This window comes from Anas platyrhynchos, chromosome 2 (genome assembly GCF_047663525.1).
Source record: "Anas platyrhynchos isolate ZD024472 breed Pekin duck chromosome 2, IASCAAS_PekinDuck_T2T, whole genome shotgun sequence".
Lineage (NCBI taxonomy): Eukaryota > Metazoa > Chordata > Aves > Anseriformes > Anatidae > Anas > Anas platyrhynchos.
Genome location: NC_092588.1, coordinates 7,736,350 through 7,857,452, shown reverse-complemented (window position 1 = coordinate 7,857,452; position 121,103 = coordinate 7,736,350). Strand labels below are relative to the sequence as shown.

Here is a 121,103-nt window from a genome sequence, read left to right as displayed (position 1 = left end):
TCTCTAAAGGTGTGCTGACTTGATTTTTATTTAGCTTGTCTTGACCTTTGCTTCTGTTTATTTCCACTTCTGCCTATACAAATCAAACCTCAAATAGCAAAGCCTATCATCCTGCAGAACGTCTCCCCACAGATAACTGTCCAAAGTCCTCAGTGACGAATCACTCGTCATCAGTCACTCCCATGACTGTTCCTGTGACTCCACCACTGGTACCAGAAACCTGGTGTTGTGTTAGCTTCTTGGGGACCTGGCTCACCTTTATACACCCTCTGATATCTGAGCATGAGGATGTGTTACACCAAACACAGAAACTGCTATAAGGGGTTCCTTAATGTAACACTTGATGTGGGGGCTTGGTTGGGGCATCTTTGGAGGAACATCATGGTGTTGCATAGACCAGGGTGTTTTTCTTACTGATTTAGCATCTGGGTGGGCAGGGAGGCAGCTGAGAGTGCAGCTATTGGCCTGCTGTGTAACACTAGAGTATCTGATTATGTGGGAAAAGTAACAGTTTTGGGAAAAGTTCTGTCTTAGTAGGAGTGTTAGAGTCACAGGTTTGGCCAAATTCCTGTGTATTTATCATCTGCCAGCCAAATTTGCCTTAGAAAGTACGGGATAAAAAGCATGCTACATTTCATATAGGAGAAAATTAATCTGAAAACACAGAGATTTACCTCTGCATAAAGGAACCTAACCTTGGTGACCTTTCAGCTCTGTGAACCGCATTTTAGATCACATTACCTGAAGATAACAAAATGTAATGATATCTGCTCACTCAAAGTCTGTAGGAAAGACAAGTGCAAACAGAGATTTTAAAGGTAGCTAGGGACTCCTTGCCTTTTCATCTGTTCAATTTAATTGCTATCCTGAATGTGAGCCATCAGAGAAACCTATGCCATGAACTGAAGCCATATTGTCCCCTTGTGGATACTTGTTTCTTTAGTTGATTGTATAAGCAAAGTCCTTTGTCCAAGTCCTGTGGTTGGTCCATCTGTCTGGATGATGCTGTTGTTGCTGCTGAATATCTTACTGCTCCCTGGGGTCTCTAGATTGTAATTTTATGCAAATTACCTTCCTGACAAAATCACTTTAGACCTGGAAGCTGCATTTTGGTGTACTTTTGTGTGGACATGAAGCAAAGTGCAAAATGATTTTGAAGAGCATGTTGTTCCAGTGTTATTTTACTTTGCTGAGAATGATAGAGGAGCAAATTCTTTGTATTTCCTCCACATAGAGGCAGGCAGGAAGGTACAGAGCCTCTGTGAAGAACAGTCTAATTTAACAGCCAGCTCAGGTTATCCCTCAGCCTAGTTATAGAAGGTCTGGGCAGAAACCAGGCTTGGGGACCTGAAGTGACTGGTATAGCCACACCTTCCCTCAGGGTGCTGTGATTCCACTTCCCACTGATTTCAACAAGTGTGATTGTGTCTGGGCTGTATCCACTGATGCAGTACATTTAGAGCCTGGGTTGAAAAACAAAATGTGAAGCAACTCCTGGGAACTTGGTCCTCTGAAGATCCCTCTGGGGAGCATGTCTTACTGTGACCATCAGACTGTTGCCTGTATCTGAACAGGACCTTCCTGAGCTGCCCTGTGATGACTTCTTGAGCTCCTACCACAAAGCAAACAGGTTGATTGAATTTCAGTGGGCAGAACTTTGCATTTGTTTCACTCTTAAATCCTGTATTCCACTCACTCCCTTAAACAATGAATGGAAATGGCCCATAAGGAACAGAGCTGCTTATGAGGTCCACAAGAAATAGTTAGGGTGGAGTGCCCCAAGTGAAGGTCATGCAGATGAGGGGGTGTGGGTATTTGTTATGTCAAAGATGTCAAACTCCTAGATGGCCTTCTTCTGATGGGCAGCCTAGGCCATCCATGAATACAGGCCTGTCAGCCCTGGAGGACAGGTGAGTCAAGTCACCTAATAAGTCACTGATTTCTGAGTCTGCCTTATTTTCCCTAGTATATAACCTAAGTACAGCATAGATCCACAAGACCAGTCATACAAATCACTGTTTTTTTTTTTTTTTGTTTGTTTGTTTTTTTCTCCAGAGAGGCCTAGATGATGCCTGTGAACACAAGCATTCTGCCGACCTGAAGCATGTGTTCTGCCATTTTCACCTTAGGGATGTGATCCCTTCGAAAGGCACTCTTAAAGCCCTCCTGTCAGAGCATGCATGGCTCAAAACATGACAAAAAAAATGTTTCCTTAAAGAGAGGAGGAGGACTACCTTTTATTTTTATTTTTTTTTCCTCACAAAAGCTCCCATCAACATACCCACAACACAATTATGAAATAAATCTCTCATCATATCCCCTCCTACTGGGATAGCTTTACTATTATATTTCTTGTTTGAAAACACCCAGAAATAATGAAGTTTGAATAAAAATAATGAAAGAAAATATTAATTGGAGAGGATGGACCAGGTGGCTATTGAGAGAGTTCCTGGAAGTAGCAGTAGGACTGGGATCAGCTAGAAAAAAAGACCCAGAGATACCTATAGAAGGTTGAGAAGTGAGCTTTACCCACAAATCAGAGTTGAACACCCAAATGCATCTTCTTGCAGGTTAGGAGGCCATTTCATGGGATTTAGGATTGGAAATTGAATTGCTAAATCTGTAGAAGAACGTGGGACTCATCAATTTATTTGAAGCTTTGCTATTTTAAGCTTTACTCTGGGAGTGAGGGTTAAATTGTAAACATGACTGTGGTGGGTTTCTTCATTATGGGGGGTGGAAGAAGAAAGTGTGTCATGAGAGTGAAGGTGGGACAGTGCTTCATTGCAATGTTATATGTCACAGGAGGTTCTAGGAGCTAATGGAAATACTGAGGGAAGAAGAATGGTGTGGACAGAGAAAAACACCTTTGATTTGATTACAATAAAAAAATTTATTTTGATTCATATCACACTGAAAAATTAAATAAATAAAATGTCAAAGAATGATTGACTGAGACTCCCCACCATCACAGAAAACAAACCAAACCAAAACAACAAAAAATGATTATCATAATCAATCGTGTAGTCAAAGAAAAATAGGAAGAAAATCTGTTCATGGGAGAAAAAAAAGTGCTCAAGAAATTTGGCTTTGGTTAAAAACACAACAGACACTCAAGGAGTCCTCCAGAGACTTTTCAGGGGTGGCAAACACAGTTCAAGAGTTTGAAGCTTTGACATGTTGCTAAGTGTTTTCCTTTGTTGCTCTTTCAAGCAAAATAAAACCACAAAGTTTATAGCAGGAAGACAGACAATCTTCAACACTGGCAGTGGGAGTGAATTCTTCCTCCAGCATCATCTGTTGGTATCTTCTTATTCTGAAGGCATTTGAATAATCAGCATTCAGTCACCTAAAGGACTCTAGGAAAAGTTCATTGGAAATGTGATGGTGCAGACTACCCCTCATCCTAAAGCTAGAAAGGTCCACCCTCTGCTCTTCCAACCTCTCTGAAAAATGGACATCAGTGTTACACAGTTACTACTTGCTGTTGGCAAGAAAAGTGGAAATTGCAGCTTGTCCCACGATGAAGACACTAAATCTATCCAGAATAGTATGAGCCAAGATGTTTTGTATGTGCTGTCAGAGGCAGAATATCCAGGGAAAAAATGGAAATTTAATTTGGACAGCAACAGGAAAGTTTCAAAACAACACGTGCTAGAAGATAACTGATTTTTATAACATTTTCCTTGATTGCAAGCTGCCACCTGTAACAAAAAATCAACAGGAAATGGGTATCAAACCGCCATGAGTGTTCTTCCACATCTTTCTAAAAATGACTGAAATAGCAATGAAATGTTCCTGTTACTGGCATCTGTCTATAAGAAAAGAAATTAAAATATTTGAAGCTCATGATGCAAAAAAGTATCTCCAAAATCTAGTCACAGGGTGAAGATAGTGTTGGATTCTTCCCTGGATTTTTTTTCCTCTTAAAGTTGCTTTCCTTGAGTCATATTAGCATGACATCTTACTAGAAACATATTGAGTAGCAACAATTTAAGCAGTGGGAATGCTGAAAACAAACAAACAAACATGGTTCAGGTAGAAATGTTTTTTTGTTGTTGTTGTTGTTTGTTTTGTTTTGTTTTGTTTTGTTTACAAAGACAGTAAGACCATTGAATTTGCTCCACATGTGGCAGGCAGGTGGGTACTTCTGATGGCCACCGTGCTGGGGAAGGGCTTCTTGACATGAACTGGTTTCATCATGAAGATCTGAAAATCCCACTCTTTCCATATTGCTAAACGGAAGGGTTACATGTGTACATTAAAGAGAGTTCAGTTCCTCACACAGATATTTGCCATCCTTGGCTCTTTTTATGTTCTGAGTCCAATAATAATCACATGGGCAAAGCAGTCCATTTGGTCAAACAGGCATATTCCAGCTGATTGCATCATTCTGCCACAAATTGCTGTCTTGGAGGGGAGCTCAGTGTTAACAACTGGACAACAGGACAAACCTTAGACTGAAGCATTCTACTGGTTGAAGGTCTAGGCTTTCACTGAACTCACACCAAAATACCCATCCGCTTGGACATGTCATCCCAACTGGTGCATGAAAGAGAGGTCATTTAGATGATGGTTTGTAAATTACCACAAACCCCAATCACCGTAATCTGTTCAAAATTTAATCTTCCATTTTTGTTCCAGGCCTGACCCTCAAGTTCCTTGAAGTCTGTGGCAAGAACTCTTGGCTTCACCAGAGCTGAAAATTGGTCAATAATCCATGAATCCTATTCTCACAATATTGGGAAGCAAAAATCACTGTTTCCCACTCTTCACTACCTGAACTTTGTTCTTCATTTCATAATTTCTCTCCCCTTGAGGATTAAATATATTGATTACAGCAAAATCTGCGGATGTAAAATCTCCACTGTCACTTCCCTCCTCTCACTGCCCTGAAGTACTGACAATAATACACTCATTCTTCCAGAGCTGTGCACAGCTTAAAGGCTTACACTGTAGGATAAGCTTGAGTAGATTGTGTCTTCATAGATGCTGCTACTGTGCAAAAGATTCATCACTATTGCATCACTATCTTGTATTTCAACCCATGATATTTCTTCCATTTCAAATAGAGACATTGTAAAGAGAGAACACTTTCTAAATTCATAAAAAAATAAGAAGAAAAGTTTCCTTGGAACATTTGGATATTTTCCCATAAAAAAGGTAAAATCTACCTTCAAAAATTAGCCTTGTTTGTGTTTGCTCAAATACAATATAGGAGCTGTTATTCTTAGTTTTGACTACAAAAGTATACCATATGGAGGCTACACTTTGGTTAATCCCTCTCTCCCCCCTTATAAAAAAAAATAAAAAATAAAATAGTTTAGGGTTTGTCACCTGTAAAAAAAATCACATCTGTTGCACAACTATAAAAGGCACATGTAAACGACTGAAAGAAAAAATAGTCCACTTTCCAACCTTAAACTGATTAAATAAAAATAAGCATTCTGGAGTAATTTTGACCAAAAATAAAAAATAAAAAGCTATATATAACCAAACAAGACAAGAAGTGGCTAAAAAGGCCTTTTTTCTTCTTTTTTTTTTTTGTTTTTGTTTTTCTTTTCTTTCTTTTTTTTTTTTTTCTGGAGTTTTCAGTATTTTTTTTCTCTTATTATGGCTGTGTAGGAAGCAATAACAAACAATACATGATCACAGGTGATTTGATCCATATTTTCTGGATGCCATCAATGCAGAATGAGGCAATGGTAGAAATAGTTACTACTCCAAGCAACTTCAATGCATTTTTGCTCAGTAGGGCATGAAACCAGAAATAACAGAGGAAACTGAAGAAATGGTTCAAAAAGAAGATTAACAGCAGAAGTGAATTCATTTCTTTGAGGTAATCCTTACTGTGATGTTCAGAGCTACCCTAGTGGGTGTCAAATCCCAGAAGACGTTTTCACTTTTCTTCAAGGATTTCCTGCTTTACTCAAGGAAAGAATGGACACACAAACAGCAGTCCCTGTGCCCAAGTTTCTCCTAATTGCAACAGGCAGGTCTTTCATCAGTAATTCAGGAACCAAGTCGTAGAGCCTAAGCAGTGATTCAGCATGTCATCTATTCCCACAACTGATTGGTAGTTCCCAGCTATCTGTAGATAGGAAATCAAGTGCAGCATGGAAGCTGGTCCTTGGCCGAGCTCCCTGCGGTCAGCATTGCAGCAGCGAGACGCTCCGAATCCACCACAGATTCACACTTTCAAACCCAGCTGGCATCCAGATCATCTTCACTGAGCTTTGTTCTGCTGCATGTTGGAAATTGCAGCCCCTACTTGTCCCTGTGGCCAGGGTCATCTGCCCTTGAAAAATTTTATTTTTTCAATGGAGGCAAGAGTCAAAGTTATATTGAACTCAAAATCCCCATCATGGACACCTGTCTGCCGGAAAGCCCCAGCTAAAGCATTGTTTTCCCAGTAGTGATGCCAGTGTCCTTTGCTGTCTGCTCCAAAACCGTACACATTCACCTAGGAAGTAAGAGAGAACTACTGTTATGGTCTGGAAAGGAATTGGTCTTCATCTCAAATGTTGAAAATTTTCTCTTGTCTGTCAGTACATCTATAGGCAGTACCACTCGAGGACCTCAGTGCTGTACGAAGTTATTCTACTGCCTGACATGATACAATCACAGAATAATGGCCCAAGGAACATCATGATGAAGGAACAACACACCCTAAGCTATGCTGAGACCACCACCACATCTGCACCCAGACAGAAGAGGAAATTTCTATCCATGACTTCTTGTTTATTAATATGGAAAACACATTCCTGTTCCCTAAGCATGATGACCCCCTTATGACCCCCTCATGACCCCCTCAAGAGGTCAGCAACCTAGGTTGGGAATCTCCATTTTATCAGATTAAGGCCATAAAGAGTAGAAAAATCCTTGGTTTTGTTCCTAGACTTCCAAATAACAACCTATGTCAAGCTCTATTTAGATACTTCATTTTATGGCATGTGCAGTTACTTCCATGAGATCAGAGGCAGACGGGCATCGTGTTCTTCGTGTGTGTGTACTCCTACAGCCTCTCCAGTCCCAACTGCTCATTTACCAATGGCTATGCCTGTCTCCTCTGGTGATAAATTCAAAACTTCATGGTTGACTTTTACTTAAACTGGGTGTAGCTATACGGCGGGCTTTGAAAGGGTCACAGATCACAAAACAAACACCCCAACCTACGCAACGTCTGGACCCACCCAATTACACTCTGTGTTTAAATTATTTCTGATGATGTCAAAGGCTTGCTCCTTGCCTGCTTGACAGAAACCAGGCTCCACCCAAGCTGCCCATCCTATCTGCCTTGACTGTGGTACAGTTTCTGCCAGTGTCATCAGGAGTATTTCTGTTGACATACTTGCATCATCCTCACCAAGCAACACAGGCCAGGGAGACAAAAGCTCTCTTTTAACAGCAGAGCTGTGTCCAGACCAGGAATTTTGCCAGCATTTTGATTTTTCTTCCCCATCCTAAACAAGCCCATGCTTGAGGTATTTTGTAGAGCTGAAATGGCCTTACTCTAACTAGCAAAGTCTCTGATCTCCTAGGTGCACCTCACATTACCCTAGTGAGGGAATTTCTTCAAGTAACTCCTGCAACCCAGACATTTACCATAACCTACTGTATAAACCCACAAGCTTGGCAACAGAAAAGGATTTGAAAATAAATCATTTGTATTCTCTGAACTGACTTTTTCAAGAGCTGGTAAACAAAGTTCTTCAGGTGGTATTATGTTTAAGATTTAGATATCCAAATGGAGGTGCTTGAGCATCCGCTACAGTCAGTGGACCTTGAGCTCAGCAAGCAGTCCTGCACCCCAAACATCTTGCCAAGTGGTTAGAATCAGCTTCTGGACTCCATTGACCACATAGGTAAGACCTCAATGTAGTTGCCCAAACATAAGTGCCATTTGAGATGTCCTTGGACACTCAAGACATCTACTGAAGGTGAGCAGATGTCACACAGGACCAAGGGACTCTAAGTCTCCTGGAGTGGCAGCTGGAGGTAGAGGGCATGCCCAGGGCAATTCCAATGCCTCTAGGAGCCCAGTCAGAGGGAATATACTCTGGGCTTCCTCTGATGAGATAGGCACAGAGACAACTAATGCAGACATAGATACACTTCATATTTAGTCCATATTTAGTCTTTTAATTCCAAATGGACTTCCACTCTTTATGTTTAATTAAATTTCTCTGAAATGCATCTTAAACCCTACTACTCATAGACATTAAAAAAATTGGTCACTGTCACTTGAGCATATCTGAATGTTACTGAGGACTCTGCAGCTGTCTGAAGAAGTGAACGGGAGAGAAGATGGCAAATAAAGGCTTAGTGGCCAGGGCATGTTTCTGGCACCTCAGTGTGCATCAGTGTCCCAGCATCCTCATTTGATACCCATATATCCAAACATAGCCAGACTTTACCTCATCACATACGTGGAGTGCAAATATTACAGAAAGAAGGCCTGTGGAAGGGTATCTCCCATGATTCTGGAGCCAGTTTTCATAGACGTATTTCATAAAAGATGGATTGTAAACCAGAATCTAGGCAAAATTGGAAAGATGGATTCATTAGTAAAACACCCTAGGAAAAACAAAACAAAACAAAACAGCAACAAAATGTAGCATTTCATCCCTAAAGGACACTGTGGGAGGGCAATGGAGAAGAAAGGCATAATAGGTATTCCCTGAGGTCAAGTGAAAAGGAACTATACAGTCTCATAATTAAAATACATTCAATAATATTTACTATGTGCAATTACGCACAACTTCCTCAGACTCAACACCCCACCTGACCATACTACCGTAAATCCAAGTGATTCATCCTGAAAACAATGGGTATTAGATTGTGTAAGCGAGACGGAAATTAAGCATCCAGCCCTCCCTTTAGTGCCCTGCTGGTAGCATAGGTGAGCTCTGGGGAGTCTGAGGCATGAGCAAGGGAAATGTACGATGCCATGCTGGATTTAGGTGGGGAAATATACAAGGAACTGATTCTTCTGCATAGTATGCCATCCATGTCCTGGCCTCTCTAGATTTCCAGGCATAAGGAAACTCAGAGGTCAGGTATAAACTTACAGGAACCCTATCAGGGAGTGTCAGCTACATTTTTCCTGTTTCTCAAAATGCTTTTTTTTTTTTTTTTATTTGATTTGATTTATTTTTAAGCAAGATGTACATCACAGGTTATCTCCTGGGGAAACTATGAGGACTTCTAATAGAAACAGCACTTAAGATCAGACATGACTGAACAGTGAGTCCAAGGACTGGTGGGAGCCCTTGGTTTCAACCCTCTTCTCTGAATCACGCAAAGAGAGGCCTTTCCCTCCATGCTGTGTTCGTAATTAGAATGACAGTGTTTCAGTGCTATCTGGTTAGCTGCAGGGATTTTTCTTTTACAGAGTCAGAGGTTAATTGCTGATATTTTATCTGTGTGTAATCGCTTCTCACGGGGTGTTTTGCATTGCATGGTGAGGGAGGAAATACAAGATTCTTGTCTCCCTGCTTGGGAAGCTGTCGCATAGCTCCAGCCATACCCCAGGCTGGTGCTATGCAGTTGTGACATCGGTTTAACAACCTGCCATGGAATATCTCACAAGGGTTTTGCAGAGGTTAATGTGTCCATCACCACAGGTAGGGATGAGCTGAGTGATTATTTAGTACCCTACAGATGCTCACGATTGAAGCACAGGGATATAAACTGCTACTGGTTTACGGTCTCAGCTGAAGCCTTTGGCAAAACCTGGCCTGCTGAATTAAGAATGTGTTTTAATCTATGATTTTAATGCTCTTGGACTGACATCATACTGTACCAGCCCTTGGGATGCTAGGAGCCTGAGCTCCTCTGAAAATAACCCTCTTCAAAAGCTGAGAGAATAAGACCTTCATTTTGCTGGAAGGTCTGTGGAAGATGAAACATCTTTAACCTCTCCCTATACAGCCTTCCTTGGTTATGTTAGAACATGCAGCTACAACAACAAAAGACTTTGCATGGTGGCTAAAGGTCCAACACAGGAATGGCCATCCTGCCCAAAGGAAATCCTGTCTCCAGCATTAGGGTATGCCTGTTAAACCACTGCATACTCTGGAAATGAGTTGGGATGCTGCATGAGATAGAGCCTCTTCTGACTGCTGTAGGGTGGGCACCGGGTTTGTCCATCTTTCTTTGGCTTTCTCAGGAAAGTGATGTTCACTGACTGATTGCCCTCTATACATTAATGCTGTGAAGTAAAATAGGTCAGAAGGATTTCTTTAGCCTTGAGGCAAGTGGCATGGCACAGATTACATCCACATTACTCAGCTCTGTCCCTGTGAAAAACATGGAATATTCCCTTGTTTCTGCAGTCCTCCAAATTTTGCTTGAACATTGCCTGAAGGAGTATTAGTGCACCTGGGACAAAACCAGCCTGGACATGGCCTGAACCCAGTCTCTAGGCTTGCTTAATCATATACAGACATTTATTACAGCTGTGGCCTGTGGTCCTTCCCCAAAAGCCACTGATACCATAATCATGAGTTCTTCACTGACTTGAAAACCCATGACTCTATTTGTTCAGAGTTCACTTAGTTCCTTATTACAAGGAACTTACCCAGGAATAAGAAGCATTCTTGGTGATCATATAGTCAAATCATTTTTTAAAAGCTCCAAAGGTTTTCCACAGCTCAGAGTGTCCTTACATCTAACAGACTGCAATGGGAGGGAGCAGAACAACTGCTGTGGAGAGTGAGCACTGCTCACCAGTGGAGCGCCTTAAATCTCCCTGAGCAGTACCAGAGGAAGCAAGGCAACCTTCAAAACAGAGGTTACACAATTACATAGTCACAAGAACAGTTTCTTCCAGACCTCAATTATTTAGTGAATGACCAATGCCCTGAATGGCACACAGGAGCTCAACCTTTAACCTTGTAAAGGGTGTGCATTTTGAGTGTAGTTTTTATGAATGTCAAGGACTTCCTTGGATTCTTGCAGTCTCCCACAGAGACAAAAGATCTACACCAGATCAGCAGAACAAATTAATCAGCAGAACAAATTAACAGACCACCATTTCTCACCTTTTCTTTTTTGACTTTGATTTTCCGTGGAACTGGAACATATGTGCTGTTAAAAGAAAAAAAAAAAAGAAAAAAAATGGTGAAGATTAGTAAAAGCCCAACATATTACTATTTTTATGTAGTCTCAGAGAAAGAAGGAATATTCTTCAGGCATAGTAATACATTCAAAAGATTTGAAAGTAAATAGTTTTCATTAAGTAGTTGGAAAATGAGGCTGCAATTAAGTAATACAGCATGGAAAAGCTGAGCTTTCACTGAAGCACAGCTTAAAGGAAGATATTACATCTTTTAATATTCAAGGTACTTATTGACAGTAGAACATGAAGGATTTAGTTGGCTATATACTATACAGTCATGGAGCCCCCGACTTCCAGTTCTTGGACCATCCCTGTTGCAGCTTTTGCATGTTGATGACTGAACAGCTTTCATTTAATTTCATGGCAGAAAAACCTTTTCCCACCAGGGGGAGACTTTTCCTCTCCTAATACTTATAACTACCGCATGATTTTTCAGAATAAGTGGTAGCAGAGTTCCTCATGTCTGTGGTTGTGTGCAACTTGGGCATCCCAGTACGCAGCCCCTCACCAGCAAGCTATTCCCTGACTGCCGAGAGGGATGTGGAAGACTGCCAGCAGTTCCTAGCACAAAAATTCCAGGTCATACCTTATGACTGGGTTGAAATCATGAGTCATGCCTTGAAACAAAAAAGTCTTTAGTTCCTTGTGTCCCATGAACAGCACATGCTCACACAGCTCATCGTGAGTGCTGTAAAAAATTCTCCTTGAAGCTGTGTCAAGTAGGAAAATTCTGGTGAACTGGTCTTGTAACTGGAGTTTATCTCAAAATATACCCTGCATACTTTTGGGGCAGGTTGTAACCTTTCCATTAGTTTGATCTAAATGTGTGGTTTTTATGTGTGATCCTATCAGTGAGGTTTTATACCTCTTTGAACCATCGATTGCTTGAAACATTAGCCTAAGTCTTCACAGACCTAGCAATGTCCTTATTTCCTTAGGTACTTCACCTGTGATACCTGCCCTGGACTGGTTGTGGTGGGAAAGGTGGTAAGTGGGTCCCAGTCCTCGCAGATGTGATACGGGACGTGTCAGGTTTGGCAGGGCTAATGGAGAAAGGGGCATCCATGCAGACTTCTTAGTCTGCCCTCAGCAAATCTCATGCTTGCCTTTAGTTTCCCATGCCTAACTTTGGTTGGCAAAGTCAGTAGATTTGGTGATCACATGTCCTTTTTTTAAGGTTAAGAAGACAGAAAGGGCTTCCTTGCTGGCAAAATCTCTTCATTATTATATAAGCAAATAGTCAGTTTTTTTCTAGAAAGGTGACATAGAGGAAATAAGGAGGGCATATTTCATGGACATCTAGCCAGGTGCAAAAGAAGCATTCATGATAATATTTGCAGATGGCTCTAATCCAGCCATGAGACTACTGTAACTCGTCAGATGGTAAGTTAGTCATGTTAATCATGGGATTTTTATTTTATTTTATTTTTTTTTTTTTCAGAAGCAATCCTTAAGTCCTGCTGTAACTTAGCTGCAGAATTACATACAACTGCATTGTATACTGGCATGCTACTTAAAAACAAATGCAGACCTTTGCTGCTAAGGTAATGTAAAATTTGGGCTGCCAAGAAGGCAGAAGGTCATTATCTCTTAGAGACTGGATCAGACTTACAGACCCACCCTGAAATTGGACATCCATCAATCAAATGGGATAAGTCTGAGAGAGTCATTCAGCTATCGATTATATCTAATACTAAGGATATCTGCTGTTTGGCTTTTCTTTTGGACAGTGAAGAAAAATGCATGAATTAATACTGCTGTGAGGTAAATAAGATAAATCACAGATTTTGAGTCTTAGGAAATTATAAATTCAATTGAATAGAATACAGAAAATCAAACATTGTATAGAAATCTAACGAATAGGAATGCTTGTCTTTCTATACAATGAGTGCACTTAGGTTGTGATTAACCTGACCTCATCTGACACTGTGCAGTGTCTTCACGAGACCTGATGGCCATGCAAGTAGGTGTAAGGTGGTGAATATTTCTTCTCTTCTAAAATAGAAGTTTCAGATGGGTTTTATTTTTATTTGATCCTTTCTCCCTTTCACCAATGTACAGTCAGTAATTTCTTTATGCACTGTATCTGACATTGTGTTTAATGTCTCCTCATAGGTTTCTACCATTAGTCTAAATTTATGTGTAATGTATTGTTATGATTTGTGTTTATGATTGTCTTGTTTTATTACCCCAGCATGTGCTAGCTTATTAATTATGCAATTTTCCTCAAAATCTTAAAACACTGGTATTTCTTCTATGTGGTAAATACACGCTGATTTATATCAGATGCTTACCAAGCCCATATAGACAATCTAATTATAAATCTATATCCTGCAACTTATTAAGCAAAGATATTTTTCCGTTCATGTGCGATTTCTAATTATTCCTGTGACTGCCTTGTAGGCAACCAGTTATATCTTCCAGCCAGGCTAAGGCTCACTCAACTTCACCACTGCAGTCCACTTGCTGTGACCTCTGAAGGGCAGTGAATGGCTTTGCAGTCTGGGCACAGAGCACAATGATGGAAACATGGGTGGGTGATGGTGGCAGCAAATGGCCCTCTGCAGGCTTCACACACACAGAATCACACACAGAATTTCTAGGTTGGAAGAGACCTCAAGATCATCGAGTCCAACCTCTAACCTAACACTAACAGTCCCCACTAAACCATATCCCTAAGCTCTACATCTAAACGTCTTTTAAAGACCTCCAGGGATGGTGACTCCACCACTTCCCTGGGCAGCCTGTTCCAGTGCCTAACAACCCTTTCAGTAAAGAAATTCTTCCGAACATCTAACCTAAAACTCCCCTGGCGCAACTTTAGCCCATTCCCCCTCGTCCTGTCACCAGGCACGTGGGAGAACAGGCCAACCCCCACCTCACTACAGCCTCCTTTAAGGTATCTGTAAAGAGCAATAATCCATGCCTTCCTGGCACAGGCATGGATTTTACAAAGATGCAGCAAGGGGCTTCACTGAAAGGCTGCTGCTGGCACCTGGGGGTTTTCCCTCAATTCCAATAGCATTTGGATCCAGGCTTAAGGGCAGAGCTTCTCAACCTTTTTTATCAATACAGCTTATAAAAGAAAAAGAAACCCTAAGCTTTGCAAAAAAGGTCACTGATATTTTTTAGCTGATTTTCCAAGTGGGCTGATTTTTCTGAGTTATGAGTGTGTTCAGAGGATGGATTTATTTTTTTTTTGTGACAACTTATGATTGGACATATTAAGTGCTGGTGACAAAAAAAAAAAAAGAAAACACATTTGTTACAAATTAAGAGAATGTTAATAAGAAGCAAAGAGAATCTAAAATTAATTTGCAAGGAAGAAAATTTAAAAAAATAATTAAAACTCCATTTGTTGTCCCATCAAAAATTTTCTTTAAAAATAGGGAGGTCTAATCCTCAGTCAATAGAAACATACTTTTGCAAGGTTTTCATCTTCTGAGACTCTGAAATTGGGAAAAAAATTTGAAATGTCTTGAAATACTTTTCTGTGGAATAACTTAATCTGCTCTGCTCTTTCTGTCTATGTGTAGCAATCCCACATGGCCGTGGCTTTAGAGCCAGCAGATAACCTCACACACAGTACAAATGTCATATATTTCATTCTCTGAATTAGGAAAAGCCATCTTATAGGGCGAAAGAGAATCTGCTAGATGGCGTCCAGAAGAAACATATGCTTTGTTCGTATTTCAAATTCTGGTGCAGCCAAAATATATATTAAGCAGCACAGCATTTCATTATGAAAGTACTCGTAAAGAATTGAGAATAAATATCAGTGCAGCACATTATTGCCAGGCAAAATGTGCTAATATAAGGCTACGGCACACAGGTGACAAAGGAAACAAGGGTGCCTCCTCTGCACAGCTGTCAGTCACCATGTGCCACAGTGCTGAGACACCTTCATACTGGCACAGCAGAGATGTTGCCCTTCTGTTGTGGAGAGGTTGAGCAGAAATTCATGGTTTTTAGCTGGGTTTTCAGAGGCAAATGCAGGGATGAGGGTCTGAATGGGAAAAGAAGGAAAAAGCCAGCAGAGGATACTCAGTGTCACTCTCTGCCCTCCATCTAGGGGGCCAAACCACAATGATCCCAAACACTCCCTCCCACTTCATCGCCATTCCCCACTACAGGTCCCTTGACTGGACAGGGGAGATTTGTCTTTTCCTCACTTGGAACAACTGTTTGTTTGTTTGTTTTCCCTGAAGGCCCATCCTGGGGTGTCTGTGGTCACACTGGGGTGCTGAAGCCCAGCATACCAACACAGCCTGCTGTGATGGGCACAGGCAGGCCGGGATGAGCCGTTTCCAGTGCTCCCTCTGCTCTGGGCCCTATGGCCCTGAGTCACACACAGGAGGAAATGCTGCTTTTCCCAGGAAGGGCGGAGGCAGGATTGTTTCTCCTCTATTGAAAACACTGGAAAAGATCCAGATGGTTTGGGTAACAGACGATAAGTACAGTCAAGCCTTCATTTTCCATCTCTCTCTGCCGCAACCTATCCCGAAGGCCCTCTCAGCCCCGCAATTAGCCCCAGATCTGATCCTAACACATCCCTCAAGCACTGTCCCCCCCTGTACGTTTGAACTCTGATATGGGTTTGTGCCAGAGCACCTGGACCGGAGATCATTTCCCACCAGGAAATTAAAATCACACCAGGCAGACAGCTCGAACCGCGGCTTTGCTCTCCAAAGCAGGCTGGAGGGAAGGGGAGAGAGGCCGAGCTGGAGAGGAGGAACTGAAAGGCTCTGAAAGGGCTCTCCAGCCTGAGAATGAGTCTCAGAGTAATGCCTCCCTTTTGTTCCTTGTGTCCTGTGAATAAAATAATGATCTGGCATGGAGCTAGCTCACTGATAGATGGGCATAGCTCTGTTCAAATAAATGCTTCAAGTCTTGAGCGTTCAGGGCCTTCCTGGGAAGACAGGGGAGAAGTAGGTGTCTTTCGACTGGAAACGATGCACCGAGCTCCTGTTCGATCTGCCCATGGGAGGAATCTCTGTATGGATGTCTTAGTGCCATGCTTCTGCTCATGAGCAGACTTAGCATCCCTCTCTGTCTCTTTGTCCCCTTCTGCAAGCAGGATAATGTGTATTGAAGGACTGTTTGGCTACCAAAGTGTCACAGGTGGGATAACCTGGCTGTCTATGAATATGCTGAATGAATAACACATCATATGCCTGATTCTGCAGGTGGCTTTCTGCAGGCTACCACTGGGTATGGGCATGCTGGCTGCACACACTTTGCTCCCAAGGGACCAGAGAGGGGGATGGATGAGCAGAAACCCAAAATGAAGCACAGAACCCCAAAGCCCAGGACGCTGATGCTCAAACTGGCTGAAGCAAAAGCTGTCCCATTTATTTCTCTGAGATTGCTGTGTGGGGCCAAGGATCTTCATCTCAAAGACTGCACTATAACATTACACTTTTCCTAGAAATTAAGTGTTCAGGACTAACTCCTGCTAACTTAGAGGAGTTGTAAAGCTCCTCTAGACTTCATCAGTGGGGATTTCCCCAGTTTGGGCTTTTCTTTCCAACAGCAATAAGAGGTGAGCGGCTCCCACCCTTTCAGCCCACACACTTGGGGCTGCTCTTACTCACAAGTTGATAGTGCCTGTGGTGAGAGCTGTGACAATCCAGCGCAGGTCCAGGGTTTTGAAGGGGATCAGGATCATGCTCACGTTTTCTGCCAGCTCTTTGTAGCTCTCAGGGTAAACAAAGTGGTGAGTGGTCTTGCTCCCAACATCTGACTCGTAGCCAACAGTAGGGGCACGGTTCATTCTACAGCCAAAAAATAAGAAACAAGAAAGTGAGAAAGTGGGATAGGAATTAAGTAGGTACAAATATGTGATTTTTCCCCACATCCTTGCTTGAGGTGGCAGGAATATTCTCCCATGGCTAAGGATAGTGCTGTATGCAGGCTCTTCAGCGTGTCGGGGTCCTCAAGCAGGCTGAAATGACCATCATCCATAGTGGATAAATTAAAAGTAAAGAAAAAAAAAACAAAACTAGGCTTTGGTGTGTAATTTTGTCTGTCTGAAAAACAAGAGTCTCCCTGAGCACGTCCCTGAGTTCTCTTTACAGTCAGCAGAAAGCTAGTTAATAGAGCAGTGAGCCCATCACATCACAGCTTCTCTCCCTAATGCTGTGGCCTCCAGTAGGTGAGAAAAATATTGCTCTGAAGTCAATCAACTTGACTCCTTGCAGTTTCATTCCCCCTATCTGTACAGGTGTTCTTGAATGTCTAGGGTGCAGGTAACAAACCATGACATTTTATTTCCTCAAACCTTACTTTGTAGCACCTCCCCCAGCTTTGACACATCCATTTTTGCAATAAGGAGCATTCAAAAATCTGCCTCAAAGCCTGATGATATCTGCTTTAGACCCAGTATGGAGACCTGCCCAGGGCTCACCAGGGCTCAGTCAAAGCAAGCTGAGCAAACAGGGCTACTTTATGTTGGATCTATAAGGGGACCGGGAACAGAGGGGGGGTTCTGAACTCAAGACTGCAGAACACCTCTGTGCTTGCGTTTGCTCCTGAAAGTAACTCTGGGGGACATGACCACTTCCCATCCTGATGCATCAGCTCACTACTGGCAGAGATTGACATGGTTCTGTGGTGCAGCATAATGCAGATTAGAGAACCCCAATGTATGACTGACCTTGCATGTCTCCATGGTGCAACACCAGGAGAAACACTCAAGTTGGCTCTGAGAAAAATAGGGTATTTCTGAAGCTCACGGGAGTTTCCTGGAGTTTCCTTCAGAGACATTAGCTCAGCTCCTGGCAGAAGCACAAGGAGGGCAAGGAAGAGATGTAGCTGATGAGATGATGTTCAGCATCATCCACTGCTGGACAACATACTGCTGTGGTCACTGCTAACAGGGAGGTGAAGTCACTTCAGCAAGTTAATGCCAGGCTGTGTTACTGCAGTGCTCCCCCAGGTGAATTAGTTAAGTTTCTTCTAATTCCCTCAAAAGGGATCTATTAGCATAGGTAGAACATCCTGCAGGCCTATGTGGACTTGTTATTGAGTTGGTCTCTTCCCTGCCAGCTTCAGGGATCCTCACTGTACGGTGTAGAGATACTCTACAAAGCTTGGAAATTCCTACCTTTTTATCTGGAGATTGCTCAGCCTGAAATACAAGATCCAGAGCATTCTTTCTGTCAGGACAAAGCCAAGGGTGGCATCTTGGTTATGGTTCACAGCCTGCCCTGGGGTCTGTGTCCCTTCCCCACCATCTGCAGCAAGGGCTGGCCATGCAGCATGACAGAAGGCATGGTCACACACTGTCTCAGCGGGAAGGACTGGGATTTCCCTTTGTCATGAAAACAGACAGTTAAACAAATAAAAGTGGCCTGGAACATGGTGTTTGGAAGGAAAGGTATCACCTCACACTCGCTGGCTCTTTCCCATGCTTGGCTCTATTGCCAGAGCACCTGCAAGTGAATTATTGGGTCACCAGAGATTTTGTTTGTTGGATTAGCACAAGGACAAGTTACCTTCTCTGCACAAATTCCCATGATAAATCCTAAAACCTCGTGACATCTATTCATATCTGGCTTGAGACTGCTAAACTAGAAATCAGAGACTGGCAGGTTAAGTTCCAAATCACAGAGAGTTTCTCCCTTGCCAGGGATGCACAGATATGGGGAGGGTAAAACCTCAGAGCAAAAACACACGTACGAGTTTGAATAGTAACTTAGTTACTATTCAAAAAAATCCCCCTTGTCAGGCTTCCTGATCCCCCTTCCTGAATCTGGAAATGTAGGCCAGGCAAGATGAGAAAGTCCATGCAGGAACAGGGCAATCTCCATAGTAAGGGATGAAGAGTTAAGTATAGATGCATCTCTGCTGCCCCACACTTGAAACCTGCAGGGTTAATGACTCTTTGCTTCCCTTCATGTATCTGAAGATTTGGTTGGCTGACTGCTTCTGGGGAGGTACTTATTGCTGAGAGCAGGGCATTCAACTGAAGCAAGCAACTCCTGAAATGATTCATCATTTAGGTACCCAAGCCACATCAAAACCCAAGAAGCCTAAGGTGGTCTAACAATTCAAATAATGCTAATCTTCTGTTGATTCACTTTCAGTTTCAGCACGCAACTAAAGATTATGTTGTTTCTAAGAGCGTAATCTCACATAGTGTATTTTCAGTAGTGGTCCTTGCATTCCAGACCCTCTGACCTGCCTGCATTGCTCCCCAAAATGTGCTGCACTGGCAACTGTGCTGTAAAGATGGGGAATGTGTTGGACCACTGTCTTTAAGAGTTTCTCTGACAACTTTGCAAGGTCAACTTAGTTGACCAAGATACCTTGGTTGCCCTCTGGGCAGTTATCTCTGCCTACCTAGTGTCGTGTTTTATTTCAGTGGGAAAAAATAGCCAAGTACTGGCTAACAAGTAGCTCTAGCCATCCAGTTGTCTCCTCCCTGCTTGTCAAGTGACTTTGGTCTTCCCACCTTACCATTGCTTAAGAGTGAAATAGTGCAAGAAGGTCAAATCTGGCGCAGTCAGCTATGTGTGCAGAAGATCACTTATGAGCACTAGCTGTTTATATAATGTTTATCCAAAATTATAGCTTTTTCAGGTATTTTTTTTAATCACAAGCAATTCTGAATAGTTAAGAGTAAGCTACAGTATCAACACCCACTTAAACCCAAGAGAGGTCATATATTTCTTCCAGGCTAAAACATGAGGCCATATCTCCAACGCATTCAGGGGCATAAAATATAGCTTAGATTGGACCTAAGAAGCATATTTCACTAGATAGCCCCTGAAACCTTGCTTGCCAATTTATCCCAGAAAACACCAGTGAAACTCAAACAACAGAGACACCTGGAGCTGAGGTGGTGCCCACTTACCTGAGCACAAAGTCATGGGAGTCAATCTCTTGGCCATACTGAGACTGCCGAAGGTTCCCAGAGTTGCCCACGACGGCACACCGTCTGCATGTTAACGTACCTCGCTCCTGCAGTGGGTCCCCATCCGCAGGAATGATCCCAAACAGTTCCTTGAGGGTGTCATTAATATTCTTTGGAGATTTCTCTCCTTGCAGTTTCTGTTGGGGAGAAAAATCACTCCAGGTTACCAATATAGCTAGCTTTTCTGTGAGCAAGACAGCTTCAGATGTCTTCCCAAAGACCACTCTTGCTCATCTTACTGCAGACAACGTCTCCTGCGGTGCATGCTACAAGGCTTTTGGCTGGGAGCAGAAGTATGAATTAAAAATATGGAAAATCCTGTCCCGTTAACTTTTTTAACCTGTTTTCCCTTTTCTACTCTTTTTCCTCACATTGCCTCACCTCCTTGGTCTCTACCTAGCCACAGTGGACCAGATCACACATTCTCCAGGCTGATCCTAACAGAATAAATGTCCTTCAGGTGTCTACAAGCTTTGTTCCACCTTGGACCACGTATCTTCTGTTAAGACATGTAAAAGATTTCTTTTAACCTTCCTATGAAGGACAAAACAGTCTAAGGGAACCTGATGGAGCACAGAAATAGGGCTGAGCCAGCTGGGGTAGCCATGGACACCCTTCCCACAAATTTTGGCTTTTGACAGAAGTGGGAGTGCGAGATCTCACTACTGCTGTTCAGGACTATGGAGGAACCAGCCACTAGTGCAATAGGAAACTGTGTTAAAGTAAAGTTAGCTTTGACAACTGGAGATGTAAAACCAGCTAAAAAAATCCACCAGGATGAAGAAAACCACCCCGGACCTTGGTCATTGTGCCTGTTGCCATGGAGGGAAACTCTTTTGTAGCAGCTCTGTGGTGCATGGTGTAAACAATGGCTGGATGGTGAAGGTGCAGGCAAGGTGCAGGGCAGGTGATGGTGAGACACTCCCTTTCTGGAAATCTGCTCTCTGAGGGCAACTAAAAATGTTGGGGGTGCTAGCAGACTCATTTGAAGCCTTGCCCACACTTGTCATGGTGCTGCTTGCTTGCAAAGAGGAGGAAAAGTTCCCAAAAGGAGAATGGCTCCAAAGAGAGCATCTGTTGAAAGGCTCTGCACTTGCTCTGAAAGCTCAGGTCAAGGAGTGACAAGGATGGAGGGAGGAAAAACGCCTTTTCCCATGACTGCCAGCAACAGCCTGGAGTAATTTGGGTTTAGTTTCCAATATATTTCTCTCACCTGCACCAGGAATTGTTTAATTTGCCATCCTCTCTGTCTTACACACAAATATATATAGACCTGTAAATTTATTTTGGTGAGCTAAATTCTGTTATCTTTGCAGACCTACGTCAAGAAACCTTATTTGCACTGAACAGAACAACAGGTCCATGGAGCTCAGCACTGCAGGACAACACTGGGCTCAAGAGCTAAGAACAAAGAAGCCAAAGAAATGTTACCTGCAAGAACTTAACCTTCCTGCTAACCCTTCCTAACCTATATACTCATGTACAGACTGCACAAGGTGGTCTTCTGTTAAAAGTAGTCAGCACAAAACTCTTGCTGGGCTGAAGTTATTAAGCAGCTGTTATTATCTTGTCCTGTTTTTCCTCTGCTGTAGCTGAAGCTGAGCACTGGCAGAGGCAAGATAAAGGGCTTGGGTTACCACAGCTCTGAGTCCATTGGGCAGCGCTGGGAACTGACACCAGTCATGGCATTGCCAAAATAGTCATTGCCTTCTTCCATATATATTAATAACAAGCACAGCTCACCCCCTTACTTCATGTCATTCCTTCAACTTACTCTGAGGGCAGCCCAGAAGAAAAGCCAAGTCAAGCAATCAATGGTTATACATAAATCAAAAAGGTAACGAGGATGCCCAGACAAGTACTGTCATTATTACCACATATGTCAGTATTCAGTGGATGGCTCAATTGTTTAATTGCAAAGGGTTATTTTCTCCTAAATTTGCATGTGTGATGGTGCTACAAACACATGTTCATATATCTACACTTGTGTGTTCTGTATAAATCCAGTCTAACTTATTTTCAAAACTACTCTGAATATAAGAAAACCACTTTATGGTATCCTAATCCTTCAAAATAAACAGATATTTTTCATAGATACCACAGAGAGCAGCATGTGTATAATGCAGAAAACTCCAGCTTTGTCAGAAGGAGCTTGTTTTGAGTTATTTGTGTATACAAATGTGCACGCACCACGTACATACACTCTCTGTAAAAGTTGATCTGAATAACTGTCATTAAGAAATGAAAGAGAAAACCATCAAACATGCTTCTAAACACTTTTAAGAACACAGTTATTCTGGAAAAAAAATGTATTCTTGAACTGGTTTTACCTGACAAAATTCAGATGTGGAAGGTCATTTTCAGAAAATCCTAAGAATCTGAGCTCTCTTTTTAAGTTAAATTGCCTTTTCAGCCAGAATGATAGCATCAGTAAAGGAAAGGAACTGGAGTATTTACTTTTGTTTGATATATGAAAATGATACGGAGCATTATCATGGATAGGCACCCCCATTTGCACAGAACTGGAATTTGAGTTTTCCTTCTGTTATGCTGCTATCAGTTTAGAGTAACTGTATTGCAACCAAATTAAAATACGGCCACCAACACCAGCCCCTCAATTGTACAGAATTTTTCCAGCAGAGATTAGTACTGACATCAGGGATTCCATCAAAGACCTTAAATAGGATGAGGATTTTGTGCTGAACATCCATACAGTAAGACACCAGTCCCTCACTTATTAAAAGTGCTGTTTTCATTTCCGCAGTGATTATCTGATTGGACTATATTTTTCAAGCCTAATCTTCAATCAGAACTGATAAATCTTTGACTTTTCTGCAGTATGGAGCAGAACAGGCAGTAAAGATATTTAACTCCAAGACAGATCTCTTTATAAACTTCAGATGTAATGTGCAGCCAGTTCCTTATTGCACAATGTTTACTTGACTTCTTGAAGAAGTCCATTTTAATAGCATTATAATTACAAGCCAATTATAGTTCACTTTCCCACGCCAAATTTTTGTCCATTTTTTTTTTCTTTGAGGATTTTTTTTTAACAAGCTCCTTCCAGTCCGGCATTTCCCATAAATGAACAGCAGTGCAGAGTAAAAGTCTGTCTGCGTCATGCAAGAAAAAGCCACACCAAGCCATGGCGGTGCAGAAGGCAGCACAGTGTCTGTTTGGTGCCACCTGGCTCTGCAGATGTGTGCCAGGGATAGGCATACGGATACAGCTACTGGAGTAGGGCTTATGTACACCTAAAATACCTGACCCCTGTGTCCTGGGTGAAATAATTGTATTTCTCAGAAATCTTTGCAATCAACAGCCATGTGCAGTAGTGCAGTTTAAGCTCTTGCCCAAGTCTGAAAGGCATCTTAACCTGCCTTGAGTCCACATAAAATACCACTTAACACTTCAGCTCTATATTTGTCTGGCACTCGAGAGCCAGCTTTTTACCCTACATTGTTAAAAATAAAATACTGAGTCCAGATTGAGAAGTTTCCTAATTATTTTAACAGGGAAGACACACTCTTAGCTTTAAAAGTCCCCACTTCACATCCAGAGGTTTTCCAGCCTGTTTTACATTTTCTTACTAGAAAAAAAAAAAGAAAAAAAAAAAGCTCAAAGTTTACATAGTTCCTTCTTTAATCCATGAACAGCTTTCTGAGGAAAAGCTTGTTGCTCTTTCTCACACCACACTGTGCACATCTCCTTTAAGGATGACCACAGACCTTGGGATTTGTTGTTTTTATAAACTTCTCAGAAGGTTTCCCAAGGCTCTCTGGTACCATCACACCACCAGTGATTGCCAAGAAGCAGTACCCAAAGCTCAGCTAAGGGGATGCAAGGGAAGGATGTGAATTCAGCCAAGGCTGCTCAGAGCTAATTGCTTGGAGCAGTGAGGAGGAAGATAAAGTCAAGAGAGCTTGGAAAGAAAGCTCTCCTGGTGCCTGTACATCCTGCATCCAAGGACAAGTTTGGCTCTGTATTAGATACACCTACAAGATTCCAATGTATCAGCATGAAGAAAATATCCTGCTTAACCCATAATCATCAGTGCGGTTTGGATGCAGAGGGAAACATGTCAAGCATGGACTGAGACACAACCTGTGTGCTGGACAGGCGTAGGTGTGGGTCTGGCAGCAGCCAGCACTGCTGGGGCTGCCCTTCTGCAAGCATGTGGCCGGGCAGCCTGGGGAAGCTGGTGTAGCAATAGAGTTTTGTCATGGCTTCTCTGTTTTTTAACTGTTTTTAAAAGATAAAGAGAGAATAAAACCCCATGAGAACCTCTTTTGCACAGCTACTAATTGCCTTGCTGCAGCGGTTTGGAGGCATTAACACTCAGGAAGCGCTTCTCAGCTATAAAACATTGCACAAAGATTAATCCTAGCACGAGCTTGGTGGGGCAAACACAGGTAATCTCCATTTTGCAGACCAAAGGAGAGGTTAAAAGGAGACCATCAATTTTACAAACACCTCCTTGGTCTGGAAAATATGACATTATTATTGTTACACTTAATGTCCTGCAATTAGTATACATCAAAGAGATTTAGCGGAAAAATATAAGGGCTTTTAAGTGTTTGGGTTGGCTTTGTGCAATGATTTGTGTCTGTCAGAAAACACGCATTCTCAAGTACGAATTATGTGCACGTATTATGTAAATAACACACACTTGCTTGAAACCAAGCAGGATGGCACTCGGTGGGACTGGGTATGTAGCAGACACTGGGACTGAATTTGGCACTGCCTTCTGCAGGAAACACGCTGCCTTCAGGGTGCTGAGCCCTTGGTTTTGCATTTAAAGTATCACAGATAGCGTCCCAGTTTTAAAGAAGATTGCCTGTGATCAAAGTACTCTGGGAAATTTTCTACAAAGAGCATTCAAAATGCACGAGTCAGGTGCCAAGTAGCTCTGATACTGTTTTAAAAATAAGTGCAGCTTCAGCTTCCATGACTTCCCCAGTGCACGTGTTGGGGATGCCCTTTTATTTGCCATCTGGTGAGAAAAACTTTAAGCCATATATTATGGTGTGTTTTTTTTTTGTTTTTTTTTTCTCCTACAACCATAAGGCCTAAAAGCTAACATTTTCTTTTAGATATGCTAATCACATGGCCCCAAGAGCTTTCTTTAAAAAATAAAAATAAAAATAAACTCCTTCAAATATTATAACTCAAGATAAAAATTGTTGTAACATGGTAGTTTATGAACAATGTGCTACAGATAAGATTGCCAGGGAACCCTGAGCCTGATTTTATTTTATTTACCACAGCTTTAATCCATCAAGTTCCACAGAGTTGTTTGGGATTGAGAACAGCAGGTTCCCATCTCGTATTTTTTGTACTTTCTGACCACCAAAAACAATGCAGAAAACCACTCAGAATAAAACAAGAAAACTATAAATAAATGCTATGCCACATTACAGCATATAATTTTTGTCCTGTCCCCTTATATACAGGTTACTGAATTCAGTGGAAGCGTCCACAGCATTTGTTTCATAGAATAACAATGGAAAACTTGAAGGGGAGCCAGCTCAGGGAGGTGGGAGAGAAAATAGAAAGAAATGCAGCACGTGACATGAGGTGCCGGCTTCCAAAACACTGAGACTCTCACAGCCCCTGAGGTGCATGGTGAGTGAAGGCAGATGGACAGACAGACCGAGAAACACAGGCAGAGGAGAGAAAGAGAGGAGAGAAAGAGGAAGGGCAGAAGGACGGATGGAAGGAAAGACAAAAGGAAGGAAGGAAGAAATGAGATGATTTCTAACAAGCTGGTTACAATCTGCCATTTTAATTGCAGATCACTTCCAATTTCACTTTAAGACACAAAAATCACAGAGCATCTGCAGGGGTGTACCTAGGAGGAGAATTTGGGCCCCCGTTTATAAGCCAACTGAATTACTTCTCAAGGTAGAGTTTATCAGCTGTGTATACTTGAGTAAACTAAAAGCAGTTACAGCCCTGCCAAGAGTCCCCTTGTTTCCGTGATCACAGGCACAACCATGTAGATTTTTTTGACCTTCAAAGCACCAGAAGATTTCCCCCAAAAAGGCCATATCCCACCCAGCTGGCCATATATGCTCCAAATGCAACGTGAAGCAGCCTGGCGGGCATGTGAAGAGTTGCAAGGAAGTGAAACCACCCAGTCCTTTGGTCTCAAAAATCACTTCGTATCAAATACCTGTCGTTAGGCTCTGAAATCACCCATGGTTTTTCTATAAGAGCAGGGATCCTGACACTAAGGAACCATTTGGCTGAATAATTCCTATTCACAAATACAGCAAGAGGGTTGATGAGAAGGGAGAGCAGACTGAGCTTGGTAGACCAAGCTCTCCAGCAAGGGCCCTGCGTGTGTTTGGTCCATATTACGTGGGTCTTGCCACGACACCAACATCACAGCCTTGTAACACATAGCTCCAGTCACCTTCATCTCAGTTACAGCATAATAAATCCATCATGCTGTCTGGAGTCAGTCCTACAAGCCAAAATGAAGCTTAAACAACAATTAGCATTTTCAGATCTTCTCATGCCTCATTTTTAAGTCCAAATGTAGTAAAAAGTCACAAATTACTGAGTTAGGAAAGCAGGCAGCAGTAAAACATGGCCACGAGCAGTGTTTTAAGATTGACAGAAATCTCTGAACCACTTTGAAGAGGAGACTAAAAAAGAATGTCAAAAAAGGATGTACCTGGGAGTTAACAGCTGTACAGATGACTCTAACTCTCTCAGAAAGGGTCACCCAAAGTGGTTACAATGAGGAGCTGAGGCCATGTCATGCCTTAGTTTACCCACCACGACCAGCTAGAGGAGACAGGGCTCTTTTGCAATCTAATCTAGATAAGGGCAAGTATTTTCATTAAGTGGCTAATTTCCCTTAAGCAATGCAGTTTTAGGGGGGCACCAAAATATTTCATCTGTTCTGGTTGAAAATAAGTTCTGGCTGAAAAAAGTAATAAAAGGGTGGAAAAGTGGAGAAATCTTCTGAGATTTACTTTTCCCATCTAAGAAAAAGCTGCTTTGATTTTGTGTTCCGAAGTAGTGTATTCCCTTTGAACTTGACCTGAATTTAAAAAATGAAAGAAAACACTAAAAATAGGGTTAGGCAGCCCTGAAATTAATGGACAGCCTTTATATAGGGAAACAAACAAACAAACAAGCAAACCACTTTTGGCTGTCCTAAAGGTCTCTAATTTTTCATGTAGCTGAAAAAGAAACAACCCTCCTCTCCAAAAATCTTTTTCAGGTTGAGTTGATGTTAGATATTTGTGCTTTTTTTTCTTTTCAGTTTCACGACAAAAAGGAGAACCAGAAATTTAGACTTCTGTACTGAAAGTCCCGTTTTTATTCCTTTTCTAAAACTTTTTTTTTTTTTTTTTTTTTTTTGAGAGGGTGCATTCCAACCTCAAACCTGTTTAAAATCAAACTGGGGTCTTAGTGCAGAACTTGAGTTTGCCACCTTTCCTTTTCATGAGAAATTTGGGGACCTAAGGAAAGGCTGGTGAAAGGATACAACAGCTGGAACAGGGGAGGCTAATAGCAAAAAGGTGGATATTGTCCTAAAATTAGGATATTATTTGATTAGACACTGGAGTTCACTAGCATCTTTTTTTGTCATGAGGAAATGCAACAGCTGATGGAGTGTGAAGTGATAAAAATCAGATCCAGCCCTGTTCCTGCAGCACCTGATGCCTCCTCTGAGACCTGAGCTCCCCCCGTGTGAGCAAGAGTTCCTGCTGGAGGGGTGTCCCCACGTCCCCAAACTCCACATTAAGGGTTGTGGCACAGGAGCCCAAGTTGCGTGTTCAATGCAAGACACGTGAAACTGATTTTAGTGACAAGGGGGAAAGCACCTCATAACGAAACCATGATTTTAGTGGGAGGCTGCCACCAGAACCTATGCTTCAGCAGCTGGGCAGCTGGGGCCAGCAAATTCATTCAGTGCAACAACTAGTTTCAAGAAAACCTAAAAAGGGCTTTAATTAGGCAAAATATCAGGATGCTCCTTCTTCCCTTCTGTGCCTTTTCTGAGCTGCTGCCTCCCTGTGACCCACTGCCACCTATGTGCTTTGCAGACCTGCTTTACGTCACTGCCCACAGCGCATTCTGTGCTCATACACAGGGAATGAATCACTTTCTGATTAATCCTGGTAATTATTTACATGTCTCACAGTTGGGAGAGCCCCAGGTGAATTACACACTTCCCAATAAGCTTTCTTTGCTGCCTCAACAGATGGCAGAAGCCCTTTTCAACCACCTGAAGCACAATAATCCACGTTATGAATCCTAATCCTAGAAGGGAGGAGAAAGCAATGTGGAGATGTGTAAATCCCTAGTTCTGATGGGGATTTTTCCAACCTGGAGCTAACGAAGGTGTGCGATGAGTGCCTGCAAGCTAAACAACAGCAAGAACACCCACTCTGTCCCACCTCTGACTGCCTCGTCAGCTGGAACTGCACACGTTTTTGGCAGGAACAGCCTCTTGCTATCTTTGCTATCTGCTCAGCATCTCTGGAAGCCCAGCACCATACCCTCTGTGCTGACACCAGGCTGCATCCAGGCCCACACACGCATGCACACCTTCCACTTACCAGCCACCACCTGTAGCTGTCTTCTGGGATCAAGGCATTTTGTGAGGTCAGGAAAGGTTGCATAGTTGAATTAAACCTCTGGTCGAACCAGAGGGAATGTCCCGGCTCCGAAATGCAGGTGTTACAGCTACACGGCCTCCTAGGGTACTTGATGAGTTTCCGGACGTGCTCAGAAAACTGTGTGATGATATGTTTAGGATCCCAGGTGTTCGTGGTCACCTGGTGCTTGTAGTTCAGCAGAAATGACGTTACCGTGATGAGCACGAAGGCCAACGTGAACACCTTCAGGTTCCTCCTCCTTACGGTGCCCATCCCTGTGCACTGGCAGAGCACGAGGTGGGCCAAAGCTAAGGCAACAGGGACAGGGCGCTGGTGACACGGCCAGTTACCGCCCGGGGCTCAGGATGGACCTACTAGTACCTCTGTCCATGGGGGGGAGGAGGCTTGGTTTTCCCCAAATAGGCTGAAAAAAGGCAAAGTTGGGTATTTCCCTTCCCCTATTCACAGTGCTGGCAAGTCTCTCCCACTGAGGCTTCAGCGAAGACAGATCCTTGTCCTTCCACGTTCCAGAAGATTTAGAGGGGAGCAATGTCAGCATGAAAATTTAGCTTTTCTGTGTGGGAGCGAGCCATAAATTAAAAGAACCAAATCACAGAAAACAGAGGATGGCTCTTCTTTTTTCTTTCATTGAAGTTAGTTCACCAAGGATCAGACCAGTCGGGGATGTCCGTTCCAGCAGAGAGACGTGCTTTGATGTCCATTTAAGCCACAGAGAGCTGTTTGCAGCCTGCAGACACACACACGCACACGTAAAAAGAAAGAAAAATAAATGTCAGAAAGGCATCGCTCCCAACCTAGTTTCTGTGCTTTCCGCTGCCCGTCCCAAAACTTCTGAGCCCTGGACGCAGGGCCAGCAGTGACTTCTGCTGCCCTGTTTGCATACTGACAAGTTGCAGGCTGAAATTTCCGAAAGGGCAGAGCATCGACCTGTGGACATTGAGTCCCTTTGTATCGAGTTAGCCGCAGCTCCCTGGCCTTATTTGAATTACAGCTCGCAGTCACTTGAATGGCAATGAATCACCTTATTCCCTTAAACTGACCTTGATAGCCACTAGGTATGCAAAGTATTCGTACGGCAAAGCAGCTGAACAAAAAGTGTGGGCAGAGGAGGGAGGAGCGGGACCAAGAGGAAGAGGAATCGGTTCCTTTTTCTTCCTCCCCCAGCCAGCTTCATTTTTAACAGATTGGGGCTGGACTCGTGATTTGGAGAGAGCCAAGCAAGAACAGCTCATACATCCTGGGACAGACGGGACAAGTTAAAGGATAAATGGCCTTTGTTTTGCATGGGTTATTGCTATTTTCCCTCGCTGCCAAAGCAGGTTAGGTACAGCCAGGTTTTGATCTCAGAGGTTCCCCCGAGATCTCAGTCAGGGAGAGGGGGGATGCGGAGGGGCCCAGAGCGGAGATTTAAACAAGCAACGAGTCTCTAAAAGCCAAAAGCCGGATCCCTTCCTCCCACAATGCCATTGTTTCATGGGAAGAAAATGTCTTGTGGTTTTTTTAAGACTTTGGATGTTTGCAAAAAGCCCCCAAAGTGCCATGGCTTAAATAACATTCTTTTGATGAGAAAATAAAAATGAAGAAGAAAACATCGGAGAAGCATCTGTGTCAGAATAAGTGCAGCTTGGGAAAAAGCAGAAGCCCTGCAAACAAAGTCTCGCTCGCGCAGCTTCAGGCTTCCGGCAAGCAAAGGGAGAGCAAAACTGCGACTGTTACCTGTCAAAACTTCCCATTTTTCACTCCCTGCAGGATCACTCCTGTTTTAGCCCCAGAGACAAGGCTCGCCCAGATCAAGGAGAGGTGGCCACAGGGCTGGGCTGGGCTTTGCTGCTGCCTCTTCTCTTGGAGAGCTGCGAGGAGCTGCCCAAGGCCATGGTACTTGTCCAAACGGTTGGAGATGGTTGCTTGGAGATATGGGACTGGTTTTGAGCGGCGCTGGTTAAATATTTACTGAGTCCCGTAAAGCCAAACCTGAAAGCAGGAGCCTCAGATTGTGGTGGCAAGCCTCTGCTCCGAGTTTCTCCTGTGCAGCCCGTGATGGGCAGGCTGTGCCGTCCCGTCAGCTGCTGCTTGCCAAATGCCTTGGGATTTATTTGAAGCCTGGCCCTTACGAATGCATCTACAGGAGCTCGAGGGCTGACAAGTGGGTCAGGGCAGATAACAAAAGGCTTTATTAACCCGGGCTGCTCGGGCAGTGAATTACGCTGTGGCACAGAGCAATCCTGCATGCCTGGCTCCGATAAGTATGTTTTCAAGGGACTCGTGGTGAGTTTTGGGGTAAACAGAGATCTCTCTGCGTGCAATTTGAGAATCACAACCCAGAAGGCATGGGGGATGCTGTCACCGTGCCTTGGAGAGCAAGAATGGGATTTTAACAGCCCCATCCACACCAACTGGCCTCTGTGCCAGTGAGCAGTCCCAAAGTTATTCACTTTACTGGTATGGATGTAGTTGCTAGTCTAAACAAAAACACGGCCTCTAAACCCCCCAGAGCTGGGCCAAGTCCCAGAAGCAGATTGATTCTCCATTTATGGGCCAGATAATTCAAAAGTCGTGATGCTGGCGGGGCGACCCCCTACTGCTGTTACTGCCGAGCCAAGTCACTGTTTGTAAACACAGTTCCTATTTGTCTATTATTTTTAAGTGGAGGAGAGAGGGGGATTATCCAGCCTTTCTTGGAAAAGCCTACAAAATGGGGTATTGTTCATAAAAGACCACACTTACAGCCTCCAAAGTAAACACCCATTTCAACAGATTCTATTTATTTATTTATTTATGTTAACTGAGCTTAGGTTAAACTTATATTTAAAATATAGGGGGGGGGAAGGAAAAAAAAAAGAAAAAGAAAAAAAAAAAGCAGTGTTTAGACAGTGGACTGCAGTGTCTCCAAACTCCTAATCATACCACCTTTTATAGCACAAGGGGAAGGTGAGAAACCAGAAGAGCTCCCATGGCCCTTTTCCACACTGCATACTCTATTTTAATTCTCACTCTTTCCGGTTTCCTGTATTCTCATGTTTCCTATGGGTACTCACAATAGAAAAAAATATATATAAATATATTCCGGCAGAAGGGCTCTGGGGACTATAAATATGATTTAGGGACTGAGGAAAAGGCATGCTGAAATGAATGGAAAATGCTTTCAGCGACTTCACTGTGACTTGGACCAGGCCCATTTTTTCCTTTCTTAAAACACGGGTTAGGTCCAAGATCAGGATTTTCTTTCTTCCTTCCTTGAGCTGAGGCCTCTTCTGCTGAGTCTGAGACCAAGCACCGTCCTATGGCCCCCTCTGCTTGTGGGTATTCTTAAATCCTTAATAAAGGGGTTTTGCAGGCTCCACACTGCTGTGCTAGAAGAACAAAGGGCAGGACGATGCCGAAGCAGCAGCCCCATGTTTGCTGCCAGTGTGAGACATCGCACGGGGCTGGTGACTGCCAGGCTCAGCTTTTGGGAACTTGTTTCACTTCATGATCCTATTTGCACTAGTTAATTGAAATCATTGCGAGGAAGCAGCGCGCAAGCAGCCACAGTCTTTATCAACATAACTCACCATGACCTTGGCATAGACACATCTATAAACAGGACGTTTTGGCAGCAGACCCAGAAACAATTTCTGGGAACCAAAGGTGCGGAGGTTTAAATTACATGCCCAGCCCTCAGTCCAGCTGCAGTCCCCCAAGAGCTAAATGGGGCTGAACAGCAGCGTGCATGTGGCCGGCCTGTCTGTGGGCAGCAGGATAAGCTACCTTAAGCAACAGGGTGCTTAAGGTCTTATCTGCAGTCTGGATTTCTCCTGCTACCTTCCCACCTGCTCCCACTTCCTACATTTACCCTTGCCCTCGTGCATGACACCCTCAGACATGCCAGGATAACTTAATTCTGCTGCAAACTTCCAATACTAAAATCCCAAACTGCATTTCCCAGGCAAGAACACAGCAGGGAAGGTTCCTCCACAGTGGGACCAAAGTGCAGGAGTGATGCCAGTGTGATTACAGAGTCGTAAAGGAGAGCAGAGCTTAGTCTTTTGTCTAGGCTTTATGAACTGAAATAAAATATACTGAGATCAATCCATCGCAATTGATTGCGTTCATTGTTTTCTCATATTTTAGAGAGGAACAGAAATAATATATTTTTTTTCCTCTCAGGGTAGATCTTCTTTGCATTGCAAACTCAAAACCTGAAGAATGTCCCTGGTTGCTTGCCAGCTTGGCATTAACAGACAAGGATAAAACCACATCAGTTCAATGGGATAATACAAAGAAATTCATAACACCTTCAGGAGATTTTTTTTGACAACTCCACCTACAAACGGCAGCGTATTCTCACTGTACTTGTTCAGTTATGTGAAAAAGCTCATCTGTGCACCCAAAGGGGAGCACAAAGAGACAATAGCAGGTGGGGATGCCCCAACAATAAATACCCTGTCCTGCAGCTCCCAGGCCCATCCCAGGAGCCATGAGCCCATTAGTGCCCCATTTCCTCAAACCCAGAGGAGGAGAGGGGCACAAGGGTAGGTGAGAACATGAAGTGATGACTCAGAATAGGGGAAACCCTGTCTGGGCCCCAGGGCTGCCCCAGGAGAGCCTCAGCCCCAGCTTCCAACTGTGAAACCCACCCAGACGGTTCAACACCAGAGCATTTTGGGGGGCTTGCTGCCTGGTGGCATGGGACACAGTATGGGGTGCACAGGGAGATCATTTGGGGATGGTACAAGATCATGTGTCTCTCCATGACTTACATTGCCAGCCATGGTGTATATGTATATATGTATGCCTGCCCTGTGAGCATCATCTGGGAATAAGTGCCCACCCTGGCTACTGGCAGGACCCAGGCATGGAGCTGCCCCAGCCTCACCGCCCTTCATTTGCTGGATCCGGTCTGACTTCCCCCCAGCAGTGCCGAGTGAGAGCAGCGGTGTGAATTACTGTGTATCAAATCACATTGGCCACAGGCCACAGGTAATTTCACTGGAAATACAGATCTTGAAGAAAATACCATTCAGGAATGAGTGACAGAAAATAATCTGAGCTACGCAAGTGATTATTTTGCTGAGGTCAAACTTACGTAGTCCATGTTGATTACAATAAAATCATTTCTAGGTGACTTTTATTTGTTTCTAAATATGCAAGTTATTTGACGATGTTATTTTGAAACTATTGCAGAAATGAAACAAACCTTTAGAAGTATGTCTTTGTAAGTGTGGCAGAAGAGACTATTTCATTATTAACAGTACACTTTATTTCCTGATGATGGGTCTTAAATGGAAAAGCATAACAAAAATAATCATTACAAAAAATGAGAAAAAAACACTGTCCTTCTCATCTCCCCAAGTCATAAATGTCCCTCTGTGGTTTAATTTGACCCTTTTTGATACCTGTTTGCTAGCAGAGAAGTCCTAACTACCAGCAGCACTTTGATGAGATCTTTGCTAGCCTGCATCAGACACTGACAGTTCAGGCTCCAGCCTTCTGGTCCCTAACCAACATTAATACCCAGGTGTAAAACAAACTTCCCTACTTTGACGCCACCAACGTTTTCCAGACGTAACATGTTGGTCAGAAGAGCGCAAAGGCAACAGGAAACAACATTCTTGTGCAGAGGCATTTCCAGCCTCACTGCTCGAACAGTTCAAAGGTCTGAAGCGCTTTACACTCAGAAACCACATCCTCACTCTCCCTGGCGTGCGTCACCCCGCAGGAGTCTGGCGAAGGACATGGGGACTTGCCGCAGCTAGCCATCAGGAGCCATCATCCAGCCCTTTGTGCATTATAGGGTTGGAAAATGTAGACGTCAAGGAGTTGGGACTGGCTGTAATTTTAATTTGTGTTAGAAAGGTCGCAGTAGCAGAACTGCAAATGCCCGTTTTCAGAAGCACAGCTACAATCATCCCACTGCAAAAACCCCAAAAACAAATTAGTTTCCCAGCTAAGCCACTGACAGCTGTATTGTTGTAAAGCCTTTTGGCAACACAAGCTATATTTCCTCAAGCATCCTTCCTGCTGTTTTGGGACTTATTCCCACACACGCTCCCCGTGAGTAACTGCTTGGGCAACCGTTGGTCTCTAAGCGCTGGCCCAGGATGAACCATGAGAGGGTGCAAGGTTAAGTGTTGCCTTGCTGCACACACAGAGGTCCAGAACAGTTTGGAAGACATCACCTTGTGGCAGCAGAAAGCCGGTCCCTGGAAAAATACACACAATTTTCCGCCTCAGTTCTGCGCTAAATCCTGGAAAGGAACAATGGATGGGACTGTTTTATTCCAAACCGCAGGCTTGTTTGCCCTGCCCTGGCTCATCGCTGGCTACCTCCCACTGCCAGGAGCTGGCTGACATTTAGAAAGAAACACTTCATTGGTCTGACACCTTGCCAAAGACCTTTGAGCATAAGGCTTTTGCTACGTGAGATGTATTGTGCAATTACGAGACAGCCTGGCAACACTTCACAGTTAAACACAGGGCAGAAACTGGAGCCTCCCTTACACAGACAATGCTGGGAGCCCATGAAATACCTCTGGTCCACCTCCCTTATCTCCAGGCGATGGAACTCAAGAGGAGTCAAGATCCAGAGGAGGTCTGCAGACACAAGGGGATGCTGCACGTGCCACAGCACGGTATGTGCCCCTGCCTCCATGGTTTAGCCTTTTCAGGATGTGACTTCACAAATGCTGCTGGCCCCACAGAACTGGCAGGAGAAGGTGAGCTCCATCCCTCCCAGGCACCAAAAACCAAAGGATGCAGTTTTGGAAAACCACCAGGTGACCCATGAGGGTGTTGAAGGACTGGAAAATATTGCCCAGAGAAGCTGTGGATGCCCCATCCCTGGAGGTATTCAAAGTATGGTCAGATGGGGCTTGAATAAACCTGGTATGGTGGGAGGTGTCCCTGCCCATGGTACGGGGGTTAGGCTCGATGATATTGAAGGGTCCCTTTGAGTACAGACCACTCTACGATTTTAGGAATCTAAGAATTCACTCTTTTCCATCTGTAACTTAATTAACATCAAATTGAGTTCTGTTCCTCGGAGCTAACTGGTAGCTCTCACCCGTCCCTCTTTACCTCCTCACGGGGGTGACAGAGGTTCTCCTGTCCTGTGTGCCCACAGACATGGAAAAGCAGCTCCAAATCCCACCTGCCTTTTAATCAGTGAGAAAACAATATGCAACTTATGCCCCGTCTCTGACCCCACTGCGAGGCACAAAGCTCTTTGACCACCTCTGTCAAAAAGGGTCATAATATCGAAGTAGCCCATTGGTATACTGCTCGGATTGGTAAAATGCTCACCCCAGGCAACTCCAGTTAATCATATCAACACTGCCTATATAAAAACAACAAACAACAACAACAACTACAACAAAAAGTAAAAAATAAAAATAAAAAATTCAGGAACATTTAAGCCATGAAAAGTTGCTCTGAACAAATCCGAAGGCAGCAACTCCTCCATGTTTCTTGAATTTGGAGCCAGCCCTTGGGTGTTGTTTCATCCATCGCAGTGAATAGGAGGAGAACTGGAGGTGGTTTATAGAGCGTAACTGCATGGCATTTTAGGTGCTAAAGATCTGAAAAAAATATCATGACTCGTGTCTTACCAGTGAGCAGGTCTGCTGGCAGGCTCGAGCTGGCCAGGTAGGCAGGAGATCTCCCTGGTACTCCAACACAGCCTTCCCTGCCCACACACCTAGCAGGTCTGTGAGGTCAGAGTAAGCAAACAGCTTTTTGTGCAAGATGTGTCGAGGATTAACAGCAACTTGGGTGGGGAAGCTGCATTCTGTTACCTTAAAATAAATCTTTATCTTGGCAGCCCTTATCAGGCGTGTTGCTGAGCCATCTGGAAGTGGAATCTCTACCGTGATGCTGAAGGAAAGGGCTGGAGGCTCTGGCCTGGGAAGGGTCACGAGGCTGCCAGCACCCTTGGGTGCTGAGAGCTGCCAGCCCTGCCTCCTCCCATTGGGAATTAAGTTGTTTTGTCCTCTGGTGTTGTGGGAGCATTTGCAACAGCAAGAGCTTCCCCCTCCCTCCCACACCAAGTGTTATTTCCTGCAAGGGGTGTTTTCTTTAGAAAAAAATGTGGTGTTAATATGCAGGATTATTGTGCTGTCCTCCATGGGCTACAATTCCTACTCATCTCTTGAATCAAGCAGGAATTTTTGCTTTGAATGGGACTAGAAATGCCATGAAAGATGTTCTGCTCTGCACAAAATCTCCAACCTCGCCTATCTACCATGTCTTTTGCAGGGGTCATCTCAGGAGCTGGGCACGGAGAAAGTCTCCAAAGGCCTCGCTGCAGGGCAATTTTGTTATGGTTAGAACTGGTGCAGCCAGAATTGGGTGTGAAGCAAAGTTTGCTCAGATCAATGGAGCTTGCATCAGACTCTAAACAAAAACTAGTTCAGGAAAAAGTAACACCCTGGGCCTGAGTGTTTGCTCTCCTGGCTGATCCTAGTCCAAAGATGCTGATGCTGCAAATTCATTCCAGAACCCTGTCAACCTGTCACCTTTCTGATAAACACTGTGTGCCCTTCTGTCACGTTCTCCAAGCATCTGACCTTCAGCCTTGGGAGAGGAGTGAAAGCGGGTCTGGGGTGAAGGGCAAGGCTGAGTGCAGCCTGGCTTTCCCCTGGCGGCACCAGTTGTGTAAGGCTGACATTCACCTAGGTCCCAGTTATCGTTGGGAAACACAGAGGTGATTGCAGCTGTGGAGACAAACCTGTGATCAATTTATTTCTGGAGGCAGCTACAGCGTGAGTAAATCACCGTTTGTATAATAGCCCTTTGTTAGTAGTGCCAGGCTTGGTATCATGCCAGGCTCAGTAAAACATCCCACTGCTAATGTACCAAAACTCACCCACATAAGCCTCTTCTTAACTTTTTCAGGCAGTGACAGTGCCAAGGGAGCGCTCAGCCATGTCTGCAACCCATGAACCAGCCACCCCTCACAAACCAGACCCTGGGTGTCTTCATCATGGGATAAACTGGGAGAGGCCAGTGAGACGGGCGATTAACTCTAGCTTATGGGCAGCTCCACCGCTGATCTGTTTATGGTCCATTCCCTTGGCTCAACCCTAGGTTCAAGCATTTGAAACTAGGCGCAGAAGAGCAAGAGCCATCCAGCCAAGCTATGAATAGTGGAGATTAAGACCAAGAGAGAGGCTGGAGGCTGCCAGGTCTCACCAGGACTGTGCTGGAAACCAGCAGTGGAAAAACATGCTGCAGGTAGCAACGTCCTTCACAGCCCCTCTGCCTTGCTAAAAAGTGATTTTTGGATGAGGAGCCCTGCTTTTCACACACACTGTGACTCAAAAAAACCCAGCATCTCTGCTTCTCTTGTAGTACCTCGTTTTCTTATATATTTTCCAAACCCCCTTCCCCACAGACACATTTCATGTTTTAAATGGCAAATAGATCACTACAAACTTAAAGATATCCCTTTCCTTCCTCATCCTGCAGTTGGCAATGCTGGACAGACTAGTAGGATGAACCTTCTGGACTGTGAGTGCTGTTTTGTGGTGGGCCAATACTCACCGATGGGCTGGGACTTTTGTATTGTCCTTGTATAAGATGGTACATCAACAGCCCAAAGCTGGGGCAACAAATACAATAACTCCCCCGTGAAAATCCTAAACTAAAAGTCATACATGGTATCTATCTCTGTGAATTGTTCTACTTCCAATAGTCCTTGAAAACATCCAAATGGAAGACCAGGCACATTAAAAATTGCTGTTTGATTCCTTTGACATTCTTTGATGACAAAGAGTCCATGGTGACAGAGTTCAAACCCTTCCCATGCCATTAGGTGGTATTTACTCCGGGATCAAGCTCTGCTAGCCTTTGCTTGGGAAATCAGGAGCTATTGAAGGGATTTCCAGGGCATCCACATATGTTTCTACTGAGCATAGATCTTTAATAGTTCATGATAGGACAATCCTAGAGCTGCATCTGGCAGAGTTTTTCAAGAACAATTTGGGGGAAATTTCTTTCCCTTTTTCTTTCTTTCTTCCTTCTTTACGTTCCTTCTTTCCTTTTTTCTTTCTTAGGGGGTGTCAGTTTGCTAAAACCATATCTTTTTGGGGATACAATAATTTTCCATCTTGATTTTCTGTTTCAGTAAACTTTTTTTAAAAAGAGGAATCTTTAGCATTTGAAATAAAAAGTTCTAGTTTTTATCTTGCAAAAAAAAACCAAAAACTTATTTTAGAAAATCTGTAGTTTATAACAATAAAGGGAAAGCAAAGCATTTAGAAGAACAAAATGGAAGAAGAAAAAAAAAAAAGCTCTAATTTCACTCCTAGGAGGAGGGTGAAGAAATTTTCACCTCTTCTTTTTAGTTTTAATTCCTTTTGAGATGACTATATGTATATATTTTAAAACCTTGCTAGTTTCGCAGAGACAGTAAGAACACTTTCAGGTAATCCAAATACAGAAAGACAAATTAATGGTGGCAACAGGAGTAGCAGAAATAGATGCAAGTTAAAAATATTGTAGAAGTGAATTCCTGTACATGCATTAGTTTCAGTTTTATAGGATTATAGAAGAGGATATAGGATTATTTCAGATTATAGGACACTTTAAACTAAAGGTAGAATTCAATCACATTGACAGCAGGTGTTTTGCTAGCTTGTCTATGAGTATCCAGCCGCAAAATAGTCACCGGTCTATTTCTTGATTAAAACCAAAGGAAATGTGACTATAAATACAGCTGTTCATGTGGAAGAGGCTGCAAGGAATATGTGAGGCACCTTGATTTCTGATGGTAAGAATGTGATTAACACACTGCAGAGACCCTGAGGACATTATAATTCTAAAACCAGAGATAGATAATAATGATAAAAGGGTAGATAATAATAATAAAAGTATTTTCAATAATCCCCCAAACCTAGGACACGTTTCCAGGCCCACTGGAGCATCTCTAAGTCTCTTCCCTGGCATTCCTGCCTGGGAGCACTACCAAGCAGTCATTGGCACTGCAGGGTTGTTAACTCCTGTTCACAACCAACAGCCTTTTACAATCAATGATACCAACAGATATGTCTCTGCATTAAACATTTATTCATTAGACACGTTGAATTCATTCTACAGAAGGTTTAACAACACCACAGGGGGCTTCTTCATAAACGTGGGATTGAAGCTTAGCTTTTCCTGTGCTATGAAGGCACAGGTGTCGACCTGCCCACAATAAAATTCAGAGGGTTTTTAGCACCTGTGTGCAGTCTGGACCTGGCAGTCCATGGAAGTTACGGTATGTACAAAATAATACTTCCAGGTTTCCATTTACTGCACAGGCTTCCGAGAGATTGGCAGTCACAGGAAGGTTCTAAGGAGTCAATAAGTAAGGCATTAAAAAACATATCATAGATATATTACCTGGACAGCCTGCTCTGAGGAACCTGCTTTGGCAGGGGGGTTGGACCCGATGATCTTTCGAGGTCCCTTCCAACCCCTACAGTTCTGTGATTCTGTGATATAAGTAATTGTAGTAATTAATATCCTGTGCTGCAAGCCAGAATCACAAAGCCATTATGCAGCTACTTTAATTGATTGGTCATTTATACACCCTTAATAGGAGCACTTGACCTATTCGTGCACTGTGTGCTCTTTCTCCCAGCCCACACATCATCCAGCCCCTCTGCACATGGGGATCTTCCCAGGCCAGCTGTGAAGTTAGTTTTCCAGTTAGGAAAAAAATGAAGGGTTCAGGCTGCCTTTTGTCCCTAATACCTGATAGACAGAAGTAGTTGCCCAGAGCAGGCAATTTGAATCCAGCCCTATGATGGTCCATCAGTGGAAGCTTTGCTCTGGATTGTGTGGCAGCTTGGATATAGAAAACTGCAGGACCTCGGTGAAGAAGAAATTGTGTCTTTTTGTCCGGACTTTTCAAGTGTTTGTAGAGAAACAAAGATTAGCATACATCAGAGTGGCACAGAAAAGGCTTCCCATAATCCTGAATATGAAAATATGTCAAGAGCTGCATACAAAATGGATTTGCATACATCAGAGCTGCACATGCAGCAGCTTGACCGGGCATCCTGAAGTGCATTAAAAATGTTAATACTGAAGTATGTGGATGCTGATAATTGAATGCTGGAGAAACACACACAGGCATGCACAAAACTGCAGCATCTTTTCCATTTGTCTTACTTGGGTGGTTAAAACATAAAAAAAGAGAGTGCTAGGGCAGCCAGAAGTCCCAGGATATTTAAGGCTTTCCTGGTTGAAAGAGAAATTCAACGTATCACTTCTCAATACAGAAATAATTAAGAGAGGAAGATTTAATTTATTTAATACTAAAAATTTTTGAACTCTAAACTGGTATCATACTATAGCCCATTGAGTTTGTAAAAGCTGAAATTTTAGCACAAGAAAACAGTCACCAGTATCATCTTGCAATATACAGCATCAATGCTTTGCTCTTGCCCTGTGCAGTGCTGCCAATCTCACCCTGCCTAGAAATAAAGCTGTAGTAGGCCAGATGCTGGAAACACAGGCTTGGATTCACTCTTTTATCAAAGACAAGGAGTGGAAGAGGGAACAGCTCTGTCCTTCAGATGCTGATTATTGAACGACAACGGGGGTTTCCCTGCTGCTGACTGGTCCCCAGAAGCAATTTCCAAAATCTGCCTGTTTGGTACAACCTGGTGTCTTAGAAAACCAAGATCTTTTTCTCCTGTATCAACCACAGATAAATGCTGGTCCTGTCTTGCAATACGGAAGCTATTTAGCAATTCACACAAATATTACTACTACACATAAAAGCTTGCAACAGAAAGAAAGGCTAACTCATCTCCCTGAAGAAGTATGGATGTTTCAGGCCAGGAAAGGCTATTGCAATGAACGTGAGATCCCAGGGCTCCTGTTCTCACCCCCATGAAAAGTTCCCCGGTAGCTTTGAAGATGGGGCTTAGAAAAATGTCACCTCTTGATCTAGCATTAGAGCTCTGGGCAAGTTTTAATGGGCACAGTGTTAAAACCCAACTGTCCCAACAACTGCAGGCAGCAGCAGCCTGGGGCTTTGGGTTTGCTTTTAAATGAGCTGTCAATTTGTGTCAAAAAGTTTGCTTTGCAAGTGGGAGCTCCAGGATTTTTATTCGTGTGGCCTCAATTAAGCAAAGGAAAAAGAAAAGTCATTTCACTTTTAATTAAAATGTCTCAAGGATTTGTCAGGAATTGTATACCACTAACACTTGAAAATACACTGTTCTGCTTGGCTTGGTTTTAAACAGGGTAGGATGAGTTTTTAATCTCTTCTTTTTTTAACATCTGTCTTGCTCAAAAAAAAAAAAAAGTGAATGCAGAAAAATAATGACTGTACCCAGAAGAAAGCAAATAGAGCTGAAGTTCCTACAGGAGAAATTATCAATGGCTTTTTGTAATTGGTAATTGTTGTTGCTGGGCTGTTCCCATCCAGCCAGTGAGTATCAGGGGGTCCTGTGCTCTGGGGGATTGTCCCCAGATGTTTGTTTAAAGCTGTGCTTTCAGGGACCAGCATCAGAGATATTTCTGAACTTGGAGCTGATGGAATCATTCTCATTCTCCTTCCTCCTGTGCTTCGTACTCCTCAGTTTCATCGACCCTGCTCTGATTTACATGCACAGCGGATTTGGCGCATCACTGATCTGTATGAGAAATGGTGAGGGAAGTGTGGGAGCCAGGCGGCACCGGGACTCACAATGACAGCACATGGGATACGAAGGCAAAATCATCTTGCCTGAGTTTTACAAATACGTACAGCCATTTCTGCTCGCTGAGCTACCACCCAGAAAAGCAGCTGAGGAGGATGCTTTAGCCCTCGTAGCCATGCAGAGAGGTGCAACTCGTGGCTGGCACTGCTGGATGACTGCCACAAAGATGTTTGGCTTTTTTTCTGGACATTTGGTCACGGAAAATGTAGGAGGCTCAGCTGGGCGAGGTTCTCAGAGGCTTCCTCCTCTGAAAGGCGTCACCAGCCAGTGACATATAGCCAGTTTATGAGATGTTTGTCTAAACTTGTTCTGAAAACACCCAGGAGAGGACATTCTCTTGCCTCGCCAATTTTTTTTATCAGTACAGAACCATTCCTAGCTTAGACAATAGAGAAAAAAAAAAAAAAGCCCACATATCTTCCCCAAACTCCCATTTTAGTAACAATCAGAATGGAGTTGAAGCAAGCCTCTCCGTTGGATGAAACACTATGCTGCAAACTTTTGGCCCTGAATCATTAGGAAACCCAAGCAGGAAGCCCAAACATTTTGGTAACATTGCTGTGCATTGCCCTGGAGCGTGTGCAAGCACCCACCCATTGCTGAAGCTGCACCCCAGGGGGACGAGGAGCAGGAATATCTCCTTCCTTACAGCTACAGACACCTGGGGAAACAACTTCAGCCTGGGACCCCTTGCCTCATTGATAGGACACGACATTGTGCTGGGAATTGTAGGAGAAGCTGGGGGGCTTATAGGAATTTATAAGAAAAGTCCTGAGGTGGGCAGACAAATGGTGAAGACCACACAGTCTGCTCACAGCCACATGTACGTAGGCCACAGTGAAATCAGGGGCTGTGCTGTACCTGGGGGAGGCTATTTTGCTTTCACGCAGATACCAAAGTGGTTGAAAACAGTTAAACTGTGTTTCCATACATTCCCCTTAGCCCCACCTTCTTTCTGCCCTGAGGTTGTGGAGGAAAGAGGAGAAGGCACAAGGAAAGAGGATTTGTCTGGATTAGCTGGGAGCAGGAAGGGTCTGAGAGAGGGCTTATAGCCCTGCTGCGGGCTTACAGCTGGAGTTAACCCTTCCGTGGGACATGCGAGGAGCGTGCGAGGTATGCACAGACCTACCCACAGCCCACAGTTCTTCTGCTCTGAACCAAACAAAGCTCCGACCATGATAAAAACAGCAAAGACTGAAAGAAAGGAGGAGGAAATCACCCCTCTTTCTCTCCCCAGCTGCCGTTGCAGGTGCCCCCTCTGCAGAGCAGGGCTGGGGCTGTGAAACATCCCTGGGATGAAACGCAGCTCCTGGCTCCCCCTGCTCGGCACAGGCAGAATCAAAACCTTCAGAAGCAGCTTTAAAAGAGAACAAGGAGTTAAATCCCACCTTCGGCATTGTCACAGCAGACAGAAGTTCATCCCCTCTGTTTTCTGCAGCCCCACCAGCCAATTTGCTGCTCGGTCCCATCTTTACAGTACTTGGCTCTGATCTGCAAAGCCTGTGACTTGACAGGTGTTGTGCATCACTTCAAATTGGCCGGACATCTCTAAATGACTTCAGAAATGCCAACTTAAATAAGGAATGAAAATAGAGCTGTCTTCCTGATAAGCAAGCAAAAAAAAAAAAAAACAAACCTCCTAGTAGTCCCAGACAAAACAAACAAAACCTCTATTAAACTATCCCTGGAAATACCAGTCTTGAAGTGACAAAACTGGGCAGCATTTTCTGCTGCTCGATGTCAAACAGGTAACTTTGGCCTGTGTGCTCATTGCAGTCGTTTGGTGCATCTGAGATGTTGGGGGCTGAGTTTCTAGTGATGCTGAGAACCTGCACCTTACTGGTTTCCACAGTTTTGGCCACTCAACACCCCTAAGAGCTGATGCAGAATCCCTCAGGAGAAAAACAGGGTTGAAGCTTCAGACAGGGCATCTGTCCTATTGCCACCATCACGGTGTTTGAGGCAGAAAGCATCCATTCCCAACTCCACTGCTACACCACCCTGCTCCTCTCCTTTCCCTGCCCAGGAGTTTGAAATTAAATCATTAGGAGCTGGAGAAATAACAGAAATATTGCTTTGTCCTCTGCAGACCTTTCTAGCCTCCAATGCATAAAGCACCAGGGCTTTGGATCGGCTGGGTCCTCGCACTTGTGAGGCAGCCATCCCTGGCAGGAGGAAATCAGTTTAGGATGGAGTTGGCTGCTGTTCCCAGTGCTCGTTGCCAAGCCTGATGCCGCCCATAGTAAACTTGGTGGTGTAACGGGTCACGGTAGGACTGAAAAGGAAGCATAAGCTATGCAAGGGCTACCAACAAGGGGAATTAGTTTTGCAAATGTATAGTCAGTGTCCTAATACCAGGAAGGTGGTTCGAAGTCTGGAAATGTATTTTAAGTCTTCTCTGGTCCCGATACAAAGCCTTGCGCATGTGTGTGGCTCCTCTCCATCCCAGCTCCATCCCCTTGCCATGCATGCAAGCACTGCATCTAGCCCTCAATAGAAAATCCCCTGTGCAGTCAAACAGAAAATGCTAAATAACCCACAGCTGGAGTTTGGGACATTCCCTGCAGTGGGACATTTAATCCCACTGCCACTTTCACACGTGCTTGGTTTGCAGTGGCTGCAACAGCTCCTGCTGCAGAGCTTTCCCTCTCCCAGCCATCTCTGCTGATGCTCATCATCAGAGCTGCTCGTTTGAGTTACTGCTCCTCCAGCACGATATCCCTGATCTGTATGGACCCTGGAGTTAAGGGTTTGCATGCTGCTTTTTATAACTTTACCACCAGTTTCTCAGAGCCTTTTCTCCCACTGCTCTGGACAGGATTTACCACTACAACTTGATTGGGTTGCTATGGCAGTAATAAGGAAAAAAAAAAAGTAAATTATTTTTCTTTTTAAATAAAAAAATAAAAAAATCAATAATTGGCATTACTGTGTAAGGTCTTTGACATTAATTATAAATAAATGTTAGAGCTGTTCAAATAACAGTGAATTTATGGCAGCAGACTGCATGCTGCTGCTGAAGCCTGTGTGGTTGTCTCAATACATCCAGAAAACAAGAAAAGTATCAGGGCCTGTAGTTTGCATTTTATTGCCTAGGAAAATGAATGTGTAAATAGCAATAAAACGCACAATTATTTAGCACAAAGCCAAAACACCCCACAGCATTTACAGCCTGATGGATGGCGCGCCTGCCCGCTCTAATTTACCATAAAACAAGAAAGACAAGGACAGGAGAAAATAAACAATGGCTCCTGCCACTATGATTAGCTCCAAGACGCCAGGTGAGAACAGACTCTCTCTGCAGAAGGGAACACTTTGCCTCTTTGGCTGATTTTTCACTTATTATCCAGCCTGGGCTGTCATGCTGGTGAATGCTTTCCACCCGTAGTATCGCAGGGTGAGCGTCTGTCTGTCTGTCCACCCCTGTGCCCCCTGCAGGACCGAGCAGGCACCCCAGGGTGAGGGGTCAGGAGGGGGTTAGTTGTTAGGGAGCCTCGTACCAGATCGGTTTCTGGAGAAGAAAAATGCTTCCTGCCACAGGATTGAGAGGTCAGCTGTCAGGAGCATCGTCTGTGACAGGAGAAGAGCTGGGAAAAGCATGGAGAGCCTAAAACAGGATGGATGAGGGGGAAAGGTAAAAGTCCTTCAGTGCCATCTGTTCAAAATAAAGGAGAGAGAATGAAGGAAAAAAAAAAAAAAGGCATTTGAAAGACTTTATGGGACAAAGTGAGCTGCAGAGGGTAATGTAAGTCACTATGGATTGGGAAGCAGAGGACCATAGGTGGACGTGCTCTGTGGGTCTCACCCAGCTGCTGGGACGCTCTCCTTCATCTTAAACTTTCAACTCACACTTTTAATTTCAAAGTTACATTCTTTCGATGAGCAACCCCCATGCAGGGAGTCACCCCACCGCTTCTCTCCCCCTCGCCTCCTCAGTTACCAGGCTCCCAATTGAGACATCACAATTAACTGCCTAAAGGCAGGCGGTGTGAATAACCCGGAGTGCAGGGGAAGGATTTATCAGCTGACAACAAACACAGAGATTTTTTCACTGCTGGACTTGTGACTGTATCTTGATCCTGCTCCAAGTTCAAGTGAAGCCAGTTGAGTCTTCCAAATGATTTGTACCAGCAGTTTTATAAAAAAACAACAACAACAACAACAACAAAAAACTCTTCACTTTTTTTAAAATTCAGGATTAATTTTAAGATTTCTCCTGTTTACAACAGTGGGCATTATGTGTAGGACACCTCCTATATCCAACAGAGCCAGGGCAGAAAAATACAAAATAACCAAACCAAAGATGGGGACCTTTTATCCAGATTTATTCCTTTCACTGAGAACTCCAGAAGCAGGTCCTGCAAGGGTCTTTCTCGACCAGGGGGACCTGTGAACAATTTGTGATGTGGCTTCTCAGACCTGATTCAAAGCCCAAAGTCAACACGAAAGCTTCTAGCAGCATGGGCCATGATCTGGCATCAATTATCATGCTGCAATATAATCAAAAGTAGAAAGATAAATACTGAGTTTGCCCTTCCCCACGTTTTCCTGTATAAGAGGAAAAAAAAAATAAATCCATAACAATCAGTATGACTGCCTGCTTGGATTTGAAAGCCAACAGTAAGTAGTACATCCGTCTTTTAGTTATTAACATAACTAAGCTTATTGCATAATGCCTCTTTATTTTTGGAAAGAAGCCCTTTCTACCTGTCCCAGCAGCACATTACTGAGTTGGCAGGATCCAGGAGCTTTTGAGTGAACAAGGGATTTTCTTCCTACCACAATCAGTTATCAAATATTTTCTTCTGAAAGTCTGGGTCACCCATCACCCAACTTTTTGAAAGAAATGCCCTTTGATATTCCCCTTGACCAGCTTCACGTTAGCTTCCATTTCCTTTGGCTGTGTGCTCCTGCACTTTGCCCATTCTGCTCCCTGGAGCTGGAGGCTTGGTCCTGGTCCATGCAGAGGACAAACCCACCAGAATACCTTGGTTCAGTTTGGGCACATACAGGAGCTTGACCCCCAGAACACCTGATCCTTGCACCACCAGATGTCTGCAGCAGCTGAGGACTTCTTGCTGAGTAGTGAGAGCTTCTCTCTGCTATTCTGTGCTGCGCCTTGAGTAATAGGAAAGTCTGGTAGTATAGTCTGAATAGTCAGTCCCACCGTGCCTATCATCCAGGGTTTATATTCCTCAGCTCAAGCCTCATAAAAAGCCCAATCACTGGTCTTTGAGCAGCAAATCAACATTTCAGAATTGACTCTTGCTTCCATGCAACACTATCAATCACATACAATATATATTTTATAATCCCTCCTTTTGATTTAACCTTATCATTGTACAAAGAGCACAGCAATGAGGCAACGGGGGGGGGGAGAAGAAACATCAGTGTGTACCGGAATATGAACAAGGAGATTTTAGAGTTTAGGGTGTGTATCTCTGAAAGCGCTTCTCAAGATTTTGTTTGTTTGTTTCTTTTTTTTTTTTTTTTTTTTTTTTTGTTTTGTTTTTTTGTTTTGGTTTTTTTTTTTTGAGACAAGAGCACAGCCCCTGTTCCATGCCTTGGGATGTCTTAGCCCTGCTGTACTCACAACCCTGGTAGAAAGAAGAGGGCTGAACACATTAAGCTTTCTGCCTCTGCCTAGTCTAGAGATGTCCTAGCAGGGAGAGTCAACAGCACAGAAGTGCTTCAGCACAACAAATAAGGCACTATTTGGCACTTTAAGTGGCTCCTAATGTCCCTCCACGAAAGTGCAATGTGCTGTCATCATGACAAGGGATGCAACAGATGCCTTTATCTCTAATTGCACTGAGGAGATACCTATCTCAGTGCAGGCTCTGCCCAAAGGCAAGACCAATCTCAATCCCTCCTGAGGCAAGTGCTAGTCCAAGATGTCCTTTTTTCTGTGCACTGAAAAATGTTTCTAGCTTGTAAATTCATGGCAGGGGTTCAAAATGTCTCCCAGAAGCTCTTTCAGCCACAGCCACAAATATGGTTTCACTCTTCAAATGCTGCATTGGCAGTAAAATCAAAGCTTCTCCACTGCTTGGCCGTTACAGTTTGGAAACAAATTTCTTTGGCTCAGATTTCCCCAGTCAACCTAATCCCTGCGAGCCATCAATCGCATCTGACTGCTTAGACGAAGGCATAAATCTGAATGTATTGCTGGTCTACAGAGGAGTAACCCCTTGGTTTTGGTGCTCTTGTGAGATTTTTCTCAAAGGTGAATTCCTCTGAGTAACCCATTTAGACAGAACAGTCCGCTCTCCTGGCCTGCTATTGAACTGCCTAGGATACAGCATTTAAATGCAAGGAGGCAAAACAGTAGTATTGACTGTCCTTTGTCTGCGTTTATTTAATTCTGTAAAGCAAACAGTTTGTGTGAAACGCGCTCCTCGTAATAAAATCGTATTGCACATTTGCTTATAGAGGGTCACCAGGGACAGCAAATGCGCCTGTACTCAGCAATAAATGTTGGATTTCAGGTTGCACAGCAATTATTCAAAATGAGAGAGACTATTGGATCCAAGACTGCTGCCCTTTAGGACTCAGCCTGTCAAGATGCATTGCTCTGTACTTTTTATCCAAGTGGATTTCATCTCCACGCTGTTATTGCTGGGTGCTATTCAAGCTTTTAAGTCCAAGCTGCACAGAGCTGGAAAAAACAGCATTTGACTTCCAGACTGCCCATTCTTTGTTAAAATGATCATTTTTTAAATGATTATTATTATTTATCAATATGCCTTAGCGTATTAAAGGAGCAATATTTGAAATGCATGGATGGGTTACTCTGAGAGGGCAGAGAAAGAGAGATTTCGGTTTAATCACCCCTAAAATTGTTTCTTCCCTAGCTTTAAAAATTCTGCAGCATTAGTCATCACGGGGAAGTTACATTACTACCATATATTTATTTATCTGTTTTATATACTTACTTTGGACATTTATCAGGAATCTGGTATTTCTTTCTCTTCTGAAATTAAACAAGGAGTCATTAATATATATTACGTGTGTATCTCCCCACAGATCCTTTCTCGACATTTATTACCTATCCAGCTTTGCACTTGATACACTTGTACATATTGCTCACCAAAAACAAATATAACAAAATTCCACAGAGCTTAAGTGCATGTAGAGATGTGTGCCACTTCCCCTTCAAGATTTAATCAATGCACTGCCACCTCAGCCCTGACCAGATGATCAGTCAACACAGCTCTGAGTAATATCTTGGAAAGTCTGAGCCCACAGACAATTACAGACCACTTAATCACAAAATTTAATCAAAATAATAATTAGGCGATGCATCCTGTTTAATGCACAAGGATGTGCGCCTTCCAGCTCCCACTGCCAGATCGGAACTGAACACATGAATGAGGAAAGAATCAGTGAAGTCAACAGACTATACCCTTGATGACAAAGGAAAAGCTAAACTCAAATGCCTTGGCAAATCTTGTGCCAGCCAAAAACCCGGCCCTACAAGCTTCTTCCAAAGCCTTATTTCTTCAGGACAGCAACATATTATTTTTAGTTGACCAGGCTTGAGAGATAAAGCTCAGGGTCCTGGCCCATTAGATGCTATACTGATGCTTAGTAAGCACTTCTTGCTCAGATAAACCTTGCCCTGCAGAATAGTCAAGGATGGAAAGGAAAAGTTCCATTAAGTGACCTTTTGAAGGTCAAAACAAAGAATACAAGTCTGCCAGCTGACTGTCAATCATTTTAGCCACTGCACTACTCTGTCTGTTGGGTCAGCTTTGTAGGTCTAGGCAAAGAGTTACATGAGTCTGCAGTTAACACATTTTTTTAAGAATGTTGTATTTTTAAAGAATGTTGTATTTACTGTAAGCTAAGCAAAGTCACTTTCTGGGATGGATGCTCGTAAGAGGATTTTTCCACATTTTTCACCAGCTCCAAAGTGCTGTGTGGGTCTCCTTGTTAGAGTCAAATGACATCCACACATCACTGAGATGGAGAAACAGTGGTGGTGCTAATGCATTTGTAAACATTAAAAAGCCCAGAAACACAAACTCTTGGAGAAAGAGCAGAGGAGTGTAGAAAATGGATTAGATGACCCAATAGGTCACTTCCACCTCTAAATTCCACAAAACTTCTGAGTTAAAAATAGGATGAAAAGTTGATTTTTTTTTTCCTTTAAATCAGTGCTGTGTTATAGGCTGAGAGGGTCACACTAACTAGAGGTCACAAGTAGCTATATACACTTAGCGTAGAGGGAACGTGTCTGGGACAGGGTGCTAAAAACTACTTTGTCCTCAGAGCAAGGATAGGCTTGTTTTAAAGATCTGTTGGACAGCTTTATTTATATTATATTTATATTTATTTATAGTATATTTACAGTCACAGTGGTCTGAAATTAGATGTAAATCATTTGAAACCATACAACAATATTAGCTGCTACCTACTCTTCTGGCTGTATGTGGTTTGCTGCGAAAAGGGGAGGAAAAGCCTAGGCAAGGTGCATGCTTTCATCAAACACCTTTATCTCACTTCTCTCCCTGCAGCCAGTTCACACGAATGGGGGATATGGGCCAACATTTTCCTTCTGAGAAATTAGAAGCTTCTCATAGGAGCCAGCATAAAATGAACTCTACAGATGGGTGGGGAAGAGAGATCCTTTCTCAAACACACAAGACTACAAAAAAAAAAAAAAAAAAAGAAAGAAAGAAAAGAAAATGTAGAGCTGAATGATGGTAACATTTCAATCTTCACAGCCTCTGTTAGCTGTGATGAATCCCTTTTGTAAATTCAGCGTCTTGAGCTGCAAATGCTTATCAAGAGTGTTATTATCAGTCATTGTGAGTCTGCAAACAAAAATTCCCACTGTATTTTAATGGCTGCTGGCCATATCTATCAAAAAGAGAACTCTAACAGACATACAGTTATCATTGTTCAAATTTTAATGAATATATGGCATTCCCATTTATTATTTAAGTGACATTCAGACGCAGTTGCAGTCAAAGCCACCTTTTCATAAATGTTATTAGCTACAAATGTGCCTTTAAGAAAATATTACACTGTGCAAAAATAAAGTGTTGTACTCATAATCAAAGGAAAATGAACGGAAAGAACTAAAATCCACAGTGATACAGTCTAAACTTACTATTCACTCAAAAACCTCTTTGATTTTAACGGACGCTTTCTCAGAACCTGCAGAGGAACGCAGGCTCAGGCCTGTTGGGCACACAGAAAGGCACAAGAAACACCTTCTCCGAACTATTTTGTCTCACATGCAGACTTGTGTATGGTTACTTGAGTCAGGATAGGTCTACCTGTGGTCATTTTGACCACAAGTCAATAATGCTTCCTGCAAATCCGATATACATGACCCTCTGGACAGCTTTACATTCATTATCCAACTGTTTGGACCACACACTTTAGAAAACACTGGATATTAGTGTTTGGAGGGCTGAGTGGGATTCGATGCATCTAGGGCTCTGATTTTCTCACCAACACTTGTATTTTTGATAAACTTCTGAGCTGAGGTATCTGAAGTTAGGGACTCAGAAGAGAAACATGCTAAATCTAGTCAGGTTGCAAACGCTGGCCCCAGACTGCTAGCTATCCAAGCCAGCCAGCAGCTATTTATTTTCCCTAAATTAATCCCAGCTCAGCGAGACACTTAAGCACACATCTAACTTTATAAAGACAGAGTGGGTTTTCCACTCACTTAAATAATGCAGATGCAAATGCTCTGCTGAATCAGGTCTATAAAAATCCAATAGCAGTCAGTAATAAATATCGTGCCATGCAAGAGTCATCTCTGCTCTGCAGTCACAGTCTGCAACCTGTAATGATGGTGCTGTGGGGTTGCCTCTGCTTCTCTGCATCCTCCTCTATTCCCTGGTTGTGCAAAGACGGGCTGAGAGCCTCACACACTCCTCCTCCTCTCCCTGTCTGGGAATAAGATGTGTCTCGATATAGAAGACATCTATTATGCAAGATTTATCTTGTGTTTCCCTGCCCTGCTCTTCTAACCATGCATTCGAGATGGAGGTAGCGGTGACAGCGCATCAGCTGGGTGTCTGAAGCTGAAGGGGCAGAAGCAGAGGTGGTTTATTTGCCAAAGCAGAAGGTTTTTCTTCTGCAGCAATTTTGTGTTAAATTGGCTTTATTTCAACTAGGACAAATGAGCAAACCTCAGGATAAATGTAAATGATACCTCCTTGGAGCTGGGATCCTGCCTTGACTAGCAGTATATATGCTGCATGCTGAAGAAGGTGAAAATGGTCCCTGCTAAGCCTGGTCAGCTCTGATAGACTCTGCTGCAGGAAAAGGTCAGAGTTAAAACCAACAAAAAGAGACTAAGATGGATGCCTGAGTGCAAACTTGCATGTCTGATACCCTCTGCTTAGCAGTGCTCTTCCCGCGCTGGCACCTAAACTCTGCAGGGACTTTGCCTTAAAGGAAAACAATATAATAATAGTAATAATAGTAATAGTAATAGGTCCCCAAAGGTGCTCAGAATGATGTCCCCGAACACTGCCTCTGGACAGGACTGAGCATTTAGCATCTGTCATTGCTGCACACAGCAGACACCTGAAAAACAGGCATCGATCAGACCTCGGGGTCTCAGCATTGCCAGTGTTGTGCCTAACAGATGTGGACAAAATAGGCTTAAAAGAAAAGTCAACCACAGGCATCAGTTTTGTTGAAAAGGAGACGGAGGGATCATCACCAAGTGCTCAGACAGGATGCACAAGTTACATCTCCTCTTCCACCTGGGAGGATTTCCACTGCTGTATCTCACCTGCTGGATTAAAAATCTGTGCCCCAAAAGAAAACAGCCAGATCTGCTTGTCAGGTTTTGTCTTGGTGGGATGTAGCTCTTGGGAATACCTTTGGGTGAAGGTTCAAGGTTCAGGATGCGGAGCACAGGAAAGGTGGCCCCTCTGTAGGCTTCAATGAAGCCTTTAAAAAGGCGTGAATTCATGCACATACAGGTCCTTTAGAGGATCTGGCCCTGGCTGATAAATGACATGTATGTGATAGCTACTGGCTGAAGGAGAAAAATAATAATCAGAAAATAACCCGCTAACATTAACTGATTTAATAGCTTCAGGAGATGCACCATCAGCATCCAAAAGAAAGATTGGGAGATAGAGAATTGCTCTGGGACACAGCACAGTTTTATCAGAGTAAACCTGGATCAATTCAGCCTTTTCTGGTGCATATTCATCCCAGAGAAACACATCAGTTTCTCTATGCATCAATAATGAATTTTTTCCTACACTCTGGGTAGGCCCTTCACAGATACTCACCATTTGATCCTGCGGGTTTGTCTTGGTAAAGAAGTTGCAGTGGGAGGCTGTTATCCTCCGGCATGGGTGGAATCTGTCACTTCTGTCATTTTAAAAGGCTATCATGAGAAGGCATCTCACCCAGGCTGCAAGATGAAGCATCTTAATCTTAAAACTCTTCTGTTCTGCAGGATTATTTCCATGCAGACAGAGGTAAGAAGCTCTCGCTCCATTCCTGCTCATTGGATAGGAGTCAAAATGATCTCTAAATCATGAATTTACTAGCCAGGTAATTTCTCAGTGCCTTCATTTTCAATTTCTCATGACATAAAAACTAAAATTAAAGCATTATTAAGGGGTTAAGGGTCAGCCATACAGCCAGCCAACTGGCTGGCAATGAACCCACCTGGAACAAAGAGATCCCAAAATAAACTTTTTTAACGAGGAGGATGGAGAAAAGCCAAGCAGAAGTTGCAGAGGACACCTCATTAAAGAAATTGATAAGCCTAAGTCAGGTCAATCTGTTTAAGTAACTCAATGGCTTCAGTCGGATAGGAATAGATCTGTTTAATTTGCCTTCAGAAGAGGAGCGGTGCAGCGGTGGAGGAGCCCTTGCAGGGAGCTGTAAGCTCCTCATAAATGTTGGTCATCATGTGGGGAGTCATGCCTGTGGTTTACTCCTTTGGAAGACGGATATCTCACACTGAGTGAGCCGAGGAAGCTGCAGGCAGCTCTGTAGTATGCACTGATACCTTGGGACCTTTCCTGCTTAGCCACACAGCCTGACCCACGGGCTCAGGACCAACCAAAAATGCCCATCATGAAAGCACGAAAAATAGAATTGAAAGATACAAGCCAGACTGCTTTCTCTTTACACCTTTGCAGCACAAGGAGAGGTTCAGCAGGAGCAAGCAAGCTGACACTCTGTTGGAACAAAAGCTCAAAATACGCTTTTTGTTTTCGAAGTCCAGCCCAGGGGCCCCGAGTGGGAAAATAAATTCTCGCAGTGCAGAAAGGCCACACGATGAACTGCCTGGCCTCCGTCAGGATGTCCTCTCTGTTTTTGTCTGCCCATGCTGACAGTGGGGTTGTCACTATCTGAGAATTTCCGTAATGCTGAGCACAGCACAGCCACCAGCCTGGGGACTGCCAGCAGCCAACAGCATCCTGCTAATGACTGCTGCTCACCGGGCAATGGATCAGCAGTAATTAGCAAACCGCTGCCAAGCTCAGAGACCTCGTTTGCAGGTAGCGGGGTGACCCTACTGATACAACTTTGGGGCTTACTTCTTCACTGAGCGGAAAAACAACATCTTTAAGTAATTGCATGGTTTGGTAATAGGTAAATAAGAACTTTGCTTTAAAATATATATATGTAAAATGAGCCCAGCGCTGTTTTTATGAGGCAAATCTCAGCAGCAACCCAATAGGAGGTTTTGTCATGCTTGGACTTAATCTACCTTTTAGAGATGATGTATAATAAATTATCATAATGATTAAGAGCCAAACACAGCATAAATGGAGTCCCTGTCACCCAGGCTTCAAGCAAACATTAAGCTTTATGATGTATGAGCGTACATAGTAATGAATAAGTACGTCTCTCACAGGCTTTTCTTTTTTGCAGGCATACTCAGAGGGGTTTGGTACATGACAGCAGCCCCAGCCGTTAAATACCCCTCAGTCAGGCCTCAGAAATTGTGAGGTTTTGAATTCTTTAAATAGAGCTTCTGATCTTAGCATTAGGAATCTCAACACCTCTCCTATCCTGCTGATAAGAAAGTTAGAAAATGACTTTAAAAGCACAGGGAGAGCATCCCACTGCCCAACCCAACCTGAAAAGGTGGTGGTGTTTTGGTGCAACACCACAACCATGGCACCATTTATCTCATCACTACAGCAACAGACCACACAACTAAAACCTGCAGCTCCAAAGTCAAAGCAAAACCTATTTATCCGGAACCGAGCAGACCATGTTGTACCCAGCGAAAAGGCACTGCATGCCAAACGAAGGCTCCCCATTTTCATGAAGGGGCCATGCCACTTCTTTGTGCCATTTTCTGGGGGTCCCAGCCACTTTGTCCTGCACCAGCATCGCCTGCCCTACCCAAGCACAACAAGGACCCTCAGCATGCCACCGCGTACACAAGCGCCATCCAATTTGGGGTGAAAGGGAGAAAAACAAGGAGCTGCACAGGTTGGAGGGAAGAGGATATTTTAGCCATGGTTTTTGGCTAGATGACTACTATAGATCATTAAGCTGTTCTCCTCTGGCTGGATTTATTGTTGACTCAACAAAAGAAAGTGCAGACGGCTGAGTACCTGCCAAGCCTGAGCAGAGTGTTTGCGCCAAACGAAAAAAAATAAAAAAGTCAATGCACAGTCAGAAGGAAGCCATAGACACTTGTTTTCTCTTACACCTGCAAACCCGAAACTAACTTCCCTTTTCACTTAATGGAAAGCCTGCAAATGCAGAGCCAAGGAAAAAACCGCCCCTCACACTATCAATACTGAAAGCAGATGTTCAAAAATTCCACCCCTGTTCAAACTTCTCCAAGTTTAACACATTTTGATTCACCTTCTTTTAATGACTTGCAGTTCCTCTTCCAGGGGACATAAAGGGTAAAGCAATGAGAAGCGGAAAGGCAAACCTGATGAATTCTCCCTGTCCTGAGAAGCCAGCTCCGAGGTGGTGGAGGCAGCAGCTGCTCACCTGGGCAGAAAGTGGAGGAATTGCTTGCATCTCAAGAGCGGAGAGAGATGGGTGATGTGGATCTGTAGAGCCCAGGCTAGTCAAATGACTTTTTTTTCAGGGCTTTGTGCCAGAATGAAGCAGAATGAAACAGAGATAATCCGCTAAAAGAATTCCCCATGCAGCACGGGAACAGCCAGATGCTTCCTGTGCTTGAGATTTCAGGGTGGGAAGGCTACAGAGCAGGGCACAGGTTCGACATGGTCATCGGCAGCAGGTCAGGGGAAAAAAAAAAAAAAAGACAATACGAAAGCAGAATTACAGGCCAAGTGCTTTCTGCTGGGAAGTCGTCACTCCCTGGGGTCTGGCATTGAGAAACAGCAGCGGCCAGAGGACCGTAGAGCCATCCAAGTGCAAAGCCACATGCAGGCAGACAGCAGTTTGGGGACTGAGAGAAACCAGATACTCATGAATGGCTCGGCATGAGCCTCAGAAATATGGAAAGCATCACCCTGAAGCATACTTTGCATTTGCAGCAACCCAAAATGCCAATGGATTTTCTGTGAAAGCTACCAGAATAAAAAATAATAATGATAATAATAATAATTTAAAAACAACCAGTTAAAATGGCATATAGTAGCTTTTATTTCTTCCTTCAATTGTTTTTCTGGAAGTATCTGTATTTTGAAAGTCTTCTGACCATCCACCTCAGTCATTTTAGACCTCAAAATAACTGCCTGCAACTTAAGGTTTATTTATTTATTTACAAACTGCCTTAAATGTCTCAAATTAAGTAATTAAGCAGATAGTGCCTTTAGCAGACATTCGGGCTTTTTGTGGTCAGACTTTCCAGTTACATCATGTACTCTTTAGCCGCAGCTTCCCTTGCCTCCAAGTATTTTGGTGTCTCAGAGGATTTTCAGATCACATCATATCTAAGGCTATAGCTGTCCGACTCATCACAAATACTCCAAACATTATGAGCTGAACACACAGAGAGACACAGAGCGGAGCTTCAAACAGCAGAGGTGTGATGCAGAATTACAATCCAAAATCTCAGTAAGAATCATGTTTTCACACCCCACAGCTGCATTCACAAGCCACTGGTCCTTTAAATTCTCTACAGAATGACCAATATTTTTAGCTTTATTCTGTTACATATTTAGGTATCAGTGGAGAACAGAAATGACATATATTTACCAAAGAAATTTCACTTCTGCATCCCCCCATCCCTTCTTGAGAAAAGCTAATAAAAGCTTTTTTGCAATGACAGTGAATATGCGTAAGAGCAATGGGGTTATAAAATTAAAGGCAAGCCTGTTATAATAACAAGGGTGACTTGCATACCCAGCAGAGGTATCCCACTGAGAAAAGAGCTCATGAATGCTCTGCTACAAAACACCAAACTAAAGCATCTGAGTGGTGTGAGTGAAGGGAAATTGCCGCAGATATTACAAATAATCAGATATTGGTGCAGGAGAAATTCTGTCCCTGGGTTATCATTATCATTAGCAATTGGTGTATCAGAACAGCAGAAAGCTGTGAAAGACTCTTTAAGAAAGGAAAAGGCATCTCCTCAAGCTTCTGGAGGCAGCAATATAGCCTAGAGCATGAGATGCAGCGTCTGACATATCAGATACCCTGCTTTTCATGCTTAGTGAAAACCGTAGTGCAGCAGCAAGTTGCAGGGTCAACTAGACATTGACAAAGCAGCACCAGCTCACTGGTGTTTAAATGTTTCTATTCTTTCACTTCAGAAAGAAAAAATAAAAATGCAAACATCTGCCCTGTGGCAGAGGGCTGACAGCATCTTTTCAAGCAGGTCGTAAGACCAAATAGTAAGTACTCAGGGAGGTTGTTTTTTGGTGTGTGAAACAAACACCTTGCAAAAAGCTTCATGCATGGCACTTGTGGTCAATCCAGACCTCCCATCTCTAAGAAGACACATCTACAAGTGGGTGTCAGGCAGGGGGAAGACACCAGCTGGGTTAATGTTCTGCTACATCATGCGTTTGAACACAGTTGATTATTAGGGCTTTGACTCTGTTTACATAAGTGGGGCTCACTCACTTGTGCAGTGGTGTCTACAGGGCAGCTACAAGCCAGTGAGCCCAGTAATATCCTCAGGTAGATAAGTTCCTATCCCTAAGGAAGAGGAACAGACCCATAACGAAGCTTCCACACCTCTTCCACACTCATCTGCAAGGAACAACACTCATGTGATGGATGCATTTTTTTTTTTTTCAAAAAAAAAAAAAATAACACTGACACCAAAATATTTATTTATTTATTATTTATTTATTTATTTTTCTTTAAAGAGCATGAAAGCAGCAGGAAGGCACAGCTCTCCTCAACTTTCAGTCAGGTACAGACAACTCAATCCTCTTTGAGTTCTAAGCCTCCTATCGGCCTACCTGATGGGCACAGCCTTCAGGCTTCAATTCTCCACAGAACGAAAAAAAAACAAAAGCAAACACTGAAGTCCTTGGTGTAGATGCCCCAGGTCCTGCCCTAGTGCACCTACATCCCTAGTGGAGAAGTGAATGGGCTCTCAATCCCATGTTAAGCACCCACCTGATCTAACATCACACCTCAACACCTGAGCAAGTCATCAAGACTTCTTTAACCATCAACAGAGTTGATGAAGTTGATGAAGAGTTCTTACAGCCTTTTTCTGGGATGTTTCCTCCACAGTGAGATGAATTACATGCTGAAGTGCCTACTTCTCTCTGCATCCTACAAAAGGAGACCCAACAACCAGCTCTGACAGCAGTACATTGCTTACAGATGCCTGCACTTGGTCAGCTGCATCCTATACTCATCTCCTTTGCTCTAAGTAACCTCCTTTGCTCTAAGTAACGTCCCAGAATGGAACAACGCTCTCTGCCCCAAAAGGAGCATGAACTGCCTCCCCTGCCATGCCTGTGGTCCACACACTATCTCTTATTTTGTAAGGCAAGTGGTTTTCTCCTAATTAAAAGAAACCGAAGTGTTCTTGAAAGAAAATGAAGCGCCAGTTCCCTTGGAGATGCGGGTGAACATATTTCTTTCTGCAAGGTCATTTTTAAATTATTGGGTCGCAGCAGCATATTATTCACAGTATTGATTCTGCCAATAGTGCTGTCACCAGCAATATTGGGGTGGGGAGATGCAGCGGGCGCCTCACTCATTACAGCTATGTGTGTGCACTGCCTGCTAGGCCCTGAGGGATGCAGAAACCCTGTCAACCTGGTTACGGGCCCTGAAACCGCCTTCCACGATCACCACACCTCCATCCCCAAAGGTTGACAACTCTGCTTCTACTCCAGGCCTGGCAGCCCTCCAAGCTATGATCCCACAGGGATTCGCACCCGGACTGATCCACCCCTGTACCCATGCACCACCCTTCACTGCTCAAGGGTCCGTTTGGCTGGATTTCACCTCTGCTTTCACAGGTGGGCAACCAGCAGCATCCCATTTTGATACCCCTTCCAAGGACTCTTTGCCAGGCAGCTCCTTCAGGGCCACCAAATCCTGCTGAGGGACACCTACTTCTGTCGCACTGCTAGCCACCTGCTGCTGCTTGCCACCATGCCACCTATCAAGAGTTATTAAAGAACCATATTCACTGTTGTCATCTAGTACAGTAAGATTTACAAGGTTATAGATTACAAAACCGAAATCATTTAATTGAGATTCCCATATATTGAGAGCTCAGGTACCATAAAATACCTATCTGTCTAAAGCTTTCTATTTTATAAACAGGTGTATTTACAATCAAGTCCTAAGTTCTCTTTTCCCCATCCAAACCCAGTGGAATTTCTAGAAACATTACTCTAGCACATTTTAACATCTCATCTGTCACGTCTGCACAATATGGGATATGGAGAATCCTTAAACAGAGAAAAAAGAGCTCATCGTGTTATTTATGCTACCAGAGTCTTCATATACTACAAATCCAAAAGTTCTTCACTACTTTAAAGTTCTGGCATCTATGACTTCCCTGTGGAATAAACCATCTGCACTTCAGCTCCTCAATAGTAGATGACTAAGGACTGTCAATACTTCAGTAGTCTGTAGACCCATCCAGCTATGTTCCAAAAATGTTGAGTGTGAAAGCATATTTTAAAAAAGTGATAGAAAGAAACACTAATTAAAACCAGATTAGCTGTGAAAAATGTAGAAAGTAACAATTTCAGTCCACAGCTAGACCACAGCAGGCAAAGTAGAACTTCCCAGATCTTCTACGGCAGATATCGAGATGAATCCCTGTCTTTAAGCCAGTGTCCTATCTAAAATCTATCCCATTTACCTTGCTGTAAAAACGATCAAAGTCTCTATTTAACGAAACTCTACAAACCCTTTCAAAGGCTGGAATCAGAGATTGTATCATAGGCTTCTGTTGGAACAAAGATAAAGTAAATGTTATCTAGTCCGTAGGTCTCCAATGCTCAACCCATGGCTACAGGGTAGTTAAGAGTATGCTCAGATCAACATTGGCACTGAAACCCATCCTTTTGGGAGCGGTGGGTGTTATCAGGGGTGCAGGTAGAAAGGCTGAATGTTACCAGGTTTTGTTGGAAAGTGCAGTTCTGAGGTGAGCAACTCAGGCTTGTATCAGGAGCACGGGTTACAGAAATATTCTGAGTATGTCATAAATAACAGACTTCAGTTAACCAGAAGTGTATTTTTCCTTGATCAAGGATGGGTAGCCAAGTAGTCAGCATATTTATCTACCTTGTACAGGTAGATAAATGTACATCCACACTCAGCTTGCCCAAGTGTTCTCTATAAATCTGCCTCTATTTTTCTTTCCCCTGTGTTGGAAGTTAGGTGCTTTTATATTTCTTGTTTTAGTCTGGGTCCTCATAACATAGACCTTTTTTTTATTAGTTTTTATTATTCCCACCTATGATATAGCTCCCTTCCCCCACATTACCCACTACATTGTCACTGCAAGGGAAAGAGAACAGAGAAGAAGGTAATGACAAAGCCACAAGGTTTTAACCTAAAGTTTATTCCTCTTCGGCTGTTTGAGGCTGCTTGAAGCATGAATTCACTGCTGCTGTTTAAAAAAGAAACTCCCCAATTACCCAAGTGAGTCAGCTCCTGCAGGGGGACAGTTGGCTTATCCATCACGTGCCAGCACACCACTTGCCCATGCTTACAGCAAGAACTTGATTCCTGCAATATATTCTGCCACAGAGTGCATGGCTTTGAGGAAATCACAATAAAAACCTGAGATTTTAAAACCGCTGTTCCCCTTTCTAACAAGTCTGTACAGGAAGAACCTGTTAAAGTTCAAATACTGAAGCTGGGATTTTAAACCCATGTGTATGTTTCTGGTCTATTTCACCAGTCATTAGCAGCATTAAATCAGGGCACAATATCTGCTAGGAAATGTAGTCATCTGGTACTGGGAAAATGCACTAGCATGTCTGTTTGATGTTCTGAGAGGGTCTGGTACTCCAAGACAGAAGATACCAGAGCTTTTCAAGTTCTGCTCATTATTTGCTTTGCAGTGACACAGGAAACAGTAAGGGCTTTAATCTGTAAATAATCTTTCCTTCGGGGATCTGGGAAAGACCTACAGGACACAGCAATTGCAATTTTTTTCCCCCTCCATGAAATCCTTCATTAAAATACTGCTCACTCAGTAATAAGTTTAGGGTGGAAAAAAATAGAAATGTTTTTATGCAAAGTCAAAACTCCTGAACCTCTTTGCTCTTATGCTACAAACAGCTTGCTTTAGTTGCAGGAGATTGGGCTTTGCATAAGAATGCTTCATAGAAGCAGAGGGAAAACCAATTCTTAATACACTAGGGAAAAATTAAGAGGAAAAAATGTGCAAGATAAGATAGCCAGATGAGCAGTTAAATGCTCCAACACCTTGATCTCAGCACATCAAATAGAATACATCTGCTTCCGTAGAGACTGTGCCCTTCTCCTAAAAGTACCCTCCTCCCTGGGTGCACAGACATCCAACTTCACACCAAAGCCTTCTTAAAGATTTTTTTTTTCTTTCCTCCACTTCCAGTCCCTCTCTGCAGCCACCCTTGCCCCTTCCACCACCTGACAGACTTGATACAGGGCAACCCTTCAGATTCCAGGCTTAATGCTGTACATCACTGTGATTGATTGGACTTCAGCAAAAAGTCTGTGTAATGATAATTTCAGAAAGAGGGAGGATTAATTTTGGTGTGATGCTGCAGATCAATCTCCATTTCAGAGTAATTAGCTCCAGCAGCTACAGGACAGGCAGCAGAGATGCAGGTAACCACCAACAGCTGCTGCAGGGTTGGGAGCCAAGAGGCCCCTGCATGTCCCACATTTCTTACAGACACTGTTGGTGCCCAGCTCTCATGGTTTTGGTTGGAATGAAGTTAAATTCCTTTATACAGGCTTGTGGTTTGGATTTGTGATGAAAATAGTGGTGATAACACACGGATGTTTTAGTTGCTGTAGAGCAGCACTCACCCAGAGCCAAGGACTTTCCAGCTCCTTGTGCTGCCCTGCCAGCAAGGGAACGGCTGGAAGGGGACAGAACCAGGACAGCTGGCCCAGACTGGCCCAACAGACATCCCACAATGTGGTATCATGCTCAGAAATGACAGCTGGGGGAAAGGAGGAAGAAGCAGGAGATGTTTGAAGTGATGGCATTTGTCTTCCCAATAAGTCCTTACATGTGATGAGCCCTGCTTTCCTTGGAGTGGCTGATACCTGCATGCTGATCAGAAGCAAATTCTTTTTTTTTGCTTTGTTTGCATATGTGGCTTTTACTTAACCTAGTGAACTGTCTCTGTCTCAGCCCATGAGTTCTTGCACTTTTACCTTCCCGATTCTCTCCCTGGGGAGGGTGAACAAGTGGCTGTGCGGTGCTCAGCTGCCTGCCAGGTTAAACCACAAAATCAGCAAAATGCAACATAAGGCTACAGCTGGAAAAACAACAAAGAGAGGAACTGCAGAGCCACTTGGTCACTGGCTGACAAGCCATACCCTGCTAAGTCAGTGGGAAAGTCACCCCAAGGATTTAACAATTATTTTGGGGGCTCTGGAACAACCTACATGATGAGAAGTGCCAAGTTTTTGTAAAAGCAGAATTCCCGTATTTTCCACATATGTAACCTGTAACCATAATTGCCCAGGTACCCTGCAGCTATGCAAGCTCTGGGCTTTGTAACTAAAAACAGAGAGAAATTCTGGCCACAACAAATTTGGTAAAAGCTACAGAGAGGAAGCAATTCAATAATCTGATTTGTGGTGGCTGGTTGTATTGAGGATACTGGAAGAAACACTGATGATCCTGAGTTAATACTTAAGAGCAGCAAATCAATACTTTGGGCCAAACTGTGATCCTATTTTAGTTCATTTAGATCTGTGAAAATGAATTGAATTACTCAAGATCTTCATCTACGTAATAAAGCTGGTCATTTTGGCATCGTGGTCTGTGAGTACTCATTACAGAAGCCAAACCACAGGCTTGCTCCAGATGGCTTGTCTCTACAGCACAGCATACATCCAAGGCACTTTACAAAGTAATCACCTACTGATCATATCCTTTCAATTAAAAATTACTTAATTTTTCCAAGTGCTGGCATCCATTTATAGAAATACCAGAAAATTATGAAGTGCTTGGCCAATAACATGCAGCTTTTTCTACATTACAGAATTGTCAGTTAAACAACATTAACCAGTTTGGTAAGGCAGTGCAGTTCGTATCATGCACGTGCTACATTTGGAAGTTTCTCCACCTCTACATCTGCGGCAGTTTCAGGCTTAGCAGGACCATCTGAGAGTAAAAATGAATTGGGGTAAAAAGTCTATCACTCTACAGCATAGATACAGATGAAGAGACTTTCTAGAGTGATTTAATTAAATGGAAAAAGCTCTAAAAGGAGCTCCAGCTTTGCTTGTTTTTGATGAAGCAGATTCAGGCTGACGCACACATTGGCAGAGAAGACACTGCATCGTTTTCTGGGATGCTTGCACAAGCTACAGACAAAGTCTACCAGGCTTTCATTCTTGGTGCAAACTTCTCAGAGCATCACTCACCAACATCTCAGCTTGAATCGCTGAAGTCTCCTCTCTGGGACTGCACAATGTGTATTGCTACAGCAAAATTGTGCCTTACAGCAACAAGAAATGTGAGTTGCTCATACGCAAGGATATATAAGATATTAGTTTCCTTTAGAGCAACCCTATGAAAAGGTGTATTCCGCTTTCCTTTTTATCACAATACTGACAGGTATGATATAAATACAGGCTTCAAAATGAGCATGTAGACAATCAAAAAAATGTATCTGCTGGGGACTGTAAAGCAGTTGGCCACAATGATCCAAAGGTGACCGACCTGTGCTTTCCCACCCCGAAGCTGTATGTTTGCCTTGGGTACTTGTCTCAGTGAGCACTAGCCGAACTCGTGCTAAGAAAGATCAATTTTCTTCACAGCAAATAGGCATGCTGTAACCTTTATTTCAGAAACCCCAGTATTTTCAGCTAACAGCTTCACCCCATTCTTGGTTGAAGACCTTTTCTTACAGATGTCAATCATGACCACAGACCTAGTGCAGCAGCTTATTTTTGCTTCACTGCTAGCATCTAGAGTCACTGCAGGTCATCGAAAGACTTGTCTGGCTGAACAGCTTCCAGAATTGCAACGAAGGAGTTATTTAATATCTTTAGACAAAAGCTACTATGCAAATAAAGAGCACTGTGATGTACCAAAGAGGGTCTTCTGGTTACCATCTCATATCAGTCAAATAGAAGTAAATGGATTCTAGCCTGAGTTTGTGCCATACTGTTCCTTGGATAAAGAATCTGTAGTTTAAAATAAACCCTGCTAAACAAACTATAGTCCACTTAGCTTGACAAATTTAGACAATTAACTTGCGGGAAGCCAAGCTACTTTTTCATACTCATGGGTCAGCTGCCTTGAAACAATGTCTGAAGTACAAATAGGCTTTCAGGGCCAGATTCTGATTTCATTCATCATGGTGTAAATCAGGAATAATCCCTTTAGAGATTAGTAAGAGCAGGATCAGATTCAGGCTCTCAGAGCTAAGCACAAACCATGTGCTTGCTGGGTTTATTCTAATTCTTCTAAGCACTAAGAAATTTTCCTTCAGCATGTCCCTCTCCCATTCTGCCTCTGAACAGAGGAGCAAAGACTCGGCATTGCTGCTAACACCCAGCAGAAGACATTTGAAAAATTATTTTGCCTACAAAGTTCCTAAATAAGCCTTGCAATTAGAAATAAAAATAATATTAAAAAAAATCAAATTACACAGGCAGAGCACAGTTGTATTTAAAGACCACTCCTGACCCCTGAACCATGAAATGAACTACAGTAACCATCTTTTACAAGAAATGAACACATTTAATTACTTTGATTTACAGCATCTGTCTCTGGTTCCGGGCATATATCAAAGGAAAACATAAGCAGAGCTTTTGCCAGATGCATTTAACAACCTTAAGAAGCATCTCAACAAGAATTACAGTGCCCTTACAAATGAATGCAATGTCATCTGAAAGTCACTTGTGTCCTTCCTCTGACACTTCCTTTGAAGGTTCAGGCAACAAAAAGACATGTGCCAGTGAATACCTCGCTTATTTTTTTGGTAAGATCAAAAACAAAGTTACCAGCTTGATCGATCTATGCATTACTGTGCAACTATATCAAAAGGATACAAGTTTTGCCATTCTTAATGCTTGTGCCTGTGCACCAGTTTGAGTGTACACATGGGAAAACCTGGCGAAAGAGGCTAAGACATGTCTTTCATATTTAGATCAAGATACAAATCTCACAAGAAATGGAGAACTACAAAAATCGCCTGCTGAGAAAGATAGCATAAGCCTACACAGATACTATTCTCATTTGATGTGGAGCAGTTCAGTCTCTCTGCCACGATGCTTACAGTGCTTATGCCTCCCAAAGCAGCCTGCTGAGCAGACTAACTGTAGGGCACCTTTAATTCTGGATGCCAAGTCCGTTTCTTTGTTCTGCACCTCCCAAAGAACCAATTCTTCAATCTTTAATTTTCCCAACACCTAAGTTGCTTTCTATAGGTTTCTGTAACATGCCTTAAAGTTCATGCATCAGGTTTAAAATCTTACACTGTGCACTCTTTGCAAAGTAAATTGACCTTTGAGGGAGGGAAAAAAAAATCCCACATCCCAATAACTTTGGACAGGAAGTTGAATTTCAATAGGAGCTATAAGTGGAGTTCCAAGGGCTGTCACATCTATGAAAGTTTCCTTCAGGAAGGGGAGGAAATCTGAAGGGGTAACTTTGCAAGAAAGTAAATTTTTATCCTTTTGTACCTTTAACAGGACTCTCGGACAATGATGACAGACAGGTCTAAGAAAAGTACTCTGCTATGCAGGCTGAAAACAGTCCTGTTGGAATTGGGTAAGGAAACCCGTATCATCAGTTGTTCATAAAAGTGCCATGTGCTCTAGAGATCAGGAGAAGTCAGATGCTTTGCAAGTCTCATTAAGCAGATGAGACCTTCAGCAATCGATTCTAACACATGTGCTGAGAAACAGCCCTGTGCTGACTCAGAGAGAAGCACACTACCCACTCTGTCTCTGTAAGATATTTCAGTCTTGTCTTCTAAAGAGTCTCCAGGTAATGAGCTGATCAAGCCCTAATGAGCTCATTAGATATGACAAGTCTATACTCAAGGTTACCGTGCACGACCCTATTCTCTCTTGGAGAAAGGTGAAACAGTCATGCAGCATTTATTCCTGATGGAAAAGAGGATTAAAAACCAAACACAGTGCTTGGTCCTAGAAGCAGAAACACCTTAATTTCCTTGGAAGTCAATATTGTCAGCACCAGCCAAAGCCATGTTGCCACGTACCTGCCCAGGAGCAGCAATCAGCTCAGAAGAAAGCATGGCAGCTCAAGGGGAGATCAGAAAGATTGATTTTGACAGCTGTAAAAGCAAGAGGGTTTTTTAATATTCAGAAAAGTGTCAGTGCCTTAATAACGGAATTTCCATCTCTAAGAGCTACATTTGTCAAATGAAACCTGATTAGATACAAAAGTATAAAAAAAAAGGAATCTGGGCTTTGACAAATTTAAAGCGGTTTCTTTTGTAGAGGCCAGGACGTCTGAGGGGGATGCTTTTCCAAATGAGCAAGTCTAACCTGGTTTTACCCTCAACTTGACCCTCAGGCACCAGCAGCTGAATGCAACACCTCACAGTTTAACTGAGAATGAGGTCAGCAGTACAGGAGCAGGCAGCACCAGTTTCAACAGCACCACGCTTCACCCTACAGAAGAGCCGTCTTGAGAAGCCAAGGTTTCTTCTAAGAGGTGAAAGAAAGAGTTACGCTCCACCCTGGTGATCCAACACCCAGTGCATGTATTTATGCCAAGGAAATCTGAAACACGCACAGCAAGTGCACCAGGTTCAAGTAGGAACTCAGGGATGGGGGTCTCCTCTTCTGCCTCCAGTCTGTTCCCCAAGAAGCTCCTCACTGAGGATACACACCAGTATCTTCTGCATCTGCATATCACAGACAGTAAATTTCAAAGCAAGAGAGTAACAGCACAAGATTTTGCTGGCAGACAAGAGCCAGACTACTAGTACACATTTCCAGACTCAAAGACATGCCAGAAGTGTGGTTAGTGGCTCCAAGAACAATCTTAGGGCCGACTGACACCTCAATGAAATGCCGTTTTCCCAAAATGAAGCTCTGCTGGATATGCTGGATATTTTTCATAAAGATACAGAAAACCTCTAAGTTTGCATGTGGCAAGATAAATTAGGGAAGTTGACATTTTGAGCAAAGCCTCATTAAGAAATTCACACATGCACGAAAGAAGAAAGCTGGGATGTGCAGGGCCCTGACAGCCTGCCTAACGAGGATCGAAGCTTTGCTCTCAGCTGCACTAACATCCAGCTCTTGGTCAGGCTTGTTCCCACAGAAGAACTATGCTTTTTCCAAAATATTAACTTTAAACAGGGCAAACATGGGACTTTGTGGGATTGTTTCCCCATCAGCACACTGGATTTGGGTATTTTAAGCCCTGGGGACAAAGAGCTACTGTCTAGACTGGGGCAGAGGGAAGCTCTTCTCTAATAAACAATAGCAGCAGTGACCACGCTGAGCACTTCTGGCTTATTCTAGTGATGTTTTGGCTTAACAAAGCATTCTTTGTCCACTGTTTTCAAAACTATAGGTAAACGATAAGCATGCTCTCCTTTTAAGCAGGTGGAAGCAAAGGCACAACAGAGCCCCTCTCCTACTCCAACAGGTCAGAAAACAGCAGAGAAGAGCAGCCTGTTCTCTCACTGTGCAAAACACAGACATTCCTTTCCAAGCGAGCTGGGATGGTAATTGTAACCTATTGATTCTTTTCCATCCAAACCTCCAGTTTTCCCCTATTAAAAAATCCCAAAATGAATTGCACTTACATAGCAGCTTACTCAGCCAATATTTATACTCAACCCACTATTGACAGGAGACTCTTGCCTTGCAGAGAGGCAACTTACTCTGAACTCTTTTGTTTCATTGCTATCAGCAAACGTTTCAGCAGCTTCTGCAATTACTGTACCACCTTGTATTTTTCAACAACCTTGTATTTTTAAACAGCCAGCATCCATCTCCTGCTCCTTTGCTCTTTGCCCACACAACCACTTATGTAGCTGCTTGAGGCTCATTTCCATTTGAGGCACTGGCCTTCCTCAGTGCCAGAGTTGGAGTGCTTTAATAAAAGCCCAAGTAGGGCACAAATGTCTTAAGCAGGCATCTACACCCAATGCACAGCAGTGTAATTTAACTGTTGGAATAGGATAGTTCTGTTGAAAGGGACCTACAAAGATCATCCAGCTGCCTGACCACTTCAGGGCTAACCAAAAGTTAAAGCACGTTATTGAAGGCATTACCCATATGCCTCAAACACTGGCAGGCATGGGGCATCAGCCACCTCTAAGAAGCCTGTTCTACAGTTTGACAGCCCCCACAGTAAAGAAATTTTTCCTAATGTCTAGTCTGAACTGTGAGAATCACAGCAACACTCAGAGGACCTATATATTATCAGTACTTTCTCCCCCCGAAAGCTTCCATGATCTTTAAGGATATGAGAAAAAATAGGAGGTATCTCAGTTTGTCAAATTTGTTTCCTGTAACTTGAGTAAAATTCCATTTGCAAGAGACCTAAATTATTCCATTTTTCCTCTGTCTGGACTATGCATCACCGTTCTCCAGTGTCCTTAAATATTTTACAGAACACATACTTTACAGATGCACAAACACTTCCAGTTCCTCAAAGTGGCCAAAAAGCACCTGAATATTGCACACAGCTATCTACAGTTAAACAAGCCTTATCAAACTTAATGTGGTGGCCTTGGGGAAAATTTGTCTGTAATCAGTACACTCTTTAATGGGCTTGCTTTGTTAGGTTGTTTCCCAGCATACACATATATCATTGACCTAGCAAGCTAATGAAGTGGCCATCTGAGATGGCTCTAGCATCCCTACAGTTTTATCATGCTATCTGAGAAGTTGTGCAGCAGCTGCTATTTCACACATCCTGCTACCATGTTACAGGCTTTTCCTCTAGCTTTTCTGGTCTAAAGCAGTTTCTATTTTTGCATGTATATTTTTGCAATATTCACATAAGTCTACTGCAACAGTCACAGTGAGCGACTGACAGAGACACTTTCCATTGCTCTGTAAGGTCTCAGGAACCAAGCAAGCAAAAGCACCACAACAACTGCCATCTGGAAAGGAGTACCAAATTAAACTGTTCCTGCAGCACAGGTATCAATCACCACAGCTGACAAAGCAGAAGCTTAGATGATTTTTGTTGGTGATATGCCAAAGCATGGCAACAACTGCACTAATCGGTGGAGTGGCTGACAGTGAACTGCCGAAGCCAATGTCCTGTCCCTAAAGTTCTACTGTCCATGAGGTTGAAGATCATCTTTTAGTTCCCCAATTCAGAAATCAAGCTGTTAGTTAAAGAGAGCAGTGCTTTTACCTTTACTGGAGTCTCCGTGCATCTTACAGGATGAATTCAGCCTTCAGGAAACAAAGGTCCAATGCTGTCATCTGCAGCTGATAAAATGAAGCTGAGATGGGAGGAGGTCCCAGGTTCTCAGCCCCAAGTACATCCTCCCACTGCCACACACATGACCTCAGGTGCAAAGTTTAAATGTCCTCCACCCTCCCATGTCTTGGTTCTCTCAGAACACGGCACTCAGAGGACAAAACATTGCAGAGTCAAGGGAGAGGCAGGAGAGACAGAAATAACCTGCAATAGTATTCTCTCCTCTAGCAAGGAACAATTGTGGTACAGGGAGTGGTGAGGAGACATGCAAATGAGGGGATGAGAAACACAGGAGGGTACCAGGACAGTAGGACTGAAGAATATTTCAGTGTGTATTCGGAAAGGAGAGGAACAGAAGAGAAACAAGGAAGACTCACCCCAAAGCTCTGGTAAAGCTTTTAACCTCTCACACTCTGTATTTTGATTCTGTAAGTTTGATGTTGAACTTATGTTAGCAAGGTAAAAGGCAAGCAAAAAGTTCATTTTTTACATTTCAGGGTGAATTTTTAGACGAGATGTAAGCCAAATGGTTGGGAAGAACAGCAGATCCATCTGTAAAATGCAGTCTGAAACCACAGGAGACCTGATCATACAGGTATTGCTTCCCAAAACAGCAAGTATTACCTAAAGGGGAAAAGCAGAAGATTCTGGAAAGAAAAGAGCAAGAAGGGAGATATCTAATTCTTAGAACTCCACACCACAGGACTGATCCTTTCTTTATTTATTCAAAATCCACAGAATTGCCCCCAAGAGAAATGCTGGGTGAACCTTCTGAAGAACATTAACAACTTAAATAGAAAAATCATTTCAAAGACAAGAAACAAAAATCCAAGTTCAGGCATAATTTCAACATAGCCATCAGCCAACATAAATGGTGTCAGTGCAGGCCATGTCAAATTCAGAGGAATTATTCTGACATTTCTAAAGGCAGAATTTCCTTCTGGATTCTTCAAAAGAAATAATTTTGACCATGTCAAAGAGTTTGAAATAGACCTGGAATTAAGATTAAGTGAACCAAAAAGCAAGAATGCCTTGTGTGGTGGTTTTACTTGGGTGGGCAGCTGAGCTCCACCACTCTCTCACCCCCCCTCCTCAACAGGAAAGGGGGTAAAAAGGAGAAAATAGAATAGAAAGGAGAAAATACAACAGAAAGGGCTCAAGGGTTGAGATAAGGACAGGGAGATCACTCAACAATTATCATCACAGGCAAAACAGACTCAGCATGACATCATCAGTTATTAATCAGTTTCAGCTGATTAATACTATTACCTATTACTAACAGGCTAGAGCACTGAGAAACTAAAAGCAAACTAAAGACATTTTCACCCCTCATACATCCTCTTGAGCTTCATATCAGCTGCTCCCTCAAGGTCCCTCTCTGCCCTTGCTCCCTGTGGGGTCCCTCCCACTGGATGCTGTCCTTCCCGAACTGAGCCTGCAGGTGCTGAGCTCCACCGGGGGCTCTTCCATGGGCTGCAGTGTGGAGATCTGCTCCATGTGGGACCCATGGGCTGCAGGGGGACAGCCTGCTCCACCAAGGGCCTCTCCACAGGCTGCAGGGAAACTGCTGCTGCCTGCCTGGAGCACCTCCTGCCCTCCTGCTGCACTCACCTGGGGGGTTTCAGGGACGGTTCTCATTCCTCTCTCCCAGCTGCTGTTGCAGAGAAGTTTCCCTGCCCCCTCTTTTCTTAAATCTGCTCTCACAGAGGCACAAACAACATCTCTTAGTGGCTTGTCTCTGGCCAGCAGAGTCCTTTGGAGTGAGCTAAAACTGGCCCTTATCTAACATGGGGCAGCTGCTGGGCTCTTCTCACAGAAGCCACCCATGCAGTCCCCCCGATGCCAAAACCTTGCCAGGCAAATCAAATACACTTTGTTTGATCAAAACCAAAGTTACCATGACCTCATTATGTTTAATTTAGCTTTCTATTGAATCCATATATACCAGTACTTTTCTCAGTTTTGTCACCAAGTTAAGAGCAACATAAAAGAAGACAATGTCATACTGTAAGTTCAGCTCCAACTCAAGTTGTAGGTAGCTCTACACCATGTTCTCTTCTACAATTTTGTAGAGGTCTGAAGATGAATTATCACCAGTCTAATTCTACACTAATCCCAAACCAGGGCTTTCTGCAGGACTTCAGCTGGTATGTTCTGACCCAAATACTCAGATGACATCTTGCAATTTGATTGTTTTTGCACCATAATGTAGGCAGGTATCTTAAAAAGAAATCCAGTTCTGAGCATGTGTGGTGTTCATTGAATTTGAGCTGGATATATGGAGCATGATTCTTACCTAAAAATCTGGAGGTGATGCCTTATGCTTCCCTGGCAGGGTCATTAACTGAGCTGGCAGATTTGATAGAATTAAATTCCTTTGTTGAGCTGGTACAGTACTGTGATGTGTCAGCACATACAGCATTTCAGATATGTACATTCAAGACATTGATTGAATAACCAGCTTCCAGAAATAATGTGATGCCCTTTAGAAGGAAATACCTTTGCTTTGTGTTGGTACATCAAAGCTAAAAAAAAAAAATTGCAAAAATCCACCAAACCTGAGAAAACATCAGTAATAATTATCTAGTCCAGAGACATTTTTGACTTGCATCCAGTTTAATACCTAAGCTTCACTGTGCCAGTTTTTGCTCTGTGGAACAATCTTCCAAGGGGATGGATAGCAACTGGTCTGGCTCAAAGGAGTTTTAGGGACACCTAGAGTATGCGTGAGCACCTCTGTCAGCAGCAGTCCTGTGTCAGAAGTGGACGTTTTGCCCCAGCAGGCTCTGACCACAGCCACCGCTTCCTCTTCCACTCTAACTCTTTGGGGTGAAGAACTACAGAGGGCTGAGCTCACATCAAAAACTGCTGCTGAGAGAAAGGACCTCTAAAGAAACAGAAGATCTACTAAAGAACAAGAGGTCTATTGAGATGATGTCCTCAGAGCAAGAACTCTGCACTTCAAACAGTTTTCACCAGATGCAGGGTACAACCATCTCTATTGTGCCTCATTTGCACTCCACTATACCCAGCCGTCAGCTGACAGAAACAGCTGTCATTTTATGAGGTTTACAGATTTCCTGTCTGCCCCTTGGAAATAATGCACCCAGTCTCTGCCCAAAGGCTTTGTCGTCTAGTATGCGGGCAAAAGTCTCACGCTCCCAGCGGAGGGACACACATGTCGGTACAGATTAAGCAATTTAATCAAGAGCAGTTCAAAGTGCCAGAAAGACAGGAACAAATTAAGTTCCACCCTTCTTTTCCCCCAGAATTGTATGTGAACAATTACTACAATTTTTACAATTGACATCCCTAACCTCGTCTCACACTTCAGAGCAAGTTTCTACCGTTATTGGGAGTTTCTTCTGCAAAGTGCTCCCTGTCCCCCAGAGCTCCATTTTCTTTACTTTACAGCTATTCACAGCTATGCATGTTGTACAACCCCAACTACAGGAGCTTCTCACATCCTCACAGGATATTTTCTGTTAAGTGATTTGAGTCTGCTATTTACAAGGTACACCATGGGAAACTCAACACCAGTAGAAAGAGAAGACTGTGGGTAAGAAAGGGAAAAGCGATCAAAAGGCTGATAGTGCTTCCTCTGTGGCTGTCATTTATGGATGCCAGGGTGGTCCAGAGATGTTTCCAGAACAACAGACACACGTGAGACAGGAAACAACCCTTCTAATGAGTTTGCCTCCTAAGTAGACACAGACACTTAAGCTGATAATATGTTTTATAAGTTAAAGATTAGTGCCCAGAAAACATACCCAGCTCCCACAGTTCATGGAAGGGATGATTCAGTTGACCAACACAGGTTTCAAAGGCCACTGGAGATGCCCTAGAAATCAGCCATCTTCCTGGGGTCCAAATATGATGACACCAGGTGTCAAGAGACAGATTCCTGAGCCAGCTCCAGAAGACCAGTTCGAATGGCACTGAGTAACTACATTTAGGAAACAAAAGTCACATCATATGTAAGATGCTGAAAAACAGGTGACTATGGGTAGGCAACTGCAATCCCAGGCTCTCCGTGGAGATCAAGCTCCCGAAACCATGAACAGGATTCATGGTACTCAGGTGCCTGCTGGGCACCTGAGTACCCAGGAATGAGCTTCAAACACCAGGCTGGCCCAGAGAGGAACTCTGCTCTGGATGGACTGCAAAGCCATTTATTCACCTCACCAGTGGGACCAGATGGATCACACCACCCAGGACTTGAAAGGCACACAGGACTTACCACCTTCCCGAGCTGAAGCCTCGGTTCACCTCTTGCCTACTGTCGCAGATACTGTGGCAATAAAAGCAATATAAACATGCAAACCAATAAAACAAACGCAAAATAAAAGCAATATAACCATGCATAAACTGTAGCTTGCCTGCACGTTTCAGTCTCCTGTCCCATACAGATGTCTTCTTAGGAATATGACAAATACAACATTCCTCACTGTTGTAATTCCACTCTGGGGCATGAGAAATCGTAGACAGTCAAAAGATTATTTTTAATTTCCATACCTCTGACTTATGTTTTAATTTTGTAGGTTCTTCTGCAGTCAAGCAGGACTACATACATCAGAAAGGGGCAAAGGCATCTCTTTAACACTTGGCCTTATTAAAAGGCACTTACAACCTTGTTTTATCCTTTTTCAGCAATATCAGATAAGTAGAAAGTTTCTCTTTTCCTGGTCAGATACTTTATCCAGTAAGTTGTTAGACATTATTTTAGGTGGTTCAAATACATAATGGCTGAAGTAAACAGATCCACAGATTAAGATCAACAACCTTCCTTAAGTCTGCTTATGAATAGATTGGAGAAATGAGTTGTAAATTTAGGGGCTTTAAAAAAAAAATAATCATACTGTGCACACAGTCCAAGGTGCATTTTCACCTCACCTGCTCAGGACTAAGAAGGCATGAAATTTCTATGCAACAGACCAAGCTTTAAGGCTCCAGATCTGCCTTCCCCTTCCAGTTTTGTCCTATGGGTAGAACTCACAGCACACATGATTGAACACAGGCTGCTCAGGAAATTTTTATAGTAATATTCACAGAAAAACTATTAGTACAAAGCTAACTGAGGTTACTCTGAAACCTTTCTAATGAAAACATTCAATGTACCTTTAAAGGGGAACTGGCTGTTAAAAACATTCTTCCACTTGAGAAAGGCTCTTAAGTAAAAATAAATAGCTTTTGGATGCCCAGGTTACAGGTGTGCTCTATGCCAGCATCATTCTGCTTTTGAAAATAAAAATAAAAAAGTGTGCTGTAAGGGAAAGAAGGACAGGAGGAAGAAATCTGTCTCTTACATCACTGATGCACCTACCTACAGGTGAGTGCTACTTTAGATGAGACACCGTCAACACTGTACTCTCTTCTGCAAAGTATGGAATAGATAGAAGATATAGAAGGTTAAAAAATCTTTTAGATTATTCTGAAAGCTCTTTGGGGCCAAAACCAGCGTCAAGTATTTCAGCAAAGATGGGCACCACAAGGGGAGAGAGCAGATTTGGGCTGGCATTTGCCCTCCCTGCATTTGCTAGCTTTTCAGTAGGTAACTTGCCATCCTCCAAACAAGCCAACTGCCATCACGGCTAGGCCAACAAGCAGAAGTTAAAATAGAAATTCAGCATTTGCTGTGTACGCAGTTGCCAAGAAGCTGTTTCTCCTCGCCTATGTAAATAAGTTGTCGTTCAGCAATGGCTGGCTTGCTCCAAAAGACTTGTGGGGAAGCTAAACACTATCACCATGCTACTGCAGGGGGAAAGAAGAGGCACGGATGAAAGCGTGGCCAACGGATGCCCCATTCCCAGATCCCCAATACTTGGGTTGAGTGAGACCCAAGGCGTTCATGCACACTGAAATGGCTGCGCGCCATCACAGCCAGCATCACGGGAGCGACTGCTGGCTCTGCCAGAGGGATATAAAAGCTGTCCCTGTTCCAAGGCCAAACTCCATGCAGATGGACTTACTGGGAAATGTCTTATCACAGCTGATCATACGTGTGTTATGTATTGTACAGAAACACCTATTGACCGGTATATCTGGCTGTGAAGCAGATTAAATACTACTGACAAAACCTGAACTGTGAAACTAGGATTATTGGCCACAACTGTACTCTCTACTATTTGTTTGTTCTGACTGGTAAGAGTCTGGTGTAAGAAAAAAAAAAGAAAAACTCTACACAGAGCATCTGACTAATAAAAACAAACACAAAAATGCATCCTTATTCTGTGTTCCCTCAGCTGGCGCCATAAAAAGCTCCACCAGGTGGTGGGATTAACAGCACTTTAAATTTTCTGTGGAGCTGGATTTGCTCTTACTCTTTTGCTTTCAGAAGCACATTTCTGCTTCACCACACTTTTAAAAATACCTTTGAAAGAAGCTCTTAATAAAAACATATTATTACTATCATTTAATGACAGCATTTACAATGTATCTGGGATAAAAGATGCTGTTATAGCCAAGAAGATGGAACTGCCATCTGCATGACCCTGATTTCCCCTCAAATAACTCCCAGTTTTCCATCAAAAGAAAGCCAAATTGATAAGCAGATCCAAAACCTTAAATGAAGTGACGTTTAGTGTTAAAAGTTCCCTTCCTCAGCTGAGATGCTATCACCATTACTAATATCATCAAGTTTGAAAGAAAAAACTGCAAACAAGGTTGCAGGTACCTTTCTGGTTGGGATGCGTGAAAAATTCATACAAACAGCTGTCTCTACCGCACAGTCCAACTGTGCACAAATTGACTGAGCCAAAAGAATAGGGAATTGGATTTTTCTCTCCTTTTGCTCTGTATGAGACTGTGCTCTTACATACTACTAGCAGAAAGGTACAATACAAGTATATCAGACAGGAGTGTACTTTAAAAAAATATTGTTTAAAAAAAAAAAAAAAAAAAAGGTTTGGGAGGACCATAGTCTGGGATTTTGTCTTTGCTAAGGAAAAGGATTTAAGCCTGCTGAAATGTTATCCTACAGCAGCACCAAAACAAAGTAAATAAAGTGAGAAATTGGCAGAGGAAGAGCACCAAGTTCACCATGGACCCACACCAGGGTTTTTACTGTATCAGGGATGATCAAGAAAACAAGTGCCCTTAACTTATAAAAAAAAAAAATTCACTTTTATTTATCCAATCATTCCCTTCTCTACCCCCAACCTCCGCCTGAAAGTGTGTCCAAACAGGTTAAAAGCTATCAAGTTCCCAGAAGGAAAGGGGCGCACAGCCATGCCCTGCAGATAGCCACTGGCCACTGCCAAAAGCCAGAGATAGTCCCTGGGGTGAACCCCAAATTCTAACAGGAGAGCAGCTCTGCCGAGCCATTACAAACAGCGGGCAGAGCCCCACAGGTGTTGAGGGATTTTTTGAAACAGCAAAAATTCCATGGCTTGCCGTAGCTGAGCAAACCAAGCTACCAGGGCAACTATGAGAAGTTCCCATGACAGTGTTCCCACATCGCCCAGTTGAGGAATTCAGAAAAATATTGTTACCAGTAGCTGGCTTCAGGGACAAGGTCTATGTGACTGCTAATCACAAGGGGGTTGTTTTCTTGTAGTTGTTTGTCTGAGTGCTTTTGACCAATAATCTTGTGTGAAACACTGTCCTCCCCTGTTAAGTTCACTATAAAAGTTAGGCTATTCAGGCAATAAAATGGAGCATGATCTGACTCTACTGGTGTCTGTCGTGCTTTCGGCCGTGCTTCCTGCAACACACAGGCTTTGGACAAAGCCCTGAAAATTGAGGAGGAGTGAACATACCAGCTGCAGAAGGCCGCGGCAGGCATGAACCGCATGGGACACCAAGAGTAGAGATACAAGTATTTCAAAGCAGATGCTTCCCACAGCCACCCCTCCAGCTACAGCCATGTCAATAACCCCCAGGAGGAGCGTGCTGCTGCTAATTGAATATCTTCTCAACTGCCAAGTGGCAGGAAGACTGCTTAGAGGTGGCTAGCTCTTCATTTTCCCTTCTGTCACCAAAAAACACCAGTGTAAAGGAACTCCCGGGGATGGGATCAGAGCAAAAGGAGAAGTTTCTTCTTCATATCCTCGAATTTCCTGTCTCTTTTCCACATTGAAGTTTAATTTCCTTTTCAAAAAGAGCTTTTGGAGCTTATGAAAATTGACCCAAAAGATTACAAGGGCTTTGTCACCCTTCCAATCTCTCTGAAAGATCCATAATTAGGGAGGTTTTTCCTTTAACATGTGTGCCCAGCAGGCAAATATATAATTTAGACTTACAATTATATGAAAGAGTTATTTCTGTGTATTGGACACATACACCCTCAACCTTTACAAAGAGTTGAAAAATCCTGCATGTCTCAAAGGAGTAAATATGCATCCAGGCATTTTTTAAACGTTTGTTTTCAATTTCTGCCCAAACTAAAATCAATCATTACAAGGACTAAGGTTGCATGTTTGCTACTGAGACACCTCCGGCACAACATCAACACACCTAACAAACAAACAAACTCGGAGATAGTTATTTATACTCCGCTGGAAATTCATTCTGCGAGTAAGGATGTGCTGGTACCTCAGGCAGCCTGCCTGCTTTCCCCTAACGGAGCAACACTGCCTTCCCTCCCTCGCCGCACAGCCCACCCAAGTGAAAAAAAAAAAAAAAAAATAAGCAAAGAAATGAATCCATACAAACAGCGGGGCGTGGGACTCCGTTAGGCTTCTTCCCAGCCACCCAGCCACGGAAGGGGGCTGCCCGGAGCCTCTCCGTGCCCCCCAGCCCACCTTTGCCCCTCTCCGGGGATTTTTGGGGGAGCAGCCCGGCGGGATAGGGCGCAGCCGCCCCGCTCCGGAGCGGCCGGCGGAGGATGCTGCGGGCTCCGGCGGGGCCACCCTCTGCGTCCAGATGAGCAAAATAACGTCGCCACCCTCTTCCCCCAAAATAAATAATAATAACAACCAACTTAGGCGAACGAGGAGCAGCAGAGGGAGCGGGAGGACTTGCAGGTAAGCGGGGAAGGAGGAGGTCGAGAAGGAAGAGGAGGGAGCCCGGTACTCACGGCGGGGCGCTGGGGGCCGGCTGGCGGCCAAACCCCATGGCCAGGGAAGGGCGAACCGATCGCTGCCGGCTCCTCGCCGAGCTGCTGCAGCCTACGCTCCCCCGTCCCTCCCCTTCCCTCCCCAGCAGGGCTTCCTGCCCGCTCATATAGCGCGCCCCCAGCCACGTGGAAAGAGCCGGGGCCCCCGGCGGCTCCTCCTCGGAGTCGGGCAAAGGCGGAGCCGCCCCCTTCTGCCCCCCTCCGCCCCTTTCCGCGGCTCTCCGCGGTGCTGCGCGGCTGATGCGCGGTGCAGGAGGCGCAGGAGACGAGATGCGCACAGGAGACGACGTGCGCGCACAGTCCGTCCCCGCCGGCCGCTAGCCCAAACTTCACCCCCGCTCCATCCACCGAGGCGAAATACCTGCTCCTGACACCGCCCTGCGTCGCCCCCCCCCCCCCCCGAAATGCTTTTTCCCTCCTCGTTTTCCCTTCCGCGCCCCAAAAGCTCTCCTGTCTGAAAATTGCGCCCGCGCGGATCCCCGGCGCTGAGCGCAGGAGAGAAAGCTGAAAGAAATTCGGTGTTTTCCCGTGGGGAGAGCACGTTTTGCGTCATTAATGATGATTAAAAAAAAAAAAAAAAAAAAAAAAAAGCACGTAGTAAATAATGCCTTCTTCGCGTCCAGCATCTGACGTTTTTAAGGTTACTATAAAACGCTGCTGAATTAAAAAGCATCATTAAAGAACCCCCCAGACAGATAGTTGCAACTGATAAAGTGTCTGGTTAAACTATTTAATGGCGCAATGCCTGTTTTAGGCACCTATCCTCTGGGTGCTCAAAGTCCGTGCAGGTTTCAGCCTCACAGACTGATTTCCACTCCCTTATTTCTCTGGATTGTCCAGCTTTTCATTTCTATTTTATCTCCAGGTTTGCAATTTACAAAGAAATCCTTTAGATTATTCTGAAAGCTCTTTGGGGCCAAAACCAGCGTCAAGTACTTCAGCAAGATGTTAAGGATAGGCACCCCAAGGGGAGAGAGCAGATTTGGGCTGGCGTTTGCCCTCCCTGCATTTGCTAGCTTTTCAGTAGGTAACTTGCCATCCTCCAAACAAGCCAACTGCCATCACGGCTAGGCCAAGAAGTAGAAGTTAAAATAGAAATTCAGCATTTGCTGTGTACGCAGTTGCCAAGAAGCTGTTTCTCCTCGCCTATGTAAATAAATTGTCGTTCAGCAATGGCTGACTTGCTCCAAAAGACTTGTGGGGAAGCTAAACACTATCACCGTCCTACTGCAGGGGGAAAGAGGAGGCATGGATGAGAGCGTGGCCAACAGAAGCCCCATTCCCAGATCCCCCAGTACTTGGGCTGAGTGAGACCCAAGGTGTTCGTGCACACTGAAATGGCTGCGCGCCGTCATAGCCAGCATCACGGGAGCGACTGCTGGCTCTGCCAGAGGGATATAAAAGCTGTCCCCGTTCCAAGGCCAAACTCCATGCAGATGGATTTACTGGGAAATCTGTCTTCTTATCGCAGTTGATCATACGTGTTTTTTATGTATTTTACAGAGACACCTATTGACTGCTATAGCTGGCTGTGAAGATTAGATATTTCTTAAAAAAAAAAAAACAAAAAACTTTGTAACTGTGAAACTAGGATTATAAGCCACAACTGAACTCTGTCTCTGTTCTGAGAGACAGGTCATCTACATATATGGTATTTCTGCTGAAAAGATGAACAATATTCTTTATTTAGATGCACAAGAGGCACTGCAGTTACTTTACATAAATGTCTTCATTAGAACAATGTAATAAGTAGTGAAAACAAGAATGTGAACTTTATAAAGGTATCTGACAGCAATTAACTTTGCCATATTTGATAGATGGTTTGATCTCAGCCAGTTAGGTCATCTTGCCTTATTTACTTACTTATTTATGTTGCAAACTAAACATTGAACTGCTGTCCTATCTCTTCAGATTTCACAGAACTCTGCAGTGGTGTTCTCTGATCCAAAGCCTGAGAACTGGTCAGAGGCTTGAAATAGGCATTTAGATCAGGTTCTCAGTCTCCACAGTGTCTGGAATCTGACTCTGGTGTTATGGTCTTTTAAAATTCAAAGAGGAAAAAAACAAACAAACAAAAAAAAGCATGCAGCATCTTCCTCTGGTTGCTATTGGAACTTGTATGGCAAGGAGATGGAAGAGCTCGGTGGGACAGAACTTATGGCCAGTGCTCTCAGCATCTGCTTCACAGCACCTAGATGCAGGTCTGTGTCTGAGAGAGCTCTACATCAGCGCAGGATTCCCTTGGATGCCAAACAATTACACAGTGACATGTTTTTACCCTCCAGGACTCATTAGTGCTGGACATGGGAGCATCCGCCATGGGTGGCAGTTGTGATATGGCAGAACTTGCTCTCAATAAATATCTGGGAAAGGCAGAAAAACATTTCAATGCTGTAGCACATAAAAACACATAGTAAATTCCAAAAGCTTGATTTGCAGAAATACACAGCAAGTCTGGAGATCAAGCCAAGCCCTTAGCAAACTCACATAAAAAAAAAAAAAAATCCCAGCAATGAAATACTGCTTTGCTTTTATACTCTTAGATAAATGATTTTTTTTTTTTTTTTCCTACAAGGACAATATAAAGCCTGAGAGGAATAATAAACATGAGATAGGAATAAAACACAGTGAGGATATTAAAATAGATAAAGCTATAATACATCTCTCAGGATACAGGAAGTTAAATTCATGTAGAAACATTCATTGGCCAAAAGCAATTTACTGCAAAACAAACAAACGACAAAAGTACATAAAAAGAGGGTAAATATAAGTAACCATATGGTAAAGAGGGACAGACACAGTATACTTTTGGGGTGTTTTGTACACCTGTAACATGCACAAACTCCCCAATATAAGTGACCATTCTAGGCAGTGCAGGTATCGCCTACATAAAAGGCACGACAGTAAAATTCACCTGATTTATCTTTGTGCATCTTGATCCTGTTGTGCCTCAAGTACTGTCTACTCCCAGCCACTTCAGCTGCAAATCTTCAGCTTTTCCCAAGCAACGACTTAAAAACTTGTTCCTTAACTGATTGTGCCATTATTAGCATCGTTACATTTTATTTCATTTCAGTTGTTCCCCAGGATAAGCAGGAATAAACCGGAAGGTGCGATTAGCCTTAGAGGCAAAAAACTAATGTTGATGAGGTTGAAGTGTCTATTAGACTTGTGTTTGAGTCTCCAGACCACAAGAAGGATGGCAAGCAAAGCCTGTTAAAGAAACATTTTGACAAGGAAGCATTTCTCTGTGGCTCAAACAAAATAAATATAGTAACGCAGAACAACCTTTTCAAAGTCAGGCTTATGTGCTTGTCTGATCAGTACCAGCTAACTGTTTCATCTCTCTTGAATGTCACAGAAGCACACAAGCTGTGCCATGGTGCAGTTTTTGAGACAAATGTTTTCCCCAAAGGACAGCGCACACATACGAAGGGCTCTACATGCTATATTAAATTAAACACGCTAACAAAACAGCACACTAATTGCATGTGGAAGTCATCCGCTGGGTAAATGATGAGAAGAACAATGAACCACACCTGACAGATGTTAGTCACAGCTTAATTTACTGGGGAATGACATTTATGTTCAATGGCAGAAATGCAGTATCGTAAGCTGCACAGAATAGAAAAGATTTTTTTTTTTTCTTGCCAGGTGTAAAGGTTGAAATAACATTGCACAATCCATTACATCTGGTGGGACAAGCTGAGCAGGGCTAAATGGTGTGGACAGGATTGCTCCAGGGAAGGCAGGTGAGCATTGTGCTGGGGTAGTAGTCCCATTAACCCACAGGGCTGGAAATCCACATCGAGCAGAGTATCTGAGATGTTACTGGAGAAAAAAAATAAAAATAAAAATCTAGCAATTGTAATGGTCTAGAAAAATTAAGTTTCCCCGATGTAGACTGGAAAATATTTAGGTTGCATTACTTCTGTGAGCAAAAGCTAGTAGAATTATTCACTAAAGCAGCAGTAAGTCATCCATAATGCTGCTTTAGATCTGATAGTAACGAATCAGCTATTATAGAAGAACTTGCCACCAAAGATGACTGGGGAGTAACTGATCATGACTTTTTTCTTCTTAAGTTGTGTGGCAAGATAAACATGATTAAGACCATAGCTACATTTCCCTGATTTCAGAAGTCCAAACTTGGGTAAACTAAGGAATTGCTTTAATGATTAGAGACGAGAACTGGACAAAAGACTCAAAGACTTGAAGATGGTCTTTCTGTAAACCAGATAGATGCTGTACTCAGATCATAATCTACATCTAAGAAGTTGAACAGACAGTTATTTAGAAAATGAGAGGGCAGTTAACCTAAGCTTAAACTAGCATGCTATAGAACAAATTCAGAAGGAATCAATTTAAGTTCTGGAGATAAATAGAAAGATGGGATTAAAAGCAACCTGTATTTACCAGAGGAAGATTAAACAAGAATAATTTGAAAGTGCATTTGAGACAGAAAGTGATTCTCAAGAGAAGATTCTTGTAGTAGATTGTATTTATCTTTGATGAAGCAGGTGGAGTGGTACTACTTGGACTTCAGGTAGTTCTGCTAGAAGCTAAGGGTGGAATGAGATTGATAAGCCAAAGTGCATGCACACTGAGCAGGAGCTATCAGAAGTTATAGACAGAGCCAAATCATTGGTGCTTTGTGTAAAAGTGGACTCAAAATAGCTTCTTGTGAAGATAAGGCAAGAAAGCCCATCCTGCATTCTAAAGAAACTTGTGGCTCAAAATAAGCTTCATCCAAGGGTATCATGCCTTCACACTGTCCCCAGCTGTCTCCCTCTCTCCTGTTTGGCCTCTTGCGAAGTGCTCACCTTCAGCTCCCAGCTGATCCAGGGCTTGCAGTCAGGGCTCAGAAAAATGGCTGCACAGCACATCTTCATGCAACTGGAGAGGGTCTTGTCATCCAAGGTAAGCTAAAGAAAAAGCCCACTGTTGAGAAAGAGGAGTTAGCCAGCCAATGCACGGCTCTTGGGCATGTAGGAAGGCTTATCTAGGTTGGGGGTTGCTTCATGGCTGGAAAGGAGCAAATCTGAGGAAGCTGACAATATGCCGTTTAGACCAAGTGAAGTGAAGTGAAACACGCCCTTAGGAATGAAGAAAAACATCTGCCTTGAGATAGAAGCTCTTTGTTTGCTTCCAATTAAGGAGGGGGAAGATTCTGGTATACAAGAGGACTCTAAGCCGCCAGCCGGATGAAGCCGTGAAATGGGCAAATGAGATTTGCTCAGCCTAGCAAAATGAAAGCTGAGGGAGAATCCGATTGCTGTCGATTAATTGGGAAGTAAATGTCAGGGAAGTGAGGAATGCATAGCAGCTAAAGGAGCAATGAGTATTAGCTGCAGGTGAATACATTCAGGCTGTAAATTAAAATAGTGTTATTAACCAGTATGTAAAAAGACAAATTGATGCAAAAGATAAAGCCTCTACTGGAGAAGGGAGAGCAAACTCGCTGATATTTACATATGGGGCTTGATGCATTCCCAGGGAAAATTTTATAATATGGTTTTCTGTATGAGTAAACAACTGATCTTAATGAATCAGACTTAAATCTCCTTATATAAGGAAATGTGTCTTGATGTTGCTTATGCTTAAGGATGTACATCACTAGCAGGTGGCATCCGTTTAATTGCTCTGAAAAGAGTAAGAAGACATTACACAGCCTGGAATGGATTCTGCTGGTCCCAGCAAAGGCCGCCTTCCAGGACCCTTCCCTAACCTCTGATGGTCTCTGATGGGATGTCTCATTTACTCCTACGAGAGCACTGAGGTTATGACCAGACTGAAGAAAGCTGCAAATAGGAAATTGCTCCTCATAGGAAGTGCTGTTGAGATCTGTTATTACTAATATGTTCACATAATCAAGCACATTCTATGCAACATTAAAGTTTCCCACAGATTTATTGTTCCAGAATGTAGTTTCTAAATACTTCATTTTTGGCAGAAGAGAGATTTTCATTTTAAAATAAATAAATAAGGCTGGCTTGTATGGCGCAGTAGTGTTTTTAAAGCAAAACATGAGCTACTGTTCAGTTTCCTTCGTTACTGCTAGTTTGTGTCACTGAATGTACTTTTTATCTTTCCTGTCTTTATCCTTCCTTCAATTGTACTTTGAGCAGTTTGAGAAGTCAAAAGAAGTTTTGATCAAGATATGAGGGGGAAAAAAAAACACCCTGCTGCAGTACTGGCTGACATTCCAGGTTCACCGCTGCTAATTAGAAAAGGATGTGCTTCAAAGTAAGCTTCACGAATTCATACAAGGCTGCAATGCCTTTGCAATTTCCCCACTCTTCCACCATTACTCCAGGAGGGCATTTTTCCCTGGTGGAGGCTGCTCCCACACCATGTGCCTGAGCATTGAGACCTGATCTGTCAATTACTTCAGACACTGGGGCTACATCCTCAGCATAAATCATCTTTTTAGCAACTTCCATAGGTCTATGATGACCTGTGTCAGGCAGGGATCTACCTTAATCTTTTCTTTTGTAGGACACTCATTTTGTCTTTCCTTTTTTCCACCATCCACATTATTAAAATTTCCATCCAAGTATCAGCCCCGTGTAAAGTACACATCATAAGAATGCAGATCGTAAGCAAGAAGCTGAAAATAAGCAATTGTCTAAGAAAAAAATGCTAGGCTGTTACAATCCCTTTTTTTTCCCATTGTATCTCCATAGATCTTCTCACTGACATATCCTTCCCCTCTTGACTTCAGAAATACACCCATCCTGTCGCATTTAAAATGCTGTTTTCTGTTCCCTTCTTTGTGCTGTATCAAAGCCTAGGTAATGCCATCACTGGGCAGTATCTGTATCTCTTATACTGAGATTGTTCCTAGCAGTACCCATCATGGATCAAGGACTTACCCAATATGAACACACTTTTGCTGCTGCAGCTGCCTTATACTCCAGCCACTCCTCCCTAAGGAGCAGTTGCATTAGGAGCTGAGATATTACCCTTATGGGATGCTCTCACGGCTCAGAGAAGAGAGATGCAGCTTCAGTCAAAATATTTTCTTGTTTTAGACCAAGAAAAATGAGCAAAGCAGGAACCGCCATGGATAAAGACACCAGGACTGAGTGAAGCTCATGCTCTGTCTCCCAGCTGCCTGCTGCAGTAATTCTGCTCTGTACAGGAGGCAGAGGAGCTGGCTGGCACCAGTCCACGTGAGGCAGTACGTATTATACTGAATCCTCTAAGATCAGAACTGAGCCTGAAGCACATAGCCCAGGGTAAATATCTCTCTTTATCTCAGAAACTAGATGGTTATGGACACTGATACCAGCTGAAGGGGGCTGAACATGCTCAGTCCCTCAAATCATCATTTGTCACTTAAAGGAGATGTGACTAAGTAGGCATAGTTTCCTGGGGTGGAACCTCAGAAGACTTGTCCCTTTCTGCTTGTGAAGTTGTTCCTAACTGTGCAGACCAAATCCTTGTCATCACTCCCACAGTAATGTATGGTATAGTTATGGTCAAAAAGGATCACATCTCTCTTTTTTTTTTTTTTTTTAGTAGACAAAAGAGCCTGCTACATTTTCATGTGTTCTTTTTGTTTGTTTGTTTGTTGGCTGGCTGGCTGGCTGGTTGTTTTTGTTTGTTTGTTTTGGATTTTTGTTGTTGTTGTTTTCTTTGTGTGTGTTTGTTTGCCAGCAGAGTGCAAGAGATTTTTTTCAGTATGCAACCTTTCAAATAAATTTAAGACAGGGATCAGCCAAAGGGTCTGGACGAGGCATCTGATCTGATTTCTGGAGCAGCACAGTCCACAGGAGTTTACCCAGTTAGCCCTTATTAAGTCAAGCTAAGAGTTTTGGTCTGAACAGGTGTTTAAAAAGACATCAAAGGCTCAAAGAGACAAAGAATTGCTCTCTTCTTCTGCTATTCTGTGACAACAGGCTTTCTCAATCACTGTACAAAAATAAAAAAATAAATAAATAAATAAAACACCACCTGGATGTATCTGGTGGTTTCAGCCTCCAGCTGTTAATTCTTATTTATCTCTGCTGGACAACAATGCCCACTGGAAACAAATGTCTTCATTTGAAGGTCCTCGGTACGATAATCAAGTTAAAACTGTGATCTTGTAATGAATTAAGAACACTGAGCTTTTTCAGGTGGGATATCTCTGGCCAGATGTGAACTTCTTCCCAACAGATGGCTACAGAGCGCTGCTCACCAATGCCTCCCTTTGCAGGCAGCACAGAGAAATGAGTTTTTCCAGAATGAAGTTCCTCTCATCCTAAAGTGGCTGTTCAAAACGGACTAGAGAAATGTCCCTCACAGCATTTCTATTTCTCTCAAGCAACAGCAAAAGAAGCCTGTGGTGACTACCTCCCGTGTCACTGCCTGTATTAAAGATCTTTGTATTTAGGCAAGATGGATCTGACTCTCCAGCTAAGTCACTTTTCCAGCTTTGAATTATTTCCTTGGCGTTTCCCTCTACACCTCACACAGATGAGACGTAGAAACATCTCAAGCAAATGCATGACTTTAATTCCTATATATTTTCCTATATATGCCTCGGTCTTAAGTCCTGGGACTATGCAGTGGTGTGGTTCGATGAAAATTTGGTTAGGGAAATGTAGCTGGATTTCAGTATGCAGGTTGTCCACAGCCTGCATTTTTCATTGATTGTACTTTCTTAATGACATACACGCGGCACTAATGAGAAAACACCTTAATATTTAGGGTCCTCCTGGAAAAATCAACTAGATTATGTAACTATTAATCTTGATATTTTTGTTCCATATCTGTTTTCCATTTTTTCTGATATTAACATCCCCTGCAGCATCACAGACTTCAGCTCCTTCCATCCAACTTGGTTTTCTAGCATCAGCTGTATCTAATCACACTGGGCTCAGCCATTAGTCCAGCCAAACAGCTGCCAGATGTTTTTTTTTTTTTTTTTTTAATAAATAGTAACATCTGTCAAATTGTGCAGCAGAGAGCAATGAATCCATCCTTGATTTTTTTTTTTCTCTTCCAGTTGAAGAAGACAACCAAAGAATTACACAATCTCTGCAACAAAAGACAAAGGATTCATGTAGCTGGGCTTGTTCCCTTTATTTTAAATCATGTGTATTTAAATGTCAGCGTGTTAACCATCACTCCGTAGTGTTTTATTAAGTCTGAAGAAAAGGAGTAATGCAAATCTTTTCTCTTGACCAACAACTTAACACTGCTTAACCTCTCGTGATAAATATTATCTCTTTTACATAATTACATGTTGCTTGCTCACCTGGGCAGCAGGCAAGGCTGAGTAGGAACTTGAACATGCAGCCAGTTTCAGAAAAATGAGTGGCACTTCTGAAGAAGTTTTTTTTTTCTTTTCTTTTTTACGTACATTTGCATCCCCACAGATGTCCAGGCTATGCTAGAGAACTGAGCTGCAGCCTAGACATACTGTGCTATTTCTCATCAACTTCATCTTTACCTGTAAACTGGTCCCATACATACCATGAAGACAGATTGTACTGTTTACAGTGTTGCATCCTCACATGCTCATACCATGTTTGTTTTGTTTTTTTTTTTTTTGGTTAGTTGGTTTTGTGTTTTGGGGCTGGGAAGGCAAGAATGGATCACAGCAGAGTGGACGTTCCTCACAAAGAATTGCATTTTCTTACCTTTTACTGCACAATATGATAGTCAGTGAGCTGAGACCACAAACAGACACATGGACACAGATCCCTCTGTGCTGTTGCGTGAGTGACTTATATCCATTTAGTTTTAGTCGATAGGGATCAACCTAAGTTAAATTGATATAACGTCGGCTTTGATCAATTTGAGAAGGTTCACACAACAGTTTGTGGTGGCTTAAGTAATCATTTTTAAGATTTTTGTTACCTTTAGTTAAAAATTGGAACATACGCCAGTTCTGGTGCTACAGATGAAACACGTTTAGGGGTGGTTCACTGCAAAGCCGCCAAGGACTAGGCAAAAGTGAAAATCTTGTGGGATAAATATGAAAGTGTTAGAGGCGTGAAATAATTCAGCAAGAATTCAAACCATGTCTGGTATTTTGAAACTAATCTTTACTTAGCTAATATAATCCTGCATTAAAAAAAAAAAAAAAAAAAAAAGTTGGGTGCTCACTTCTCCCTTTATTTTTCTGCTTTCTATTTATATCAAAAGACTATTATAATCATCTGTTCACAACATCACACAAACAATCCTATGACAATTGGAATAACGTTTCCTAGAGGATTAAGGAAATTTGTAGAAAGAACCATTGCTTCATGTGGGAACAATCAAATACTCATTGCAGGCATTTTTGTTCCTTAATCTTAATTTCTTTGTGCTGGTACCTTGATTTGTTTCTCAAATTTAACAGAGAAGGGTAAGAAGGCACTAAAAATCTAAAATTACAATGTAACCATATGGAAATATTAAGTTTAGGAAGTCTAAGCACTTAAACCAACTGTTCAGGGTATTTTCCCCTTAATGTGCTTACATAAATCACATTAGTTTTTATGAGAGTTATTTTTCAAATTTATAGACTTTTTCAGATGGATCTTCATCTCCCAAGGTAGCATCGCAGTCTACAACTTCCTCGTAAGGGGGTGTCGAGAGGCAGGAGACCTTTTCTCCATTAACACCAGCGACAGGACCCGCGGGAATGGAGTTAAGCTGAGGCAGGGGAAGTTTAGGCTGGACATCAGGAAAGGGTTCTTCACAGAGAGAGTGGTTGCACACTGGAACAGGCTCCCCAGGGAAGTGGTCACTGCACCGAGCCTGACTGAATTTAAGAAGAGATTGGTCTGTGCACTTAGTCACATGGTCTGAACTTGGGTAGACCTGTGCGGTGTCAAGAGTTGGACTTGATGATCCTTAAGGGTCCCTTCCAACTCAGGATATTCTATGATTCTATGATTCTATGATATGCAGAGCCTTAGTGTGTTTCTGCAAATTAAAGACTGCGGAGTTCAAATTTAAACTCTGACTCTGGATTTGTGGGTGTCATTGGCTACACCAATTATGACCGGACTTTTGGAAATAGCTTTTAGTTTTTAATGATCAGCTTTAGAAAGTTGAATTGCCATTTATGAATGCCAAGCATTCAAATTACTTATGTAACACGCAGTATTTGTGTGGTAGTTTTTGGAACTGGTATATGCTATGGTTTCATACATAGCAAAATAGAAGGAAAAAAAAAAATCTGCCATTACCTGAGCAAACACAGTGCATCAGAAGTGCTGTCTTGTTTTGGGCTTCTCATTAGTGCTTCACTGAAATCCCTCATTTCTGGAAATAGGTGATTTGGGGAAGATCTAGTAATTTGGGAGAAAAAGCATATTTCTAGCTTGATGAATGTACTGAATGTTCCCCAAAGGTTCAGAAAGCAGAAGGCATATAAAAACCTTCCAACGTTTATTATAGTATTGAATAAAGAAATATTTTAATATCAATTTGGGGATGGCGTAGTTCATGAGTTTTGAATTTGGTATTATTGTGAAAATCAATGATAATCTCTGAAGTGCATTCGGCTTGACTAAACCCAAGAGGAAAAAACAACACGTGGCAAAGCTTCCTCCCCATCTGACCCACAACAGCTGTCCCCAGTGGGGCTGATTCTCAGCCCTTGCTGCTATTTACTATCTGTTTGAGCCAACTGGTGCTGTAGGCATCTGGCCATTCCTGCAGATCACAGCATGTTGAGGTGCTAACGAGAGGCTTCAGCTGCCCAGCTTGCAGTCAAGAAGCAGAAGCCATGTCAGATGGCAATCAGGCTCCGTGCACCTCATGCATCCTGCCAGCCAAACCACATTTTGCCTCGGAGGTCTTTAATTCACATTAACACCTTTTTTTTTTTTTTTTTTTTTTTTTCACTGCTCTCAGTGCAGGTATGGGTATAGATTTTGGAGGCACGGCTTGTATTATACTACCTACGTGCAACCCCAAATTCACTAGTATCTGGAAGGTGAATCTGAACATATTTACACCATAAATAAGACAAAGGTTTTTCACAACAAGGCTAATTAGTAAGAAGGCCAAATCAGCGAGCTATGCTGCTAGCTAGACCTACCCTTGGGGCAGAGTATGCATGCATCCTGACTCATGCCTTGTTTGGTGATTAGGAGTCTTTGGACTTTGTTTACAACACTCCTTATTGCCCTGGTGAGGCCTGGATGTTTTTCAGAAAAAGGAGGAGAGCAAAGGTTTACCAAACAGTTGGCATACTTGCCAAGAAGCTCTTGTTCCACCCTCCATATGGACAGCGACTCACATAGCCATGGCAGGGTGCCTTTAGCTGCTGGCTCTCAGCACAAGCCGGATGGGGACCTCGCTCCCTTCTCCTGTGCATTCGCACACACTCCATGAGGTGGATTAACTCCTCAGGGCTAGGCTGCATAACATACTTGAGTCTTTATGTCTGGTCTATTTTGTTCTCTTTTCTCTTGTCTAAGAGAGAGGATCCGACAGTATTCTTTCTGAGCAAGTCCAAGGTCCACCGTCTTTCCTCTGAGGCAGGAATTGTGCTGATTTTTGTGCTATAATTTGGACACAAGAGCATTGAGATGAGAGGTATTCCAGGACAAAGCCAAGCCCGCTTTCTAACATCCCCTTACAGAGGGCAGTGAAGTGTTACCCATCTTCACCCAAAGCTTATAGTTTAAGACAGTTCTGTGCCATGTGAAAGATGCTCAGCCGTGATCCATGGGCTTGGTGTGGGAAGCAGTGATGAAACACTGGTGTACGGTATGCACGAGGTCAGCAGAGATGACCACCATGACCCCTTCTAGCCTTACTGTCACTATTATTCTTCTCCTTGTCCTACATAATGACTGACTCAAGGCTCCTCAGACCTTTTGTTTTGCTTTGTTTTTTCAATATCACAATTCCATAAGTCTTGAGAAAGATTTAGGATTGTTTGGATCTGGGTTTTCTTTTCCAAATGTGGTTTGCTTCCTGTACTCCACAATGAGCTATTCTATCGAATGAGCCCACTATTCCAGATCAGGCTTTTGCAGCTATGAAGTGCTTTGAATAACACAACCCTCCCCTTGGTTCTTCCATAACGTTGGACTGCAGGTCAATGAATGTGAAGAGTCACAGCTACCTAATTTTTGCATTATTGATGTGAACTGGTGATTGTGTCATTCAGAATAAGATGACATTGAAACACGGTGATAAAGCAAGAGGCACTGTGTGATTGCATGGGATGTTTCTATTTGCCTGTTTTGGTTGCATGCTTTTTTTGGTTTGGTTCAGTTTTGTTCTGTTTGGTTTTGTTTTGTTTTGCCTGGAAGCCCAGTCTTCTGTTTCTACTTATTGTGGGAAATATTTTTTCTGTTTCTTTGCCTAAAAAGTTAAACACAGCAGTAACTCATGATCTACAGTACTGGGAGCAAGCATGTATGTCTTGAACTGGGCAGTTACCTGGATTATATTTCAGTGAGACTAAAAATCACTTCTCCGTGTTAGAGAAAAGAAGAAATTCCTTTCCAGTTTTAATGGCAGGTAACCTGTGCTGGAAAAAAAACGGACTATCCAACAAGATTTTCAAAAACTTAAAACTTTTAGTGCAGTTCAGACCTTATTCCCATCTCCTTCCCAGTTTCTTTCTTGGTTTCTGTTGCTGTTGAGGGTGGGGAGTACTGTGCTGTGCTGGGAGGGCAGCAGATTTACAGCACACAGGAGCAGCCACCAGATTTCTCTAGCTTAAATGGCATTAAGAGAAAATATTTCATTAAAGGAAAAAGCAAAACAAAGAAGGATGAGAGGAAAATCTGCGTGGGGGAACACAGCATTTTTAACCAGCTGGGGCTGCTCCATCCTCTGCAATATGAGGTTTCATGGGAGACAGTTCCCTTGGAAATGCAGAGGTGTGACAGAGCTGAAAGCTCAGATACATCTGAGCAGGCTTGGTGCTGCATGACCACTGTGCTTGATTAGACTGGTTAAAACAATCTACTAATTTATCCTGAAGTTGTTGGCTTGACGTTGATAGAGAACTCAGTGTTTGGAAGCCTCCCTTCTTTGCAGGTTTTGCACTTTCTCACCCCTGTCCCATTACCAAGAAACACCTTTAAAATGTCTCAAGCCACTCGTTCCACTTCTTCACCATAACCCTGGAGCAGTATTTCTATCAAACATCTTTACTGAGAAGTGCCTGTGCAGCTCACAGCCCCCTCCGCTCTCTCCTCAGCTGTCAGAGAGCACCAGAGGTGCTTCAGACTCATTGGGAATTTGAAGAATATCCAAAGATATCCAAAGTATCTCCATAGATAAAGTCCTCAAAGACATTCATAAATCTCAGTAGTGCTTTTCAAAGCTACTCAATATCTAAAAATGCAGAAAGTGGGATTTTAAAATCCCCAGCTGCTTAGGCATCCAGCTTCCTTTGATCCCCCTAGTTTTTTTTTTTTTTTTTTTCCTTATATTGGAAAGATTCTTGCATCTACATAAACTTTTCAAAATCTACCCCAAAATGTTTTTTCCAGACTAGTAAACTGTATTGGTCCAACACTGGTTAGTGTTTGTTGTGGTTTAACCCAGCAGGCAGCTAGGCACCACACAGCTGTTCACTCACTCCCCCACACTGGGATGGGGAATAGAATCAGAAAAAAAGTTAAAAGTCGTGGGTTGAGATAAAGACAGCTTAATAGGATGGAAAATGAAGCAAAAATAGTAATAATAACAATAATAATAAGGGGTATTATTATTATTAAAAATAATACACAAAACAAATGCAATTGCTCACCACCTACCAACTGATGGCCATCCCATCTCTGAGCAGCAGCACCTCCTTCCTCCCTGCCTGGACAACTCCTCCGAGTTTCATTGTTCAGCATAACACCACATGGTGTGGGACATCCCTTTGGTCCATCTGGGCCAGCTGTCCTGGTTCTGTTCCCTCCCAGTTCCCTGAGCACCCTCAGCCCCTCGCTGGCAGGGCAGTATGAGGAGCTGGAGACTCCTTGGCTCTGGGTGAGCACTGCTTTGCAACTACTGAAACATCGCTCTGTTATCAGCATTGTTCTCATCCTAAATCTAAACACATCATACCAGTTACTAGGAAGAATATTAACTCTATCCTGGCCAAAATCAGACTAGAGGCTTAAACAACAGGTAAATCAGAACCAGATCAAAGAATCAAAAGAATCAAAACTATTCCCCCTTGTCCTTTGTACCTGTGTAAAAAGTCTCTCTCCATCTTTTTTTATAAGCTCCCTGGTACTGGAACATACTGGAAGACTGCAATGAGTTCTCCCCGGAGCCTTCTCCAGGCTGAACATCCACAGTTTTCTTGGCCTGACCATCTTTGTGGACCTCCTCAGGACCTGCTCTAACAGCCCCATATTCTTCTGGTGCTGAGGGCCCCAGACCTGGATGCAGTACTCCAGGTGGGGCCTCACAAGGGCAGAGCAGGGGGGGACAATCACTTCCCTCCCTTGCTGGCCACTCCTCTGTTGATGCAGCCAAGGATGCAGTTGACCTTCTGGGCTGCAAGCATGCACTGTTGGCTCATGTTGAGTTTTTCATCCACTGTAACCCCCAAGTCTCTCTCTGCAGGGCTGCCCTCAATGAGTTCTTCTCCCAGTCTTGGGAGTCCAAGTCCCAACTTGGACTTGTTGAACCTCATTCAGTTCATATGGGCCCAGTTCTCAAGCTTGTCCAGGTCCCTGCGGATGGCATCCCTTCCTTCTGTTGTATCAGCTGCACCACTCAGTTTGGTTTGTCTGTAAACTTGCTGAGGGTGCAATCGATCCCATTGTCTACGTCATTGGGTAATGATAGTATGGGTAATGATAGGGTGCTTCTGCAAACAGCCTGCTGCAGCAACACTGCTGTCAGTAGGAAGCTCTACAGATGTCCTCTAATCTCCAAACAGAGTAAACACCTCTGTGCCACCATAGCAGGGAGACTCTCCTCATTATAGTAAATCAGAGCAACTCTATTCTTTTCCAGAATATGCTACAGCACCATGTGCCTTAGTGAGCTGCATCAGGCAAGCAAATTGCTGATTAAGCCATCAGTGGACAAAGATTTATTTCTAAAGAGGTTCAGTGAAATAAAATCACCATAGCAATGATCAGGTATCTGAGACTCCAGGGACTAAGAACAAGCAGCAGAGTAAAGCCAGACACCATCAGTAGCTGAGGAGGTGACTAAGAGCAAATCATGGTTTTGATTAAGTTCACCCTTCTCCTAACCACAAACAGATCATCAGAGCCCTTGGACATCCTCTATTTGCTTATAGTACTTACAGTTTGAGCCCTAAAATGTGGAGGGCAAATATAACTATTGTGCATTGGTTAAATCTCATGAAGTCCTGGAGATATGCAATGCTTTATTATTGCAGGTATTCCAGAGACTTTGAGGATCTTGCCATTAGGTTAATTTCTGCTCTGAAATCTTGTCTTTTGCAGTTGAGAATAAAAGGCAGAAGTACCCTTACCTCCCGTGTTAAGGCAGGAGTCTGGTGAAATAAAAGCAGCATACACTGGTGCACAAGCAACGGGGCTGGGAGACAGGGGTTGTGTCTCTGCTTTCTTCATCAGAGGTTTTTTGTGGTTGTCCCCTATAGGTACATGGAGCACATAGGTACATAGTGACACCCAAGCAATTCCTTAACTACTGAAGAGCAAAATTCCCTATTTAAGTTATTTTCACATCTCCTGCTCATCCAGACACAGTTACGGTTTGGCTTGCAGTCTGTTTATAGTCAGGTGCCAACAAACTTCAGGCACAGCAAGAACCAGCTCACACATGAGTATGGACGTAGCCTAAGATAGTTAGGAAGCCCACATCACCATAGTAACTGCATGCTGATGCATTAATTTTAGTGAAATAAATGAAGCTTGTAAGTCAAAGGGTATTTACACAGAGCAGTAACACATAAAGATACTGCAACGGTTCTGGGTAAGACAGACAGGCTTTCCTGACTAGTTTATCCCACTTTTCAGGAGGATTGACTGCCTGGGTGGAAGGCATCACTAGCATGACTAGGCTTCTTTCAGTATGTGAGCTGGCATGTCCTGGTATGGCTTGGGTATATCTGCACAGCACTGCACTGAGCCATGTAGGACCAACCAGAACATGAACACGCATCTCCAGTACTGGACAGATATTCAAAATCTGTGGTTCTGAGAGCAGGTTTTGCTATTTCCTGTCCCAATAGCAAGTCTTGCCTGTCATTTTTTCCATATTGATCAATATGGGATGAGCTGGCCAAAATCACAGAATCACAGAATCACAGAATTTCTAGGTAGGAAGAGACCTCAAGATCATCGAGTCCAAATGCGTCAATGCATGGAAGCACGCTGACTTCCTCTTTAGTAAGAAGTTTGCAGAAGTGTTAGAAAAAGAACTAATGTCCAACTAATGCAGGAACATAGAGGTCTGAATGAAGACTAGAAAGGTACTGAAAAGAAGGAAGTTTAAAAGAAGAAATACTATTGGGATCCCTTAAGTCCCTAGAGGTTGTCACAGATGAGGATGAAGCTGGGGAAGGTTATCCCATCTCAGTTACAGTCTAGTTGGGGTTAGAGCTGGGCAGAGTCAGAATTCAACCCACCTACACAAGTTCCGTCTAATGAAGTCATTCACATCGATCCCAAGTCCCTTTATTGCTGATAGAAACATCTACAGGGGACCACTCAGACACATGACCTGCTCAGACACATACATCAGGAGGGCAATTTAGGTGGTGTTGAGGTGTTTGTTCTGTGCCTCCAGGATGCTCCAGCAGTTGTAGCTCACAAAGGCTTTCAATTTCCTATCCTTAATTTTTCTCTCTTTCTGTTCTTTAATCTGAGTTAGTGAAGGATTCAAGGAAAGGTTGGTGAAGGATTCAAGGAAAGGTTGACACTGGATGATGACCTGTAGTGGTTATCCAGGACAGAATTCTTTCATGGAATTTGAATGCAGCACACAGTGTGTGAGAAACCTATTCATGTTTCTCTTCTCTCTCTCTTTTTTTTTGTTTTTTTTTTGTTTTTTTTTTCTCACACCACTGAGGAAAAAGTTAACGCACTAATCTTAATTTGGGGGCTTTACAGAAGGTAGTAATGAATGGGCTTAGACTGTCCACATTTTGACTTAGCCTCTGATATGCTTTTGGGTAAGGATGGAATTGCCAGCAACAGCAGTGTAGCTGCTAACAGCTTTTACAGCCTATCTCATTGCCTATCTCTCCAGATTAATGGAGCAACATATTATCACTTTTTGCTCATCAGGGCATCAGTGGACATGTCAGACTCAGCTGATGCCAACTGCCACTTCCTAACAGGGGTCACAAATCACCTTATTTCCTAGGTTATTTTATCTCAGGAAACTTAACGATGTGGCCATCACCTGTGTTTCAATCTGTTTGCCTTGTATCTGCCGAGAGCAAGTGAAAGCATGAATGTGTGTTACAGAGAACTGCCAGAAAAACTGGGCTGAGCATCTTCACCTGTGCAACCCCGCAGTGTGTCCTTCTGAGAGCAAATCCCAGTCCATCACATTCCCTTCCACCAGCATGCCCAGTGGCCAGTGGTAGGTAGGAAAGGTGCCCATGGTGTCTATCACAGAGGACCTCATGTAATAGCCCAGATTTCCAGATAACCTGTACCCTCATGTATGTGTGCCAATCTACAGACTAATATAATAATATCACTAATATAGTTATATCATTCATTATAATATAATCAACAGAGAGTGATATAAAAAGCCACCTTAAGCAATGTTTTAGGTTTCACCTGCTCCTCAGATCACATCTCCCAGGATACTGTCAATACATCTGCAATCTGTTTTCTTCTTATTGTTTCTCTTAGTAATATTATCTTTTGCACAGATTAAGTAATTATTCCCTGATCTAGAAAACAGGGGAAGGAAAGGAAGAAAGGGATCAACAATATCAGATACTCAAAGACTCACCTGGGCAGTAAGCCATTTGGGTTCCTGTTGCTGTGATAGTAAAAACTGAAATGTATTACGCAGAATAGAATGACTTCAGCAAAACAGAAAATATGCAGCACTGTTGTTTTACAGTTGGGGTCTTATTTTGGAAGATCTGAACTGAACATTTTCATCCTACAGCCTGTGAGGCTGTTATAACCTATGATGAAAAAAAAAAAAAAAAAAAGAGAGAGAGAGAGAAACATTTATGGTCAATTATTATATCCATATATATATAAATGCACACACACACATATATTAGGAACATTATGCCAAATCTGAAATAAAAGCATACATTTTGGAAAATAAGCCAACAGCTGTAACAGAAAAATAATTGTTCGATCTCATCTTCAATTCTAGTGTTAGCAGTTTGTTCTCTGTATTTGTAGATGGATCTTGACAAAATTGTTTTCTATATATATAATAAATAGATTTTAATGAGAAAAGACAGAGTAGGGTATGAGCGATGATGGAGTATTTAATACAGAGGTTAGACTTTGAAAAAAGGTAGTGAAAAAAGGAGAGAAGGACTGATATGAATGGGGATGGGAATGGGAATTCATGTCAATCTCTTTACTGGCTCCTAGGTCAAGTTATCAAATCAGTTATTGAATTTACAAACTTAAAGCACTTTGGCTTTCACTGATACTTGAGCATGTCTGTGCCTTTTATTTTTGGACATAAGACCTGAATTCCAAAGTCACCAAGAGCCAGACTGTTACAGGTTTCTACGTGTGTAGCTATAACAGCAAAAGTTTTTAGGTGTTGACCAATTAAGTCACTACCTGTAAAGATTTAAAGCCTTTAAATGTGTCATTTGAATGCCATTGAAAATGTCAAGAGTGGTTTGTACTGGAGATTAGCCCAGGTCTCAGCAGGGCACAGAAGTTATGCTATGGCCATTACCAACCTAAGTTTCAAAAACTAGCATGTGCCTTCAGGACATATACTGAGAACGTGTAACTTGATATTGCAGGATACAGCTCACAGCAGGATTTTGTGTAAGAGTCTGCAAAAAAGTGCTAGATCAGCACAGGTAGTGTACATAGTATTTACTAGGAGAGCAATAATATTTGAAGAATCAAATGTATTGATTCCCATCGCACCAGCACTCACTCAGCAGTGGGGATTTGTCTTAAAGGACAGGGGAAGATAGCTTGCTGAGATCAAAGCTAATCCCCCATTATAGACAAAGCTTCAGTATAAATAAACTACCATCAGAACCAAAACCACAGAGGGAAAAAGTGGCAATGCCCATCAGTCTGTTTTCAGGCGGTGTGTTGAAATATGCCAAAATGCACCAAAATATTTTTTTTTTTGTACCCCCCCCCCATAACTCCCTTCTGAAGTCAGTCATGATCTTTGAAGAGTTAACAAGGGTTTCTACAAGCAAAAGCAAAGAAAACACACTCTGATGTCTCTATAAAGGGTAACATCACGAGGGAAGATCTGCAGCTTGTTAAAGTCATAAGTCCTATCGGCATCCAATTTACAGAAGCACAATGGCAGAAATGTTACAGTAGATAAACATTGAAACCTTTGATATTTAATGACTCCACATATCAGAGGAGAAAATTATCTGAGAAGACCTCTGTATCTGTATATAGGTTAAAGTCTTTGAGATAAGACGTGGTGATTTATTAGTGAAGATGTATAAACACCAGCATTAATGACTTATCTGATTATATCTGCTAAGGATTTTATTGTGCACGGTGTGTATCCTAAACTTTGGGGGTCATCAAGTGATGCTATATACAAGAAAAATAAAAACTTAAGCTAAAATTTGAAGGCAATAAACTAACAAAATCCACTTCCAGTCTTACAGTGATTTTAAAATGCATTTGAAGAGCTGGAGTTTTCGATATCCCTGGGTCACCTGTTTGAGACAAACTCATTAGCAGAATTCAGGTGAGTTTGATGTTATTTTCCTTCTCAGTCAAAGTTTTCAAAAACTATTAATTGCCATCACTCCTCAGCTGTCCCTGTGATGTTGCAGAGAAACATGCATAGGCACCTGAGAGAGAAGGCAGACAAGTGAGGACATGCTATGCCCTGCTGCCTGTGGTAGATAAGAACAAGAAGTTTGATATCAGTGCTTCTGCAGAGTAGCCCAAGGGCTATTTTGCAATGCCCGCTTGCCTGAAGAAGGCAAGAGGACCTCTGAGATGCCCCAACCACTATGCCTCCTTGCCACCACCCTGACAACACCCTTCACCAGGATTAGAAGAAGCGATGATTCTGTCTCTAAACATTTTCCTAAAGCTATGCTGGTATCTTTAACTCACTGATAATGTAGGCTTTGGGACATCTTCACGGTGCTCTCAAAGAAAGGAGAAGCCAAGAGGAAGACAGAACTGATAATTTGCTTCCTGTTTGCTTTGGGGATAGGAAGGGACTTATCCAGAAAGATGGTGCACAGGACAAATATTGAAATTGCTAAAGTGCCATCGTTAAGATGATTCATTCAGATAAAAGGCTTTGATGGGTCCACCTTGCTAAACTTGCCAAGTGCTGACTGCTTGGTGAAATCCACATCTGTGTTTCCTGACCTCCATGTGCCTTTTCTTCTCCCTATTCCATGGCCTCCTTATATACAATATTATATAGCCAATAAACCTTTATGAACAGGAGAAGATGTTTGGGGATCTGGGCTGACAGACAGGACATTGTAACAAGCATTAATCAAAGGCAGTGCAATGCTATTTTGTAGCCTAATTAAACTCAGCATTACATTAATAGCCCATTTACAGCTTCTTTGCTTGCTTCAGGACTGACTCATTAGTTGATTCATTAGTTCCCTTCTTGATGTTTCTTACATGTTTGTAGTCAAAATGTCTTCAGTGAACGGGACACATTGGAAGTTTGAGTGTGATAACTTCCTGTAGCCAGATGTAGAGCCTCTGGCCCAAGGAGTCTCTTGAACTCCAAGGCAGAATAAATCAAGGCAACATGAATAGGTCATTCTTAAATGCTGTGTTGTTATTATTATTATTATTATTATTATTATTATTATTATTATTACTTTCCTCAAAACAAGGGAAAAGTAATAGGGACATCTGTTTTAGGAATAAAACATAGGAATATGTTTTTTCTTGCAGCAAAACATATGCTCCACAGCGATAAATATGCTTTGCTGACTACTGCTGCTGACTGTAAACATGCTCTCCAGGTTGGACTGAATGGCTTTTGTACCATGGGACTGGCAGGGCATCCAAGTTTGTCCCCTGTGTCACCCAAAGGACAGTATGGCTGAGGCAGTTAATGGTCCTCCTGGCAATGCATCCTTTAAGAAGCAGGGCAGGACACAGGCTATCACATTCACAGCTACTCTGGAAGTTCTTCCACCCTTGATATTTGGGCAGTATCTCAGAAAGATCATCTGAGTGAGGACTCCAGGCTTCCAGCAGCCTGCAGAAATCCATTTTGAGGATGAACACCAAAAATGGGAGATAGTCTGAGGACAGCCCTCTGTCATGCCACTTCTTTGGCTTTGATCTTTGTCAGCTTGTTGGAAACTGCAGCAGCACCTAAATAACTGCAGGTTGGAGAGTGAAGTTTTGGGGGATTTGGCTGAAGAGGGCATCAAGGCAGTTTGCAACATCCCTGACTTGTGGCTCACACAGACCAGCTGCGTTCTGCAGCCTGGTCCAGCATTAAGGATGTTCTTATGATAATATCCTCTTTGCTTGTCTGAGATATAAGTAAGACTTTCCCTTTTATTTTAATAAATGCTCTGCCCAGCAGTCTGATTTCTTTTCCCAGTGAAACTATCCTCTTTCCAATAATCCCTCTGGCAGCACAGGCAGTAATTCAGGTCACAGGTTTTGACAGAGAAACCACATCATCAGCAAGTCACTGCTAATGAATATCTTTTCCTTGCCCCTTGTGGATTTCTTCTCATGTCCAGTTCTGCTGCTTCTAAGTGCGAGAGAAAGATCTGTTGCAGCAGCAGCACAGGAGCCCTCCAAATCCTCATATGGGGCTCCCCTTTGCTGAACTTCTAATTTCATGAAAGGGGATTGAATCTGGGATGTAAACGAAACAAGCAGCAAAGTCATAACCAGCACTGGGAAGTGTGGAGGAGGCAATAGAGGGAGCAACTGAAGCCACAGAGCAAGGGTTTGGTTTTCATGCAGAACTGCTGGGGTGCTTTGGCTGACCCTCAGCCACAAAGGCAAAGTGAAGGAGGACACTTTCTTCCCAGTGTTGGCCACTTGCACAGAACGAGGAAAACACAGGGCAACAATTTTACCAGGCACAAGACACTTTTCAATCCCATCATGGCTGTTTCATTAGAAAATTAAACCAAAAGAGCTCAAACAAGAGTCAGCACATAACCACAGACCAGATCCTCTTTTACTCTGATTTCAGTGCCTGGGATGGGGAGGCTGGGAGCTCTGGGCTGGATTGAGGCCACAGACAGACTCTTGCAATGAGTCGATTGCTGCTCCCACTGTCATGTCAATAAATCAGCTGTATCTGGACTGATTTCAGTGGTACTCTGCTGGATTTATACCTGAGAGCAGCAACTGACCTTAAGCACATGGTCTGAAAGGGGGTCTAGTTCTACTGAGCCAAAGCCATTTAGAGATTTTCTAACTGCTTTTAATTAACATTAAGGCTAGATACACAATGAAAGAGTGCATACTAGGCTGAGAACTGAATCAAATATATCTAACCTGGGTCAGCTCCTTGGACAGGTAATTTGATGGATCTCATGTCAGCTCTGTGCACTAAAATTTTTGTAACCAAAAATAAAGACATGGCTCCATAAATGTCACTGTGAAAGATCCATGTTTCATTACATAACAATAATATTTTAATTTGAGCTTGTTGCTCAACTGCACACGTTTTGATTGCTCATTAAAATTAATAAACTACTTTCTCTGGAAAAGACAATACCCGCAAATACATTTCAGGAAGAAGGTGACAAGAAAACAAGGACAAAGTGACAGCTCAGGAATACCCAGAGCTCTTCCTTGCTATAATATGGTGCAGACAACAATTTTGCACAGCTCCTTAGCTGGAGCAGCTATCTCCCCTGGGCTTTCCAATCTTTAATTTCTGTGACCCTGTGAATCTGGTGTACATGCAGCGTGTGACTGTTGCTTCTACACGGAACAAGCTGCATTCATTTTTTTATTCTCACCAACCACAGAACTAGAAAATCTCTTCCAAGGTGGCGTGAAAGTTCATCCCTGGAAAGACATCTGATTCTGGTGGGTGGATTTGATCACAGATTAGGTTTGAGAAGGTGGGAAGGAGAAAGAGAAGTGTTGGCTAGGTTTGAGGAATGTTTACACATTTTTCTGTATGAAGACGGGGACCTTCTAAGATGGTGGTGGAGTAGAAAGGAAGGGAACAGAGGCTATGAAACCCACAGACCAGATGGGTTCATGGCTGATGGGTGCAGCTGCCACCACAGCCTGTTTTATAGCTGTGCTTTTCCTTTCTTCCTTTCCTTGTCCTTTTCTGCCAGGGCAGTGACACTGGGCTGCCAGAGGTGGACTGAGCAGCTCCCACCTGCATCTGGTGGTGGTGTCCTGCCAGTGGTGATGGTTACAGCTACATCAAGGCTGAATGGACATGCTGGAATGAGTCCAGCAGAGGGCCACCAAGATGGTGAAGAGATTGGAGCTTGGAGCACATCTGTCCAGAGAGGCTGAGAGAGCTGGGACTGTTCAGCAGGCACATGTGAATGCACACCTGTATATCACATATACACATACAGGCATGGCTGGCCACACAGAACAAACTCTCAGAGCACACACATGAATATGCACAGCACCAACAACCTCATCCTGCTCCCCTTTCTGGCAGAGCAAAAGGGAGTATGTATACACACACGTATGTAATAAGTCATTACACATGTACATAACGTGTAATCCCTCCAGCAGCTGGGCTCAGGCACTCAGCCTGCCTAGCGGCTGGCCCTGGCTCCCAGTCTCCACAGCTGATGGCACCTGGAAGTATGAGCCCCCAGGGCCACAGCTCTACTCCAGGTGCTCATACAGACTGTCACACACACACACACACACAAAGCTTCCCAGGGCTTTCTGGGTCCCTCCACCAGCCAGCTCCAACTTTGGTCATGCCCTCAGAGACCCACTCACCCAACTTGGTCCTAGACCATGTCACCTACTTGCCATCTGATCCAGTTTGATCTACATTATCAATCTCACACTCGTTCACACACCTGCACTGTCTCCCGTTGCTGCACCATGGATGTATGGGCCCCAAGATCCCTAATCCCACTCCAGTTGCTGCACTCAGACCCCCATACACTGATACACACACAGAGCAGAGAGCCCCTTTACCCAAGAAAAGAGTTAGAAATGGGGTCTAATGAGAAGACAGGGCAGGCTGCACTCATGAGAAATGGTGTGACCAGACAAGTGTACTGATCAGCAAACTGTTTATACTCTACCAGCCACTTTATCCCATTATACCTTAATTTTCTGACACTTGTTACTTCCCAAACCTTGCTAATTCTTCCCTTACCCCGCCTTTGTTTTCTCCCCTAAAAATCCCACAAAAGAGCCTTGTGCAACCCCCAAATGCTCTTCCCCTGCATCATGTCCCATATCCCATGGAGTGATCTTCTTTAGTTAGTGAGGTGATCTGGAGAGCTGCTTCATTGCCCCATGGGGTGAGTGGACCAATGGCCCATGGGGCTGAGAGTCTCCTGGGGCAGGCCTGGCAGGGGACAGGACAGGAACTCGTGTTTCTGACATGAACCAAAATTAACACTTGGATTCACTGAGCCTCATTTGTCACAGTAGCTTGAAAAACACTTAGGGGAGATTTGTTGGGATGTTTAGATACTAAAAAAAAAAAAGGCTCTGGTTCCTCTTTATTGGGTAAGAGATTTGCCCATCAACTGACTTGTGCCTCATTCCGTCAGTGTGGGACTCTGCTGAGCTGTGAGATGTGGGCAAGACAACAGGGAGCAGAAAATGGAACTGTATCCAGACAGACTACATCTGTTGCTTTCCTCTGCACAGCCAGACATTTGTTGTCCTGACAGTATCTTCTTCCATAGAGTTGTATGAGAAAAATTGAAACGATATGTTTGTGGTGGTTTTACTAAACCCAGTAAACTGGGTGGTTTACCCAGTACAATGTTTACTAAATTTTGGGGGAGATAGACAGTTTCAGATACCTCCAATATGTGTGCAAGATGGATTTGGCAATCCAATCTAAGGGTTCAGCAATGCCATGCTACATAATAAACGTGATTATCAGAGTAATACTCAGGTTAATCAATGCCAGTCTAATTGGATTTCCTTGCTGATCACTCCCCAATCACGATCTCAGCAATGATTTTCTCAACATAAGTAAAATGGATGCAAGGGAGATCAGAAATACTGCTGGCTGAAACTGAATTTCCAATTACTTTGATATTTCCAGTTTTTTGTTTTCAAAAGCTCTGCCAAGTGATGTTCTAGAAAGAGAGGATCTTCTGTGATCATCTGGTCTGATTTGACCAGCTAATGAGTATGTCAGGTGCATTTGTGACCCTTGGAAAGTTCCTAAAGTTCCCACCAGGTTCCTAAGAGGGCTCAGCCTGAAGCCAGAAAACATGGGAAGAACTAATGTCTCTTACAGAAAGACAGCTGTTGGTTTGGGCTGTTTATAGAGCTCCTAATATTGTAAGCTTGTCTCTTAATCTCGAGATTCCTCCTTCCACCTCAGAATGTATACAGAAGGTATGAAAATCCTATGTCAACCTGGAACTCTCAAGTCTTCCAAACCTTTATAATAGACTTGGGAAACATACCAAAATTCTGACATTGTTTTGAGGATATGGGACTGCTTGATTTATATCTTTAGCACCTAACAATGCAGTAGAGACACCAGTGACCTTCTGTGATTTCCAAACTCTCATCACACCAGGGGGTCCCAAGGCTCCACATCAGGCCTCAAAGGCACCAAGCAAATTTGTATTTTAATGAAAGATTACTGCACCTGGCACATCTCCACATATATCTTAAATCAGCATTTTTCTGGAACATTAAATTATACAGGCTGTGTAGACTATAGATTTCTTTCCTGACTGTCCTCAAGTTACAACACTAAGCTCTATCCCTCTAAAGGCTACACTATGGTATACAAAAAACAACCAACCAAACAAACAAAAACAAGGTGACCAACAACTAGGAAAACTGGGAAGTCTCCTAGGAATTTATGAGTCTCCCAGGAAAAGAAGTGTCTTCAATGTCTAATTTGAGATCCATTAGTCTGTTTCCAATCTAGAGCTATCAGATGGTCTTAGATTGCTAATTTGGGACAACGCTTATTTACAACCCCCTACAAACATGCCATTGGATTGCTCAAAGCCTTCAACAGTTGTGTATTGCCATCATCTCATGACTGAAAGGCACAGATAGACCAAGATACCTCCTCCTTCCTTAAATATTTTACTAGCTCTGCTTGGGGTTTTTCTTTTCCATCCCTTTGACTTGCTTGATTTATACATGCCTATGGATTACGGAAGTATGGTATATACATGTATGCTAGGAGCAGACTGACTGTAAATAGAACAAGTTAAAACTGAACTACTGCTGAGAAAAATCACTCATTAGAATCCATTTTTTCTTTTTCCATCTAAAAAACAGACAAACAATCAACAAAGAGACAAAAAAAAAAAAAATGCAAGCAAACAGCAAGGAAATTGCTGTGGTGGCCATTTTCATGCAGGGCAAAGGATCTGTGCTGAACCATGAGAAAGAAGGAACTACTGTGCCCTCCAGCAAGGACCTAATAAGTTTCCTTTTTTTGCTAGCTGAAAGTTGTATGGATTTGCTGTCATGTAAATATTGTTTGCACACAGTGATGAATTCAGCAAATGCAGTAGTACTTCCACCTGGACTCAAGGGAGAAGATAAAAGAAAGATCAATACTTAGGTTTAATGCCCAAACTGAGGAAGATAGACAGACTACAGTCCCCTCAGACTGGCATAGAAAGTTGTAAAGTGTGGGATAAAGAGTGTGCGATAACACATGGTAGAGCGGGTCCAGGGTTCTGGCCCTATACTGTTTCATGCCCCTCAAAGGCTTATTCCATGATGCAGGGATGATGGATCATTTCCATATGACCGTGATTTCCAAGAACTTTTCAACTGAACCCAGATGTTCCAAGTCCCCCAGAAAGTATTCTTCTCTGAGGATGGTTCAGCCTCTGGCCTTTCTTTTAATTTCTGGCATACCTCAGTGTTCCCTTCTTTAAGCCTTTTTTCAAACAAGATTTTGGCAATAACACACAGCCATTAAAAATTGCATTTCATTACTGCATTCTGCAAAGTTAGGCAGTACGTCATCACCCTTCTCCACTCATGCTCACCCATTGTATGATGTACTGTGGCACACACCATATGCAACAGACTGCAATGCACAGCTGCAGAGCCCAGCGAGCAGTAGAACACCTCCAGTGCTTTGTTCCTGAGATCTTCCGTCATCTGATGTGAAATGTTTTGAAAGAACTGCGTTAGGTTGTGTGATTAAAGACTCATCACACACAGAAGGAAACCCAGAGGCACAAGGGCCAGGGTGGTACCCACTGAAGGGTGAGGTGGGAACGTCTCTATGGACACCTCACAGATCCAGGTGGGTCACTACCTGAGGTATGGGACGCACTATGGGATTCAAAGGAAAAGCATGTGGGGCTGCGTGAAACTTATTAGGGGATATTTAGGGAAGGAACCAATGCAGGGAAAGGGAGGGATGTAACTGGTTTGGGAAAGAGCAAGTATGGGAAAACAGAGGGATAAGGGGATCAAGTGGCCAGTTGGGTGCAAACAGGTTGCTGGTCAGTATGCTTGTATGCAGGTCATGCTCCTGAGCAATCAGTCCAGTAGAAGAGAGATGAGGGGAGCGAGGAGGTAGCCCTATTTTACAAGAAGTCCTTTCCTCTGGCAATGAACTGTTTCATCCCAGGCTTTGCTCTGGCACAGCACACCAAGAGAGGAGTTACTTTCACCCCAAAGTAGCACTAATGAGTTGTGAAGACAGGAATGTATCTTACTTCTCCCTATGCTTTTTTTTTTTTTTTTTTTTTTTTTTTTTGGTGTATCTGTACAGGCACTGTCAACTGCCCACAAGACTGAAGAATTTGCTTTCTGATTTCCTTACAGCCAGTTGTATTTGTGGGGCAAAAAGCCTCATTGAGAACAGTGAAACAAAGGGAATTATTTGTATTAAACCAGGCACATACAGGCACTAAAGCAATTCCACCATATAAGCAACCTCCAGCCTTGAATAAATTCAAATTTAGTTCTGAATTTGATAGTTGTAGCTTAACCCTGCTTGCTCACTCCCCTCCACCAGGGTGGGGGGAAAAGAATTGGAAAGGCAAAAGAGAGAAAACTCATAGGTTGAGAAAAAGAAAATTAATTAAGTAAACAATCAAATAAACAAAACATTCAAAGAATAAGTGACATAAAAGGCAACCATTAACCTGAGGTGAGCATAACACCACATGGTATAGGACATCCATTATGTGAGTTTGGGTCACCTGTCCTGGTTCTGTCCCCTCCCAGCTGCTTGTGGAGCCCCTCCCAGCCTCCTCGCTGGCAGGGCAGTGTGAGAAGCTGGAAAGTCCTTGATACTCTGTAAACACTGCTCAGCAACAACTAAAACATCCTTGTGTTATCAACAGTGTTTTCATCATAAAACATAACACTGCACAAGCTATTATGAGGGAAAATTAACTCTATCCCTGTTAAGACCAGTACACCAGTTTAGAAGTCTGAGAACTCTCAGAAGTACCTAATCCTTATTATTATTATTATTATTATTAATAATAATAATAATAATAATAATAATAAATCCCTATAAATCGGCAAAACACCTAAACGCTGTGTCATTTTTTTTGGCAGATGATTATTAATGTCATTATGTTATGGGCAAAGATCTAGGTTACGATATGGAAGAGCTGATGAATAAAGCCAACTGATAAGCAGAATTCCTGTTGTCTGTAAAGTCCTTGTTTTCGCTTTCAGTGTGCTTGGCTGCACCCTGGATTCAAACCATTATTTCTGAGCCTGGAAACCCTCCCATCTTTTGTTCTCCGCCAGACTGATGTTCTTGTCAGGTGCACATCAAAGATAGACTGCAGTGAAAGGGAGCTCTGCATGTTTGGGGAGGTGGCAGGGATGCAGAGCAGACACATTGAGCACAGAGCGCTGCCTTACACTACTGCAGGTTCCTTCTCAAATGTGAGACATTTTTAGCAAAGCTCTCCGGGCTCTGTGGATTGAAGTTCTGCATGGGAAGTCTTCTAATATGTTCTGCAACTATATTGCAAAGATAAAAGGGTAGAAAAGCCTCAAGTGTAATTAACATCCCTTTTCTTGGTCTCTTAATGCCACACCTTGTGGGGACAGTCTGGTTTACTATGTATAGTTCCTTCTTTGTTTTTTTTTTTTTTTTTTTTTTTTTTTTTTTTTTTTTGTTAATGCTTGCAAATACTTTGAGATGCCTTCTTTTCTATTGCCCAAATCCCAACCACGATTTCAAATAAGACCAGCTCATGAAACAGCCTGTGATTTTTAATCACTCTACTTTCATGCATGGTGAAGTAACTCCTTGTGAATCTTACAGTTCAGGACAAAACACAGTGCAATGAAAGAGAAGTAAATTGTCTCCCCATAGTCAAGTGATTTGTGAAAGCGCCAATGTAGGCAGATAACTCTATACCACTCAGAATATCACCCTCCTTCCTACCATGCTGCATGTGAACCCCTCTGAAAGATGAGACTTCCAAGTTTATCTCATTGGTATTTGCTGCATGGATTTCAAGTCCTGATGAAGATGAGTTCTGCTTATGTATGAAAAGGTCTTATGCATTTAAGAAATGAATTTATGTTATTTGGTGACCCAAGCCCCAAAGTGAGCATGTGTCCATCCTCACACTGGTAGCTTTCCTCCTTACTTGCACTGAGTTCCTGAAGAAAATTGAGACCCTCAGCTTCCACCAGAGCCCATAGGGGATGAAAATGATTCAGTATTCAATTGGTATATCACACTGAGGAAATACCATGGGGCCTAATCTCATGCTGGTATATTAAAAGGCCTTAAAATGTTTATTTTGGCATTAGACTACACTTTCTTCAAACAACCGGGAACAATATGCCTCCCTTAGGGTAGAAGTTTGTTCTGATGATATATGTAGCATGTTTTTCTACAGCAGGTGGTCTTGTCAAAATATCATATTAAATTGATAACCTTCAAGGAAACATTGTGCATCACGTGGCAACTGCTTGGTATTTTGTGATGACAGGGAGAGCTGTTCCAAGATCTCCTACTCTTCTATAGGTCTTGCAAATAGGTAGGTGGCACTTGTATGACACCTGTGCTGGTGGTTCTCACACCAAATCCTGTGCCATTTGCACCTTTGTTAAGTGGCCTTAGGCTCAGCAGGAGGCATGCAGGATGAGTAGGCGTCTGAAACAGAGGCATCCATCAGGTCAGGCTGTGCATGCATGGCTAAAATGATGCTTGTATCTTTGTAAATACTTGTCTCAGAAAAAGAGAGCTGCTCTAATTATGTGAGTTCCGAGTTCTTTCATGGTCATTATCCATTAGAGAGAAAGAAATACTCCTTGATCAGTTTTTTTAGAGGAACTCACCTTTCTTTTTAAGACTAATTGAAACTGATGCAGATATGGGGTTGTGTATTTTTCTTTGGGGGCAGATGAGTGTGCTATTTCTTTATCCAAACTCTTACCTACCAGAGAGTTTAATTAGAAAAAAATAATAATATATCATACATAAGCTAAAAAGCATTTTTCCAAAGCCCCCTGAAGTCAATAGATAAGGTGTTATAATCCTTGCCAATTTCAGTGATTTGATCATATGCACACACTCTTCTGAGGCTACAGACATTGCTTTTAGTGGGGTCTCAAGAGGCACCAGTCCTAAACCTAGGGCAATTCAATAACAAACACTGGGACAACAATGTGGTTTCTATCTTGTAGACTTTACAGTCTTCTTACTCATGTTTTTAATCACTATGTAAATTCCCTGTTTCCCTGGTTCTGTACATGCATCCCACATGGCTCATGCATAAGCATTTCAAAATAATCAAAATGCTTCCATTTCTAAGTCCAGTTTTATTACATTCTTAACAGTTTAATTTTAAGGTTAGCAGAATGGACAAATTTCACTTCTGCCTTAGCAATGCATGACCTTTAGCTTTCCTTAAAAACAGGCCTCTCCATCTGTGTGATCTTTACAAGGCAAAATGTCATTAAATTTAATCTAATCTTTCTCTTACAACTCTTGCCGGGGCTGCTTCCACTGCTGCCCTGGGCTCTGTTGACTCTGTGTGGACCACGTTCTTATGTGAATAAAAGCACATGGATCGAGGCAGAATATTCTCACTTGTTATTTAGGTTGTCAGGCTGTGTTACTCATATGTACCACCACTGGACCTGGAGAGGGTGGGACTAAGACATACCAACTAAAATATAGTTTTACATGTATGAACTGCAATCTGCATTATCTCTGTGAACAAAGTGATCCTCCTGTTAGCATGGAGCGAGAAGTAGGGGACTGCCAGTGATTCTCTGCATGTCTTCCTGCACATAACTTAAATCTGCACTCTTTTTCCCTATTTCCTTCCCCAAGTCTTTTGTTTCAGCCTGTACTATAACACAGGGGAACTGATGATAATTAAATTCATGCTTTGGTACTACATTAATGGGAATCATTGACAAGAAATTTGTACATATATACACACATTAACATATGTATACATATATAGCTCTTATCTGTATATCTCTTCATAATTCATTATATATCCAGTTACCTTGTCTATAACTTGTGTTTATTTCATTACTAAATTTCATACTGAGCACCAGCAGAGTCCATACCAAGTTTATGAGTGCATCTCCTCTTTCAAAGAGCATAGCTTAACTGTTGGAAAGTAACACAACAGACTTCTGTTCCCAGGGAGGTAGATGCAGCTTGGAGTAAGAACCTGAACAACAATGTATGACATATTTTCATAACAAGGCTTCCAAGAGCAAGTTCAATCTGGATTATGCTCCTTTTGATTCAAGGTCATAGTTGTTGCACATTATATAGTAGCCTTGGTGTAGCTGTCCTTGGGCAACTTAAAAGAGACCCCAGAAACGTGTCCATAATTGTTGCCAAAATGGGAACTTTCTGCAGTACAGCCCCTTGTCTTCATTGCTATAAATGTTATAGCAAAGACTCTTGGAGATGATTCCTGGCAGTTGTAGACCACTGAAACTCTGTCAAGAAGAATATCCTGGACCACTCTTCACATCCTAGTGATACATCCTGCTGTGCAGAGCAAGGATATATACATAACAGTGCACGTGTTGTACTATAAGTAATTGCCTGGTGCTCAGTACAAATTCAGTACTCCACGACATGCAGCAATCTCTGTTGTCACTGGCTACACCACAAGAACAGCAGATGCACAACACATTCCTAGAAAATAAAATAATCTCATAAATTGTAAACACAGATTCACTTCATCTTTAACCTCACTAATCTGGAGTGTTTCAGAGATTTTTAAATGAAGTTCTGCTAATTGTCTTGAGCAAAATTAGATGAAGTAAATTCCTGGCTTTCCTTGATTAGGAAACCAAATTTTGTTTTGTAATCACACCCTTTCCTGACAGCAACATTAAAAAGATAGCTGGGAAATAGCTAACAGTAGCATCGCAGTGGAGGGGGAATATAAATATGTATTAAAGGAGAGCAGCAGTGACAGTGTTGTTCTCCATACGTAGCCAACAGCTAACGCAATACATGGGCAAGGGCCTATTTAGGGAGCAATAGGTCGCTTCATTCAATAAGGCGATAATCTGCTCCTCTCTCTTCCCCTTGATGGATAAAGTTTCCATCTGAAACCGGAGTGGATTATTCTCAGTGTGGAAATTGGATTATGGCTGAAGAAAATGGAGCACTCTGCTGTTAAGTCTCATTAGACAGAGGCTTACACGTCACCTACCCACAGCTCTGCTTGCTTCAGGTGCTGGAGACACATGCTGACAGCGATGCAGGCTGATGTGGTTCCAGGTGCATATGACAGCATTTGGCAGCTCCTTGGCTTCTGTGGTTGTAAAGAAAGGACCTGGACTTGACAGCTCTCCAGAGAAAACCTTTCTGCTTTGGGCTTAACTAAACCTTCAGGGTTTGCTTTTCTTTTATTATTATTAAAAAAAAAAAAAAAATTGGCTTTACGTTGCAAGGAATTTGTAGCAGAGGGACTGCAGGGGTGGCCTCTGTGTGCAGAGCCAAGCAGCTGCCCCATATCAGATCAGAGCCAGCTCCAGCTGGCTCCAAAATGGACTTGCTGCTGGCCAGAGCCGAGCTAGTGAGCATTTCTGGTTGTGTTTCTGGGAGAGCAGATCTAAGGAAGGGAAAGAAAAAAACAGCAATGACAACAACAACAAAACAGCAGCTAGGAGAGAGAGGAGTGAGACCTAGACCTACAACCACCCAGGTGAGTGCAGCAGGAGGGCAGGAGGTGCAGGAGGCACACAGCACAAGTTCCCCTGCGGCCTGTGGAGAGGTCCCTGGTGGAGCAGGCTGTCCCCCTGCAGCCCATGGGTCCCACATGGAGCAGATCTCCACGCTGCAGCCCCCCCATGGGTGGAGGAGCCCCCGGTGGAGCAGGTGGATGTGGCCTGGAGGAGGCTGCGGCCCATGGAGAGCCCCCGCAGGAGCAGGCCCCGGGCCGGAGCTGCAGCCCATGGAGAGGAGCCCACGCAGGAGCAGGGGGGCTGGGGGGAGCTGCCGCCCACCCGTGGGGGACCCGTGCTGGAGCAGTTTGCTCCTGGGGGATGGACCCCGTGGGACGGAGCCGTGTGGGACCGTTCCTGAAGAGCTGCTGCCTGTGGGTAGCCCCCACAGGTTCAGTTTGGGAAGGATGGCATCCCATGGGAGGGACCCCATGGGGAGCAGGGGCACAGAGGGACCATGAGGGAGCGGCAGAGACAAAGTGTCAGGGACCAACAGCAACCCCCTCAAAGAATCAGAGTATGGTGGTGGTTAGAAGGGACCTTTAGAGGTCATATGTGATCCAAACCCCTGCTCAAGTAGGGACACCTAGGGTTGGTTGCCCAGGACCATGTCTGGGTGGCTTTTGAAGTTCTCCAAGGAGGGGGACTCTACAGCCTCTTTGGGCAGTGCTGAAGCAAGTGGGTTAGGTTTTGTCTCTGTAAGTTCAGTTGGTGCAGATGAACAACATGACCACTGAATTTAGCTCAAGCATTTGTGATCCTTTGCCATTACTAATGCATGTTCAGTATGCTGAAGGTAAGACTGGAACAATTGTCTTGTTTCCAGTTCAGTGACGAGGTTACTTAGATCTTCCTTAGGTGGGTGTCTTCTCTTGGCTGAAGGTGGATCCTGTCAGGACCTTTCAGTTCTGGCTCATCTCCAACACACCTCCAAACATATTGCACAGTTGCACCACAAGGCTATATGAGAGTCTTGTATGGAAGTCACATAGAAGTCCCTAGCCCACCCATTCACACTGATTTGCTTGAAGGCTGTCTTTCCAGCCCCCTTCACAATGAAGCATCAGAGAGACACTTAGGTGATTTAAGTCACATATGGCGAGTAAATGAAAACTACGTGCCTCAAGACCCAAAGAAAAAGCAGCATTTGATACTGAAAGAGAATATGTGACTGATGCTATATGGCTTTTCCTAAAAATGAATGTAATGCTGGATGAGCCACAAAGGAGACTGAAGAACCATGTACCACTGGGGAACAAGAGAGGACACGTCTTTCATATTTTGCCAGTAAGGTCCCTCAGCTCTTTTCTGGAGAGATTACTTTCCTAATATACCTTTCCTGAAGATAAAATTTCATTTGTTTTTGTCCCATCCTATATCTTCCCTTCTAGTCCCTTCCCCTCTCATTTTCCCTCTTTCAAAGATGTGTTTAGCAACATAGGAACCTGCTGTTTTCTTTCTTTTCCAAGGTAAGTTAAACAAAAGATTCACTAGTAAAAGAGCAGCACTGGCAGCCATAAATTAGATTTCTGAAAAGTCAAATTCTTGCTGTTTTATCACTGAGGATGGTTCTTATTGCACATAGAAGTGGTGCAGCATTCGAAGAAAGAGGGCTGCAGGGAATGAAGTAAAGACAGCAAGACCCTTTCCCAAAGCTGGGTCACAGTGATCGATGCACAATGGTAGGCATGTATCATCCATTTATCTTCTGGTGTTTTTTAAACCATCCAAGGCTGTAACTCACTGTAAGCTCCAAAATCCAATTTTTGCCTGCCCTGTCATAACTTTTTATGAAATATATACCACATTTTAGTCTAAATTTAGAAAGCATGTGCTATAGGCATAACAGAAGGTTACAAATAAAAAGTGATTTATTAACACAGGATACTCTCAAAACCTTTGTGAAACCAGCTTTTGGGGAAATACTCTTGAGCCTGACCTTTACATTTCATTGCATTTGTTTTAAATCCAAACCTTAACTAAACCACTGTTTGGGTAAGAGATTTCCTTGTCAACTAATTGCGCAGAACTGCTCATGTCTGATCCCAGATGGAGTTCCTACTGATGTAATGATGAGTGAGAAGTATTCATCATGGAGGAAAGGTCTAAGCCTGCAACAAAGCCACACTTTCTTCACCTGAAGACAACTGTGACAGCTATAGTTTTGCTCTGTGACAGTGGCTACATCTAACCCTTACTAAGCAGACAGTAGCCTATGTTTGCTCATCACTCCTTTCAGCCTGTGTGGGAAGTCTGGTGGCAAGTAAACATTGTTGTTTGTTCACCTGGGGATGAGCTTGTGCTGGGGTGGGATCCACGTGTGCCTTCAGGCCTTATAGTATGCCTGCACCTTGCTGAGAGGACCCAGACCTGGGGCTTGGACATACCACCAGTGTCTGTGGGGCACTAAGGTATTTATAAACCAAGATACCACAAATACAATTATATGTGTTGTATTGATATGATACACAAGTATTTTATCAACTATGACAAAACGTGTTCATCAACTTCTTTCCTTCCTTCCTTCCTTCCTTCCTTCCTTCCTTCCTTCCTTCCTTCCTTCCTTCCTTCCTTCCTTCCTTCCTTCCCTCTGCATGTAGCACAGCCATTCTCCAACAATGCTAACATGCATATGACAGGCATCCTTTTGGGGCTAGACTCAAGGGAATGTACATTTGTTCTATTCTAACCACTCCGTGTGCTTTCACTCTGTATTCAGATGCAGACAATGCCATCTAATAACCCTGTGTCAAGGTTGAGACTAATGCATTTTTGGATCAATTGATGGCAATGGCAGTGATGAAAATGACATCAAGTGTGAGATGTGCTAAATCCAGGTGCTTTCATCTGAGTCCTGTAAATATATACAGGGAATGTACTTTTCCTATTGACACAGAGCATCCTCAAAATGTGTTAAATCTTCCCTGAGAACATCATTTGAATTGCAGTACCCAGCACAATCATCTGCTGCCCAGCCTACATGTCCTAATCATCTTGCAACTAGAGTCCAAAGGTGATTAACAAGATTTCATTTATGCAAGGTACATGTTGAGGGTTCGGTTGCTTTTCGGAAAATGGTGTCTATGGGCAAGACCCCCATCCTGACCATTCACAGCCTACAGCAGTGCACAGCAATTTTCTGTATGGAAATTACTAAAAAATTAATGCTGGAGGGAAATAAAAGGGAGCCATGAATGTGAATAGCTTTACAATTCTGCTTTGATGATCGGTGGAAATACCAACAAATGAGAACAACCAGCCTTTCCTCCTTCATAAAAATGCTTCTAGCACAGTGTACTCATATGCCTTCCTAAAATAAGAAGCGCCTTATCATTTGCCTCACAATCTGTACAGTCCACAGCACAGAAGCAAGGTGCAGGGCTTTTTTTCTGACCTCCCCTGACTTCTGTCTGCCGGCTTCAGTGTGAGACACCGGTCTTTCCTTACCCAAGCTTGCAGGGCTGCTGATGCCTCTGACAGTCCAGTGCACAAAACTTGGACTTCCATTGCAACAACACAGGCAGGAGGCACTGGAGGAACTACTAAGTGTTATTATGAGAAGTGTCAATTAGCTGTAATAACCAACCAGAAGGATTTATTGCACATAAGTTCTGAAACCAATTATATCTCCTTCAGGGATTGTGTCATGAAAAGTCTACTGAGTGTGTTCCCGAGACACTGTAAATCTGACATGTTCTTCACCTAGAAAATGGCTCTAGCAGGGTGGGATGTAGCAGGATTGACTCACTTGTTTCTGCTACCCAAAACATCCAAACTGGCAATAAGACAAAGAACTCCAGGTTCTGCATCCATTTTAACAAAAATGATTTATTTATTTATTTATTCTTAACCAGATTAGATAAAGTCCAATACCTGAGTTACATATTTTAAGATATAATTTAATTTAATTTCTATGGTCATTGTATATCCAGGATGCTACATATTCCACTCCATACATAAATACTGCTCATAACTGCATGCCTCTCCTGCCAGAGAGATGTCAGGATAGAATCTGCAATGAAAATCAGATATATTTTTTCCAGTTCCTTAAGACTTTTCATCTTGAGGCATCTGAATCTAAACTGGTTGCAGATTTAAATCTCAAAAGGTTCTATATGTCAATCCCTTCACAGAAACAAACAAATAAATAAATAAAGATAGGAATAGGAGTGAAGAGAATGTGTTTAATTATTTTAATAAGTACAACAATGGCTGAGAAATTGTCAGAGTCTGCGACTAGGATTCAGATAAAAGATAGGAGGGTGAAAGAACTGAAACTTGATATACGAGGTGTTTATAGAATAAAGTAGCTCTGCTTTGCTGTTTTAACTGATCAGATGCAGTGACTCGGAAAGCAGCAGTTCCCTGTTGACCACTCTTCTTCCTTAAATTACCTTCTTCTTTGTACCTGCACTGTGTTGCCTTCTTTCTAGATAGTGACATATGTCACCAAAGGATGTGTTGCAGTATGTTAATGCATCCTGCATTTTCTATACCAGGCCAGAGAGAAACCCTACACCTCCCAGGGCATAGATCCTGTTCAGCTTGTTTGCTGGGAATCCTCTGGGCAATGATCCTTGTTATTTATAACCATCATCCAAAATCTAATTACTTCCACAGTTAGACTGACAGGCTGCCATTTCCTTTCTATGGAATATATACACAGTTGGGTGAGATAAGTGGAAGGACTATCAGCCAGGTAGTACTTCTGCTGGAAGCAAGGAAAGGATGTGCTTCTTGTTGTGTGTTCAGCTCCTGTGCTACTGCTGCAGCCTTGGGGTGTAGGAAAAAAAAAATCAGGATGGAAGAAAAGCAGTTTTTTCAATCACCTCAAGAAGAACTGATATGAGAGACCTCATCTGTATGAACAGTAGGTAGCCATCACTGGTATTCTTGGTAGTGGAAATTACCAGTTAATTAACAGTGGAAGATTCTTTGACTTCTGCTGCTGTGATGAACTTTGATTCAGGTTGCAGAGCTGAGCTGCACAAGGGAAAGGAGAGACAAATCTGCCAGACTTGGGTCTTCAAGTTGGAAGGTACCTGTCATGACTTGTTTCCCATATCAGGTTGCAAGGTTCAAAGGGAGAAGGAGCATAAAGCCACCAGAAAATGTAGATGGGAGACTGACACACTTGGCTGATGTGTGAGATTTGTTATTTACAGATGAACAAGCTTTGAGATGCCATGCATTTTATGTGAGTGTGGTAGAATAGGAGAAGTGCCACCAAAGGTGAAGAGAGAGGTCTCTACTTCAACTTTCTTAACAGAACTGCCAAAGATGTAAGATGTGCACAAGAAGAAGGACCAGAAATGTCATTCACGAGAAGAAGGATGGAAATAGTGTTCGTCACAGGGAAGACAGGCTCCCACTAATATTCAGACTACTGAAGCTAACAAGGAAGTTCACCCTGAAGAAATTCACCTCCCAGACATATTAATTAAAAATGTTTGCAAGACGTTAAACCATCACCTGAGATAGAATAGCAATGGGTCAACTTTATTCATCCTGTTGCCACTATGACCCCAGCTGAAGTGTAAAAGCTGGAAGGAAACTATGCTTCTGGGGTAAAGCTCTCTGTGCATTCCTGTTGAGGGCAAAGAGTTTTTTAATTTCATTCCCTCCCTCTCAGATCTTTGTCTCTTCTTAGAGTTATGAGGCTAAAACATGCCCTCTAAGAATGATTGCTTTGTTCCCACGATAGGTCTTGTCTCACGTGGGAACATCTCCCTGGTCCCAGCCATCCACCTACTTGCTGATGGACTGCTCCTGGGTAGGGCATGTCTTTATACAAATTCAATTTATACAGGTGAAAGGGTCCATATTCCTTTCCATTTACCTCTTATTTGTATGGATAGGTTTGCTATTCTGAAAGTCTTTTTTTTTTTTTTTTTGGTTGTTGCTGTTGTTTTCTCTGGTCCATTGTGTTGTGCTCCTTTCCCCATCTCCTTTTTATGCAGTGTTCTGTTTCATAATACTTCCTTCAGACTCTTCCAATTTCATCTCCCTGCCCTTCTCTCCTGCCCCAGTTTCTCTTTTTTTCAGTATCCTTTCATTTTTTTTCTGTCTGCCTTTTATCTCACCCTGGTTTTCTGTCCCCACTCCAATTCAGTCTTTGATTTTCCATCACTCTTTATCAACTTTGCCTTCTGAACGATCTCCATCTCTGCTTCTTTTCTTACGTTTAATGTTTCTAGCCTTCCCTGGTACAGAGCACTTTCTGCTGATACAGCTTCTCTGGTGGCTTGAAACACTGTTGACCTCTCCATGCAGGAACCAGATCAGAGTTTGATGTAAAAGGCATCTTAATACTCAGATGTTTGTACCTGTGACAGCAGACACTTCTATTGCCTCTGGAGTCTTGACTCTCTGGGTCATTTACACTGCCACCAGAGGTGTTTATTTATCTTCTGCATTTCTTCTTGTCTGATCTATAGCTTCAGAGTTTCTCTGTGTGTTGCTTCTTGGACCATTCACCTGTGAACTATGGATGGGAGCAGCTTGTTTCCTTCCACCCATGCATCATCAGGAGCAAAGGGTACCATTTGAAGGGAATTTCCACCTGCCTTGTTCTCAGGGAAGACATTCACCTGGAAGGAGAATATTGCAGAGGGTTTGAATCATGGGCATAGCAAAGAGCTTCCTCAAGTTGTGGGTATCCTAGGAAAATGGTATTTTATAAGCAAGGCTTTTTCTTCTGGAGAAGAGGCTGACCAGAAGACAGGGAGCTTTTTGGAAAAGGCTCTGAAGGAGACTAGGAGGTACAACATACAAGGAAGGTCAAAGAGGAGATGCATTGAGGAGCAACTAATGCAATTACAATTGCTTCAGTTTTCTCAGACTTGGGCTTCTCCAACTGAGACACATCTGCCTGCTCAGCAAGAGCCTTAAGTCCTTTTAGCCCTTCATGTTTATGGACCAAGACGCAGGATGTTCTCCCAGTGCTTAATTTGTCTCCAGCTTTCATCTTCTTCATGGCACAGGTTAACACTGGAAATCTTATTTTTCAGAGCATTTCTAAGGTTGAGGAAAGTCATGCAGTAACAGGTAGCAGGGTCTCTGGAGATGTGTTGCCTGGAAAGCAAGAAGAACCCTCACTCTTCTCAAAAGCTTGTGTCAAGACAGCACCAATTAAACGTAGCTGTAAATTAATTTCTTTTAGTCTTAATAAAAGCACAGAAATTCCCTGGGGAAATATACATGTCCAATATAAAACAAACCAGACTCAGAGGGCATCATTTACTGTGTAAAAGTTCAGTTAAAGAAAACAGAATGTCCTACATTCATACCTGGCTCCATGCTCTTTCCCCTCCCTCGC

General features: G+C 43.0%; 1 protein-coding gene and 1 long non-coding RNA gene across 5 annotated transcripts; both read right to left on the bottom strand.

The window, feature by feature from the left end:
* Positions 1 to 4,068: 4,068 nt before the first annotated feature.
* Positions 4,069 to 79,495, bottom strand: ST3GAL1 (ST3 beta-galactoside alpha-2,3-sialyltransferase 1). 4 transcript variants are annotated; one of them, XM_005010560.6, is made up of 7 exons: positions 79,356 to 79,495; positions 28,622 to 29,408; positions 19,980 to 20,176; positions 16,717 to 16,896; positions 11,046 to 11,091; positions 8,418 to 8,537; positions 4,069 to 6,463 (listed from the first exon to the last, which is right to left on the bottom strand). In XM_005010560.6, exons 2-7 carry the CDS (start codon positions 28,931 to 28,933, stop codon positions 6,290 to 6,292), a joined length of 1,029 nt encoding a protein of 342 aa, XP_005010617.1. In that variant the 5' UTR covers positions 28,934 to 29,408; positions 79,356 to 79,495; the 3' UTR covers positions 4,069 to 6,289. The 4 variants fall into 4 exon arrangements, with proteins under 4 accessions (XP_005010617.1, XP_071890390.1, XP_038030194.1 ...); XM_072034289.1 differs by lacking the exon at positions 79,356 to 79,495 and adding an exon at positions 79,260 to 79,276; XM_038174266.2 differs by lacking the exon at positions 79,356 to 79,495 and adding an exon at positions 70,271 to 70,375.
* A 3,446-nt stretch (positions 79,496 to 82,941) lies between these two features.
* LOC119715823 (uncharacterized) lies at positions 82,942 to 89,196 on the bottom strand. The gene is made up of 2 exons (XR_005263243.2): positions 84,218 to 89,196; positions 82,942 to 83,225 (listed from the first exon to the last, which is right to left on the bottom strand). It is a non-coding gene; the product is annotated as an uncharacterized lncRNA (long non-coding RNA).
* Between the last annotated feature and the right edge of the window lie 31,907 nt (positions 89,197 to 121,103).

Excerpts from the sequence above, each read along its gene's own strand:
- ST3GAL1 (XM_005010560.6), bottom strand. The coding sequence starts at position 28,933 with ATGGGCACCGTAAGGAGGAGGAACCTGAAGGTGTTCACGTTGGCCTTC. Across the intron at positions 11,092-16,716 it reads ACCACAGGCACTATCAACTT|CACATATGTTCCAGTTCCAC; the intron begins GTGAGTAAGAGC and ends TTCTTTTAACAG. Across the intron at positions 8,538-11,045 it reads TCAAAGTCAAAAAAGAAAAG|ATTCTGGTTTACAATCCATC; the intron begins GTGAGAAATGGT and ends AATTTTGCCTAG.